A 144179-nucleotide genomic window follows, 5' to 3' on the forward strand; every position below is an offset into this window, starting at 1 on the left:
GGTAAAGTTAGCGGGTGTCCTGCTGTCCTGTGGCCGACCGGGAGTTCCAGGAGCCCGGACAGCCTGAGAGTGGTTAGGTGGGTGTCCGTGGTGAGGTGGCCGACCGGGAGTTCCAGGGGCCCAGCCAGCCTAAGAGGGTTTTCCTGGTCATACACCAGCTTTTCACAAGACAAGCAAACCAAAGCTTCCAGGGATTGTGGTTGCTCTGAGGAGCCCAAAACCACTGAGAAACAACAGGGGTGAGGATGTAGGGGGGTGGGGGGTAGCCTTAGCTGTCTGGTATCCGTGACAGAGGTACTTCAAACTATATAACTATTACATCTGTCACTATCTATTTGGCAAGGGCTTATCATTAATTGTTTCTATATTGCTTTCCACATATCCAGTACGGTTGGCCGCTGGCATTTTAGCACATCTCTGTGACACATTATTTAGGTTTTTTTCCACAGGAATAGATGAACGTGGACTGTAAACATAAGTAGTTGTATCAAAATTAGAAAAATGTACTCTCCTATCAGATTACCTCTTCCTGGATTTATGATGTTTAGAATTGACACTAGTGTTCCAATTATATACAATATCCAAATCATTGTCCTTGCAATATATGTGATATTTATGGGCCTTCCTTTTGGAAAAAACATCATTAAGATTGTCTAGTGTTTCATAAAGTTGTCTTTGATCATTTTGATATTTAGGATCACACAGTTAATACTTTTTACTTCTGGGGAGTTGTTTCATTAAAGTGAGAGAACATTGATAAAGTGTCATGTTCAATTCAGCCATAAAATCGCTCCTGTGTGTAGCATATGTTGGGAAAAAAAATCCTCTGGGAATTTAGTTTTCATCAATGTATAGTTGAAAAAATCCTATGTCCTACCACAACTTTATTTCTTTAATTCCTATTTTTTCTCTGTGCAGGAACAGACCACAAAGATCCAGATCCAGTAAAGCTGGAGTCTGTTGGCTTTTCACCAAGGACTGTAGTTTAGCTTTTCTAGCTGTAATATCCCCTATTTCCATCATGTCACAGACTACAAAATATGAATTGATAATATAAAAAACACCATAAAGAATGTTTTTAGACTGCCTTGATAAATTACAAACTGCAAGATAAGTGTAATCCTGACGGTATTATAAGGAGAGTCTCAATTGATTTGAGAGTCAAATATAAATCTAAGCACTGTAATGTATTGTTTAACTGAAAAGCACAAAGTAAAACATATTCACAAACTGTGTAATTAACACAATAGTTCAATAAATATATGCAACCCAACGTATGCAAGTTATATTAAGAAGCAAGCACTATTGTCTTATCCTATTGCTTTTGCAACATACTCTTCCAGAACTATTTTTTACATTTAAGCCCATTCAGTTTAAAGTGAAGGTAAATTTTTATGAATGAAAGTCCGTTTTTTAAAAATACTATTAAAAACAGGGGCACTTTCAGGGGGCGGAGCCGGCCACAGCTAAAATGGCTGCTTAAGCCCTGAGCTCTGTGAAGGGGACCGGACACAAGGAGACCTGATATGGTCTAATGTAGGCTTTCAGGGTTTTGAACACATGGATTATATACCGGACACCTCAGAGACACTGTCAATACCCTCTGATCGCTAGTCCGTAGCGCACAGCCTGAGGGAACAGGTTCTAAAAGAACTCCGCAGCGGCCATGTTGTAAGGCCACGAGCACAGAGACTGCTACATAAACGACAAGGAAGAACGGCAGGGAGAGAAACACGAACCCAGCAGAGAAGAGGATTAACCCTTGATGGGTAAGCACAGCAGTGGGAAAGTGTAACATCCCCTATGGAGGAATAGATAGAGGGACACATAAGTGGCAAACAGTATTACCCACCATGCAATGCCGGATACTCCATAACGGAGAGGTAACTCTGAGACCGCAGTCTATGCACGCAATGTTCCCAACTCAGGCCCCAAAGCAGATGCAGGCTGGATATTAAGGGGGATAAGGAGAATTATGCAGCGGTGTATGAATAACGCTTTTTAATTGTGTCCCACATACCTTAATTTACAAAGATTTTACGGTGCAATTGAAATAGGCTCCTCAGAGCTAGTACTCCACTTTATATCTAGCGGCAGAGGACATTGCCTTCTAAACACTCTTACTCTTATTCACTCTGGTTTGAGGAAATCTTATTCACATAACTAAAGATGGCTACAAAGAAGGGTATTAAACCTGTAAAAAGCTCACATACTCCTTAAACAAGAGTCAATCTGTAAGCACATTTTATACCACTGCTGACCAGAAGGCACAAAGGCAACATGATGCCCCTAGTACACCACCCTCCCCAGATGACTCCCTTCACAATGCTCAAGAAGCGACTGACACAAGCCAAACCTCAATTCCATCACATATCTTATCCTCTCTAGCATCAACACAGGACATTGCTAAAGTAGTCAGAACCTGTATAAGGGAGAAATTGCAGGAACTTAAGCAAGATATGCATACCCTTGATTTCAGGGTTGAAGCATTAGAAGATCAAGGGGACATCATACGGGAGGATCTAACAACTATGCAGGACACAATAGATCAGCAAACAGAACTGATAACTTCTTTGCAAGATAAGCTAGAGGATCTTGAGAATAGGGGTAGGAGGAAAAACATCAGGCTGCGTGGGGTTCCAGAATCAGTACTTCCAAAGGACCTCCCGGTATACCTACCTGCTCTCTTTACACATCTACTAAGTGATCCTAACGCTGCTAACATCCAGTGGGTATGGGCACATAGAGCCCTCAGGCCTAAACCTCCAGACACTGCTCCCCCAAGGGATATCATAATAAAATGTAAGAACTTTTTGGAGAAAGAGAATATAATGGCCGCTTCCAGAAAGAAACAACCAATACGCTTTAGAGGGGTTGTTATACAGTTCTATGCTGACCTGGCTGTGAGGACATTACAGAGAAGAAAGAAATTATCCCCCCTAACCACACTCCTGAGGAATAAAAAAATTCCTTATAGATGGGGATTTCCTTTCCAACTACTGGTACTCCACAATAATAAACGGTTTTTCTGTTCACGTCTGTCGGAAGTGGAACAATTTTGCAGACTGCTTGATCTGGAACCACCGGCTATACTCTTGCCGCAACCAATGCAAGAAAAGGAAGGAACAAGACACCAAAGAAAGACACAAGAAAGACTGTGGGACATTGTCTCGTTGCAAAAAAAAAGGGAAAGTGGTATCTAATCCCTCTATTACACCGAAGGAGAAGAGAATAGCTAAACCCACAAATCAAGTGGCCCCTGACGAGGAGGATTCAGATTCAGATTCAGAGGACTTGTAAATATGAGTATCTCTTGTTATATATATATATATATATATATATATATATATATATATATATACAGGCTTAAAGCAATTATACTGTTTGCGCTCTGATTTTAGTTATGAAAATAATGATAGTAGGTTCCAGGTCTTATTCTCAAAGAATATTATAATGTTCAAAACATGCCTATGTTACAGGATCTGTAATTATTCTTGCATATCACTGAAGGCCTTAATTATATACCTTATCTCTATTTCAAAGGTCACCCTACTTATGACCCCTAATTACTGTTTTAGTTCTCACCTTATTTCTGAAACTCAGAAAATGTTTACACGAAGTGCATATGTTTTTGTTTTGTACGTTATATTAGTTATTTGTTATGTTATGAATGTGGTTAAATGTTGTTGTATGACACCCCAGGTTCTAGAAGGTGTACACCACTGTTGCAGTCATGTATCATGTTATTGTAGACAAATCAATATGGCATTAACGCTGGAATTTTGTTGTTATCTGATGTATTAAGGTTGTTTGATTCCCTCATGTAAAAACAGGCGACAAATTATTTTAAGAGACCACACATTTTCCCTTTCTCCATCCAATAGATATAAAGACACATAATCTAAGCATCATATCCCAGAATGTTAAGGGATTTAATTCGCCCCAAAAACGCTCAATAGCACTATCAGACATGAATAAGCGTCAAGCAAATATCCTCTTCCTGCAAGAAACACATTTCCAAAAACATAAGGAACCCAAATACTATGGTTACCACTATACACAGCACTACCATAACTCATCTACACACAAAAAAGGGGGGTTAGTATCCTCATTGATAAAAATATAGCTTTCCAGCATATACAGACATATAAAGATAGAGAAGGTAGATTCTTGGGGGTCTTTGGTCTCCTATTCGGTACCCCAGTGACACTCGTCAACATATATGCACCAAATAATAAACATAAATATTTCTTTAGAATGATGTTTCAAAAGATTATAGACTTCTCTAGAGGAATCATCATATTGGGTGGAGATTTTAACTTCCCAATTCAACCTCAAATAGATAGTTCAAACCCCAAATTGAGGGTCTCCCTAAAAACAGCCCGCTTCCTATGGAAAATGTTTAGAGAATACAACCTTTTTGACACCTGGCGTTACTTTAATGGTGAAAAATGAGATTATACCTTTTTCTCAGCCCCTTTCAGGACATATAGCCGATTAGACTATTTTTTACTAACCAGACAGGTTTGACATATTTTAAAAATTCCCTAATAAAACCATCATTCCGCAATGCTAATACAATTAAATTGGCCTAACACTAGGAATTCTGAATTCCAGTGGAGACTAAATGACTCCCTGTTGGACTCTGAAGATAGGAAGGAGAGATTAGTCAGGTCACTTATGGACTTCTTTGAAATTAACAACACCCCAGAAGTAGACAAATTTATTTTATGGGAAACGCACAAATGTTATATGAGAGGAGAATTTATAAAACATAAAGCCCAAAAACAAAAGATAGAAAGGCAACACTATACCGAACTCACCACACAACTCTCAAATCTAGAACTCCAACATAAGAGGAGACCCACAGACCCCCACATTCTACACAATTTACAGAAGTGTAGATACCAACTCAAAGAGTTACTTGCTCAGGAACAGCAGTCCATAGCTCAAAAATATAAGCAAAGATGTTTCTATGAAGGAAATAAGGCGGGAAAAATGCTAGCCAGATATCTGAAATCTAAAAAACTTAAATCATATGTACATGAACTGCATGTTCCCAATAAACAAAAAATCCACACCGGCAATCATCACACAATTCAGGGATTATTACAATAGGCTTTACAATCTAAATAGTCCAGAATCTCAACCAGATTTAGAGTCTAATATATCCACATACTTAGACAACACCAATATCCCCACCTTAACTGATGAATAAATGGCTGAACTAGATACCCCGATCTCTAAGACAGAACTACTTCAAGCCATTAAAAACTTAAACGTGGGTAAGAGTCCAGGCCCAGATGGGTTTTCAGTACGTTACTATCAAACCTTTCAGGATATCTTAGTCCCATTCCTTTTGACCCTTTTCAACAAAATAAATAAAGACAACCCATTCCCCCAGAATATGGTGGAAGCCCATATAACTGTTCTTCCCAAACCTGGGAAACCCCCCACCACCCCAGCTAATTTCAGACCTATATCACTCCTCAATGTGGACACTAAATTGTTTGTAAAGATAATAGCTACCCGTATCAACAAAATACTCCCCCTATTAATCAACACCAATCAGGCAGGTTTCACGCCAAACCGTGAAGCTAGGGATAATACTACTAAAATAATTAATCTCTTAGACTATGTTTCCAAAATGGATATACCAACAATATTTTTATCTATAGATGCGGAAAAGGCCTTTGATAGGCTTAATTGGGATTTTTTAAAGGCCACTTTATATAAATTTGGATTCGGACCATTTATAATTGAGAAAATATTCGCCCTATACCACTTCCCCACAGCTAAAATACGCTTGAACGATTCATTGTCAACATTGATTAAAATTTCGAATGGCACACGTCAGTGTTGCCCACTGTCACCCATCCTATTCGTAATGGCTATGGAAGCCCTAGCGACAAACATACGTCAGAATCCTAACATCTCAGGTATTACTGTACACAATAGAGAATATAAAATGGCATTGTATGCTGACGATGTCATGCTTACCCTCACAAATCCATTAAATTCTTTGAAGGCCCTATCAGTTGAATTTTCCAGATACAGTAATATTTCCTACTTTAAAATTAATGACTCCAAATCGGAATTTCTTAGCTTACATAGCCCTCGATATGTAACACAGCAAATACAACAGACATTTTCTTATAAACTCCAAACTACTTCTATCAAATACCTAGGGATACAAATAACTGGTGACAAAGATAAATTATTAACTCTAAACTTTTTACCATTACACCAAAGGATTAAGCAGGAACTTCACAACTGGACGCACAAATCTATGTCATGGTTAGGTCGAATAAGTGCAATTAAGATGATGATTCTCCCAAAGATACTTTATTTGTTACAGGCTCTACCTATGCCCATATCTGACCATTTCATGCAATCCCTACAAAACTCCATTAATACCTATATATGGTCCAAACATATGATCAGAGTGTCGATGAAGACGATGTATATGCCTAAAGAGAAAGGAGGGTTGGGAGTCCAAAATTTAGCGCTATATAAATTAGCTGCTCACTTTGTAATTAATTGGTGTAGGCACGAGAAAGATAAGGCATGGGTAGCATTGGAACAGGATTTAGCCAATTCCGCTAATCTCAGTAGTACCTGCTGGTCACCAGCATCACAACGGAAAGCACTACACACTACATCTATCCTCACTGTTGAAACACTCAAACAATGTGATAGGGTGCTTAAAAAGGTTTCCACACTCTCATCGAATCCTTCCCCATTAACCCCAATTCTCTTGAATCAGATTTTCGATAGCGGAAAAAGTATCACTCTAAACTCAATACGCTCTATACACTCACTAATTCCCTACCACACAGTGCTTGACAATGGTAGACTACACCCAAGGATAGACTTACTTAACCTAGGCATACCATACTTTAACCAATGGTTTAAGTATCATCAATTAACTCATATAATCTCCTCACACCCCGAAAAATCTAAATATAGTAGGCCACTTACCCCATTTGAGGCCCTTTGTTACCAGGCAAATATAACTAAAGGCCATTTATCCATCTCATATAAGCTGATCTTACAGGGAAACTCCCGCACCCTTCCTACATATACACAGAAATCGGAAACAGAATTGAATACAAAACTTACTGAAAAAGAGTGGATAGCTATCATTTCTAAGATGAACTCCTCGGCCTCCTCTATGAGATTTCGTGAAACTAACATGAAACTACTTAGTAGATGGTACTATACGCCCCAAAGATTAGCCCAGCTATACCCAGCAACAACCGCTGATTGCTGGAGAGGATGTGGTCAGGTAGGCTCGCCAATACACATATGGTGGGAATGCCCTAAAATTGTTGAATACTGGCAGTCCATAATAGGAGAGATAAACAAAGCAATACATAGTACTATACCCTTAGACCCCTTGACATGCTTATTTCGCAAATCAGTTAAATTGACTTGCAGCCTGAGATCCACGCTTTTGTACATAATGTTAAATTGTGCTAAACAATTGATACCCCGCTTGTGGAAAAAAGAGTCAATTCCTTCAATAAGGGAATGGTCTGAATGTGTCAACTTGACGTTATCTCTAAAAAAGTATCATTACTTTTGGATACATAGATTGGAGGACTATTATTCTCTTAAATTTATATGGGAGGAATATACACAATTGATGGACTGCTAACAAGGTTTACAATGCAATGTAATATGGATTGCCTTATAAAAATAATATTTTCATATTGTATAGATGATGACTGTTAGACATTATAATTACACTTTATTGTAAGATTTGATTTATTCAATAAAAATTTCTTGAAAACAAAAAAAAATAAAATAAACAGGGGCACTTTCATTCATCAGAGTTTACAAATCAGCCGTTTTGATTAAAAACTTACTTTTTTTTCTTTTCACAGACAGAGCAGCTTCCCCCTCCTGGAAATCCTCTCTTCACACATCAGCAATGACTAATCCGGCTTCCTCCAATCACAGCATGGCCTCAGGCAATAACCACCCTGGGGGGAAAGCCATGATTGGAGGAAGCTGGATTAGTCATTGCTGACATGTGAAGAGAGGACTTCCAGGAGGCGGAAGCTGCTGTAGCTGTGAAGAGAAAAAAAGGTAAGTTTTTAATCAAAACGGCTGATTCGTAAACTTTGATGAATGAAAGTGCCCCTGTTTTTAATAGTATTTTTAAAAAATGGACTTTCATTCACCAAAGTTTACCTTCACTATAATAAGTATAATAAGAGTATTCCTGCGTATGAGGTTAGAATCAACAAGGCTGCTTGTGAGATGCCATTTATTTGCATTGTAGCACTCCTATTGGGACGCAAAATATTGCTTTATATTTTCTACCATCAATAGAAGTATTTTTAAAAACTGTGTACATTTTCTATGTTTTCTTTTCTTTTAGTAAGTTATTATTATATTAAAGGTATGGTAAGCATAAAAGTGCTGGGTAAAACATGTACAGTACCGATACCTGTAAATTGTTACAGTGAGAATCTAAAACCGCAGAGTAGTGATGATCAACTTCTTAAAGGGTCAGTAAACACAAGATGTTGAAAACGATAAATGTATAGTTTTATTATTTAAATTAATTTGTATATGGTGTAGACTGTCCATAACTAGCGTGATGTAGATGATATGCATTAAAATATTTTTAACGGCCGCATGTTTGTAACTCCGCCCTCTATGACTTTTTTTCATGCCCCCTGACATGCCCCTGACCAGGCTACCAAGCGCGCTCTTGAAACTTATTAGAAAGCCTTCAGATATATACTTCAGTGACAGATTCACAGCTGAGGGAAAGAGCAAAGAAAGTACGCATGCACAGACAAGCAATAAATAAGTAGATAGCGGATTGCAGACGCGGCATTCCAATATTTACTTCAGTGACATCTGAGGGAAAAAGCAAAAAAGTGCGCATGCGTAGATTTAGGGAAAACAGCTGAGCATAATGAAACGTGCTCAATATACACATCATTGGCGCAATCGGTATCCCACTGATAGGCGCAAAAGGCATAAGGTAAAAATAATAAAATAGTAGGGAGAAGCGGTGGGTGGGCTGCATTATTAGAAAAAAAAATCATGAGGGTCAATTATATGTTTAATTAAAAACTTTGGGAAATAAGACAAATATTAATTTAATATTACTAAAGTTGGTGTTTATTGTTAAAGCATAAAAATGATGATGTTTACTGTCCCTTTAACTCATGAGGACTTCTGATCAATATTTAAAATGTTAATATTATGGATCTTACTTATAATATTTCTTAGCTTTATTGAAACTGAACTTCTTTTGTTACAATAGTGAACCTTGTACATGAATAATAAACCTATATGAGCTGGGGGATTGTAGATATAGTGTACATGTATACAAAAATAGAAGCGATATCCAATGGGGATAAGCCTGATAAATGTTGGTTAATGCCGTCCCTTGTTATACACAGAGAGTCCACAGACTGTCATCCACTCTATCAATGATAGTGTAATGGGTACTAGGGCGAGAGCTCCTCCCACCCTTATAGCAGACTTGTAATTAAAGGTAGTTCAAGATATATACAGGGGACCCTGTATCCATGCTCAATGTGCAGATAGAGGGGAAAGAAAAGGAACTGGTATATATAGTGTCCACTCCGTGAGTGCTGACACATGGACTCACCTACTATAGTGCCAGCCAAAAGCAGTCAGGAGTTGCAGCACTTCAAAGACTTGCGGTGGGGAATTTCTCACCTCTTCAGCATCAGCCGCTGCAAACTGTTTCCCTTGTTCGGCTCCTCCTCACTACAGTGGTCTCGATCTGTGTATTTGGTCCAACATGGTGACGTCACAGGTTGATCCAAGCGTAACTTTTAATAAGCTCTTGGCTCAGGGGGTGTGGATGCCTGGAAAGTGAAGGAGCTCCAGTGCTCCGTAATAGACAAATGAAAAAACAAATAATCCGAAGCAGTCCAGCCTCAATGTAAATAAAAAGCATACATTTTATTTCCAAAATTTTAAAAGTAGGCAAAGCAGTGTCAACACCAAACTCCAAGCAGGATATTAAGCCATGAGAGAAATGGTCTGACCGGTTTCGGTCCTGGCGACTGTAATCATAGACCTAATTGTGTACAGATCGGTACTGTTTAAAAAGAGTTAAAAACAATCTCATTGGTTAAAAGTTAATTGTTAATTTTGTCGTCATTAACCTCTTATTGATATAATCTACAAAGATAAATAGAACCTGCTGCTCATGCCTGCTACCATGCTAGATTTATATGGCTAATATTATCTTAGATAGATAACATTGTACAGATCAATGTCTATAGCATCATAAGTGCCCTGGGTTTCTATCAATAAGTAAATCCCAGTATCCCAATATATATACCTCAATGCTAGAATACAAGTTTTAAATTTAAATGATTTCCATACATCAACAGGTCCCACATCAATTATTGCTAAATTGGAATACATATGGAGTGAGTGTATCAGCTCTAATGTTAGCTATGCACGTTACATTGATGATCTTCGGATCATCTGGTCTGGTGACCTAAGCACTGCTCAGAACTTTGTACAATATCTTAATGATAAAACCGCTGTTTTTTTTTCTGTGTTCCTGTGGAGTACTGGGACTCCATTCATCTCTATGTGTGAAGGCTCTGGCTTAGGAAATCAGCCTATCCCGTTGCACCGGAACTTTGAGGGGAGGAGCACCTGGGCTGTGCAGCGTGAGTGAGGAGTACACGGAAGCTGTATGCTGTGTTAGACCCGCTGCTATCACCGCTGACAAGCGGATAAGAAGAATATCAGAGGAGGCTGTATGGAGCTGCAAGTACGTGAGGAGAAGTTGCAGCCGGTGGTGTGAGCGCAGACTGATAACAGACAAACGGAGGATCCGGTAAGAGGAAATCTGTCTGATTAACTGTGTACTCACGATAATATGCCACACTACATGTATTGACAAGTGGGAACAAGTGGATATCAAGTTGCATTAAGGTTGGATGTTATTTCACCTTCGTGACCACTCAAGTTTGATATATCGCTTTTGTCATTCTCTTATACTCCTTTGCAGCATGAACTAACTTTTGTATTTTTACCCTCACCAGCTGCTAGTTGCATGAGTAACGGCCCAGGTAGTTGGTCTCTACCTTAACCCCTCCACAAGTTGTTTTGGTATTCAAGTTCCACAGAGTTTGTTCGTCATTTTACTGTGTATTTTCCCTGGAGTGGAAACATCATAACAACTTTAATCTGGCAAAGGGGCTAATTGCTGTATCACTATATTTTCCTTTTTGACACAGTGCAAGTTAAGAGTGAGAGATTGGTTATCCTAAACAGATATGGCTAATAGTGAATCCTTTTACTCACTGAAAGACACTGATGATGATAATTTTGATTCCCTTGAATTAGCTGATGTCTTTGAGCAAGATGTACCTAACACACAGCTAGGGGATTTCTTTATGGACATGGAATATTTAAAGATTAAAGATCAAAAACTCAAGTGGGACAAATGGATTCTATCTAAATATCTCAGTCTCAATATGGTACCAAGAGGCTTGAGAATTAATAAATTTCCCACTTATGAGATTAAGGACACTGCCTTTATTGAGAAATGGAACCAAGCACTTACTGACTGTTCGTTAAAGTTGATTACACTTCTTATAGAATATAAGGAAATGTTGTTGAATGAAGTTAAAAATAAGATTTTAGAGTTGCAAACTGAAATGAATAAGTACAAACAGCATGACATTTATCCACAATATGATGACATACTTAGAGAAACCATGGCTGAGTCTAGAAAATTGATCATTCAGACTAAACACTCAAAATTTATTAGAGATCAAAAAGACTATAGCAAAGGAGTAGTCTATATCTGGCGTAAACGAGATAGAGGTAAGGCATGGTCCAACCAATTGGGTGCTAGTCAGAATGATCAAAATCCTAACCAAAAGGGATTGAGAATTAAACATAAAAATAAAAAACAGGGTAACTGGAGGTCAAAATCACAGGTGGTGGAGCCCATTAAGAGAGTGGGGTTCTCTGATTCAGAGCCGGATATAACTGACGAAGAGAGGTTTGCTACCAGCTTTGAAACAGACGGTTACTCGAGCTCTGAACCATAGGACAACAGCTCAGCTCAGTTTCAACAAAGAGTTGAAGAGGACGCTATTGAGACACAACCCATTAAAGGCATTTTAAAAGACAATCAGAGCCAGGGGGCAATACAAAAAAGGGGTAGCCATAGGGGTGGCCGTAGAGGTCGTGGTAGATCCCATTACCATATGGGGACTAGAAGTAGTAGACAAGAACAACATAATAGCACCTCAGAGACCCAGGTCTTTCACTGGGCCACCAGACAACCACAAGGGGGAGGGGGCAGGGGAAATATAAATCAATCACAAGACGAGACGAACAATCACCGTTACCCAGTCAGGGGGAACAGGAATGTAGTGAGACAGAAATATCAGTGACAGAACATTCTGTGATTAACCTCTCTTCATACACACTAACCCCATTTGAAAATAAAGTGTTAAACTATGGTCTTGGGTTTGTTCCCTCACGAGACTTTGATTTGTTTCAAACCATATTAGATGTTAATAGACTCGTGAGGGATCTTACACTCAGGAAGTACTTTCCTAATACTGACACAAGAGAGCTAGAACCACAACAACAAAGGCCACCTACTAATTTTGACGAATTGACCTTTCAAGACATTTGTTCTCTAACAGACCTAGAGGATCTTTCCTATAACAATGAGACTAGTACTACTAGTGAGAGTAATACAGTAATGATGAGATCTAGGTCTAATTTCTTTCCGATTCAGGCTAGGGGGAAGAGTCTAGAGGTTTTCCATAAAAGGGTGGTCGAGGATTTGACCACCCTCTCTAAACAGGAGACTAGGGGTCCCTCTAACCTGACTAGGAGAGAGAGAGAGGCCATGATCAAATTACAGACTAATGAAAGCATAGTCATAAGACAGTCTGACAAGGGAGGGAGTGTGGTGGTGCTGGACAAAGATATGTATGTGGGCGAAGCCCACAGGCAATTAAGAGATCCAGAGGCTTACACTCTCCTCCCTAGAGACCCGACTTTACAATATCAGAGACTACTAAAGGATCTTTTGGACGATGGTGTGGAGATGGGCATCCTTGACAGAAGTACCTTTGACTGTCTTATGGTTGTTAACCCTGTGATGCCCATCTTCCACCACTTTCCTAAAGTCCACAAGAGCCTAATAGATGTCAGGGGACGCCCAATAGTGGCGGGCATAGGCTCATTGATGGAACCATTGTCCAGGTGGGTGGACCAGTTTCTGCAACCTTTGGTGCAGAGACTTCCAAGCTACCTTAGGGATACCACACACACTCTGTCAAAATTGGAAAGAGTGGTATGGCAAGAGGAATACAGTTGGATGACCATCGATGTGGTCTCCCTGTATTCCTCTATACCTCACGAGTTTGGCCTGGAGGCGGTTAAATTTCATTTGCAATTGTATACTGGGTTGACAGACGACCATCAACAATATATACTTAGAGTTATTGAGTTTCTACTCAAGCACAACTTCTTTAAGTTTGCTGATGATTTCTATCTCCAGAGACGTGGAACTGCTATGGGGGCAAAGTTTGCCCCATCCTACGCCAACATTTTCATGGGGTGGTGGGAGCGGTTCCACGTCTTTGGAGATAGAAATACTTTCTCTCCAAGGATTGCAAAGTACATGAGATTTATAGATGATATTTTGATTATCTGGTCTGGAGGCTCACAGGTGGCAGAAGAATTTGTCGCCTATTTGAACTGTAATTCAGTGAATCTTCAATTCACACATGAGTGGCACCAAACGAAGATACACTATCTTGACGTCACCTTGACTGCAGATTTACAAAATAAGAGTGTTGTTTCCTCTCTCTTCAGAAAACCAATATCAGGTAACTCCATTTTACACGCACATAGTAACCACCCTAGACATGTGTTTAAGGGAATAGCAAAAGGGCAGTTTTTGCATGTAAAGCGCAACTGCACACGTGATGGGGATTTCAGAAGAGAGAGCGAAAAACTCAGAAACAGACTACTAGCAAGAGAGTATCCTAGACAAATTGTGGACGGGGCCCTTAGGGAAGTCCAGACAATTGATAGAGGTCATTTGCTAGTTCCCAAAAAGAAAGAAAGTGATGGTGAAGAGTTGATTGGTACGAAACACAAACCACGGTTTGTGACCACGTACTCTAATCAGTATTATCAGGTTTCTAACATCATTCGCAAGAATTTGCCCATTTTAAGAGGTGATAGGCAACTACGTCCTTTCATTAGTGAAGGTTGTCAATTCATCTATAAAAGGAATATGACTTTGGGCAATATTCTATCCCCAAGCCTGTTGAGGAGCGAAAAGACAGTGAGCTCATGGTTACATTTTAAGGGTACCTACAGGTGCGGAAAGCGCATCTGTAAGTCTTGTGACCACATTCGGATTTCAGAGACCTTTGTTTCAGCCAGTACAGGTGAAACCTTTGAGACAAAAGGTTGTGTGAAATGCAAAAGCAAGTTTGTGGTTTATTTAATTGAGTGCACCTCTTGCAACAGGCAGTATGTGGGGAGAACGACTAGAGAGGTGGGCACTAGAGTCAAGGAACATCTGGCCCATATCAGTGGCGAAAGGGCAGTGTCAGCCCTATCGAGACATTTTTTGGACATCCATAATGGTGATGTTCGTTCCTTCAGGTGGCAGGCTATCGAACAGATCCAGAAACCCCCTAGAGGGGGTGACAAGTTATTAATACTCTCTAGACAAGAGATTTTCTGGATACACAAGTTGGGTAGCCTGCTACCTGTTGGATTTAATTCGGAATTCGATATTATCAATTATTGGAATAGGTGAACAATATGTAGCACCTAGCATATACTTCTAGATGTTAATCAGGAGTTTTTCTAATAATACTACATTCCCTTCAATATCTGTTATACCTATCTCTCAGACTTAGGACCAGGGTCTAATATCTATGGTTATTATCCACTACACCCGCCTTTAGGCATTCTGACTGTGACTATTATATCTATGACATTGCTACCGACTTGGATATATTTCTCAAGTTAGTTGCCTCTGCTTTCCCTTTTTTCCATCTAGTTGATACAGATATGTCACTATCAATTCTGATAACATTTAACTAGCTTCAAAGCACTAAGGGGGGTATTGGTTATCTCCATCTTTAGTTTTTACTTTTTCCTGCTAGCTACATTTTAGGTATACAATATATTCCAGTATCCTGATGTAAGGAATTAATAGTATTACTAGCAGGTTCTGAGTTAATACATACTTCTCTTCCTGGCTACAGTCTGGATAATAATGTGTATAGATGAAGCATCATCATGTGTTATGCATATGTGTACATTTTCCTTATATCTATATAGGTATATTTATACATGCATCCATGTTTATGCAAGTGTTATCTGACCATACTAAGTCCCAATTATCAAAAGTCAGTGGTTGAACAGTTATCTTTATGTATTTACTTTAATGATAAGTGTGTATGACTTTAGCTTTTTTTTTTAGCTTTTTTGCTACTGGACAAACTAACATTAGGTCCATATAACTTATATATATTCGCTAGTCATATATACTTTTCATTTATCTATTCAATTTTTTCCGGTCCTTATTCATCTATAGATTTATTTCTAAGTGTCTATAACTAATAAAGCAAACAAAGAGTTAATTGATGTGAGCTGCTGGACTCTCCAATAGGAGAAGACCAGGCAGTTTAAAAGCCTAACATTGGCAGTTAGTTTTTAGGTTTATGACTACGGTCCCAGTGACCGAAACCGGTCAAACTTTTTTGCACACACTTTTAACTCGATAGGATCACTCCTGTGTTTTATGGATCTACCTTGAAATAAAGTTTTTTCTACTTTTTAATCTCATCGTTGCACTGTGTCTACTTCAAGAGCGCTAAGCACACAAACCGCTGTTTTTTTTCTGTGTTCCTGTGGAGTACTGGGACTCCATTCATCTCTATGTGTGAAGGCTCTGGCTTAGGAAATCAGCCTATCCCGTTGCACCGGAACTTTGAGGGGAGGAGCACCTGGGCTGTGCAGCGTGAGTGAGGAGTACACGGAAGCTGTATGCTGTGTTAGACCCGCTGCTATCACCGCTGACAAGCGGATAAGAAGAATATCAGAGGAGGCTGTATGGAGCTGCAAGTACGTGAGGAGAAGCTGCAGCCGGTGGTGTGAGCGCAGACTGATAACAGACAAACGGAGGATCCGGTAAGAGGAAATCTGTCTGATTAACTGTGTACTCACGATAATATGCCACACTTCATGTATTGACAAGTGGGAACAAGTGGATATCAAGTTGCATTAAGGTTGGATGTTATTTCACCTTCGTGACCACTCAAGTTTGATATATCGCTTTTGTCATTCTCTTATACTCCTTTGCAGCATGAACTAACTTTTGTATTTTTACCCTCACCAGCTGCTAGTTGCATGAGTAACGGCCCAGGTAGTTGGTCTCTACCTTAACCCCTCCACAAGTTGTTTTGGTATTCAAGTTCCACAGAGTTTGTTCGTCATTTTACTATAATGATAATGATGTTGAGATTAGTTTCACTTTTGAATGGAACATAAAGAGAATCAACTTCCTGGATGTCACTTTCAATTTTGATGGTGTCTCAGGTAAAGTTGTCTCCACTCTCTACAGGAAACCTATAACAGGCAATTCCCTTCTGCACGCCAAGAACAATCACCCCAAGCATGTGTTTGGGGGGATTGCGAAGGGCCAATTAATGCGTATCAAACGGAACTGTACTCTGGAGAGGGATTTCCTGAGAGAGAGTGGAGAACCTACTAGGCATCTACATCAAAGAGGATACCCTAAGAGTGCTGGCAGGTGCTTTTGCTCATGTTCATAAAATGGATAGAGATCATTTGTTTAAGGGTAAGCAGCTAAACCGCTCAAAAACATATGAGCAAAATAAAAAGGACCCAATTTTTATTACAGCTTTCTCCAACTAGTATAGGGAAGTATGTTCCATAATTAAAAAGAATCTACCCATCTTCATGGGGGATATCAATTTGAGGTCACATATTGAAAAAGGATGCAGATTTGCATATAAAAAGAATTTGACCCTGTACAACCTCTTGTCTCCCAGTCTCCTGAGAGATGACAGCCCAGCCAGTTCATGGCTATGATATAAAGGCACCTTTAGGTGCGGTAAGAGATCTTGTGGATCTTGTGATTACGTTAATGTCACAGATAAATTTTACTCTGCTCATCGCTCAGTGGAATACAAGACAAAAGGGTGTGTTAATTGCACCACTAAATTTGTAGTCTACTTGATCTATTGCACGATTTGCTCCAGACAGTACGTAGGAATTACAACTGTATATGTATTTTAAAATTGTCATTGTTAAATTGCTAAACTTCATTATCCTTTACAATCACACAGCATATTTTTATTATTTAAATATTTACATATATATATATATATATATATATATATATATATATATATATATATATATATATATATATATATATATATTATATATAAAACATTTTTATTTTTTATAATAGGTATAATATTACAATATAATATATGCTTATTTTACTATATGGACACTTTTATTTTGATTGAATTATTTTAAATGAAAAAAGTGTTCTCCAAATGCTCAAATTCCTAAGTACAACGCCAGGTGGATTTTGATGACTGCCCCGCTATTGCAGGACTTTTTTATTCTATTTCATGAAAGTTAGCCTTGTATTACTCTGGAAGAGGAGAGACGCAGGGCTTACCGCTTCTCCACTAATCTGTGTTAGGTTCTGCACTTCCTTTACAAATTGGCTATCCTCATACCCCTGCTGTCTAACAAAATACTGCAATGTATTTATGTTCAATTCATTGTATTTATTTTGGAATACATGGGGTTAACTGCATCTGCTTGTATATAGTAGCTGAACAGAAGCTAAAAGTGGAGGAGGGCTGCTCTACCTAACATTCCTGATACTTGCTTAGCTTTTCATTGCAGGAGAGGCTGTTGATCCAACCGTAGAGTTTTTTCTCTACATAAGAAATTATGCTTCAACTATCAGATTTTTTGAGACTGCAAATAAAACCCTAGTAGTATTTCTATTTTATTATCTTTCCTCCCCTAACTCTCTATCTTTAGCAAGAGACTATTTACCATGACCCCTGACTTGGGAAGGAAAAGTGTTGAATATATAGCAGGTAGATAGTAAAGAAAACACATGGCCCATATCCAGAACACAAAAAAATCTTTAAAATTATTTACTTTGCTTTCCTTTGAGACTGTTTCTTATTTTTTTCCTTAAAAATAAAATAATATATATATATATATATATATATATATATATATATATATATATATATATATATATATATATATATATATATATATATATATATATATAGAAGCTATTAAATTCTTCCTGGATACTGAAACAGATTTGAGCCAGGTTTATAGGGGCTTTATTCTGAGAGTGACTGAATTCCTGCTAAGCCACAATTACTTTATGTTTGAGGGGGTTTTCTTTCTGCAAAGGCGTGGAACAGCCATGGGGGCCAAGTTTGCGCCCTCATATGCCAACCTATTTATGGGTTGGTGGGAGCTGTTCCACGTCTTTGCGGATGATAACCCTTTCATAGGTAACATCTTTTTTTATAGGAGATTCATAGACGATCTCTTGTTCATTTGGCAAGGAGATGAAAACTCTATAAATAATTTTATACAAACCCTCAATACAAATGATATGGGCATTGAATTTACCCATAACTGTCATGCATCTGAGATCGTCTTTTTGGACCTCCTGTTAAGATGTGATGGCTTAACAGGAAGGGTCAATACCACATTACATCGTAAACCAATTGCAGGTAACTGCCTCCTTCATGCACATAGTAATCACCCCCCACATGTGTACAAAGGTATAGTCAAGGGGCAGTTCCTGAGGGCACGAAGAAACTGTAGTCTAGATCAAGATTTTGAAAGAGAATCTAAAGATCTAGTGTCACGCTTTGTGGAGAGAGGATATAATAGGAATATGGTTGATAAGGTGTCCAAGGAGGTTGCTACTCTGGATAGGGGGCAAATGCTCGGTAGGGCTAAGTGGAGACCCGAACGAAAGGGTCTAAAATTTATCACCAAATACTCGAATCAATTTTCTGAAGTTTGCAACATTGTTAAAAAATATATGCCCATTTTATATGGGGATGAAACCTTGAAGCATATTGTTGACAAAGGTTGTGAATTCATATATTCTAAAAACTTGACAATTGGTAACATGCTTTCACCTAGCATGCTCCCAGACCAAGGTCCACGGAGTTCGTGGTTAAATACTATGGGGACTTACAAATGTGGCAAGTCCCTTTGTAAACCATGTAAATACTTAAAGCAAGGGAATGGCTTTGAATCATATGTAACAAATGAATCATTTACCACTAGGGGATGTGTAAAATGTTCTTCAACATTTGTAATCTATTTGGTTAAATGTACTCAACATAGATTACAGTATGTTGGGTTAACTACCCGGGACATACGCACTAGGATTAAGGAGCATTTGGGATACATCTCAAATGATATCCACTGTTCGGCACTCTCCAGACACTTCATTGAAGTACACGGGAAAAATGTTGATATGTTTAAATGGAACGCAATTGAAGCGATTTGCAAGCCACGAAGAGGTGGCAGCAAACAAAACATACTTGAAAGACAAGAAATTTATTGGATCCATAAACTAAAAACATTGGTCCCGTGTGGATTTAATTCACAATTTGATGTAATTAATTATTGGGAATGATCCACCTATAATTATAAGCCTTAGTAGGTACCTAGTTTGATACTATATGTTGATATCCTTTATTTAAGACAGTGTAAAGTAAGTTTGAACAATAGGATTTTAAATTGATTAAACACATAAACACATGTCTTTATATCTAGATATCTATGACAGAAGAAAGATTGGATTATGTACATTGTGCCAGTTTTTGAATTTAGTACCATAGCTACTGTGTGATTTATAGCAATTATACTGGGTGATGTCTTTATGTAACTATGAATAGTATCATGTTTTTTTTTATATTGATGGCATACTCTTTCATTAAGTAAACAACTATAAGTATTCACTTTAGCACTATATATTGTAATTAACTTAAGCACATAGTATGTATAGCAGAGAGGTGTCTGCTAAAGTATTAGCAGCACCTTTATGTTTTACCATTTCTCTCGTATCAACTAGGAGCCTCCTTTTTTGGTCAATGAATTATTTTGTTTATCAAATTTGTGAATCACAAATGAAGGAATGTTTGTTTATGTCATGTTCATTTCCATTAATATTGCGAATAGGTTCACTAGTGCTGTACCATACATAAAATGATAGTGATAGGCATTGCAACTATTAATTGAATTCAATTACAGTGTTTTTTTAATTGCTTAAGGGGCGGAGTATTACCCTTTAAAAAGCACACCCTCTGAGATGGGGGATATGTCTATGATTACGGCCAGGCTGGCCGAAACATGTTAGGCTGTGCTTGCTGAATTGTTTTTACCAGAGGCTCTGCTGCACAGGGTCTTTTAACTCTGATATGATCTGTTGAAAATAAAGTTTTGGATTTTTACCTTTACAAGTACGCCTGGATATTTTTTCATCTTTATTCAATATATATATATATATATATATATATATATATATATATATATATATATATATAAAATCACATATAAAATGAAGCTTCTTTTTCTAAAATATTGTTAGCCCTTTTTGGAATTTTAAAAGCAAAATTCATAAGAAATTAATTAAATAAAGATATATGTAATTAAAAAAACAATACTATTCATACATAGCATGCAATTTAATTTGTTTAAATATTACATAATATTATTTTAATAGTAACATTTAAAGTTCTTCTGTCCGTCAGATTTTACAACCTTGCAAAAACATTCCTTATATCTAAGGTTGTATAATCTGCGAGGCAGAAACAGTGATATATACTCATACATTACTGCTGCTTGTTTCAGATCTTACAATTATATATTTTGAAATGTATATTGATTCAAATGTATTATTTGCATTTGATAAAATAGGCTGCATCACCTTTTCTGTATATAATATATTTTGTATATTCTTTATTAAAAAAAATATTTTAAAAAATTGTTTTTTTTACAAAATATTTAATATTTAAAATTAACAGTTAATAAATAGGTTTAATGCCCTAAGGTAGTTAGACATACATTGATTGTTTCATTTCAGGAGTGATAGATATTAGTAATTTATTGTAGTAAGAGATAACCACATAAATACACTAATAATTAACTCTCAGCTGATACTCTTACTCACTAGCCTAGAACTACACTCTAGCACTAATTATCTTTCAATTTTGCCATAGTAAAATAAATCAATTGCCAAAGATTAATACCCTGATAGAAGCCCCATAACCAATTATATCCTCTATCTGCTATACAGCAAGTCAGTATCTACTTCTTTATCTGTTCACCATATTTGAAAAAACTGTTCATATTGTTTATGCTCCTATGCTCCTCACTGTATTCTAAAAAACAGACGCCTAGATTTAGAGTTTGGCGTTAGCCGTCAAAACCAGCGTTAGAGGCTCCTAACGCTGGTTTTGGGCTACCGCTGGTATTTGGAGTCTTGTAGGTAAGGGTCTAACACTCACTTTCAAGCCGCGACTTTTCCATACTGCAGATCCCCCATACGCCATTTGCGTATCCTATCTTTTCAATGGGATCTTTCTAACGCCGGTATTTAGAGTCTTGGCTGAAGTGAGCGTTAGAAATCTAACGACAAAACTCCAGCCGCAGAAAAAAGTCAGGATTTAAGAGCTTTCTGGGCTAACGCCGGTTCATAAAGCTCTTAACTACTGTGCTCTAATGTACACTAACACCCATAAACTACCTATGTGCCCCTAAACCGAGGTCCCCCCACATCGCCGCCACTCTATTAAATTTTTTTAACCCCTAATCTGCCGACCGCACACCGCCACCACCTACATTATACTTATGTACCCCTAATCTGCTGCCCCTAACACCGCCGACCCCTATATTATATTTATTAACCCCTAATCTGCTGCCCCCAACGTCGCCACCACCTACCTACAATTATTAACCCCTAATCTGCCGACCGGACTTCACCACTACTATAATAAATGTATTAACCCCTAATCCGCCTCACTCCCGCCTCAATAACCCTATAATAAATAGTATTAACCTCTAATCTGCCCTCCCTAACATCTCCGACACCTAACTTCAATTATTAACCCCTAATCTGCCGACCGGACCTCGCCGCTACTCTAATAAATGTATTAACCCCTAAAGCTAACTCTAACCCTAACCCTAACACCCCCCTAAGTTAAATATAATTTAAATCTAACGAAATAAATTAAATCTTATTAAATAAATTATTCCTATTTAAAGCTAAATACTTACCTGTAAAATAAACCCTAATATAGCTACAATATAAATAATAATTATATTGTAGCTATTTTAGGATTAATATTTATGTTACAGGCAACTTTGTATTTATTTTAACCAGGTACAATAGCTATTAAATAGTTGATAACTATTTAATAGCTACCTAGTTAAAATAATTACAAAATTACCTGTAAAATAAATCCTAACCTAAGTTACAATTAAACCTAACACTACACTATCAATAAATTAATTACATACAAATACCTACAATTATCTACAATTAAATAAACTAACTAAAGTACAAAAAATAAAAAAAGAACTAAGTTACAAAAAATAAAAAATAATTTACAAACATTAGAAAAATATTACAACAATTTTAAGCTAATTACACCTACTCTAAGCCCCCTAATAAAATAACAAAGCCCCCCAAAATAAAAAAATGCCCTACCCTATTCTAAAATTAAAATAGAAAAGCTCTTTTACCTTACCAGCCCTTAAAAGGGCCTTTTGCGGGGCATGCCCCAAAGAAAACAGCTCTTTTGCCTGTAAAAAATAACATACAATACCCCCCCAACATTACAACCCACCACCCACATACCCCTAATCTAACCCAAGCCCCCCTTAAATAAACCTAACACTAAGCCCCTGAAGATCTCCCTACCTGAAGATGTCCATGAACCGGCTGAAGTCTTGGCCCAAGCGGGGGCTGAAGATGTCCATGATCCGGCTGAAGTCGGCCCAAGCGGGGGCTGAAGATGTCCGTGATCCGGCTGAAGTCTTGATCCAAGCGGGAGCTGAAGAGGTCCATGATCCGGATGAAGTCTTCTATCAAGCGGCATCTTCAATCTTCTTTCTTCCGGATCCATCTTCATCCCGCCGACGCGGAACATCCATCCTGGCCGAAGACTTCCCGACGAATGACGGTTCCTTTCTTGGAGTTATGTTAGCCCTCACCTTAGCTACTTATTGTTATTCTTTAATTTCTATGCTGTTTTAATATCTTTGTGTTGATGTTATTCTTATTCTTTTAAAATGCTGCATTTGAGTAGTAAAGAAAGAGAATGCAAAATAGGAGTCTCTGATCTTGTAATAAAATCCTTGTATTTTCTTTGAGTTTTGGGGCAGGAATATATTTCAAATTAGTCTGTTGCTTGCAAAAAGCAGTTTCAACAGCTGAGTGAAAATCCTTGTATTTTCTTTGAGTTTTGGGGCCGGAATATATTTCAAATTAGTCTGTTGCTTGCAAAAGGCAGTTTCAACAGCTGAGTGAAAATTCTGATAATCCTAATTTTGTGAAGGAATAATCTAGATTTTATTAAAGACACAGAGACGAATATTTTGCTATCTCTTTCCTTTACTGTTCAATGCAGCCTTTAAAAGTTCATAACATATAACATCAATAAATACATAAAATTTTAAATAGCAGATAAAGAGTTAAATTTTTTTGAAATTTAAACATAATGACCAGTAGAGCAAAGGAGAGACTGGCCAATAAGAATGCAAGTAATAATCACCAACTGACAAATACAAAATATAACGCCCTCTTTCTTGCCGATGCTGATGAATGAGAGGAAAAAGGAACAAATTTTACAAATGCCCAAAAAACAAAAACAATAGAACAAAATCCAGAAGAAAAGTCTTAAAAACAGGAAAACAACTCTTGATGGAAGAAATTCATCCAGACGAAGCCAAGAAGAAACTTTCCTCATCCAATATGAAAAGGTTTTGAGAGATGACTGATGAATGGACGGAAGAAAACCTTCATTTCGTAAAACATATGGGAGGCTATAACAATAAGGGAGGGAAAATATTTGTCTCTGTGTCTTTAATAAAATCTAGATTATTCCTTCACAAAATTTGGATAATCAGAATTTTATTACAAGCACAGAGACTTCATATTTTGCTAGTTTAAAGCTTATTAAGAAAATAAATTTAATGAGGCGTGTTGAATGGGTTTGAAATAGAACTGTTTAAATATAGAGTCAGATGACCAATCAGCAGCGTTCAAAATTTGTTGAATAGAGAGGCAGATTTTAGAAATGCTTTAGAAGCCGATGAGCCTCTGACTGAATGTGCTGAAAAAGAAATGTCAATACCAGCTTCTTTCATAACCCGTTTAACCCACCTTGCAATGGTGGTAGAAGTAACAGGAGAAAAGGGGGAAACAAAAGAAATTAATAATTGAAAAGAAGAAGGACATCTAAAGGAAGAAGTTCTTAATTCATATTCTTTTAATCATTTAACTACACATAAAGTAGGTTCAGAAGGAAGATAAGGATATAAAATAGAGGAAGTAAGGGTTTTTGTTCTGTGAGGCAAAATAAAGGTGACACCTTCAGAGGAAAAACGTTTGGAGTTAAAATCTAAAGCTTTAACATCAGAAACTCTACAAAAAGAAATAATACATAGAAGGGTAGTGAGTTTAGCAGATAATTGTTTTAAGGACAATAATTCATTAGAAGGCCATTTCTTGAATAGAGAAAAAATTAAATCAACGTCCCAAAAGAAATTATATTTAGGGGTTGGAGGACGTTGAAGTCTTATTGCTTTTCATAATTTGCAGATTAAAGGATGTTGACCTATAGGAGAATTGTTAACCAAAGAATGGGATGCAGAGATTGCTGAACGAGAAACATTAGCTACTTATTGTTATTCTTTAATTTCTATGCTGTTTTAATATCTTTGTGTTGATGTTATTCTTATTCTTTTAAAATGCTGCATTTGAGTAGTAAAGAAAGAGAATGCAAAATACTCGTCTCTGTGTCTTTAATAAAATCTAGATTATACATTCAGAATACTAGGATAATCGGAATTTTCACTCAGCTGTTGAAACTGCCTTTTTGCAAGCAACAGGTAGACTTCTGGAAAACGATTTCTTCATTATATTTTATCTACCAAGTTGTTTTTATTGTATGTGTTTGTATATTTAGTGGTTATTTTTTATTTTATTTTTTTAAATGTATATATTACTATGAATTTAAAATCACAGGCTGTGCTAGTCTTAATTTACATATGAACCATAGTTACAACAAGAAAAGGATTGAATATAATAATGTATCAATCAAAGAAGGACCAAGGCTACACAGTGTTCAACTTGCTTTATTACTAAAAATACACAGAATGACTCCCAAGATTGGAAAGTCTATGCTCCACCCAAATCCCAACAAAACAAAACCCACAACTAAAAACAAGGAGAGCCTAGAGTAGATAAACAGACAGAACTCCCAACATTGATACTGCAGTATGCTAATATAATACTATATAGAATTGCCCATACAGGCACAAATTATATCAAGATGGCACACTAAGTATCATAATCTCAAGTAACCGGTTATTGTGAGGTCAGGTTGATCTGTGCAGCGGTTAAGTTTCTGCTGCCTGTATCCGCTTGCATCCTGTAGTGGAGTTGACTTTTGTGAGCTAATATCCACATTTATGGCTCTATTAACCTCTGTATAAGGTGTTCTATATAGCATTTGTGACGCTTTTATTGTATTTGAAATAAATCCTTTTATACACTACATTGCCGTGAGAGTACTGTTTACCCATCAGTATAAAGTGGGTGTGCGCATTTCCTTGAGCTTGGTCGTAAGCTCTAGTTCATGTGAGTAGGTATTTGGCCACAAGTTTGATACATTTCTGGAAATCATTACAGAATCACACTATGTTGCTATTTCTTTTTCCTTTTCTTTGAGAAACTCCAAGGATACAAAGAATCACAGAAGTCTCAACAAGAATACGCATATCCTTATATGAACTTTTTATTTTTTATCTTTTGTTTTTGATTCTCTTTGAATCATCACATTTATTTCACTATTGTGAAATGTGGCAAACGGGGCCCCAGTGAAAGACTCACAAGATGTGACTGAATATCTGTGAATAATAATGTCCAGTCCCAGACACTGAGTGCTATTTGCACGCTTCGGTAAACATCACAGTCCTACTGACAAAAGCAGTTCCCTTGTAACAGTTGCAACCTTTGCTGAGATCGCCTGGCACTTAGGTGTAAACTACACGCTCAGGCTTAAAACTTATATGTCCACTTCAGTATGTGTAGAGTATTGCCATTTATTATTTCATCTGTTCACAAGATGCATGCAATGTGTCAGATAGCTGATACAATTGTACAAAAATGCTGCTGTGTTGGATCTTGATCTCTTTGGTGTATGAGTTAGTTTAAGATAAGCGCCAAGTTGTTATCCTTTAGCTCCCTCACAGGTAATCTTCCCTATGATTACCAATTTATAGTACAAAAAAAATCAATTATTAAAGTGTGGGAGCGCTAAAAAGCTTAAAGGATGATATGGAGATTAATAATTTTTATACATGTTTTTATTTGTTTGCAAAGTATCTAAAAACATATAGTAAATCAAAAATACATAAAAACAGTAATATGAGCAAGATAATTATTCTTAAGAAAGATGACAGAATATGTAGAGGAAAATTGTTGTGTGACAATACACTCCAATATGGGACGTCTCCCTTTTGTTAAAAATACTTTAAATGGTTAATACCTAGCCTATCATATATCTTAAACTTTATGCCTTATACTTTACAACATAATAACTTCTTATTGTAATAATTATCAAATGTTGTGTATACCACCTAGATCCACCTTATATAAACAACCTTATAAAATATAGTATCTTTAAAATGGTATTTTCGTGATCGATCGTTAAATAAAATGTTCATAAAAATTCTTGGATGTTTAAAAAGTTCTTTTTTACTTATGTTACAATAAGCAAAGTTCCAGTATAAAAGTTCATATATATTATGTAATCCGATATATTTCCGTTATTTTGTTCTTAGAGGGATATGCAGAAATGTTAACTTGTAACCTTGTAACACTTCAGTCTTTTTATGCAAGTTGTAACAAATGTTTTTAGTGAGCTTACCGGGTCTTCTGACACCTGCTGTGTCTGGCGATTTTTTAGTTTATCTTACCAGGAAGATTTTTGTGTCTTTTTTTCTTTCCAATCTTGTACGATACAAGATTTATCTGTAAGCTTGATTCTTTAGAGCCTGTTTTTGTCTGTGTGGCTCCGGTGGTTTAGTACCTTCTGTTCAGGTTATCTTTGGCTGTCAGTTCCGGCAGCAAGCTTTAGGGTCAGGTATGAACTTGCGCTACACGCTCTGGCGTGTTAACAGCTCCTCCAATATTCAGTGTACAAACGGCCGTTTGTTTTTACTTTTTTCTTCCCCCGTACTCAAATGGTGTTTGAGATCTTGCAGGGGATATGTGAGCTGCGGTAGGTAACGTCTAAGCGTTTCGCCGGTTGGCTTTATCAAGACGGATGATTTGTCTTCTGAAGCCCGGTATTTTTAAAAAGCCCTCCTTTCTTCCTGATTGGTTAATGTTTTTTTCATTTCAATTGGTGGTTTGTTCAAGGTGGATTTTTTACCAAAGATTTAAGGTGGATTATTTGGTTGTACATATCTTTTCAGATGGTATAGATAAATTTGTGTTATTTCATTAAATTTATAAGGTGGATTATTACTTTCTTCTAGTATATACATTAAAGTTTATAGTCAACTTATAAAATAAATTGATATATTGTTTATAAATTTATAGTGGATTTTTTATATATCCAGACTTAAAGGTGGATTATTTGATTATATATATCTTTTCAAGTGATATAGATAAATATGTGTTATTTCATTATGTTGTAAGGTGGATTATCACATTTTTATAGTATATTTATCAGTTTTTATAGTATAACCATCAATTTTTATAGTCGACTTTTATATTTAATTAGTGTATTGTTTATATATATAATTCTCACGAGTCTATATAATTTCAGCTCATATTTCTCCAATTTGCATAATTATTTTACTGGAACTATCTTTCATATATTTAATAAAATTCTTCATTTTACATATTATTAGATTGTAAAATCTTTGGTGGCTAATCATCTCTGAATTTCTTATTTTAAAAAATATCCATTTTAATTACAGATTATAGAGTAGCAAGATAAGCAATAAATTGTGAATACATTTTTTTTTTTGATAATTTGTTTATTTAATTAATGTTTAACTAACCTAAGTTTTGTTAAGATGTTTTTTAATTAGTTCTTATGGTCTTGTTGAGATGTTATTCTTATTGATTTTATTTATTTTCATATTTATGAGGTAAGGAATGGGGAAAGGTCCAATTCAGAGTTTAGTCCTGATGGATATAAGGTCTGCATATTATAAATTAGTTCTGCTTCTTTTCTTAATAGTTTTTCTTCAAAATTTCCCCCTCTCCACTCTTGCTTTAGTTTTTTTATACCCCAGAATGTAAAATCTTTCAGATTATTTTTATGTGTTTCTCTGAAATGAGTATTTAAATGTGTTTCTAGATTTCCCTTATCTATACAGGACAGATGTTCTTGTATTCGTTCCCGTAGGGTCCTTGTAGTTTCTCCTATGTATTGTAGCTGACAGGTGCATTGTATAATGTAAATGACCTCTTTGTCCTGACATCTTATGGTTTCTTTTATATGGTGTACTGACCCATTTGTATTGGATATAATTTTCTTAAATTTACTGCTAAACTTGCAGGATCTACAACCAAAACAGGGAAAGAAACCTTCTAATTTGTTTCCTGTTAAATCCTTTTGTGTCATATGTGTTTTTTGTGTCTGTTTGAACTCACTAGGGGCGAGTATCTGTTTAAGATTTTTGGCTTTCCTATATATAATTGTTGGATTGTCTTTCATTTTTTCTCCTATTAAAGGATCCGTGAGAATTATATATATAAACAATACACTAATTAAATATAAAAGTCGACTATAAAAATTGATGGTTATACCATAAAAATTGAAAAATATACTATAAAAATGTGATAATCCACCTTACAACATAATGAAATAACACATATTTATCTATATCACTTGAAAAGATATATATATAATCAAATAATCCTCCTTTAAGTCTGGATATATAAAAAATCCACTATAAATTTATAAACAATATATCAATTTATTTTATAAGTTGACTATAAACTTTAATGTATATACTAGAAGAAAGTAATAATCCACCTTATAAATTTAATGAAATAACACAAATTTATCTATACCATCTGAAAAGATATGTACAACCAAATAATCCACCTTAAATCTTTGGTAAAAAATCCACCTTGAACAATTGAGATAATAGAGATTTCACTATATTACTATATTTCACGATCATATGACCATATATACCTTTAAGTCTTGCCCCATACAATATTTGATTTTTTAACCAATCATTTTTATATTGCTATCACCAGTGAGCTCCAGAACCATGGTTTTAAATGTTATAGCTTTCCTATACTGATTTTTTAACCCCTTCATGCTACAACTCACTGTTCACAAATAAAATCTTACACTTATAGAACAAATCTTAACAAGCTACAAGAAAGTTGCTACTTATAAGTAGGTGAGTGTTACTCTTTATGTTTATTAGGTTACCTTAATATATATGGGCAATCGCTTTATATAAAACATGAGCACTCAATCTTCTCATTCAAACCAACGGGACTTAGTGTGTTTAGTCTGTGAATCCATCTAGATTCATGCTGAAGAATAATCCTATCCAAGTTGCCTCCTCGTCTGATCTCTTTAAATAATTCTATACCCATTATCTGAAGTTTACTACAATCAGAATTATGAAATGCCTTAAAATGTCTTGCTACTGGGCTATAATCTTCATTATTTTTGATGTCCTCTCTATGTTCACGTACCCTCACCTTGAGCTCCCTAGTGGATTTACCCACATAGAATTTTGGGCATGGGCAGTTTAATAGATAAATAACATTTGTTGAAGTGCAGGAGATCCTGTCTCTTACATAATGCACTTTTTTTGCGAGTGGGTGTACAGAAATTATTTGACCTTTTTATGTATATACAATAGACACAATGTCCACAGGGAACGGATCCTACTTGGTATTTTTTGTTTTGTCTTAATGTACATACCCTTAGCACATTGCATATTTTATCCACTTTATGTCTGCCCATTATGTTAAGTTAGTTTAAGCAGCTCTGGCCAATATATCTGTCTATTTATTTGTTTAATGGTTTTATTTCACCCCCCTGTAATACCTCAGTCTTATCTCTGTAATATTTTAATCTTTTGTTTTCTGCATGAATGACCCTTAGCTCAAATGTCCATAAATGCACCCTCCCCATTCCTTTAAAACTCTTTTTACAGGCCTATCATGACCCTAATATATCTCTCTCCTTCAGACTAATTTGAAATATATTCCTGCCCCAAAACTCCAAGAAAATACAAGGATTTTCACACAGCTATTGAAACTGCCTTTTGCAAGCAACAGACTAATTTGAAATATATTCCTGCCCCAAAACTCAAAGAAAATACAAGGATTTTCACTCAGCTGTTGAAACTGCCTTTTGCAAGCAACAGGTAGACTTCTGGAAAACGATTTCTTCATTATATTTTATCTACCAAGTTGTTTTTATTGTATGTGTTTGTATATTTAGTGGTTATTTTTTTTTTCTTAAATGTATATATTACGGGGGGCGGGTCCGAACACCGACCAAGATGGCTGCTTTTAACTTTAGCTGAATTTGGAAGCTGATGGATCCGTTGCCTATTGCTTCTCCAGCATATAATCCAAGTCCTAAATTACAGTTGATCTGCAGATTAATATTCAAAGAACGGATTTGTATGTGTTTGACTTTGAATTCTAGCTAAGCAGACCGGAATAGACGAGGACCACAGAGCAGGCCTACTAACAGACCTGGCTCCTCATTTACCCTCCCAGAGTCCTGATATGTCAGGAGTAACAGCCGTATGAGCTGTCTCGATTCATTGAAATGCAGCCTATGAAACGCTATGGACATAACTTCTACCTAAGTATTATTCTAGGGAGAACAACATAACGGAACCCAGCTATGGAGGAAACCTACCATGCGATACAGGCTTTGCTGGATCGTTTTGAATTTCAAATGTGCAACCATGTTTTATATAAAGCGATGAATCTGTTTAAGATTTTTGGCTTTCCTATATATAATTGTTGGATTGTCTTTCATTTTTTCTCCTATTAAAGGATCCGTGAGAATTATATATATAAACAATACACTAATTAAATATAAAAGTCGACTATAAAAATTGATGGTTATACCATAAAAATTGAAAAATATACTATAAAAATGTGATAATCCACCTTACAACATAATGAAATAACACATATTTATCTATATCACTTGAAAAGATATATATATAATCAAATAATCCTCCTTTAAGTCTGGATATATAAAAAATCCACTATAAATTTATAAACAATATATCAATTTATTTTATAAGTTGACTATAAACTTTAATGTATATACTAGAAGAAAGTAATAATCCACCTTATAAATTTAATGAAATAACACAAATTTATCTATACCATCTGAAAAGATATGTACAACCAAATAATCCACCTTAAATCTTTGGTAAAAAATCCACCTTGAACAATTGAGATAATAGAGATTTCACTATATTACTATATTTCACGATCATATGACCATATATACCTTTAAGTCTTGCCCCATACAATATTTGATTTTTTAACCAATCATTTTTATATTGCTATCACCAGTGAGCTCCAGAACCATGGTTTTAAATGTTATAGCTTTCCTATACTGATTTTTTAACCCCTTCATGCTACAACTCACTGTTCACAAATAAAATCTTACACTTATAGAACAAATCTTAACAAGCTACAAGAAAGTTGCTACTTATAAGTAGGTGAGTGTTACTCTTTATGTTTATTAGGTTACCTTAATATATATGGGCAATCGCTTTATATAAAACATGAGCACTCAATCTTCTCATTCAAACCAACGGGACTTAGTGTGTTTAGTCTGTGAATCCATCTAGATTCATGCTGAAGAATAATCCTATCCAAGTTGCCTCCTCGTCTGATCTCTTTAAATAATTCTATACCCATTATCTGAAGTTTACTACAATCAGAATTATGAAATGCCTTAAAATGTCTTGCTACTGGGCTATAATCTTCATTATTTTTGATGTCCTCTCTATGTTCACGTACCCTCACCTTGAGCTCCCTAGTGGATTTACCCACATAGAATTTTGGGCATGGGCAGTTTAATAGATAAATAACATTTGTTGAAGTGCAGGAGATCCTGTCTCTTACATAATGCACTTTTTTTGCGAGTGGGTGTACAGAAATTATTTTACCTTTTTATGTATATACAATAGACACAATGTCCACAGGGAACGGATCCTACTTGGTATTTTTTGTTTTGTCTTAATGTACATACCCTTAGCACATTGCATATTTTATCCACTTTATGTCTGCCCATTATGTTAAGTTAGTTTAAGCAGCTCTGGCCAATATATCTGTCTATTTATTTGTTTAATGGTTTTATTTCACCCCCCTGTAATACCTCAGTCTTATCTCTGTAATATTTTAATCTTTTGTTTTCTGCATGAATGACCCTTAGCTCAAATGTCCATAAATGCACCCTCCCCATTCCTTTAAAACTCTTTTTACAGGCCTATCATGACCCTAATATATCTCTCTCCTTCAGACTAATTTGAAATATATTCCTGCCCCAAAACTCCAAGAAAATACAAGGATTTTCACACAGCTATTGAAACTGCCTTTTGCAAGCAACAGACTAATTTGAAATATATTCCTGCCCCAAAACTCAAAGAAAATACAAGGATTTTCACTCAGCTGTTGAAACTGCCTTTTGCAAGCAACAGGTAGACTTCTGGAAAACGATTTCTTCATTATATTTTATCTACCAAGTTGTTTTTATTGTATGTGTTTGTATATTTAGTGGTTATTTTTTTTTTCTTAAATGTATATATTACGGGGGGCGGGTCCGAACACCGACCAAGATGGCTGCTTTTAACTTTAGCTGAATTTGGAAGCTGATGGATCCGTTGCCTATTGCTTCTCCAGCATATAATCCAAGTCCTAAATTACAGTTGATCTGCAGATTAATATTCAAAGAACGGATTTGTATGTGTTTGACTTTGAATTCTAGCTAAGCAGACCGGAATAGACGAGGACCACAGAGCAGGCCTACTAACAGACCTGGCTCCTCATTTACCCTCCCAGAGTCCTGATATGTCAGGAGTAACAGCCGTATGAGCTGTCTCGATTCATTGAAATGCAGCCTATGAAACGCTATGGACATAACTTCTACCTAAGTATTATTCTAGGGAGAACAACATAACGGAACCCAGCTATGGAGGAAACCTACCATGCGATACAGGCTTTGCTGGATCGTTTTGAATTTCAAATGTGCAACACTATAACAGATGCAATTAACCCCTAAACCAGGGAACACCTACCACCAAGTTGTCTTACCAGGATCCTAAAGGGGGTCACAATCTTGAGGCAACTGTGAGTTGGCAGGGTCCAGAGAAGAGTGGAACTATGGCGATTCAGGTGACTGGACTGTCTAGCCCATTATCCATGTACATATCCTCTACTACCCCGGCAGCTTGTAACCCAGTCCTCACAGAGACCCTGGAGAAGTCGCAGTGAGAGACCAGTGTTTTGCGGTCAGTGCATAGGTCGCAGATTATAATACAGCCCGTGCTGACCGATTTCATGGCCAAATCTGTTTGCGACATGGTTTTGCCCGGTGTGAGAAGCGATGCGGTTAACCACTTAGAATCGTACAGTAATCCTGTCAGGTATGCGGTGACCCACAGTCAATTTTGGATAGCCCATGTGGTCGTAGAACAGTGGAGATCGGAGCCTGATAGAGACTCTCACGATTGGAATCTATTCCTAGCACAGCTGCCCAAGCTCCTATCTACATGAATGCCCATAAAAGTTGAAGTTGGTTAAGTCCCTTAACGGGGACAGTTATGAGTGACATATATATCTGACGTTAAGAGTAATATCCCTAGGCCATGAGTATATACATATGATGGACACATGATTAATGAGGACTTCTGAGTCGGATGTTATCATTTGACCATATGGACACAATAAACTATGTCTAGGAAAGGGGTTAAGGATTCTATGTGATCAGTGCAAATTGAAACATGAGAAATGCTTTTCTGTGACAACACCCATTACTGAATCGTATATGTGTTTTTCTGTCTCACAGGAGAGGCGTAGTACTACTGTAATTCATACAGGACATTTCAAGGTATATAAGGGGCTCACTAAAGCTGGTGGTTAAATGTATATGGCCAGAGTACAATGTGAATGTAGAACATGCTAATTATCTATGCCGGTAGAAACCCCCACTAGTGAATTTAATATGAGAGACTAACATCAGGGTCGGTGATGAAATTACCTGCTCTTAGTCCATACGGAGTTACAATAATAGTTATACTAATATGGGTTAAGCACAATATTCACAAATGTGTAGAGAGCTCTCTGATACAGGTTGATCAGAGTAAACGATATTCCAGCAGATGATGATCTCTTTCTATTAACCTTTAGATTCTCTTACTGTGCATGGTGCTCCTTGAACCCCATGTAAAACATATGGAGATTACCCACTCAGGCTGAAATGTATATATACAAAGATTCTATACCTATAGTCCCATTCACGGTTAAGTTCTTTTTATACTTTGGTCACTATTTGTTAGTCCCCTATAGAAGATTGCTAATATTTTTTTTACAGAATTTTACTCAAATATTCAAGTTGATTGTACATGATGTGCTAATAGAAAGGTCTCATGCAATTCTGTAAGTGTCATTCACATACTCTTATAATCGTATGCTTCTTTAGGGTTACCTATATAGTTATTACCTAATTTTAAGCAACTGTATAGAGGTTTATTATTGATTATAATTACTGGTGACCTCCTCTTACTATATTTGTTCCCTGTATATCCCGTCTCCAGTTGCTGATACTTAACATTTATAAGATGTGACTTTTTCATGTTTATTCTACAAGTTAGAAGTATATGTTATATTCATCATTGATATGTTTCATTGGCATATTAAAGGTCCAAGGCCTATATTACTGTAGCTCTCCAGCTACTCTCTATAATATATATGTTGAAGGTCTAAGAGTAGCCTTACCTATATTATGGAGATAGAAAACTGAGGAGTAGAATTTGTTATCTATTGCTATATCATACAGGTAGTACCTTTAAAGTATTAGTGTGTATTTTCCATCTAAGTTTCATGATTTGATTGCGAAACATGTAATTATGGAAATTGCAACTCGATTCCTTGCCTGTAAACCTTTTCTTTTTCCTCAATAAAAAAATTGAGTTTTTTTTAAAAAAAAAAATGTATATATTACTATGACTTTAAAATCACAGGCTGTGCTAGTCTTAATTTACATACCCTTAGCACATTGCATATTTTATCCACTTTATGTCTAACTTATGTTAAGTTAGTTTAAGCAGCTCTGGCCCATATATCTGTCTATTTATTTGTTTAATGGTTGTATTTCACCCCCTGTAATACCTCAGTCTTATCTCTGTAATATTTTGATCTTTTGTTTTCTGCATGAATGACCCTTAGCTCAAATGTCCATAAATGCACCCTCCAAATTCCTTTAAAACACTTTTTACAGGCCTTTCATGACCCTAATAAATCTCTCTCCTTCAGACTAATTTGAAATATATTCCTACCCCCAAACTCAAATAAAATACAAGGATTTTCACTCAGCTGTTGAAACTGCCTTTTGCAAGCAACAGACTAATTTGAAATATATTCCTGCCCCAAAACTCAAAGAAAATACAAGGATTTTATTGCAAGGACAGAGACTCCTATTTTGCTATATATCTTTTCACTTTACTTCAGGCAGCATTTTAACGGACATTAAATTTAAACAAACAATAAAGACAAGAATGAATAAAACATATCAACCAATGAAAACAAGGTTTGAAATATAATGGACAAAAATGACCAATGAGAAGAGTCCAGCAATTCATAAAATGACCAGTAAATGTCAAATCTTCCTCTTTTCTCTTTGCTGCTCAGAGATAAGTATATTGTGCTTTATTGTATTACCATAATAAAAATTACATTCATTTTGTTATATTTTATTTCTCTTGTTTTTTCATTTTCTATTTTGTCTTTTCTTTTATCCTGTACATCTCTTTAATCCCTATATTTTTCTTTTTAATCCCATTTATTATTTTAACTTCATTATTATTATTTTTTATTTTTTCGTTGGTTATTTATATTCCTTTTTACTATACTTTATTGCTTACCTCTTCCGGTTTTTATTATTATTATTTTATCCCCTCTTGTCTCCTTGTGACCCGTTTTTTACTTTTCCTATGTGCACAGTGACCTCTGGTTGAGGCCGCCATCTTGTCTCTCTTCTCTCTCTTCTGTCACTCCTCCATTTTGCGTGACGTTTTTTCCCTGCCTTTTAACCTGTCAATCACAGGTTTTTCCTTTGCCGCTCTCATTCCACCTCAGATTGTGACCGGAACAGTTGCAATTTTCTCAGTTGGCAATATTTGCATTGATTTAACTGTTGAAATATTGTGCTTTCTCTATTTATAATTGTATAATTTCTTTCACCCTTAAAGTTTTAAGTTATTTAGCAAATAGAATTATAACATAAATTCGGATTTTAATATATTTAAAAAAATTTAAGACTCAATATTTTAGTATAATTATAAAATACTTTATTAAGCCTTACATTTCTGTTAGGCTTTTTGTAATAATTGCTTTATTTCATTTTAACTATGTCTGAATAAGTCTCAGTTCTCTGAGAAATCAGTTAGAGAATTAATTGACAGCTCTCTGGAGCCTTTCAAACAGCAGATGATGCAATTTTAGTCTGCAATTAACTCTGTGAAGGAGATTAATGATAATATTCCTAGAAAAGCTTCAGTCAAAAAGAAGCATTTATTAAAAAATGTTAAATCAAAATCTTATGATAAATCTCATGTTCCTTATAAGAGAGTTAATTCACGTCAGCGTAGTTCTGACATTTCCCAGCCTGCCTCGCAGCGCAAATATGTTTCATCAGACTCAGAATGCGACTCTAACATTAAAATTAAAAAGAGACTGAATAGGAAAAGAACATTTCTAATTTATTCTGATTCATCTGATAATTTTGATGTCTCAGACATGCAAATTGAAAAATATTATCCTGAATATGAGGATCTTTCTAATGATTCAATAGATAATTTTAATGACATTACTTCTTCTGAAGAAAAATTTCCTAAATTAAAGAAATCTTAGTTCATGTCTAAGTCTAAAAAGGTAAAACTTATAGATAATTTTGGAGATCCCTACACTGACCCTAATGATCTAGAACATCTCAGATCCTCTCAATTGAAGCCTTCTAAAAGGGTTTCAAAATTTGTAGACTACTATATCCGCAGACCTCTTTCCTCAAAAGCAAAGAATATTTTAAAAGCTGAATGCCCCCGCCCTGAGCTCCCTCACAACACCCATATTACACCTAACATTGACGAAAATTTACCTAAATTCTTAGGTAATAAGAATACGAATTTAAGAAGAGGTCCTGACAGATTTTTAAAATCAGGATAAATTATTAGATACCTTAGGTCCTGTCACTAAGCTCTTTGAATTATCCGAAGAGGCAATTTCCTCTGATTCTATGTTGGATCCATACGTCTCTAGGGAATGGATTCAAAGGTTGGTTTACCTTCTTGGGGATGCCAATACTTCCCTATCTACTCAAAGTAGAAGACTTCTTTTAAGATGTCTTGATCCTAAAATCTCAGATTTCGCCCCCACTGAAATGGGCCCTAAGGCTGATGGCCTCTTATTTGGAGATGCTGGCTTACAACAGCTTAGTTCCTACATTAATAAGTTTAACAGTCTCAATAAAATCAAGACTAATACTAAAAAGATATTCTACCAATCTCAACCTTCTAAGGTTTTCCCCAGGGCTGGAAAAGGCAGGGACCGCTTTTCCAGCCGTTACTCAAATATATCCAGGTCCCACTCCCAGAACTTTGTCCCTTCCACTTCCTCACACGCAAGTTTCTTTCCATCAAGAAACAGAACATTCTTCAACAGAGGTTCCAGGAACTTCAGGAATACTAGGAGACCATTCCAAGGTAAGTTCTCCAATCTTTATTTCCACAAATTTTTCCTATCAAAAAATAGGTGGCAGACTTATGTATTTTATAAAAGAATGGCAAAAAAATACATCAGACCCATGGGTTATTCAAGCTGTATCCGGCCTTCCTTTGGATTTCATTCAAATTCCCTTTCAAAACTCTCATCCTTCCCCAATAAAATTTTCTACAGAAGATCAATCCCTTCTAGATTTAGAAATATCTGAGCTACTGGAGAAGAATGCAATAGAAGTAGCACCTTCTTCAGTAGACTCTTTCGTCAGCAACATGTTCTTTGTAAAAAAGAAAGAAGGTTCTCTTCGCCCTGTCATAAATTTAAGAAAATTAAATCAATTCCTTGTTTTCAATCACTTCAAGATGGAAGGTATTCATCTTTTAAGGGATTGTCTTTACAACAAAGATTGGCTTGTAAGACTGGACCTAAAAGATGCATACCTATCAGTCCCAATTCATTTAGATTTCAGGAAATATGTAAGATTCCTTTGGAAAAACAAGTTATGGCAGTTTTCTTGTCTGCCTTTTGGCCTTTCTTCTGCACCTTGGGCTTTTACAAAGATTCTAAAACCAGTCACAGCATGGTTGAGGAAAAGGGGAATTCGTCTAATAATATACTTGGACGATATCCTTCTTATTCATCAATCTCCCCTTGTTTTGAAGGATCAGTTATCTCTTACGATAAATTTCCTCCAAAACTTGGGTTTTATTATCAACTTAAAAAAATCAGTTTTGGTTCCTTCCCAGAATCTGATTTTTCTTGGTTTCAATGTGGACACTGTTTCAGCTTCTCTCAGCCTTCCTTTGGAGAAGATCAAAAGAATCAAGAAAGAAATTTGTTATCTTCTGAAGAAAGATTTTTTTCTCTATCCGTCTTCTAGCCAGAATTATAGGTCTTCTTTCCTCCTCTATTCAAGCAATTTTTCCAGCTCCACTTCATTACAGAGCTCTCCAAAGATTAAACATTTATTACCTTTGACAGGGTTTCTCATATCAACACAAAATATCCTTATCAAAGGAAGCTTCGGAGGAATTGAATTGGTGGCTCCTAAATATAGAAGCATGGAACGGGAAAGCAATTTTGGGGAGTTCTCCAGATTTAATAATAGAGTCAGATGCGAGCAAATCTGGTTGGGGTGCAAGATGTGGTCCTCTGATTACAGGAGGAAAATGATCTCCTTCAGAACAACATCTTCACATCAATTGTTTGGAACTTCTAGCAGGGGCTTTTGCAGTTCAGAGTTTTGTCAAACACAAAAATCCTATAACAATTCTTCTTCGCATGGACAATGTCTCTGCTGTTCGTAATATCAATCGTTTAGGAGGTACTGCTTCAAAAATGTTATCAGATTTAACAAAATATTTTATTCACGACTGTTTATCTCAGAATATATCTATTCAAGCAGAATATATTCCGGGTCTAAACAACCAGATGGCAGATTGGGGATCTTCTTGAATTCTTTAATTTTTCAGAAAATTCAATATCTAAGGGGTCCCTTTTCAATAGACCTGTTTGCCTCTCGTCTGAATCATCAGATATCTCCTTATTTCAGTTGGAGGCCAGATCCCCAGGCTCTAGCAATAGATGCCTTTCTGCAGCAATGGCCGATCTCAGGAGCATATGCATTTCCCCCATTTTCAATGATTCTCAGGACACTACTCTTTGTCAAACGTCAACAGATTTCTCTTCTAATAATACCCCCCTTTTGGCAAACTCAAGTTTGGTATCCTCTTCTTCTAGAATTATCATTTCTTCATCCAATTCTACTTTTGTCCAGGTCGGATCTTCTAACAGATCCTTCAGACCAATTTCATCCTCTGGTCCATCAAGACAAACTTCATTTAATCGCTTGGATGATTTCAGGGGATCCTGGTCTGGCGATGGATTATCGGAAGAAGCTAGACTCCTCCTTCAAGATTCCTGGGCCCCTGGAACCAAAAAATGTTATTTATCCTCCTGGCTTAAATGGTCTAGCTGGTGCAATTCTAGACACCTGGATCCCATTTCAGCTCCTTTAAATCAAGTTATTAATTTTGTATCTTCTCTTTTTCAATCCGGTTTAGCTTACAGATCCATTAATGTAGCTAGATCAGCTATTTCTGCTGGACATGGATTACTTAATAATATCCCTATAGGTCAACATCCTACTATTTGTAGACTTTTAAAATCTATTCATCTTAAACGTCCTCCTTCTTCTAAGTATTTGTTCTTTTGGGACGTAGATTTAGTTATCTCTCTTTTTAATTCGTGGCCTAATAATAAAAGTTTCACTCTCAAACAACTAACAGTAAAATTAACCACTCTGCTATGTTTTTTATCTTGTAAAAGAGTATCTGATGTTAAAGCTATTGATTTCAATTCCAACTCTTTTTCACCTCAGGGTGTAATTTTTTCTATCTCTCGTAGAACTAAGACTCTATCTTCATCTATTTTTTATCCTTATTTTTATGAACATCCTAAGCTTTGTGTAGTTCTTTGTCTCAAAAAATATGAATAAAGAACTTCTCTTCTTAGATCGTCTTCTCATAATCAACTTCTTATTTCTTATGCTCCTCCTCATTTACCTGTTTATTCTCCTACTATCAGTAGATGGATGAAATGGGTTATGACTCAAGCTGGTGTTGACAATAATTTTTCTTCTCATTCTATTAGAGGAGCGTCTGCTTCTAAAGCATTTTCAAAATCTGCTTCCCTTCAAGATATTCTTAATGCTGCCGATTGGTTATCAGATTCAGTTTTTAAACAATTTTATTTTAAACCTATTCATTCTATTCCTTTTAATTTAGTTTCATAAGTTCTTTGCTTTCAACTAGCAAAATAGGAGTCTCTGTCCTTGTAATAAAAATCCGATTATCCTAGCTTTGTGAAGGAATAATCTAGATTTTATTAAAGAGACAGAGACGCGTATTTTCCCTTCACATTTTATTATATTTATGTTTGTATTATGATTTTACCCTCCCTATATTAAAGGTTTTTATTATAATTATTAACAATTAATAATTACTATTTTCTCATGTTTTTGTTTATATGCAAAATTCCTCTTCAGGTTTTCCGAGAACCTTCTAAGTCTACTAGACGAATAGTCCAATCAACATCTCCAAGATTTGTTTTGACTCCAAGCAAGTTTTCTTCTATACCAAGTTTTAGAAAATTCTTCAATCAAGATTGTTTTTCTTCTGTTTTCCTGTTTTTCTCCATCCTGGTGTTCCTGGGAATTTTGTGTTACTTTTCTGACAATATTCTTAATGGTTTTTGCATCAAAGATCAAAGAGGAAGATTTGACAGTTACTGGTCATTTTATGAATTGCTGGACTCTTCTCATTGGTCATTTATGTCCATTATATTTCAAACCTTGTTTTCATTGGTTTATATGTTTTATTAATTCTTGTCTTTATTGTTTGTTTAAATTTAATGTCCGTTAAAATGCTGCCTGCAGTAAAGTGAAAAGATATATAGTAAAATACTTGTCTCTGTCTCTTTAATAAAATCTAGATTATTCCTTCACAAAACTAGGATAATCTGAATTTTCACTCAGCTGTTGAAACTGCCTTTTTGCAAGCAACAGACTAATTTGAAATATATTCCTGCCCCAAAAATCAAAGAAAATACAAGGATTTTCACTCAGCTGTTGAAACTGCCTTTTGCAAGCAACAGGTAGACTTCTGGAAACGATTTCTTCATTATATTTTATCTATTAAGTTGTTTTTATTGTATGTTTGTATATTTAGTGGTTATTTTTATTTTTTTATTTTTAAATGTATATATTACTATGACTTTAAAATCACAGGCTGTGCTAGTCTTAATTTACATACCCTTAGCACATTGCATATTTTATCCACTTTATGTCTGCCCATTATGTTAAGTTAGTTTAAGCAGCTCTGGCCCATATATCTGTCTATTTATTTGTTTAATGGTTTTATTTCACTCCCCTGTAATACCTCAGTCTTATCTCTGTAATATTTTGATCTTTTGTTTTCTGCATGAATGACCATTAGCTCAAATGTCCATAAATTCACCCTCCCCATTCCTTTAAAACACTTTTTACAGGCCTATCATGACCCTAATATCTCTCTCTCCTTCAGACTCATTTGAAATATATTCCTGCCCCAAAACTCAAAGAAAATACAAGGATTTTATCACAAGACAAAGATAAAAAGGCAGTTTCAACAGCTGAGTGAAAATTATGATTATCCTAACTTTAGTGTAGCTATAATCTAGATTTTATTAAAGACACAGAGACGAATATTTTGCATAATCCTTCAATTTACTGCTCAGGACAGCATTTAAAAGTACAGTTAAAACATCATATATCATTTAAAAATAAAACATAGAACAAACTGCCAGAAAAATGGAGACCAATGAGATAACATTTTGAGTGGACAGTGACAAAAAATACCAATCAGAGTCATTAACATATCCAAATAATGACCAGTAAGACCCAAACTGTCCTCTTTCTTTTTGCTGTTCATACAGGATAAGTACATATTTAACTCTGCTCTACAGTTTAAATATATTTCAATTAGTTTCTTTATTATTATTTTCTTTTTCTTTTCTATCGTTTTTTCCTTTCACTTGTATAATTTTTTTTCTTCTTTTTATCTTACTCTTTATTTCATTTATTTTATCTTATATTTTGTTTATTAAAATTTTTATCTTTTTCATTATATCACTTTATTTTGTCCAGAGAACCTTTACACTTGGCTTATTTTCATTTTTCAAATTATCCATTTCTTTATTTTTCTTTATTTTTTCTGTCAGTTTATTTCCTTTTCCCTATTACATCCATTTTGAGCGCTCCCGCTCCTTCTTTCTCTCCCTTCCCGCCTTACCTATCTTCCCGCCTTACATGAGCTTGAGACCCTTGTCTCCCTCTGTGTGTTTCTCCTCTTTCTGATGCACTACTCTCTACACCTCCGTATTCTCCTGACTTCCTTTCAGACCTGACGTGCTCACACTTGTCTCCTCCCTCACATAACGTCAAGGACCTTATTCTCTACATCGTTACTCAAATAGTAACTTAGTATTACTTTTGTACTAATGTATTATTATTTGTATCTTATTTAAGTATACAGGTGGCCCTCGTTTTACAACGGTTCAATTTACACCGTTTCAGAATATCAACCTTTTTTTCCAGTCATGTGACTGCTATTGAAAAGCATTGAGAAGCAGTGCATTTATTAAAATAGCCAATAGGTGGAACTGTCCACTTGTGTTGCAGCAAAGCCAAGCAAGCTGAAATTAATCAGTTTAACCAGATCTGAGATATTGAGCAGATTTCAAAGGAACAAGATCTTCCTGTGTATAAATCAGTCCAGATTGGAATGCATAGAAAGAACTGTTTGCAGAAAAATGCAAGTGAAGTCTGTGCTGTGTGATTATTTTATTAGGTTTATAATACTGTTTAGCAAATGTTTTTGTTCATTTAACTTAGTTTAATTATATATTCTGTGTTGTGTGATTATTTTATTAGGTTTATAATGCTATTTAGCATTTAAAGTCTTCATTGCAAAGCTTTAAAAATAATGTATTAGGTGTTACTTATGACCATTTTGAGAGGGGCCTGGAACCTATCTCCCTCACTTCCCATTGACTTCCATTATAAACTGGGTTTCAATTTACAACGGTTTCAATTTACAACCGTTCCTTCTGGAACCTAACCCTGGCGTAAACTGAGGGCTACCTGTACTTTCATCATTTCACTAAGACTCAAATATAGCTTAGTGGTTAAACGTTAGGCTGGGAATCACAAGGTCAGTGGTTCTATTCCTTAGAAGTATTTACTTATTTTAAATAAAAAAATAAAAAAATAATTAATTTTAAATATTCATTTATTATTCATTATATATATTAGTTATTTATTAATTTTAATATGTCTCAAGAACACAATACTATGTCTGAGAATTCTGTACAACAGATGATTAACTCCTCTATGGAGAATTTAAGAAAACGAATATCTGCTGATATTCAATCTTTTAATAAAAAACAGACTTCGCCTAAAAAGGCTACCCAAAAAAGAAAACATATTTCTCATAAATTGGCACATAAAATTTCTGCCAAAAATGTTGTTAAAGTGGCATTACGTTTGCAAAGTTCAAACAATAAAAAGAAATTTATTCCTAATACTTCAAAAAATACTACTATTTCCTCTTCTGATTCAGAGGATAATTTTTTTTTAAATCAAAAACATCTAAACCCCACATAGACTTTGATTCTACAACTGAGTCTTCCGACTCCTTTTTATACGATGATAATGACTCTAATTCTTGGCAATCTATTTTTAGTCCTGAATTTTCACAAAATTCAGACTCTGACTCCTCTCCCAGAAAAAAAAATCCCAAAAATTTTCAAAGAAACAAAAACATGTTTTAGTTGACAATTTAGGTAACCCTTATTTAAAACCTGAGGATTTACAACATTCTCGTTCTACACAATGGCATTCTTCTAAAAGGGTCGCAAAATTTCTAGATTTTTATATTAGAAAACCTTTAGATAAACAATCTAGAAATAATTTACGTTCAGAATGTCCTCGTCCTGAACTCCCTCACAAATCTTCAATCACCCCTGATATTGACGCTAACTTACTCAAATTTATTTCCTCTCCAAAATTTAACTTACGCCATGGTCCTGACAGAATCCTTAAATCATGTCAGGACAAACTCTTAGATTCACTTTGCCCTATAGCAAAATATTTTGAATTAGCCGAAGAAGCTATTACTATTGATTCTTTTGTTGACCCTCGGATCCTGAGAGAATGGATCCAGAGAACCATTTATTTAATAGATAATGCCAACTCAGCTTTGGCTACTCAGAGACGCAGAATTATTTTAAGGAAATTAGATCCTAAACTAGCTGATTTCGCTCCCACTGAAATGGGACCTAAGGCTGAAGGCCTATTATTTGGAGAATTGGGTCTTAAAGAATTAGGAAATTATTTAAACACCTTTAATAGCCTCAATAAAGTTAAAACTTCAACTAAGAAAATCTTTTACCCTCAAAACCGAGTTTTTGACACGGCCGGGAAAGGTAGAGGCCATTTTCCCGGCCGAATGCCATCCATCAACAGGTCTCACTTTCAGAACAGACCACAGTTCACAAACCCTACACTCACTACCTTCTACCCAACAAGGACAAGACAATGGCAATACAGACCCTTCAGATCAAGACCTCGCTCAAGACCCTTCTCAGGTACTTATTCTCTATCAACATTTCACTCCTTTTTCCCCACAAAACATAGGTGGCAGACTTTCACTTTTCTCAGAAAATTGGAACCTTATTACAAAGGACCCTTGGGTTCTTCAAACCATTTCAGGTTTTCAAATCTCATTCACAAACACCCCTATTCAATCTCAAATTCCTACTCCTATCCATTTTTCAAAATCAGACCTTCTTCTTTTAAACACGGAACTCCAAAATCTGTTAAACAAATCTGCCATAGAACCGGCCAATCCTCTCTCAAAATTTTTTATCAGCAATATATTTCTAGTAAAAAAGAAGAACGGTCTTTTTCGTCCTGTTATAAATTTAAGAAATCTAAATTTATTCGTTTCCTACAATCATTTCAAACTAGAAGGTATTCATCTTCTAAGAGATTGTTTAAGAGACAAAGATTGGTTGGTTCGACTGGATCTTACAGATGCTTACCTCACCATTCCCATTCATCATACTTTCAGAAAAGTCCTATGTTTCTTTTGGCAAAACTCTTTATGGCAATTTGCTTGTTTACCATTTGGCTTATCATCTGCTCCCTGGGTATTTACAAAAGTTTTAAAACCAGTAGTTACATGGTTAAGATTAAGAGGGATTCGCCTAAATCTCTATCTAGACAATATTTTAATTATGCACCAAAATCCTCAGGTTTTAGCCGATCATCTTTCCCTATCTATTCTTCTTCTAGAGAACCTTGGCTTTATTATAAACAAAGAGAAATCCATCCTATCTCCTACTCAAAATCTAATTTTTCTAGGTTTCTCCATAAACACAATTTCTTCTCCTCTCAGTCTTCCCAAAGACAAATGGAAGAATATCAAAAAAAGAAATTTCTTATCTCCTGAAATTAAATTCTTTTCCTATCAGGAATTTGGCTCGGATTGTTGGGCTACTATCGTCCTCAATTCAAGCCATTTTTCCTGCCCCCCTTCATTATCATGCTCTTCAACGTCTAAAAATTTCCAGTTTAAACAAAGGTCTCAGTTATTCTCACAAAATATCCTTATCTTCAGAAGCGAAGGAGGAACTCCTCTGGTGGTTATCAAACATAGATGTCTGGAATGCAAAGCAATTTTTGTAAATTCACCAGATCCGATTATAGAATCAGATGCCAGCAGGACTGATTGGGGAGCCCGCTGTGGAAATTTCATAACCGGAGGGAAGTGGTCTCCTTGAGAACAAAATTTTCACATCAATTGTCTAGAACTCATAGCAGGATCCTTTGCTATAAAAAGCTTTATAAAAGATTCTTCTCCTATCACCATTCTTCTGAAAATTGACAACATTTCTGCAGTCCGTTACATCAATCGTTTAGGAGGTACCAAATCAAAACAACTTTCAGATTTAACTTCTTTAATTATTCATCAATGTCTCAATTACAATATTTCTATCCTCGCAGAATACATTCCGGGTTTATCAAATACCACGGCAGATTGGGGTTCTCGTTATCTCAGAGATTCAAGCGTTTGGAAACTCCTCAAAAAGTTTTTTCTTCAGAATCAATCCTTGAGAGGCCCGTTCTTCGGCACCTGTTCGCCTCTCGCTTGAATTTCCAGATAAAACCATTCTTCAGTTGGCGTCCGGATCCAGATGCCTTAGCTATAAACGCTTTTCTTCAATTGTGGCCTCCTCAAGGAGCTTACGCATTTCCTCCCTTTTCCATGATTTCCAGAACTATAACTTACATCCGCAAACATCTCAACTCTATTCTTCTAATAACTCCTCTTTGGCCATCCCAACCTTGGTACCCATCCCTTCTAGAGATATCTTACTTACCTCCCCTCCTTCTCCCTCCTCATCCCCTCCTTCTCTTGGATCATCTAGGGAACCCTCATCCTCTAATCTACCAGAACTCCCTTTGACTAGTTGCTTGGACAATTTCCGGGGATCTTGGTCTTATGAAGGCCTTTCGTCAAGAGCTAGTTCTCTCCTCAGAGATTCTTGGGCCCCAGGTACCAGAAAATGTTATGTTTTTGCATGGTCCAGATGGGATGGCTGGTGCATTCAAAGGAATTTGGATCCCTTTTCAGCCCCTTTGACTCAAATTTAAAATTATCTATCTTTTCTTTTTGATCAAGGTTTAGCCTATTGTTCCATCAATATTGCTAGATTTGCTATTTCTGCAGGTCATTTTCCAATTTCTGATATTCCTATTGGACGCCATTTTCAAATGCGTAGACTTTTAAAAGCTATCCGTCTTAACAGACCTCCCATCCCTAAACACCTTGAATTCTGGGACATTGATCTTATTTTTTCTCTTTTCAATTCTTGGCCTTCTAATAATTTGCTTTCTTTAAAACAACCTTCTTTCAAACTCACTACTCCTCTCTGTCTTCTCTCTTGTAAAATAGTCTCTGACGTCAAAGCTATTAATTTAAATTCAAAACATTTTTCCTCAAGGAATTGTATTCAATATTATTCGTAGAACTAAAACTAATATTTCTACAATTTTTTACCCTTACTTTTTCGAACATCCTAAATTATGTGTGGTTCTTTGTTTCAAAGAATACGAATTAAGAACATCCCATTTTAGATCTTCTTCTTCTAATCAACTATTATTATCTTTCATTCCACCACACAAACCTGTTTCTTCCATAATTATAGCTAGATGGGTTAGATCTACTATGTCTGAAGCTGGTGTAGATAATAGATTTTCTTCTCATTCTATTAGAGGAGCATCTGCCTCTAAAGCTTTCCTTAAATCTTGTTCCTTACAAGATATTTTAAATGCAGCTGATTGGTCTATTTCTTCTATTTCTCATAGTCTTATTAATTAATTTATTTTGCTTTAAACTAGCAAAATATGAGTCTCTGGTCTTGTGATAAAATTACGATTATCCTAACTTTAGTGTAGATATAATCTAGATTTTATTAAAGACACAGAGACGAATATTTTCCTCCCCTTTATTTCCCACCCTTTTTTTCAATAACAATTCAATGTTATTATTATAAATATATTAATGTTTTAATTTATTTTTCAGCTCCAAACCCTTCCTCTTTAGGAATCTGATTTGGCGCTTCAAATGGATCTTCAAGAATCCTCAAACTTCAATCAAAATTTGTTTCCTGTTTCAATCCTCAAGTTTTGGATTTCAAAGTTTTCAACGTTTTTCAAGTTCCTGTTTCAAAGACTACTTAATTTTTCAATTCAACATTGGTTTCTTTGTTTCATCTACATTTTCCTTTGTTTGATGAACTTTATGTTTATTTTTTGCATCAATTCAGAAAGAGGACAGTTTGGGTCTTACTGGTCATTATTTGGATATGTTAATGACTCTGGTCTTTTTTGTCACTGTCCACTCAAAATGTTATCTCATTGGTCTCCATTTTTCTGGCAGTTTGTTCTTTGTTTTATTTTTAAATTATATATGATGTTTTAACTGTACTTTTAAATGCTGTCCTGAGCAGTAAATTGAGGGATAATGCAAAATATTTGTCTCTGTGTCTTTAATAAAATCTAGATTATATCTACACTAAAGTTAGGATAACCGTAATTTTCACTCAGCTGCTGAACTGCCTTTTGCAAGCAACATGTAGACTTCTGGAAAACGATTTCTTCATTATATTTTATCTACCAAGTTGTTTTTATTGTATGTGTTTGTATATTTAGTGGTTATTTTTATTTTTTTATTTTTAAATGTATATATTACTATGACTTTAAAATCACAGGCTGTGCTAGTCTTAATTTGCATACCCTTAGCACATTGCATATTTTATCCACTTTATGTCTGCCCATTATGTTAAGTTAGTTTAAGCAGCTCTGGCCCATATATCTGTCTATTTATTTGTTTAATGGTTTTATTTCACCCCCTGTAATACCTCAGTCTTATCTCTGTAATATTTTGATCTTTTTTTTTCTGCATGAATGACCCTTAGCTCAAATGTCCATAAATGCACCCGCCCCATTCCTTTAAAACAATTTTTACAGGCCTATCATGACCCTAATGTATCTCTCTCCTTCAGACTAATTTGAAATATATTCCTGCCCCAAAACTCAAAGAAAATACAAGGATTTTCACTCAGCTGTTGAAACTGCCTTTTGCAAGCAACAGGTAGACTTCTGGAAAACGATTTCTTCATTATATTTTATCTACCAAGTTGTTTTTATTGTATGTGTTTGTATATTTAGTGGTTATTTTTATTTTTTTATTTTTAAATGTATATATTACTATGACTTTAAAATCACAGGCTGTGCTAGTCTTAATTTTATTACAAGACCAGAGACTCATATTTTGCTTTCTTTCCTTTACTACTTAAATGCAGTTTTAAAGGTATACAGAAATAAATACAAATAACTGTCAATATTTGAAAAAGACAGTAAAAACAGTGTACAGACTAGTGACCAATAGAAATGGAGAACTGGTTAAATTAAAACAAAGTGACCAATCAGCTTGATAATATAACCTATAAACTGTCCAATATACAACAGCAAATCCTCTTTCTTTTACTGCTTCAGGAAAATATAAGTATTGTGTTATCTCACATTGTTAATAAACTCAATTGTTAATAAACTTATTTCTGTTATTGGTATAATTTATTATTTTATTATTATCTTTCATTTTCTTAAATATACATATATTTTCTGTTTGTATAAATATTCTGTTTTTCGTTTATAATTTTTGTTGCAGTTCATTTTAAAAAAATTCTATTACCTTTCGTTGGTTTATCTTTTTCTCCTGTTTGTGCGCTCCACTCTGATCTCCCTTCCGACATCCATCTTACTCCTGTCGGCCTTTTGTGCGCATGCATGTGAGTCTCCATATTTTATATTCCCCTACTTCTGCGCTCCGTTTTGTTCTATATTATTTCTGACATCCATCTTACTGCTGTCGGCTATAGTGCGCATGCGTAGTGAGTCACCATATTTTCATCTGCGTAGTCCCATCTCCATTTTTCCCACCCTTTATTTCCTCAGCACAGCTGTGGGTTTACTTTACATAGTCGCAACTTTGTTGCGTTCCTCTGAAAAGTTGATATTTCAATCCGGTTGTATTTATTTATTTGTTTTCTACATTACATGGTCTGTGTCTCCATCTAGTGCCCTGTTATTTACTGCACTCATTTATATTTTGTGACATTAATTTTATCTTTTATTATTGATATCTGTTAATTCTTGTCACCTTCTCTGGGGTCATTTCTTATAAAATTCCTTTTAGAAAGTTATATAATTTATTTATCCTTTTCAAATAAATGTATTTATTAACTTTAGTTTTTTTAAAAAAAATTAAATTTGTCACTCAATATTTCTCAGACTTCTGAATTAAACCCTTCACTTAATTCTGAAGGTGTTCAAAAAAAGCTAGATGTTTCTATGAATTCAATGTTAGAAAAAAATTACCTTTTTAATCAATAAATCCAACTCAAAAAAGGCTGTTAAAAGAAAAAGAACTGTTTTCAGTGCTATTAAAGCAAGTAAAAAATTGGTTAAAAAATCTCGCCAACTTGCTTCTAGCTCTTTTGTTCCTTGCAGGAAAGGAAGAAAAACACCTGCTATATCCTCTACTCCCAAAAGGTCACTAATGGCTTTGGCCAATAAAGATACTTTTGATGTTTGTTCTGATACTGAGTATAACTCCGATTCCTCATTGGATTCGGTTAAGTCTGAGGATTTTTTATCTCAACTTTCGTCTGAGGATTCTTCGGCTTCTCCGAAGATTAAATAATTTAAAAAATGTTTGAAAAAATCTAAACATCTTGATTCTGAAAAAGGAAAGTTTTTTGATTGCCTAGGTAACCCTAGATTTAGCGCTGATGATTTACATCATCCAAGATCTGCAGAGTGGTGCCCTTCTTCAGACATTGCAGATTTCATTGATTTTCAACTTTATCAGCCTTTAAAAAGAAATTCCCATAAGAAAATGAGGGCTGAATGTCCCAGACCTATTCTCCCTAATAATGCAAGTTGTACCCCAGAGGTTGACCCTAAAATCTTAAAATGTATAGGTTCCACAGGATTTAAACTTAAAAAAGGGATGGATAGGGCATGGAAAATATGTCAAGATAAAATGTTACATACAATTGGCCCCTTATCTAAACTTTTTGATTTATCTGAGCAGGCAGTTTATGACAACTCTTTATTAGACCCAGTCATTGTTAGAGAATGGCTACAAAGGATGCTTAGTTTTCTAGGTAATGCTAATTCAGCGATGTACACAGAACGTAGACGTAACATTCTCAGAAGGATTGACCCCAGGGTATGTGACTTTGCTGTAAATGAAATTCATCCTGATACTAATGGCTTATTATTTGGAGACACTTTTATTAAAGAATTGAACAGTTACGTTAATACCTTTTCCAATTTAAATAAAGTAAGAACGTCTATGAAAAAGATCTTTTATCAAGATCGTTTTTCTGAGCAGGCTGGGAAAGGTAGAGGCCGATTTCCCAGCAGTACATCATACCCCAATCGGTCTCAATTCTCAAATCAGCAATTTCAACAACAAAGGCAGTTTCAGAATCCAGCCTCTTCAGGTTTCTTCCCTTCCAGAGGGAGACTTTGGAACCCAAGATTTCAACGTTCAAGACAAAGATCTCGTACCACTCAAGGTAAATCTTTCTTTTCTTCCTTCTCATGTTTCTTCCCAAAACATAGTAGGAGGCAGAATCTCTCTTTTTGCATACAATTGGAATCTGATCACTACAGATCAATGGGTTCTTCACACTGTTTCAGGTCTTTTTATAGATTTTATTTTTCCTCCTTTACAAAATTCTCTTCCTCTTCCAATAAAATTTTCAGTTTCAGACAGAATTGTTTCATAACGAAATATCAAACCTTTTATGAAAACAAGCCATAGAACCGGCTTTAAATCCTCAAAATTGTTTCCTCAGCAATCTTCCTCAGCAAAAAAGAAAAATGGCCAATTTCGCCAAGTTATAAATTTAAGATCCTTAAATGCTTTCGTTGTCTATCAATATTTCAAAATGGAAGGTATTCATCTTCTCAGAGATTGCCTTCTAGACAACGATTATCTAGTCATATTAGATCTGACAGATGAATATCTTACAGTTACTGTAGCTCAGGAACACAGTAAATTTCTCACTTTTGTTTGGGAAGATAAAATTTGGAGATTTACTTGTATGCCTTTCAGTTTATCCTCGGCTCCTTGGATCTTCACCAAATTAATGAAACCTATAATTACTTGGCTTCGTTTACGAGGCGTTCTTCTCATCATCTATTTAGACGATATTTTGATTATGAATCAGAATTCTGTCATTCTAAATTCTCAACTCCAACTTACTATTTATATTCTGGAAAATTTAGGTTTCTTAGTCAACAAAGAGAAATCAGTTATTTCTCCCACCAAATCTTTAACTTTTTTGGGTTTTCAAATAGACACATTGAATTCTACACTCAGTCTACCCAGAGAGAAAATTGTGAATATCAAGAAAGAAATTTCAAAAACTCTTTCTTTATCTTTGGTTCCCATCAGGACTATAGCCAGAATAGTTGGATTACTCTCATTCTATATTCAGGCTATTTTCCCTGCTCCTCTTCATTACAGGAAACTTCAACGTTTGAAAATCTTTCATCTTCAAAAAGGTCTTTCATATTCCCACTTGATCCCTCTATATTCAGAAGCCAAAGAGGAACTTTCGTGGTGGCTCTCCCATATAGAAGCTTGGAATGGGAGAGCCATTTTTGGGAAAGCTCAGGATCTAATTATAGAATCTGATGCCAGTCTTTCGGGCTGGGGAGCTCGCTGCGGCCCTTCAATCACGGGCGGAAAATGGTCTTCAGAAGAAAAACGTTTTCATATCAACTGCTTAGAACTTTTGACAGGCTCTTTTGTAGTCAAGAGTTTTGTCAAAGATTCTTTTCCAGTGTCCATTTTACTCAGAATGGACAATATTTCTGCAGTACGTTATTTGAATCATCTCGGTGGTACAAAATCGAGATATTTATCGATTATTATGAAAGATTTCATTCACCTTTGCTTGGACAGAAATATTTCTGTCAAAACAGAATATATTCCAGGTTTATCCAATGTCGCAGAGGATTGGGGTTCTCAGTATCTGACAGACTCGAGTGATTGGAAACTTCACCATCAAGTTTTTCATTCGCTTCAGTCTCTCAGAGGACCCTTTTCAATGGATCTGTTCGCTTCGAGACTGAATTTTCAGATTCGTCCTTATTTTAGTTGGCGTCCAGATCCAGATGCCTTGGCGATCAATGCATTTCTCCACCCCTGGCCTCTTCAGGCAGCTTATGCGTTTCCCCCATTTTCCATGATTCAGAGAACCATATCAGTAGTTCGTCGGGATCTCCTTTCGATTCTCCTAATCACTCCCCTTTGGCCATCCCAACCCTGGTACCCATCTCTTCTAGAGTTGTCTGTCAACCATCCTGTTCTTCTTCCTGTGTTTCCTCTTCTTTTATCATATCCAGAAGGTCTTCCTCACGATCTTATCGCTCACGGATCTCTTCGTCTCATAGCCTGGTCAATTTCGGGCAATCTTCACCTCTCCAAGGCTTATCACAACAAGCTTAGGCGCTCCTTCAAGACTCTATGTCCCCTGGTACCAAAAAATGCTATTTTTCCGCATGGTCCAAATGGTCTTGCTGGTGCTTGGAGAGAAGTTTGGATCCCTTTTCAGTTGATGTAACTTTTATTATTAATTTTCTTACTTCTCTTTTTGATTCAGGGTAAGCATATAGGACCATTAATGTTTCTAGATCTGCTATTTCTGCTAAACACTCTTTTGTTAATAATTTTCCTGTTGGTCAACACCCTTTAATTTGAAAATTAATGAAAGCTATTAAATTTAATAGACCTCCTGCTCCCAAATACTCTTCTTTTTGGGATATTGACCTTGTGTTTTCTCTTTTTAAATCTTGGTCTTCTAATGAATTGTTATCCTTTAAACAACTTTCTGCAAAATTAGCTACTCTTTTATGCTTAATCTCTTTTCGTAGAGTTTCTGATGTGAGAGCTTTGGATTTTAACTCTAAACGTTTCTCTCCTGAAGGTGTCACTTTCTTTATCTCTAAAAGAACTAAATCTTTTTCAACTTCTATATTCTATCCTTATTTACCTTCTGAACCTCTTCTCTGTGTGGTTGTATGTCTCAAGGAATATGAACGCAGAACTTCTTCCTTTCGTACTTCTTCTAATGAACTTTTGTTATCTTTTGTTCCTCCTCATCATCCTGTGTCATCTACCTCTATTGCCAGGTGGGTTAAATGGGTTATGAGTGAAGCAGGTATTGATTTGTCTTTTTCCGCTCACTCTGTTAGAGGATCAGCCTCTTCTAAAGCATTTTTGAAAGCTGCTACCCTACAACAAATTTTGGATGCAGCTGACTGGTCTTCAGATACTATTTTTAAACAATTTTATTTTAAACCCATTGAACATGCCTCTCTTAATTTATTTTTTTAGTTGCTTTAAACTAGCAAAATATGAGTCTCTGGTCTTGTAATAAAATTTGGATTATCCTAAGTTATGAAGGTATAATCTAGATTTTATTAAAGACACAGAGACGAGTATTTTCCCTCCTCTGCTTTTATGTGTATATTTTTTCCCTCTCTTTATATGTATTATCATATCATTAATCTTTTTTTATTGTACATTTGTTTTAGTTACCAATCCATAACAAGGATATTGTTTTAAGTGGTTTTGTCCCTTCTCATTTGAGTGACAAGACATCTCTTCAATCAAGTTTTTCCCAGTTTCTGCAGAGTTCCAGTTGGTTATCAAATTCTTCACATCGTTTGGATATTTCTTTGTGGATAGTCTTCTTCTTCAGGATTCTCCTCTTCAGTACTCTATGTTGCCTTTTTGTTTGGAGTTATTTTTTCATCATGGACTTGGTTTTTCCTTCAACAGATGCCAAGAAAGAGGATTTGCTGTTGTATATTGGACAGTTTATAGGTTATATTATCAAGCTGATTGGTCACTTTGTTCTAGTTTAACCAGTTCTCCATTTCTATTGGTCACTGGTCTGTACACTGTTTTTACTGTCTTTTTCAAATATTGACAGTTATTTGTATTTATTTCTGTATACTTTTAAAACTACATTTAAGTAGTAAAGGAAAGAAAGCAAAATACTCGTCTCTGTGTCTTTAATAAAATCTAGATTATACCTTCATAATTTAGGATAATCTGAATTTACATACCCTTAGCACATTGCATATTTTATTCACTTTATGTCTGCCCATTATGTTAAGTTAGTTTAAGCAGCTCTGGCCCATATATCTGTCTATTTATTTGTTTAATGGTTTTATTTCACCCCCCCTGTAATACCTCAGTCTTATCTCTGTAATATTTTGATCTTTTGTTTTCTGCATGAATGACCCTTAGCTCAAATGTCCATAAATGCACCCTCCCCATTCCTTTAAAACACTTTTTTACAGGCCTATCATGACCCTAATATATCTCTCTCCTTCAGACTAATTTGAAATATATTCCTGCCCCAAAACTCAAAGAAAATACAAGGATATTCACTCAGCTGTTGAAACTGCCTTTTGCAAGCAACAGACTAATTTGAAATATATTCCTGCCCCAAAACTCAAAGAAAATACAAGGATTTTATTACGAGAACTCCTATTTTGCATTACCTTTCACTTTACTACTCAGACAACATTTTAAAAGTAAAACATTTAAATATTAACAGAAAAAATATGATAACAATGAGTATATAGTTGAGACCAATGAGAACAGTCCTTTAGTGGTCAGAGATAGTAAGGACCAATCAGATGCCTCATAGTAGCCATATAGAGACCAGAAAGTAGCAAAATCTCCTCTTTTCTCTTTGCTGCTCAGGAGTTAAGTTCAAAATTGTTTATGCATAAAAATGTGTCTTATTTTAATATTATTGTATTGTATTTATTATTTTGTTTTATTAATTGTTCTGTTCTGTGTATTTATTTACTTACTATTTATTATTTACTTATTTATTATTTTTCTATGTTCATTATTTTCTTTGTATACTTTTTCCTTTTATATATTATATTTTATTTATTTCATTCCGTTTTATCTCCTTTTCTTGTGTTTTACTTTCTTTATATTTAATTCTTATCCATTTTAATCTTATTTCAATCCTTATTGTTTATTAATATTTGGCGCTTTTCTTTCTTTCTTATAAACTCATTTTGTCTGCTTTTAATTTATTGTCCGTTTACTTTTCTGTTTTAAAATCCTTTTCCCTGTTACCTGACACTCACGATTCTCTTCTTTTCTTTTAATGCATGTTTACCTTCTCTTCCTGGAGCATCTGAGCTACGTGTTATTGCGCCCTCCATCTTGCCTTCTATGAGCCATCTGACCACGCCTCCATTTTATGTGGTCACTACGCAGTTGCCTTCTTCCCGCCCTCTCACTCGATACTTCGTCTGCTGTGCCTGTCAGACAAGTATCGTTTTTGCAGCCACACAAAATTGCAACACATTATACTAGTTTTTATACAATTTATATAATCTTTGTTAACATTATTTGATTGCCATGTTCAAACGTTTACTGTTATTAGCCATATTCAGCTTAAATTTAAAAAAAAAATTATACAGTTTCTTGAAAAAACTCTTTGTTAATTTTATGTCATTTAGATAAGTTTATTTAATATTAATTAATTTTTCAATTTATATAATTCTGTTGCTTATTTAGCTTTGGTTTTACCTCACATTTTATTTAAAATGTCTGAAGATCCTAACAACTTTCAGAAAAGTTTGTTCAAAATGTAATTAATAACTCTTTTGAACCTCTAAAAGAACAGATGGATCAGCTCCAGTCTGTTATTAGTAGTTTTAATGAAATGCAGGGTCATGTTTTCAAAAAGGCTTCAAGCAAGTCTAAACATATAAATTCTGAGGGAAAAGTTTCATCAGAGAGTAAATCTAGTAAAGATCTGTCACGTCAGCTTTGCTCTGACATTTCCATACCTGCTCATAAATGCAGAAGTGAAAGTTCATCGGCTTCTGATGCTGAATCAGATATAATTATACCTAAAAGAAGTAAAACTTCTTGCAAAAGGAAGTTTAGAGTGGATTCTGATTCTTCAGATAATAATAATGATGAAAACTTTAAAATGGATATAAAAAATATTGAATCTGATAATGAATCATTAGATTCATATAAATCTAATACTACTTTATTAAACATGTTTCCATCTTCCTCTGATGATTCTCCCAACCCCAAGAAAAGAAAGAAAACCTTAAAAAATAAAAAACCTTTTCTTGTTGATAATTTAGGTCTTCCCTATACAGACCCAAATGACTTACACCATCCTAGGTCTTCACAATGGAGACCTTCCAAAAGAGTCTCTAAGTTTATAGATATTTACATTAGAAGACCTCTATCTAAAAAGACAAAAAATACTTTAAAAGCTGAGTGTCCTAGACCTGAGTTACCTCATAACACTCACTTGACTCCAGAAATAGCTCAAAATATATTAAAGTTTATTGGAACAAAAAAGTCTAATCTCAGATCTGGTCCTGACAGATTCCTAAAATCCTGTCAGGATAAACTCTTAGATACCTTAGGTCCCGTTACAAAGTTATTTGAATTGTCTGAGAAAGCCATTGCAGAGAACTACTTATTGGACCCTTTTACTATAAGGGAATGGTTACAGAGAACAGTTTATTTTCTAGGAGATGCTAACACTTCTTTAGCTTCTCAGCGTAGAAGGTTAGTCCTACGTTGCATTGATCCTAAAATCACTGACTTTGCCTCCACAGAAATGGGCCCTGAGGCTGATGACCTTTTGTTTGGTGACTCTGGCCTTAAACAATTGAGTCATTACGTTAATACCTTTAATTCTTTAAATAATATTAAAAATAATACCCAATTTTTTTTTATCAAAACCAACCTCAGAGAGTTTTTTCAAGGGCTGGAAAAGGCAGAGACTGCTTTTCCAGACGCTTTTCAGCAATTTCAAAGTCTCACGTCCACAAGTTTGCCACTCCCTCAACCTCCCACCAAAATTTCTTTCCGTCACGTTCAAGACAAAGATTTTCCAGGGGTTTTAGATCCAGGACCAACAGAAGACCCTTCCAAGGTAAGTTCAATCACCTCTCTTTCCACTCCTTTTATTCCAACAAAAAATAGGAGGCAGATTAGCTTTTTTCCTTTCAGAATGGCAAAAAAATTCTGCAGATCCATGGGTTTTACAGACGGTCCTAGGCCTTCATTTAGAATTCATAGACACCCCTTTTCAAAATTCTTCACCCAATCCAATAAAGTTTTGTCAAAAATATCAACTTCTTCTAGACAAAGAAATTTCAGAATTAATAACAAAAAATGCAGTAGAACCTGCCCACAATTTAGAAAATTCTTTCATAAGCAATATGTTTCTAGTCCAAAAGAAAAAGGCAGTTATCGTCCGGTTATAAATTTAAAAGATATAAATTATTTTCTAATCTACAATCATTACAAGAGGGAAGGAATTCATCTTCTCAGAGATTGTCTTTACAATAACAACTGGCTTGCAAGATTGGATCTGAAAGATGCTTATCTTACTATTCCCATTCATCTAAATTTCAGAAATTATCTCAGATTCCTTTGGAACGACACTTTATGGCAGTTTACGTGTCTTCCTTTTGGTCTTTCATCTGCCCCTTGGGTCTTTACAAAGATATTGAAACCTGTAATAGCCTGGCTTCAAAAAAGAGGAATTTGTCTAATTATTTACTTGGACGATATTCTTCTTATCCATCAGTCCCCTTCTATCCTGCAAGATCATCTTTCTCTTGCTATTTCCTTACTTCAAAATTTAGGCTTTATTATCAATTTATTTCAAGAAATCAGCCTTAATTCCATCCCAAAACCTAATTTTCTTGGGTTTCAACATAGAAACTATTTCTGCCTCTTTAAGTCTTCCTTTAGACAAAGTAAAAAGGACAAAGAAGGAAATTTCTTATGCTCTAATCAAGAAATGCTTTCCACTTCGTCTTTTGGCCAGAATTATTGGCCTCCTTTCTTCTTCTATCCAGGCAATCTTTCCAGCTCCTCTACATTACAGAACCCTACAGAGGTTAAAGATTTTTTACCTCAGGAAAGGTTTTTCCTATCAACATCTGATTTGCTTATCAGAAGAAGCTATAGAGGAATTGAACTGGTGGCTTATCAACATGGAAGCTTGGAATGGCAAAGCCATTTTTGGTAGCTCACCAGACATAATTATAGAATCAGATGCAAGCAACTCTGGCTGGGGAGCAAGGTGTAGTTCCCAAATTTCGGGAGGAAAATGGTCTGCTATGGAGAAAAATCTTCATATAAATTGTCGGGAACTTTTAGCAGGAGCATTTGCCATCAAAAGTTTTATCAAACATTCTCACCCTATTACGGTTCTTCTTTGTATGGACAATATATCAGCTGTTCAATATATAAATCGTTTAGGTGGGACAACTTCAAAAATGTTATCTGTTTTAACCAAAGACTTTATTCATTATTGTCTTTCCCAAAACATATCTATTCAAGCAGAATATCTTCCTAGTCTCAACAATCAAATGGCAGACGGGGGTCCGAGATACCTTACGGATTTCAGCGATTGGATGTTGAAACCTTCTCTCTTTCAACAAATTCTCCAGATAAGAGGTCCATTTGTAATAGATCTATCATAAAATTCTTCCTTTTTTCAGTTGGAAACCAGATCCAGAAACTCAAGCAATAGATGCTTTTCTCCAACAATGGCCTCCTCAAGGAGCATATGCATTTCCTCCTTTTTTGATGATCCTTCAGACTCTTCTATTTGTCAAGAGACATCAGATCTCCCTACTGATCATGAGTCCATTTTGGCCGAATCAAGTTTGGTACCCATATCTTCTGGAAATGTCCTTCCTTCCTCCAATTCTTCTTCCCAATATTCCAGACCTTCTTACAGATCCAAACGGAGAATTTCACACTTTAGTGCTTCAAGGTAACCTCCAACTTGTAGCTTGGATTAGTTCAGGGGATCCTGGTCTTGCAATGAACTTTCGGAACAGGCTCGACTCCTCCTTCAAGACTCTTGGGCCCCTGGAACCAAAAATTTTTATTTTTCCGCTTGGATTAAGTGGTCTAGCTGGTGCAGTAACAAACACTTGGATCCCGTTTCAGCACATTTAAATGAAATAATCAATTATTTATCTTTTCTTTTTATTGATGGTCTTGCTTATAGATCCATTAATGTTGCTAGATCAGCTATTTCAGCTAGTCATGAATATTTTGATAATCTTCCCATTGGTTAAAATCCTATTATTTGCAGATTATTAAAATCTATTCATCTTAAAAGACCACCTACTTCTAAATATTCTTCTTTTTGGGATGTAGATTTGGTAATCTCCCTTTTTCAAAAATGACCAGAGAATGATAAATTATCATTAAAACAACTTTCTATCAAACTTGCAACTCTTTTATGTTTATTGTCTTGTAAAAGAATTTCAGATGTTCGTGCTATTGATTATAATTCAAAAATGTTTTCACCCCAGGGTGTAATTTTTACTTTGACTCGTAGAACTAAAACTCTTTCTTCTTCTATTTTTTATCCCTACTTTTTTGAACAACCAAAACTATGCATAGTTCTTTGTCTTAAAGAGTACGAATCCAGAACTGCTCATCTTAGATCTTCCTCGTCTAAACAACTTTTAATTTTGTTTGTTTCTCCTCATTTACCAGTTTCTTCACCTACTATTAGTAGATGGGTCAAAAGTGTAATGCTAGAAGCTGGTGTGGATAATATTTTTTCTTCACATTCCATCCGAGGAGCTTCAGCTTCTAAAGCTTTTTCTAAATCTGTTTCTTTACAAGATATTTTAAATGCTGCAGATTGGTCTGATGATAAAACTTTCAGATAATTTTATTTTAAACCTATTAAGTCTATTCCTCATCAGTTAGTATTATAATTTAATTGTTATTTTATTGTTGTTATTTTGCTTCAAACTTGCAAAATAAGAGTCTCTGTTCTTGTAATAAAATTCCGATTATCCTATTTCATGACGGAATAATCTAGATTTTATTAAAGAGACAGAGACGAGTATTTTCCCACCACTGTTTAATGTGTTTCCTTCCCTAGGTATATAATTAAAGTCTCTTATGTTTTCCTAATGACTCTTTATTTGTTTTTCAGTTCCAAATCCTTCCTTTACAGGATTCTAAGAGTTCTCCTAGAATTTTGGATTCGCCCAACTGCTCCCTTCAATCAACTTCTACTGTTTCTTCTAAAAAGTTTTCTTCATTTTTATCCTGGAGGAGTGTAATGAGTTTCTTCAATCAACTTTTTGGTTCATCAAAGTTTCTAATTCTTTTATGGATTGTTATTTGTGGACTGTTCCTGTTTTTATCCTTTGGAAATGTTTTTTTGTTTTCTTCGCTTGAGTGAGAAAAGAGGAGGTTTTGCTACTTTTTGGTCTCTATATTGCTACTATGAGGCATCTGATTGGTCCTTACTATCTCTGGTCTCAACTATATACTCATTGTTATCATATTTTTTCTGTTAATATTTAAATGTTTTACTTTTAAAATGCTGTCTGAGTAGTAAAGTGAAAGGTAATGCAAAATACTTGTCTCTGTCTCTTTAATAAAATCTAGATTATTCCGTCATGAAATAGGATAATCAGAATTTTATTACAAGGACAGAGACTCCTATTTTGCTATTCTTTTCCTTTTACTACTCAAATAGCATTTTTAAAGTATAACAGATAACAGAAAAAACAGAAAAATTTAAAACATAACCAGTGACAGATAATAATACAGCAGTCAGTTAGTACATATCCAATCAGATAACATCATAGTCCTTTAAACTGTGAGAAAACCATTAAACCTCCTCTTTTCTTTTTGCTACTCAATAAGATAATTATATATTTTATTGTTGAGCAATAAATATTATTATCTTTGTTGTTTGTATTATATATTTTATTATTTCGTTATGATTTCATTATTTCTGTTAAGGTTTTATTGTTTAGCATAATTATTCATGATTATTACATATATGTTTGTTTTTATTCACCTTCTGTTTTTTCTTTCTTTTCATTATTTTCAAATTATTACCTTATCTATTGCATTCTGTTTTGTTTATTTTGCTGCCTAATTCGTTTTAATCCTTTGTATCCTCTATTTCTGCTCTGTACTGCCTTGAGAATTTTTCTCCAGCCACCATCTTGCTTTCTCCTTGCTGGTCTAACTCCTCCCATACTTGTGACATCACGGGACTCATTTTCCCACCTCTCTATCTTCTTCCTGCTCTCCTTACAGCCCTCATTACCTCACTGCAACTCCTGACAGATAAACTGGTACATTTATATTGTTACAACTATATTAGCTAACGTTTTGTTTTAAAAGTTGCTATTTTTATTTATTTTATATATCTTTGCAGCTACAACTATTTCTAGCTATTCTAGATAGCTTTGTGGTTTTGTTAATGCTCTATTGATTTTAGGTCCCAAGTTTGATTCCCCTCAGGGTTATACAATATATATATATATATATATATATATATATATTTTAAAAATGTATCAATCATTTATAACATTATTATATTTAACGTTATTTATTATTGTTATTTTAAAAAATGTCTCAGGAAAATTTATCACAAATTCCTGAAAACAGATGTCTAAAATACAATCTGCCATAACATCTGTTCATGAAGCTCAATCTCCTCAGGAAATTAATCCTAAACCAAAAAAGGCTTCTTGCAAGTCAAAACAATTAAATATTCAGAAATGTTTTAATAAAAATAAATCTGAATCCCATCTGCTTGCTTCAGACAAAACCTCTGCAACTTTTAAGAGGAATGAGCTCAATAATTCAGACTCTGATTCTGAACAAACTAAAAAAGCCAAGACCATTCTTAAAGCAGAATGTCCCAGACCCGAACTCCCTCATTCCTCCCAAATTCCCCTAGAGATTGATACTAATCTTTTAAAATTCATTGGTACAAAAAAAATTAACCTTAGGGTCCTGATAGATATTTGAGAAACTGTCAGGATAAATTATTAGATTTATTGGGTCCTATTACCAAGCTTTTTGAAATCTCAGAAGAAGGAATTTCCCAAGAATCTCTTTTAGATCCATATACTATGAGAGAGTGGATCCAAACACTTGTATATCTTCTTGGAGATGCTAATACTGCCATATCTACTCAAAGAAGGTGTTTGATTCTTAAGCGCATCAATCCAAATATTTCTGATTTTGCCCCCACTGAAATGGGCCCTAAAGCTAATGGCCTTCTTTTTGGCGAAAGTGGGCTCAGTCAATGAATTTAATTCTTTAAATAAAATTCAGTTAAACACTAAGAAAATATTTTATCAACCTAACAAAATTTTTGATAGGGCCGGGAAAGGACGAGGCCGCTTTCCCGGTCGTTTCCAAGGCATGTCCAGGTCTCAGTTTCAAAACTTCGCCTCACCTGCCACGTCCCATACAAATTTCTTTCCCACAAGAGGGAGACAATGGACAAACAGATCCTTCAGGTATCCCCCATCAAGAAGACCTTTCAACGGTAAGTTCTCTCACCTTTACACACACACTTTTTTCCCCACAAAAAATTGGAGGCAGATTAACTCTTTTTTATAAAAAAATGGACTTTAATTACACAAGACCCTTGGGTAATTCAAACTATTTCAGGTTTCCATTTAATTTTTTCTTCCCCTCCAATTCAAAATTCTCTTCCTGTACCAATAAAGTTTTCCCTTTCAGATTCCAATCTTCTAAATTTAGAAATGTTAGATTTATTAAACAAAGAGGCCATAGAACAAGTTCTAGATCCAACAAATTCATTCATCAGCAATATGTTCTTGGTAAAGAAAAAGGAAGGTTCTTATTGTCCTGTAATAAATTTAAGACAATTAAACCTTTATATAGAGTACAATCATTTCAAGATGGAAGGAATTCATCTTTTAAGAGATTGTCTTATGGACAAAGATTGGTTAGTCCGTTTAGATCTCAAAGATGCTTATTTGACTATCCCAGTTCATTCAGATTTCAGGAAATGTCTTTGTTTCTTTTGGAAAGATCAAATTTGGCAATTTACTTGTCTTCCCTTTGGTCTATCATCTGCTCCTTGGGCTTTTACCAAGGTATTAAAACCTGTTGTTTCTTGGTTGAGAATGAGAGGTGTTCATCTTATTATTTACTTGGACGATATCCTTATTTTTCATCAAGATCCAACTTTTCTTTCAGAACAATTAAACACTACAATGAATCTTCTCCAGAATTTAGGTTTAATTGTAAATGTCAAGAAAGAAGTCTATCCTTTCTCCTTCTCAGAATTTATTATTTCTTGGTTTTATAATAGTCTTCCTATGGACAAGATAAAGAAAATAAGGAAGGAAATAAATTATCTTCTCAAGAAACAATCTTTCCCTATTCGGTCCTTAGCAAGGATTATAGGTCTTTTATTTTCTTCGATTCAAGCAATTTTCCCTGCTCCTCTTCATTATAGAGCATTACAGAGATTGAAGATCCAACATCTTTGTTTAGGTTATTCTTACTTTCAAGAAATCTCATTATCAGAAGAAGCTAGATCAGAACTTCTTTGGTGGTTATCCAATTTGGAAGCTTGGAATGGGAGAGCCAATTTTGGAAAATCTCCAGATATTATTCTAGAATCAGATGTGAGCAATTCCGGATGGGGTGCCAGACTTGGTCCTCTTATTACAGGAGGCAAATGGTCTCTTTCAGAGAAAAAGCTTCATATCAATTGTTTAGAACTTCTTGCCGGTTCCTTTGCAGTCAAGAGTTTTGTCAGAAACAACTCTCCTATTTCTATCCTTCTTCGTATGGACAACATATCAGCAGTGCGTTATTTGAATCGACTAGGAGGTACTACTTCAAAAATGTTATCAGACATTACCAAGGAATTTATACATCAATGTCTTTCTCAAAATATATCAATTCAAGTGGAGTACATTCCTGGTCTTTCCAATTCCGCAGCAGATTGGGGATCTCGTCATTTAAAAGACAACAGCAACTGGAAACTAGACAAACTCTTGTTCATCAAACTTCAAGAGTTGAGAGGTCCATTTGTAAAAGATCTTTTTGCCTCTCGTCTGAATTATCAACTTCTCTCATTTTACAGTTGGAGACCAGATCCGACAGCACTTGCAACAGATGCCTTTCTTAAGAATTGGCCTCTGATAGGAGCTTATGCTTTTCCCCCTTTCTCAATGATTCCTCGAACAATGTCTTATGTGAAGCGGAATCAAATATCCCTTCTTCTGATCACTCCTTGGTGGACAGCTCAGTCATGTTTTCCAATTCTTCTAGAAATGTCCATCCTTCCACCAGTTCTTCTTCCCTTTCAACAGAATCTCGTTACCAACCACAACAGAGATTTTCACAAATTAATTCTCTCAGGTTCTCTTTGGCTCATTGCCTGAAAGATTTCAGGGGTTCCTGGTCTTCCGAAGGTCTTTCGTCAGGAGCTAAACTCCTCCTTCAGGACTCCTGGGCACCAGGAACCAGAAAATGTGCACTGGTGCACTGGTGCAGTGACAGGGATCTGGATCCCATTTCAGCTCCTTTGAGTGAAGTGATTAATTATCTTTCTTCTCTTTTTGAGGCTGGTCTGACTTACAGATCAATCAATGTTGTCCGTTCCGCTATTTCAGCGGGACATGAATTATTATTTAATGCTCCAATTGGTCAACACTTTACCATTTGCAAACTTCTTAAAGCCATTCATGTTAAAAGACCTCCTGTTCCTAAATACAACTATTTTTGGGATGTTGATTTATTAATTTATTTTTTCAGGAATTGGCCAGATAATAAAGATCTGTCTCTTAAACAACTTACTTGTAAACTTGCAACTTTATTATGTCTTTTGTCATGTAAAAGAGTTTCAGATGTTAAAGCTATAGATTATGATGCAAAAATGTTTTCACCTCAAGGTGTAATTTTTTCTCTTTCCAGACGTACTAAAACTATGACTTCTTCTATATTCTATCCTTATTTTTCTGAGCATCCTAAACTATGTGTTGTGCCTTGTTTAAAAATGTATGAGTCTAAAACTCTTTCTTTAAGATCTTCTAATTCTAAACAATTATTGATTTATTTTTCTCCTCCTTACTTACCTGTTACTTCTTCTATTAGTAGGTGGGTCAAGTGGATTATGCTGCAAGCTGGTGTAGATCCTATTTTTTCTTCTAATTCTATTCGAGGAGAGTCTGCTTCTAAGGCCTTATCTAAGTCTGCTTCATTACTAGATATTTTAAATGCTGCAGACTGGTCTTCTGACTCTATTTTTCATCAGTTTTATTTTAAACCTATTTCTTCTATTCCACACCACCTGGCATCTTGATTTTATTTTATTTGCTTTAAACTAGCAAAATAGGAGTCTCTGTCCTTGTAATAAAATTCTGATTATCCTAATATTATGATGGAATAATCTAGATTTTATTAAAGAGACAGAGATGAGTATTTTCCCACCTCTATATTCATCCCTTATTATTATCATTCAGTTAATTAAAGAATTGTATTTGATAATTTTGATTGTTTTAATATTTATTTATATATATTTCAGTTCAACCCCCATCTAATCCAGGACCCTAAAGTGGTACCATCGTCTCAGAATTTCCGGAGTTTCAAAAGAGGAAAGGCTACTGAAGTTTCAAAGAGTTTCATGTTTTCAAGATGTTCCAGTTTCTTCAACTGTCCAGTATTTTCTTCAGATGAACTTTGTTTTTTCGTCCTGCTGATCTTCAGCATATTTTGTCTTTTTCAGACTTTTGTTTCTTTTTGTTTCCCATGTTACTGTTCCTATTATCAGCAAATAGAAAAGAGGAGGTTTAATGGTTTTCTCACAGTTTAAAGGACTATGATGTTATCTGATTGGATATGTACTAACTGACTGCTGTATTATTATCTGTCACTGATTATGTTTTAAATTTTTCTGTTTTTTCTGTTATCTGTTATACTTTAAAAATGCTATTTGAGTAGTAAAAGGAAAAGAATAGCAAAACACTAGTCTCTGTCTCTTTAATAAAACCTAGATTATTCCATCATAATATTAGGATAATCGGAATTTTCACTCAGCTGTTGAAACTGCCTTTTGCAAGCAACAGGTAGACGTCTGGAAAACAATTTCTTCATTATATCTACCAAGTTGTTTTTATTGTATGGGTTTGTATATTTAGTGGGTTGTTTTTAAATCTGTCTATTTATTTGTTTAATGGTTTTATTTCACCCCCCCTGTAATACCTCAGTCTTATCTCTGTAATATTTTGATCTTTTGTTTTCTGCATGAATGACCCTTAGCTCAAATGTCCATAAATGCACCCTCCCCATTCCTTTAAAACACTTTTTACAGGCCTATCATGACCCTAATATATCTCTCTCCTTCAGACTCATTTGTAATATATTCCTGCCCCAAAACTCAAAGAAAATACAAGGATTTTCACTCAGCTGTTGAAACTGCCTTTTGCAAGCAACAGGTAGACTTCTGGAAAATGATTCGCCCGAATCACTCCACTACAACTGCCCTCCTAAAAGTTTGCAATGACATCCAAACTGGCATAGAACAAGGAGACCTAACTGGAGCTATTTTTCTTGATTTTGCAAAGGCCTTTGTCACAGTAGACCATGACATACTAGTGCTCAAACTAAAAAACTCAGGTATTGGTGATTGTCCGCTAACCTGGTTTCGGTCATATGTATCGGATCGATCACAGCATGTCTCCATTTCTGACAATGACTCCCTCCCTCTCCCAGTCACGTGTGGTGTTCCCCAAGGTTCCATTCTCGGCCCCCCTACTATTCACATTATTTATAAATGATCTGTCAAATGTCTGCAAATTCTCAACTGTACACATGGTCTCAGACGATACGGTAATCTATGTAAACAAACCCGATCTGCCGCAGCTTGAGGCAGTGCTCCAAGACCAGTTCACAGAGGTAGAAAAGTGGATCTCAAAAAACAAACTCTTCCTAAACACTGACAAAACTGTCACAATGATCTTTGAAACGGTACCTAAATTACGCAAACTACAAAAGTCCCATCTACGCATTAAAACAAAATCAAATGGCACACTGACCGCAGTCCACTCTTTCAAATACTTGGGTATGTTGTTAGACCCCAATCTATCTTTTGGCCTCCACATAGAAAAACTTGCATCTAAACTCTATCCAAAACTAGGTGCCCTGTACAGAAACAAATCCTGCCTCAGCCCTACAGTAAAGGAAAAGATTGTACAGCAAATGCTGATGCCAATCATGGATTATGGAGATGTAGTATATGCACCTGCACCGCAAACTCACCTTAATAAACTTAATACAATGTATAACTCGTTCTGCCACTTTGTGCTACAATGTAAGTACAGGACCTACCATTGTGACATGCTAAAATAACTAAATTGGCTGTCACTGAAATCCATACGCACCCTCCAACTTTCCTGCCTTGTATTTAAGAGCCTTTCTGGGAAGCTCCCACCCTACCTGAGCAGAATGCTCTCCCCGGCTGTTCCCACCTCCCATAACCTCCGATCTAGTAGCAGTACATTATTTAGTCTGCCTCCATACAAAAAGAAAGCAGCTCGATCCTCCTTTTCCTACAGAGCACCACAATTATGGAACGACCTCCCGCACACTTTAAAAACTTCCCCAAGTCTAAAATCCTTTAAGAGATCCCTCTCTGCATATCTCAAAACAGAATGCACCTGTCATGGTTGATTTTATATTTCCTACCTGTTCTATGTTAAATTCTGCATATGTTATGTATTAATATTGTTTTTGTATTATTGTACCCTATTGTATCAATGCAATGTTTTGTGGACCCAGGACATACTTGAAAATGAGAGAAATCTCAATGTATCCTTCCTGGTAAAATATTTTATAAATATAAATATAAATAATTAATCAAAGGTCCTCTCCTGGTAGCAGGAGATCTTAATGTCCCACTAAACCTGACTATGGATTGCTCTAGCTCACACTCTAGAATGTCCCAAAACGCCCTCCTATCTATCTGGAGTAACTTAAAACTCCTAACCCGTCATGATACATGGAGGTTTATCCATCCGCATAAAAGGGATTATACTTTTTTTCTAACCACCAAAAGAGTTATTCCAGATTAGACTACATATTAGTTGATCACCTAGCCTTATCCCACATAGCCAATGCCAGCATTAAACATACCACATGGTTAGATCATTCAATGGCCACATGTCAACTGAAATGGCCATCTATCCCCATGAAGCCATACCAATGGAGACTTGAAAACTCTATCCTTCTAGACTCTAAACATATAACTAACTTAGAAAAACATATGGAAACATTTTTTAATAAAAACAACACTCCAGATATAAACGCTGGCACCATCTGGGAAACACACAAAAGTTACATGAGAGGAGAATTTGTCAAATTAAAGGCCCAAACAAATAAAAATAATAAAGAAGAATATATCAACCTTGCTCAAAAAAAATCACAGAAGCTGACTATATCCATAAAATTAATCCCACAGTTGCATCATTCCTTACCCAACTAAACAATTTTAAATTGGATATGAACAAACTGCTCCAAATTAAAACACAGCGCCAACAATTATTCCTTCAACAACACTTCTATTGTGAAGAAAATAAAGCTGGTAAGTTACTTACAAAAACCCTGAAGAAGTGTCAGCATAAGTCATATATACACTCCCTCACTAATAACCAAGGCCAACTCATAGAAAACACAAATAACATAGCAGAAGCTTTTAAATAATTCTATCAAAGACTATATAACCTCAACCCAGAAAGAAAGGAGGATCAACATAAAACAATATTTTGGAATCCCAGTACCTACCATCCCAATAGAACTAATAAGAGCCATTGAGCAACCCAATGCAGAAAAAGAAGTCTGGGAAGCCATAACTAGCATAAAATCCAACAAAGCACCAGGTCCGGACAGCTTCTCCGGATTATATTACAAAACTTTTAAAAACATCTTGACCCCACATCTCACACACCTATTTAATCAGATTCCAGAACACATCCAATTCCCAGGTACAATGCTTCAGGAGTATGTATCAGTATTACCAAAACCGGGCAAACCACCTGACTCGCCAGCTAATTTTAGACCAATATCCCTACTAAACGTTGATTTGAAGTTATATGACAAAATACTAGCTGCTAGACTAAATCCCATAGTACCACATGTCATTCATCATGATCAATTAACACATTTCGGCCTTCCCTCTAAATTTATATTTCAAGTACTCGCCTTGTATAAAAATCCCTCAGCTCATATTAAAGTAAATGGATGCCTCTCGAACTTATTTGAAATTCACAATGGATCACACCAGGGATGCCACTTTCCCCCCAATTATTAATTTTATCCTTAGAGCCTCTAGCCATTAAATTCCACCTAAACCCAAAAATCCAAGGTATACACATTAACCATCAATCATATAAATTAGCAATATTTGCAGATGACATTTTACTAACACTATCAAATCCAAACGACTCTCTTTCTGCGGTACAAAAAGAATTAAAAGCAAAAGGACAAGCTTCCACTTTCTCGGTCAACTTTACAAAATCAGAAATCATACCACTCAATCTCACCTCCCTAGAAATGAATAACCTATTGAGACAAAGTCCATTTAAATTACAAAAAAATGCATTGAAATACCTAGAACTTTACATTTCCCCAAACTCTGATTCACTCCGTAAATACAATTACGGGGAAATTAGGAACCCGACTTCCAAGAAATAGCATCATCTTGGCTCCCAAAAAACCTCTCGTGGATTGGTAGAATCCATGCAGTAAAAATGATGCTCCTACCCAAAGCACTTTACATATTACAGACACTTCCCATACAGGGTGTAAACCAAGAAATTCAGCTACTACAACAAATAATCAATGATTATATCTAGAGGCGAAGATCTCCCAGGTTATAAAAATTAACACAACTCACTACAGAAGGGGGGCTGGGAGTTCCCAATCTGGTAGCATACAAACAAGCCATCTCCCTGCAAAGAATATTTGAATGGTCCCGATATAATGCAAACAATTGCATGAGATAGGTCCAATTAGAAACACACTTAACTGATTTATTACATCTAGGTGCTTCATGCTGGAGCCCTGAATTAGATCATAAGCAAATTCTGTCTGCTTCTTCTATTGTTAACTCAACCTGGTCAGACTGGGTCAAAATACGAAGCAAGTCTCCATGTATATCTACCAAATATTCTCCCCTAACGCCTTTACTAAACAACAATGAATTTCCTGCAATGCAAGTTAACCCACTTAAAAAATATAACAAATTATAAACAACTAATACATTTATACTCTATATCCCAAGATGGGAAGCTTTTGCCAAGCGACCAATTAGAACAAATAAGTGAAGGATTCTTGCAACCTTGGAATAGATACCATCAAGTGTCACACTTCATATTCACACACTGATTCAAAAATGACCTCATACAACCCTTTACAACTTTTGAAACATTACCCATAAAGGTAGAACCAGCTAAAAAATCATCTCAATTTTTTACAAGATAGTTCTCAAATGCCAGACTCTTTTATTACCAACTTCAGGATGGGAAAGAGAACTGGGATACAAAACACCAAAGAAAACTTGGATAACTAAATTTAGACCACTAACTAAATCAGCACATTCAGATAGAGCATTAGAGACTAACACCAAAATTATGACACGCTGGTACCTAATGCCCACAAAGATTAAACACTTTTTCCCATCGGCAAATGATAGATGCTGGAGGGGTTGTTGTTCCTGGGGAGACTTATTACATATTTGGTGGGGTTGCCATAATATCAAAAAGTTATGGGAAAAATATTTAATACAACAAATATAATTCTGCATACGCAGATAGAACCAACCCCTGAGATAGTGTTATGACACTCTACCCCAGGAATTACCTGTAAAACCAAACATCACCTATACCTCATACTACTTAATGCTGCAAAACAACTGATCCCAAGAAATTGGAAAACACCTTCAATACCCTCCCTCAACGAATGGCAGCCATTGGTAGAAACAACTCTGCTAATGGAGAGATTTCATTGTTGGCAAACAGGTAAATTGAACTTGTTTAGAGATATGGTTTTCTAATGGGAAACATACACAAACAGAATACTTAATTTATCATAATCTAAACACTTGCGTGTTCCTAGGGGAAAAGTCGTTAACAATGTAAATCACCCCACAGTTAGGGTTCTTTTAGCCTAAGCATGTATAATGCTAATGATAAGACCTTAAAGACATAATCCTAAAAGATTGTTTTGTTTTTGTTACTGTTTTTTTATTGTTAATTGCATATTCCAGGTTTAAAGTTGTAAAATCGGGTTACTAAGTTCTCACTACATCCATGTAAGAAGATCTCAGACAAATAAAGACTTGCCAGCTGTTATATGGCATCAAGCATCTTAAGGGACTCTAAAGTCATATAAGCACATTGCAAAAATAGCAAATGTGAAATTATACTATATTGTAATGATTGCATGCATTGTCTACATGATACTTGTAACCCTAATAAAGATTTTATAATAGCTCTATGCATTATAAAAGATTGCCCTAATTCTAGTAAAAAATCTAAATTAGAAACCACTTAATTTCATCTTTTCCCACTCAATGAAGAATTAATTCTGGAATGGTTAACCGCTTTTCAACAATACAATGAATGTATGGAAACTATGATAAAAAAAAGTATCAGAAACAAATATTCATGTTATAGAATGTGTTCTTTACATTTTACACCTGCTGATTTTTTATTCATTCGGGCCAAAAATGTTCATACATAAACATGCCATCCCTTCTATTTTTGGGAATAATTTACAAAGAAAAATACAAAGACTATAACAAAATAATACATTTAATACAAATTATTCTGATTGCTCTAAAAATATTATAATTACTTTAAATAAAAAAATGTAGTAGAAAATGTAATCGATAAGGTTGCAAATACTGCAGAAATAACATCTGTTGGATCATCTTGTCTATATTGTAAAACTTTTGGTTATCAAATAAATAAAATGTATAAAGATGTGTCAACTAATACAAATTTAAAATTTTAAGAAAAATATACTTTATTTGAAACATTTCATGGAACTAAAACTACTGGTAAACAAACATATATAAATTCAGGGGGAAAAAAACATTTCTACCTCAACAAAAGAATTCATTTTGTTTAAAGATAATTATTATTGGACAATGAATGAACTTGAAAATAAAATATCCAACAATTCTGTAGGTACATCTACCTAAATAGCATTGAATTTGATTAATTTAATGAAGAACAATATCAACCTGACCTATCACAAATTTCTCTAATTTATACATCTTCTCCTAATAAATATTCTGTCAAAAATATGGATAATACAGAAGATACCGATAATTTTAATGTATCTGAAATAAAAAATTCTTCTTACGAAAATAATTTTAAAAATTATCCAGATATAATCCAGATTCAAGTTTTTTAACATTGGAGGAATCAACTATTAAACAAGAATCTTCTTTTGAAGATTTTGTTAAAGAGAAAAAATATTTTGTTTTTGAAAAATGTCTCAATGAACTTAATACTTATCATGCAATTTTCAGAATTGTAATTCTCTGATAATTTATATTTAAATAAGGCACCTAGGAAGTATTTTGTTTGTTTATGGAGAATGTTTGGATGGCCATTATTATTTGTTATGGAAGACTCAACCATCCATTGTGCAGTTACCAATTGGAAATGTACTGGTTTCTGCAGTGATACTATTTAGTTGCAATCACTATGAAAAAATTATGGAGTTTTCAATTTTTTAAGGTTTACCAACAATTTGTAAGCAAACATATTATAGAATTTAAAAAAATCTAATTCCAACAGTAAATAAACATTGGATCTAGGACCGTAAAAAAAATCTAAATGTAATTGTAGATTATGGAATAACCATATGTGGAGATGGATAATGTGATTATCCGGGTTACAGTGCAAAGTATGGCACATATACAGTAACATCATAGAAGATAAAAAAACATTTTTATTAAATTGAACGTTGTGCAAGTTACAGAAGTGTCTTCGTCAGTAGCTATGGAGGCAAAGGCATTCACAACAAGTATAAATAATCTGTTAAATGATTTGATAATAATTCTTCAAGTGGCAACTGATAGGCATGTTAGCTTTTGAAACATTTTACAAAATGAATACCCCATGATTAAACATCAGTTTGATGTATGGCATTATACCTAAAATATCAGAAAAAAATAAATACAATAAGCAGGAAAAAAAATGTTGCTCTATTTCTCCTTGGATATCATCAATAATTGATAATCTATAGACATTAAGTATGATTTGTAAAGGTAATGAAGAACTAATAAAAGAGAAATGAAGATCACTTACAGTATGTTCCATATTTGTAATATACACTCATGGGATAATGGAAAATATTTAAAACAATGTGCATACTCTGAAATTGAGGATGTTGATAGAGAAAAAGCATGACTTGATTTAAAAAGCAGATTATTCATGATCCAAAAATGAATAATGATTTTAAACATTTGTCTGAATTTTGCCATACAGGTTCTATTGAAGTTCTTCATAGCCTTGTATTAAAATACAGAACTAAAAGAGTTCATTTTAAAATGGACTCAATGGCGGCAAGAACAAAACTTGCTGCCCTTGCTCATAACAACACTAAGCGAATTCAGAAACATATTAAATGACAAACTTCTAAAAGTGGGATAATAGGAGAATTAAAATACAAGGCTGTTCTTCCTAAGAGTAAAATAAGAATGGCAATTGAGGCCAATTACCGAATCCATGAAAATTGAACATATTTATCCTATATTAGTAGATGTCTTAAAAATAGCTTCAGGTATTTTGTTTCAAAAAACAAATTGATACCTGAAAATATATCTGAAAATCCAAGACCAAGACCAGAATAAAAAAAAATCTAATTCTAACAGTAAATAAACATTGGATAGAGGACATGAAAAAAATATAAATGTAAATATAGATTGTGGAATAACCATATGTGGAGATGGATAATGTGATTATCCGGGTTACAGTGCAAAGTATGGCACATATACAGTAACATCATAGAAGATGAAACAAAAAAAAAAATATTAAATTGAACGTGGTGCAAGTTACAGAAGTGTCATCATCAGTAGCTATGGAGGCAAAGGCATTCACAAGTATAAATAATCTGTTAAATGATTCGATAATAATTCTTCAAGTGGCAACTGATAGGCATGTTAGCTTTTGAAAAATTTAACGAAATGAATATCCCATGATTAAACATCAGTTTGATGTATGGCATTATGCTGAAAATATCAAAAAAATGTAAATATAATATGCAGGGAAAAAAAATGTTGTTCTATTTCTCCTTGGATATCATCAATAATTAATCATCTATGGACATCAAGTATGATTTGTAAAGGTAATGAAGAACTAATAAAAGAGAAATGGAGATCACTTACAGTATGTTCCATATATGTAATATACACTCATGGGATCATGGAAAATATTTAAAAGAATGTGCACACTTTGAAATTGACGATGTTGATTAGAGGAAAAGCATGACTTGATTTAAAAATCATATTATTCATGATCCAAAAATGGATAATAATTTTAAAAATGTGTCTGAATTTTGCCACACATGTTCTATTGAAGTTTTTCATAGCCTTGTATTAAAATACAGAACTAAAAGAGTTCATTTTAAAATGGACTCAATGGCAGCAAGAACAAAACTTGCTGCCCTTGCTCATAACAACACTAAGCGAATTCAGAAACATATTAAATGACAAACTTCTAAAAGTGGGATAATAGGAGAATTAAAATACAAGGCTGTTCTTCCTAAGAGTAAAAAAAGAATGGCAATTGAGGCCAATTACCGAATCCATGAAAATTGAACATATTTATCCTATATTAGTAGATGTCTTAAAAATAGCTTCAGGTATTTTGTTTCAAAAAACAAATTGATACCTGAAAATATATCTGAAAATCCAAGACCAAGACCAGAATAAAAAAAAATCTAATTCTAACAGTAAATAAACATTGGATAGAGGACATGAAAAAAATATAAATGTAAATATAGATTGTGGAATAACCATATGTGGAGATGGATAATGTGATTATCCGGGTTACAGTGCAAAGTATGGCACATATACAGTAACATCATAGAAGATGAAACAAAAAAAATTAAATTGAACATGGTGCAAGTTACAGAAGTGTCATCATCAGTAGCTATGGAGGCAAAGGCATTCACAAGTATAAATAATCTGTTAAATGATTCGATAATAATTCTTCAAGTGGCAACTGATAGGCATGTTAGCTTTTGAAAAATTTAACGAAATGAATATCCCATGATTAAACATCAGTTTGATGTATGTCATTATGCCGAAAATATCAGAAAAATGTAAATATAATATGCAGGAAAAAAAAATGTTGTTCTATTTCTCCTTGGATATCATCAATAATTAATCATCTATGGACATCAAGTATGATTTGTAAAGGTAATGAAGAACTAATAAAAGAGAAATGGAGATCACTTACAGTATGTTCCATATATGTAATATACACTCATGGGATAATGGAAAATATTTAAAAGAATGTGCACACTTTGAAATTGAGGATGTTGATTAGAGGAAAAGCATGACTTGATTTAAAAATCATATTATTCATGATCCAAAAATGGATAATAATTTTAAAAATGTGTCTGAATTTTGCCACACATGTTCTATTGAAGTTTTTCATAGCCTTGTATTAAAATACAGAACTAAAAGAGTTCATTTTAAAATGGACTCAATGGCGGCAAGAACAAAACGTGCTGCCCTTGCTCATAACAACACTAAGCGAATTCAGAAACATATTAAATGACAAACTTCTAAAAGTGAGATAATAGGAGAATTAAAATACAAGGCTGTTCTTCCTAAGAGTAAAAAAAAGAATGGCAATTGAGGCCAATTACCGAATCCATGAAAATTGAACATATTTATCCTATATTAGTAGATGTCTTAAAAATAGCTTCAGGTATTTTGTTTCAAAAAACAAATTGATACCTGAAAATATATCTGAAAATCCAAGACCAAGACCAGAATAAAAAAAATCTAATTCTAACAGTAAATAAACATTGGATAGAGGACATGAAAAAAATATAAATGTAAATATAGATTGTGGAATAACCATATGTGGAGATGGATAATGTGATTATCCGGGTTACAGTGCAAAGTATGGCACATATACAGTAACATCATAGAAGATGAAACAAAAAAAATATTAAATTGAATGTGGTGCAAGTTACAGAAGTGTCATCATCAGTAGCTATGGAGGCAAAGGCATTCACAAGTATAAATAATCTGTTAAATGATTCGATAATAATTCTTCAAGTGGCAACTGATAAGCATGTTAGCTTTTGAAAAATTTAACGAAATGAATATCCCATGATTAAACATCAGTTTGATGTATGGCATTATGCCGAAAATATCAGAAAAATGTAAATATAATATGCAGGGAAAAAAAAATGTTGTTCTATTTCTCCTTGGATATCATCAATAATTAATCATCTATGGACATCAAGTATGATTTGTAAAGGTAATGAAGAACTAATAAAAGAGAAATGGAGATCACTTACAGTATATTCCATATATGTAATATACACTCATGGGATAATGGAAAATATTTAAAAGAATGTGCACACTTTGAAATTGAGGATGTTGATTAGAGGAAAAGCATGACTTGATTTAAAACTCATATTATTCATGATCCAAAAATGGATAATAATTTTAAAAATGTGTCTGAATTTTGCCATACAGTTTCTATTGAAGTTTTTCATAGCCTTGTATTAAAATACAGAACTAAAAGAGTTCATTTTAAAATGGACTCAATGGCGGCAAGAACAAAACTTGCTGACCTTGTTCATAACAACACTGAGCATATTCAGGAACATATTAAATGACAAACTTCTAAAAGTGGAATAATAGAAGAATTAAAATACAAGGCTGTTCTTCCTAAGAGTAAAAAAAGAATGGCAATTGAGGCCAATTACTGAATCCATGAAAATTTAACATATTTATCCTATGTTAGTAGATGTCTTAAAAATAGATTCAGGTGTTTTGTTTCAAAAAATGAATTGATACCTAAATAAATAGCTGAAAATCCAAGACCAAGACCAGATTTAAAAAAAATTGAATTCCAACAGTAAGTAAACATTGGATCGAGGACCGTGAAAAAAATATAAATGTAATCGTAGCTCATGGAATAACTATATGTGGAGATAAATAATGTGATTATCTGGGTTACAGTCCAAAGTTTGGCACATATACAGTAACATCATAGAAGATGAAACAAATTTTTTTTTAAATTGAATGTGGTACAAGTTACAGAAGTGTCTTCGTCAGTAGCTATGGAGGCAAAGGCATTCAGAACAAGTATAACAAGTTTGATGTATGGCATTATACCTAAAATATCAGAAAAAAATTAAATACAATAAGCAGGAAAACAAAATGTTGTTCTGTTTCTCCTTGGATATCATCAATAATTGATAATCTATAGACATTAAGTATGATTTGTAAAGGTAATGAAGAACTAATAAAAGAGAAATGAAGATCACTTACAGTATGTTCCATATTTGTAATATACACTCATGGGATAATGGAAAATATTTAAAACAATGTGCATACTCTGAAATTGAGGATGTTGATAGAGAAAAAGCATGACTTGATTTAAAAAGCAGATTATTCATGATCCAAAAATGAATAATGATTTTAAACATTTGTCTGAATTTTGCCATACAGGTTCTATTGAAGTTCTTCATAGCCTTGTATTAAAATACAGAACTAAAAGAGTTCATTTTAAAATGGACTCAATGGCGGCAAGAACAAAACTTGCTGCCCTTGCTCATAACAACACTAAGCGAATTCAGAAACATATTAAATGACAAACTTCTAAAAGTGGGATAATAGGAGAATTAAAATACAAGGCTGTTCTTCCTAAGAGTAAAATAAGAATGGCAATTGAGGCCAATTACCGAATCCATGAAAATTGAACATATTTATCCTATATTAGTAGATGTCTTAAAAATAGCTTAAGGTATTTTGTTTCAAAAAACAAATTGATACCTGAAAATATATCTGAAAATCCAAGACCAAGACCAGAATAAAAAAAAATCAAATTCTAACAGTAAATAAACATTGGATAGAGGACATGAAAAAAATATAAATGTAAATATAGATTGTGGAATAACCATATGTGGAGATGGATAATGTGATTATCCGGGTTACAGTGCAAAGTATGGCACATATACAGTAACATCATAGAAGATGAAACAAAAAAAAAAATATTAAATTGAACGTGGTGCAAGTTACAGAAGTGTCATCATCAGTAGCTATGGAGGCAAAGGCATTCACAAGTATAAATAATCTGTTAAATGATTCGATAATAATTCTTCAAGTGGCAACTGATAGGCATGTTAGCTTTTGAAAAATTTAACGAAATGAATATCCCATGATTAAACATCAGTTTGATGTATGGCATTATGCTGAAAATATCAAAAAAATGTAAATATAATATGCAGGGAAAAAAAATGTTGTTCTATTTCTCCTTGGATATCATCAATAATTAATCATCTATGGACATCAAGTATGATTTGTAAAGGTAATGAAGAACTAATAAAAGAGAAATGGAGATCACTTACAGTATGTTCCATATATGTAATATACACTCATGGGATCATGGAAAATATTTAAAAGAATGTGCACACTTTGAAATTGACGATGTTGATTAGAGGAAAAGCATGACTTGATTTAAAAATCATATTATTCATGATCCAAAAATGGATAATAATTTTAAAAATGTGTCTGAATTTTGCCACACATGTTCTATTGAAGTTTTTCATAGCCTTGTATTAAAATACAGAACTAAAAGAGTTCATTTTAAAATGGACTCAATGGCAGCAAGAACAAAACTTGCTGCCCTTGCTCATAACAACACTAAGCGAATTCAGAAACATATTAAATGACAAACTTCTAAAAGTGGGATAATAGGAGAATTAAAATACAAGGCTGTTCTTCCTAAGAGTAAAAAAAGAATGGCAATTGAGGCCAATTACCGAATCCATGAAAATTGAACATATTTATCCTATATTAGTAGATGTCTTAAAAATAGCTTCAGGTATTTTGTTTCAAAAAACAAATTGATACCTGAAAATATATCTGAAAATCCAAGACCAAGACCAGAATAAAAAAAAATCTAATTCTAACAGTAAATAAACATTGGATAGAGGACATGAAAAAAATATAAATGTAAATATAGATTGTGGAATAACCATATGTGGAGATGGATAATGTGATTATCCGGGTTACAGTGCAAAGTATGGCACATATACAGTAACATCATAGAAGATGAAACAAAAAAAATATTAAATTGAACATGGTGCAAGTTACAGAAGTGTCATCATCAGTAGCTATGGAGGCAAAGGCATTCACAAGTATAAATAATCTGTTAAATGATTCGATAATAATTCTTCAAGTGGCAACTGATAGGCATGTTAGCTTTTGAAAAATTTAACGAAATGAATATCCCATGATTAAACATCAGTTTGATGTATGTCATTATGCCGAAAATATCAGAAAAATGTAAATATAATATGCAGGAAAAAAAAATGTTGTTCTATTTCTCCTTGGATATCATCAATAATTAATCATCTATGGACATCAAGTATGATTTGTAAAGGTAATGAAGAACTAATAAAAGAGAAATGGAGATCACTTACAGTATGTTCCATATATGTAATATACACTCATGGGATAATGGAAAATATTTAAAAGAATGTGCACACTTTGAAATTGAGGATGTTGATTAGAGGAAAAGCATGACTTGATTTAAAAATCATATTATTCATGATCCAAAAATGGATAATAATTTTAAAAATGTGTCTGAATTTTGCCACACATGTTCTATTGAAGTTTTTCATAGCCTTGTATTAAAATACAGAACTAAAAGAGTTCATTTTAAAATGGACTCAATGGCGGCAAGAACAAAACGTGCTGCCCTTGCCCATAACAACACTAAGCGAATTCAGAAACATATTAAATGACAAACTTCTAAAAGTGAGATAATAGGAGAATTAAAATACAAGGCTGTTCTTCCTAAGAGTAAAAAAAAGAATGGCAATTGAGGCCAATTACCGAATCCATGAAAATTGAACATATTTATCCTATATTAGTAGATGTCTTAAAAATAGCTTCAGGTATTTTGTTTCAAAAAACAAATTGATACCTGAAAATATATCTGAAAATCCAAGACCAAGACCAGAATAAAAAAAATCTAATTCTAACAGTAAATAAACATTGGATAGAGGACATGAAAAAAATATAAATGTAAATATAGATTGTGGAATAACCATATGTGGAGATGGATAATGTGATTATCCGGGTTACAGTGCAAAGTATGGCACATATACAGTAACATCATAGAAGATGAAACAAAAAAAATATTAAATTGAATGTGGTGCAAGTTACAGAAGTGTCATCATCAGTAGCTATGGAGGCAAAGGCATTCACAAGTATAAATAATCTGTTAAATGATTCGATAATAATTCTTCAAGTGGCAACTGATAAGCATGTTAGCTTTTGAAAAATTTAACGAAATGAATATCCCATGATTAAACATCAGTTTGATGTATGGCATTATGCCGAAAACATCAGAAAAATGTAAATATAATATGCAGGGAAAAAAAAATGTTGTTCTATTTCTCCTTGGATATCATCAATAATTAATCATCTATGGACATCAAGTATGATTTGTAAAGGTAATGAAGAACTAATAAAAGAGAAATGGAGATCACTTACAGTATATTCCATATATGTAATATACACTCATGGGATAATGGAAAATATTTAAAAGAATGTGCACACTTTGAAATTGAGGATGTTGATTAGAGGAAAAGCATGACTTGATTTAAAACTCATATTATTCATGATCCAAAAATGGATAATAATTTTAAAAATGTGTCTGAATTTTGCCATACAGTTTCTATTGAAGTTTTTCATAGCCTTGTATTAAAATACAGAACTAAAAGAGTTCATTTTAAAATGGACTCAATGGCGGCAAGAACAAAACTTGCTGACCTTGTTCATAACAACACTGAGCATATTCAGGAACATATTAAATGACAAACTTCTAAAAGTGGAATAATAGAAGAATTAAAATACAAGGCTGTTCTTCCTAAGAGTAAAAAAAGAATGGCAATTGAGGCCAATTACTGAATCCATGAAAATTTAACATATTTATCCTATGTTAGTAGATGTCTTAAAAATAGATTCAGGTGTTTTGTTTCAAAAAATGAATTGATACCTAAATAAATAGCTGAAAATCCAAGACCAAGACCAGATTTAAAAAAAATTGAATTCCAACAGTAAGTAAACATTGGATCGAGGACCGTGAAAAAAATATAAATGTAATCGTAGCTCATGGAATAACTATATGTGGAGATAAATAATGTGATTATCTGGGTTACAGTCCAAAGTTTGGCACATATACAGTAACATCATAGAAGATGAAACAAATTTTTTTTTAAATTGAATGTGGTACAAGTTACAGAAGTGTCTTCGTCAGTAGCTATGGAGGCAAAGGCATTCAGAACAAGTATAACAAGTTTGATGTATGGCATTATACCTAAAATATCAGAAAAAAATTAAATACAATAAGCAGGAAAACAAAATGTTGTTCTGTTTCTCCTTGGATATCATCAATAATTGATTATCTATGAACATCAAGTATGATTTGTAAAGGTAATGAAGAACTAATAAAAGAGAAATGAAGATCACTTACAGTATGTTCCATATATGTAATATACACTCATGGGATAATGGAAAATATTTAAAACAATGTGCACACTCTGAAATTGAGGATGTTGATAGAGAAAAAGCATGACTTGATTTAAAAAGCAGATTATTCATGATCCAAAAATGGATAATGATTTTAAAAATGTGTCTGAATTTTGCTATACATGTTCTATTGAAGTTCTTCATAGCCTTGTATTAAAACACAGAACTAAAAGAGTTCATTTTAAAATGGACTCAATGGCGGCAAGAACAAAACGTGCTGCCCTTGCTCATAACAACACTGAGCGAAATCAGAAACATATTAAATGACAATCTTCTAAAAGTGGAATAATAGGAGAATTAAAATACAAGGCTGTTCTTCCTAAGAGTAAAAAAAGAATGGCAATTGAGGCCAATTACTGAATCCATGAAAATTGAACATATTTATCCTATATTAGTAGATGTCTTAAAAATAGCTTCAGGTACTTTGTTTCAAAAAACAAATTGATAACTGAAAATATATCTGAAAATCCAAGACCAAGACCAGAATTAAAAAAAATAATAATTCTAACAGTAAATAAACATTGGATAGAGGACCGTGAAAAAAATATAAATGTAATTATAGATTGTGGAATAATCATATGTGGAGATGGATAATGTGATTATCCGAGTTACAGTGCAACGTATGGCACATATACAGTAACATCATAGAAGATGAAACAAAAAAAATATTAAATTGAACGTGGTGCAAGTTACAGAAGTGTCTTCGTCAGTTTTTTTACAAAATGAATATCCCATGATTAAACATCAGTTTGATGTATGGCATTATGCCTAAAATATCAGAAAATTTTAAATATAATATGCAGGAAAAAAAAATGTTGTTCTATTTCTCCTTGGATATCATCAATAATTAATCATCTATGGACATCAAGTATGATTTGTAAAGGTAATGAAGAACTAATAAAAGAGAAATAGAGATCACTTACAGTATGTTCCATATATGTAATATACACTCATGGGATAATGGAAAATATTTAAAAGAATGTGCACATTCTTAAATTGAGGATGCTGAAAAAGCATGACTTGATTTAAAAAGCACATTATTCATGATCCAAAAATGGATAATGATTTTAAAAATGTGTCTGAATTTTGCCATACAGGTTCTATTAAATTTTTTCATAGCCTTGTATTAAAATACAGAACTAAAAGAGTTCATTTTAAAATGGACTCAATGGCGGCAAGAACAAAACTTGCTGCCCTTGCTCATAACAACACTGAGCGTATTCAGGAACATATTAAATGACAAACTTCTGAAAGTGGAATAATAGGAGAATTAAAATACAAGGCCGTTCTTCCTAAGAGTATTAAAAGAATGGCAATTGAGGCCAATTACTGAATCCATGAAAATTGAACATATTTATCCTGTTGAAAAACAAATGTCTTAAAAATAGCTTCAGGTGCTTTGTTTCAAAAAATGAATTGATACCTGAAAATATAGCTGAAAATCCAAGACCAAGAAAGGACATTTTATTAGGGAAAAAAGATCTTGTTTCAAATAAAAAAAATATTTAAAAATGGTACCAAAAATTTTAAATCACTTAAAAATTAGGTATAGCAGTAAAAAAGAAGACTAGAAAATATCACCTGAGCATCTCTATTTATCAAAGGAAGATATATTACCTCTGAATTTTTTCACCTTATCATAGTAAGTGCTGTGTAAACTGTTATACTGACTGTTCTATGTCACATTTTCTAGTTGCAGCTATGCTGCATTACGTTTGTGTTTACAAATTTGGGTATCATGTCCCTTTAATATATTTTTTTAATTAATTTTACTTTAAAATACATTACATAAAAACCAATGCAATAATAAAATGCTACGGTACTTGTTTGATATGTGTTTTATCATTATTGTACTTACTTTATTCAATTTTTAGAAGAAAATAAAAAATTATCTAATTAACTAATATGTGTTTATTGTAAATCCACTACAAACAGCATAATTTGATGCAATTTTATTTAAATGTTATTAAATGCACAGTCTACACTTTAATCATGTTAAATTTTAAATTTAGATTAAGCTGCAAATATCCTAAACCCTTTTCTACATTATGCAGCAGTAACAGTAAAAACATTTTTTGTAAAAATTAATATTTTTTTATGGTCACTTTAAAATATTTGCCAAGCTCTGCCCACTAATAACACCACAATTTTGTTGCATATCGGATCGGGCCCCTAGTGTATAACATTAATCATCTTATTTTTTCCTTTTTTTTTTTTTAACTACACAAACTATTAAACAAATACAACAAGTCAAATCAACATTGTTGTCCTTTTTTGTGGTCGTCCATACTCAGAACTACCTGAACATACTCAGTGCTAACTAAAGAAGGGTGTATTATATGTGTATTTACACTGTGTACCCTTAGGAGGATAAGTCTGGGGGCATCCTACCTCTGTATAATATTGTTCAAACTTCTAAGTATCTCCTGAAAGTCACCACATCACTTCAATTTAAGGGCCTGTCCCCTTGTCTCCCTGCATGATCCAATAAAACCAGATCTTGTCAAACTGTTCTTTAGTTCCCTGAATCGTAGAGGTCAGTTTTGATATAGTATAGATATTGTTTATTTTATCTAACACCTCTTGCCATGCTGGGGACCAACCTTCCAATGTCTGGCTATACAAACTCTAGTAGCTGTACAGAGAGTTTTAATCAATTTGTTAATTGCTGTGTTATAGGATGTGAGACATTGGTTTAGAAGAGATGGGTTCTTTGAGTATCCTGCTTAGAAGTCTCTGCAGCTGGTCCCATATAGTCTTTACCTTGGGGCATTCCCACCACATGTGTAAATAAGTCCCTCTCTTCCCACATCCTCTGTAGCAGAAACTTGTGCCAGCCTAAGAGAAATGGGATTTTCTTTCAGGGGTGAGGTACCATCTGAATGCAGTCTTAATACAGTTCTCTGAATTCCGCACTAATTAGTCCCTTACAAGAGTCGTGGTAAGTTTAGCTTCCTGTAGGGTTAGATACATTGTAGTAATCATCTGATGTTGTCTTGTAGGGGTACTACAGATATGTTCCAGGGTGGTATATGATTGCAAGGTCCAGGGGGAACAATGTTTGGTAATGGCAGCAGAAATCTGAAGGTATAGGAACCAGTGTAACTTCAGTGGGTGGATTCTATCCTGTATTTAGGAGAAGGTCAGTATGCGTCCCCTCTCTAGAAAGTCAGCTATTCTATAGTGTCCCTTGTTAACCCATTTCCCTAATTGCCTGTGCAGCTCTGGGTGTAAGATAAATTTAACTGATAGGGCTCTTGATCTCAGATGTATTAATTTAAGTGGTCCTGTAAGAGGCTTCCATACTTTGATTGTGTCAGCTGTGACAGGTGATCTGATATCTATACACAAATTTGACAAGGGCACTATAAAGGCATGCTTATCTTATCTTTTAGATAACTTTGGGTATTAGTTTTACCCTGTTTGTTATATCTTTGTGTTAGGAGGAGTGGTGCTAGCATTGGTTTGACATACAAAGAACTATTGGAACATGGTTCCATAGATAGAAATGCTATGGTAGCACTCTATGCCCAGACTAATGTACAGGTAGGAACTTAACTAAAATAAAATATAACTTTTATTGGTCCTTTTAAAAGATGGGAAACAACATACAAATTTAAAATCCCTATCAGAAAATCTTACTGTTATTTCTAGGTGATCTATAGCTATGGATGTTGGGTTTGTGCTCCAAATCCCACAACATATCTGCAGGGGTATCATATCCTGCGAGGTCTGCTTCTATTCTGTATATTCTTACCCATTAAGGAGTCCTGAGCCAGTCTAGCTGTGTCATGTTCTGTACTGTCTCTTTAAATATTTAGTTACTTCAGGTTGTGCTGTACTATTTCCTTAAATAATTAGCTGCTACAAGCTGTGCTGCTTTTAAAGGAGGCTGTCTGCCTTTTCCAAATTGCTTGGAAATTTGTAACCTGAAGGTTTCCTGGCCAAGTTTATCATAGCTGAATTGAAGCTATATCTTGGCAACTTGAATAATACTTTTGATCTTTTTTATTTTTCACTTTTGCATATTGTTGCTTTCAGTCTCTTGCAGCATATTTGGTTCAGGAGTTACAGATACTCTGTTTAACTTCAGCTGATCATTGCCGGATCTCCTGACATCACAGCCTCATTCTGGTGCCGACAGTTTGATGCATCGCTACGATTTGCATACTCAGTGTTAAACCTATCATTTTTATTTCTACACATAGATCCATATTTAAAATATCTGACATATTTCCAAGCCAATAAGATAGATCAAGTAGAACTCACAAACCATGTCCACAATTTAAACCAACGTGTTGACTTACTAAATCAAGGCCTGAGAGAACTGCAAATAGAAAATGAGACTCTGAAGAATATTCTTAAAGAAACAGTAACAGCCAAAACAGCTTCAGTGGATACTTCACCTGAACCATTGGTAAGTCCACCAGAAAAATGTTCAGGTGATAAGAGTCAATTTAGGGAATTCAAAAATGCTTGTTACTTGCTTTTCACACTGAAGCCAAAAACTTACACATCTGAGAAACAAAAGGTACTTACTGTCATCTCATACATGAGATCGGAACCTACAGTATGGGCAAATAATTTCTTTGAGACTGATGACCCTATTCTTAATTCCTTAGACAGTTTCTTTAATGCTATGGGATTATTATATGAAGACCCTATGAAACAAATAACAGCAGAAAATAACATGAGAGCACTGTATCATAAGACAATCTGAACCTTTACTGATTATCAAACCACAAGATGAAGAACGAAATTGCTGCCGTGGTGCTTTTTCTCTCAAGCCTAATAAAAAAATGGACAGTTAAAAAGGAAGAGATTGACAGGTTTTACAATCCCTTGAACCCCTGAGGTGTTCTTAGTTGGGGGGACACTGACATGTTCTGTACTGTCTCTTTAAATATTTAGTTACTTCAAGTTGTGCTGTACTATTTCTTTAAATAATTAGCTGATACAAGCTGTGCTGCTTTAAAAGGAGGCTGTCTGCCTTTTCTAAATTGCTTGGAAATTTGTACCCTGAAGGTTTCCTGGCCAAGTTCGTCATAGCTGAATTGAAGCTATATCTTGGCAACTTGAATAATACTTTTATCTTTTTGTTTTTCACTTTTGCATATTGTTGCTTTCAGTCTCTTGCAGCATATTTGGTTCCGGAGTTACAGATACTCTGTTTAACTTCAGCTGATAATTGCCGGATCTCCTAACATCACAGCCTCATTCTGGTGCCGACAGTTTGATGCATCTCTTCCTCTCTGATTTTTCGCCAAACTGCAGCTCAGCTCCTCTGCATGGATAATTCAGGTTTCCAGACCCTCTAAGTTGTCAACAATAGGACTGGCTGAGTAAGTTAAATGAACTCTCTTTTCGGATTATCCTCCATTTCTCTAGTAACTGTTTTTGGAAAATTTGCATCACCAGCTTTCTAAGCTCTTGTAAACTTGCTCTGTATAATCACTATTGAATCCCAGCATTATTCCACTCTTTTTTGTGTGTCTATTTATTGGAGTGAAGGACTTCCATACCTCTTTTGTATGCATACATATCAATCTGGAAATAATTTTTGGTTAACCATTTCCTATTCAACCTGAACCGGTTATATCTATATATTTGTATCATATTCTGTAGTAATTATTCTTTGGTGTTAAAGATAAAACCTTTTAGGAGTAGTTATTTGTATAACAACTGCATCTTGTAGCAATTAGCAATTACAGAAATTAATTGTTTAAGCTACAAATGTTACAATTTGCATACTCAGTGTTAAACCTATCATTTTTATTTCTACTAGATCCATATTTAAAATATCTGACAAGCTGCTTGATAGTAGTCTGTCAAATTAGGCAAGCCCCCCATCAGTTTATGTTGTGTATGAGACGTTATTCTCGCCTTTCTGTCTGGTCTTAAATAGTTGGTTTGAGTTGACTGTCATTTTTGTAGGTCTAGTCGTGGAATCCTAAGTGGCAAGGCCCTAAAGAGATATAAGATCCTCAGGAGAATGTTCACTGTAATGGCCCGATGAACAACCATACCATGAGAATTTGCTGACCCTTCATTTTCCCAAAATTCTGTTAATTGCTCTATAGATTGGTACATAATTTTAGGAGCATAATTTAAGTTATAAGTGATAGAGTTTTTAGCCCACATAAATTCAAAATTAGTCTCAATCAATTTCTTTGTGTTTGGTGGTAATGCTTCACATTTGTCTAGATTGATTTGATATCCCAAGATTTTAAAAAAGTTGTGCAGGGTTTGGTATTGGTTAGGTAATGAAATTAGAGGTCTAGTCAGGGTCAAGAGAACATCATCTGCAAAAAGTGAGAGCTTGTATTCTGGGTCTTCAATTTTACCCTTGATATCTCTGTCGTGTTTCTGATACATGCGGCTAATGGTTCGATGCATAGGGCAAACAATAGTGGTGACAATGGGCAGCCCTGGCGCATGCCATTTAAAATATTGATGGGTCTAGATTGAAACCCTGCCGTTCTTGACAGCTTTTGGACCTGAGTATATCCCTTTTATGGCTCTCATGAAAGCTCCCCCAAATCCCATCTCCGTCAAGATTGGAGACATATAGGTCTAGTCAACCCTGTCAAATGCCTTTTCTGAATCCAAGGATAAGAGCAGAGAAAGCATCTTAGTTCCAACTACATAGTCCACTAAAACTATTGATCTCCGTACATTGTCTAGTGCCTCATGATCTGTTACAAATCTTACCTGGTCTGGGTGGACCGGCTGCGGGACAATTTTTGAGTCGATTAGCTAAGATCTTAGTAAGAATTTTAACATCCTGATTAATCAGAGAGATTCGTTTTTAAGAATACTAGGGTCAAATGTACCTGAACGCTGTCTGTGTATGTTTATTATAGAGTCATTTCTATTTGAACAAGAGAATGGTCAGACCAAACACACGGTTGAATGAATAAGGAGATTATATTGGGAATCAGCATCTGGCTGACAAAAATATAACCCTACTTGGAGTAGGATCTGTGAGCGTATGAATATTATGTGTAATCTAGTGAGGGTCCATACTTAGCTTGCAAAACAGAGAAAGAAGCAGTCTGTCAGGAACGAACAGCAGCTCAATAGCTTGTTCTATGGCCCGGTTGCCACCTGGGAGTAGCCTATTTCTGCCCAATTGTGCTTTTCACGGAGGAAAACTTTCCTGTAGTATATCAGTCTGATCTCACCGACATTGTCAGTCCAGCCCCGAAATACCAGGCAATTCTTCTCTGAAGAAGGAAAACAGCAATCACAGATGATCGTTTTGGCCTTCTTTGGGCCTCGTCAGTGAGGTGCAGCCATATCTCTCTCAGCATATCCCTTTCTTGTTTCCATACTTAGCTTCCCATGAACCTAGGACATTATGTGTAGCTAGATAGTCTTTAATTGTTTTAGCTATAATGTTGTGTCTGTGTTTTTTGCTAGTTCATTTGACTGTGGTTTTTGTTGTATAGGGAGATAGTGAAATATTAAAATCTCCAGCTAGGATAATTCCAGACTTGGACCATTGCATCAGTATGTGTGAGACCTGCTGAAAAAATGTGTCCTGTTTCTCATTTGGGGCGTAGAAATTACAAATGGTGACCGATCTGCCCATAAGATCTGTAATTACCTTGTCAGTTGTAAATTGGAGTGATTGGTGTATGAGAATGGAAACCCCTCTTTTTTTTTATCTGTTGTTAAGTGGAAATGGAGGGGGACATTTTTAGACCAGTATTTTGGGATAATATTGTGGGTAAGATAAGATTGGCCCATGCTTTACAGTATAGGGTTAGTGCTGTTTTGTTTTTCGTTTTTTTTTTCTTTCTTCTTATTAAGGTTTAGGGCATACAAGGAAATATGTCAGGTATATATACATATATATAAGAAAAAGTAGATATATATTGTTAAATTTTGTGACAAATTTTGACATCATAAGTATAAATATCTCGTGCCTATCAGTTAGCATACCTTCAGTTGGTAAATGAGGTCACTTGTGGACCTCTTAGTAACATGGAAAAATAAAACTTTGTTAAAGGTAGTTCTCAATCTAGATTGGACCACTCATGGGTCACAAGTGGTGAACCTTGTTTTATTTTTATTTTTTTTCTCTGGTATGTTTTAGGCATAACATATGGAAAATTACTGTGCTACAATAAAATGGCAGAAACTGTCCAATTGTTACTAACCACTTTCTTTATAAATTAGTGTGGGTTTAGGAGTCTTATTCCCCTCTCTTTAGCTAGGTTTGGTCTAGTAGGGGATTAATACCTGCTAGTGGTAGGGATGTTTTGTAAATACACCCAGGTACAGAACTTTCTACAATGTGATATTTTAAATTGATTGATTAGGATCAGTCTCTAATGAAATAGGGTAATCTAAGAGCTGGGTTTGAAGGAACTCTGTTGGGGATTATTACGTTAAATGTAATTGCTATCCAGTAGTGAACTGTCAGACTATCGTAGGTCAGTCAGCATGTATATTTATCCTTTTCTGCCATCACATCTATTAACTATTAAAATGTCTAAACACTCTCTGCCGATAAATTCCTCTAGCCCAGAATAGTTTGTAAATTTGGTATGTCCTACCACTTCAGCTGCAAGTAATGAGACATCATATCAGTATAACAATGGGGGGAAGGCTACAAAAAATGATGTGAAAGGACCATGAGTGAGAGACCTTAGTTCTCAAGTTACTATTTATGCCAAATATGAGTTACTAACATTAGACAAAAACAAATAGGAATAAATATCTAACAGTAAAATGGGTATGTCAGGAAATAACGACCTGCATGTCCACAGGTAATGAATGCAAGCAGATCGACTGCAAACTTTACTTAGGAACTTAATCTCACACAATTTAAAGAATAGTAGTTTAGGTTGAATGAAAACAGTTAACAATCACCTAATATTTGTACGTTTCTCAGCCTGTGATACTAGAACTTTTAAAGGGTGTACTATTAGTGGAGACTTGCAACACTATTAGGTGAGGTTATATAATCTCAGGGTGAGAGTATAAGTGGTCAGTGAGGGTAGTACATAAAAAAGTAGAAATGAACAGGAGGTTTGTCCTTTTTGTTCCACAGCTGTGATAAAATAGCTATACAATGGTATAATACTGGTTGCAATTCTATTAGAGGAGTATAACATAGGGGATATGCAATTCTACTGGTTTGAGGCTCTGTGAGGGATCAGTGGCTGAAAGCCTGTCGCTATAAATGAGAGGAGAATTTTCCCATTTACCAGAGTAGTAATTAGTAGGTTAAAAGGGCTCAAGACATTGTGGTAATAACTGGAAACATATTAGAACTTATTTTAAATTAGTTCAGGATGTGTTTTCATAGGGTCTCGAAAGTTCAACATGCAATATAAAATAACTTGGTAATAACTGTTAATAGAAAAGATAAAGTCATGTAAATCAATGTTACTGGTACAGGGTGCTCTGTAGTTTTACCCCACACCGGACCTTCTCAATCGCTGCAAGAAACTTGCCGGAGGCATCTTGTTCCAGGAGCCTTGAAGATCTAGAGAGCTTGGTAAAGCAGCTATATGCAATAACACCCCTTTAGTATCGACATCTATATTACATTTAGTGCAAAGTCTTTGCAGCATGAGTAGAGACTGTTCTTCTTTTAGTGAGCCTCTTCCAATTGGTGCATGGTGGACCTGACTCCGGAAAGAATATATCTTGCCTCCTTTAAATGTCGTCAGATCTTCTTCCATAACCAGCTTCCCCTGGACTCTTTTTAAAGTATTTTTCCAGTTTACAGATGCGTCAGATCCCTAATGTCCATGTGTGAATAAGTGCTGCATCCGCTGTGTAGCTGCTGGAAGCGTAACTGCCCTTGTAGATAGCATATTGACATCCTGCAAAACTGCAGCACTGGATACTCATAATCTTCTTCTCTGCAATTGCCTGCCTGCTATTGTGATCAATATATGGGAGACAAACCATTTAAATTTGTATGCTCCTGAAATACAGCCTATCTTGGAGTCCTGCATATGGGGTGAGCTGACACACCTTTCCCTAATCTGCCAGCCTGCTCCTACCAGCGCATTTGTGTGCTCAGCCTGAATGTGAGTACCCATTTGGCAATCTACTAAAGCTAATATAATTGTACTCTGAATGATCTGCACATGTAGTGCCTGTCTTTGTGTTTTGCTCTTTCCCAGCACTACAGCACAAGGGAAATTCCTGTTGTGGGTGAGCTGTTACACCTATTTAAATCAACAGCCTGCACCTACCAGCACATTGGTGTGCTTTTGGAATACATGAGTACCCATTTGGCTTTATTGTTTACTGTATCCATATACATTTGATGATACTACACATGAGGCGCCCCTCTGTTCTTCCTTATTCTTCATAGTTAACCCGGACCAGTCGGTGAGGAGGAGGTAGCCAGCAGCATCTGTTCCTTTGGATTTAAAGAGGACTTTTTGATCTTTACACTATATCACACTGTCAAAAGTCACAATATATTCATATTATTATTTTTTTGTTATTGTTACCTTTAGGATAATTTTGCATATATATTTCACTATGGTATTCATGTAATAGTTAGGACTTATATTACATTTTATATATCTAGTTTGTATGTTCTCTCATTAGCGTCCCCTCCCTGTGACTAGGTTGTATTATCATTAGTTGTAAGGGGTATAGCAGTTTGGGCATTGCTATCATATTTATTAGGTTGATTCTGCTGGACAGGGGAAGCGGTAGCTTTGACCATCCAGCCAGGAGTGTTTGTATTTGTGTATGTACGGGGGGATATTGAGTTTGTAGATCAGACAGACTATTTATAAATACAGCGATTTTGATTGCAAGGAACCATTTATGTAAAATGTGGAAGCATAGAAATCCTCCTTCTATAATAGAATTCGTAAATTCCATGAGAAGTCAGATTATGGTAGAGATAATAGGACTGGATAAAGGGGCAGTTAAACAGGTTAGTACATTTTTCAAGAAGTGGAAAAAGTATATCCATGGTGAACCTACAATAGTCCAACACCATATTCTATCCTCATTCCAAGGTTCTATACCCTTTCTAGAATTAACCTTAGATGGATAGCTACCTTCAAACTGGGTACACAGCTAATAAGGTGTGAATACTAACAGGAGTAAAAGTAAGGTGGAACCCAATGACAGTTTTTCAAAGTGTTTTTTTTTTTTTTCTTCTTCTTTTCCCTCTCTCCCCCCCCCCCCCCCCGGGTAGTAATATTAATTTTAATATTTTTCGAGTCTTCCTGGATGAATCCTGAGCATAATTAAAAATATGTTGGGATGGATATGAGTAATATCCATATAGGAACATGACTGGATTGAGATATAGATAAAGCAGGAGAACTCAAGATCCGGGTTAAGGAACAGATTAAATCGGGTCAGGGGTAAGAGATTGTAAATAAGTGTTCCTATAAATTGAGTAAGAGAATAGATAAACGGTATTGGAGGGAGAAGCTGAGATATTCCAATAAATTGGATTTGCAATATTTGGACTGGTACGTAAAGTCCAGGTAAATTAGAAATGTATTTTTCAGTTGCTATTTTATCTTGACTGTATAAGAATCAGATGTATCATATTTATGTTTCTGGAATGAAATGTATTTATTATCTTATTTTTCTGTCTGTAGCTTCACTCCCAATAAAATAAAAATTATTATTTAAAAAAAAAAAAGAGTTTGTAGATTACATTTGGGTTCATATGTAAATTAATTCCCAGGTATTTAAAGGAACCTACCGTGATTTTATGTGTCGTTTGAGTTGGGGGGACATTAGGGTTTCTTTTAAGAGATATCAGCTCCAATTTATCTAGATTCACCTTAAATCCAGAAATTGTTCCAAATTGGTAATTAGTTTTGGGGTTTCAGTGTTTGGGTTTTGGAGGTATAGCAATAGGTCATCAGCTTAGAGGGATAAGTGTAGGGCATGGGAGCCCAACTCCACTCCCTTCAGAGTGTTCCTAATGTGGATGGCTAGTGGCTCTATAGCCAGGTTGAAAAGGAGGGGCTAAAGTGGGCAGCCCTGTCGGGTTCCCCTTTCTAGCAGGAAAGGTTGGGAGTCCTCACCATTAACTATGACAAGGTTCTTGGGTTTCAAAACAGTGTCTGGATGAGGTTATGGAAGTTCCCAGTGATACCGAACTTGTCAAGGGAGCTTAATAGGTGGTCCCATTCCACTCTGTCAAATGCCTTCTCTGCATCTATGGAGAGAAGGCATGCATCTGGCATGGAGTTTATGCATCCCTCACATCTAGCTTGCCAGTAGTGAGAGATTACTGCTAAATTCTTGCGAATGTTTGTGACTGACAAGCGATGTCTCATGAAACTGGTTTGATCTTTGTGGATAATGCTTCCCACCACTTCGGCCAATCTATTTGTTAATATGGCTGTAAAGAGTTTATAATCATTGTTCAACAATGATATGGGCCTGTAAGAAGCGGCTAGTCCAGGGTCTCTATCAGGTTTTGGAATTAAGCACATGTGTGCGTCTGCGAAGTCTGTCACGGGTTGGGCTGTGTTTTTGAGGTATGCTTTGAATGACTGGGCTAAGGGTAGGCTAAGTTCTTTTTGGAGAATTTTGTAATATTCTATTGGGATTTTGTCCGGGGCCTGGAGCTTTGCCTAACTTAGCTTTCTGTACCTTTGAGACTGTTATGGGTGGCTTTAAAAGGTATAGCTGTTCAGGAGTGAGGGTGGGAGTTTTTATTTGGGACCAAAATGTATCTCTATCACTGGGTAATGGCGTGTGTCTGGAGTAAAGGTCTTTGTAAAAGCGTATGAATTCCTCTGTAATTTTCCTATCATCAGTTTGGGGGATTTCATTAGAGATTTCGTTGGCCAATAGTTTTCCTGTCCTGTTCCCAAATCTGTAGAAATGTACCTTTCTGTGGCATTGAAATGTTAGGTCCTGCTGCTATAGAACGTCGTCCCTGACTTTCTTCAGCTCATAATATTTTAGTCTGTTCTGGTGAGAGGGGTGGGCTAAGTAGTCGTTGTAGGCTGGTGTGACTGCAGTGTTTGTGTTGGCGTCTAAACATTTGCATTTGGAGTTATAGTGGGCTGTGAAATTAGTTATGTGTCCCTTCATGACTGCTTTTGAGGCATTCCAAAAGAGCCCCAGTGTGTCTTGATGTTGAGCATTGAATGTAGCAAATTCTAGCCATTGTGTCTTTAGGTGCTTTTGAAATTCTAAATTGTGGTATAGGTATGTGGGAAACCTCCATACCCTTTGGGGGGGTTGTGGTTAGTGGGTTGTAGTTCCAACCATATAGGGGCATGATCAGAGATCACTACATCGGTAATATGAGTGTGCGCAATCTGATTGTTTAGGAGTGGGGAGCATGGGAAGTAATCAATTCGGGATAATGACCAATGTGTCTTAGAGACACAGGTGAAGTCTCTTTGAGTTGGGTAACATTGTCTCCATAAGTCCGTAAGCCCTAAGGAGGTCTTGAAGGCTGTAATTGTAGCGATTTCCGATTTTTGCCTTCTGGAGTGTGATTTAGATTGGCTCCCATTGTTAGTGTCAGTTCTGCGGTCTAGGGGTATAGCTTGTGTTAGATTAAAGTCTCTCCCCACCAGGAGGAGTTTGCCTGCGTGTGGGAGCAAGGCTGCCTAGAGGATGTAGGATTTTCCTGCTATCTGTAGAAGTGCTATTATGAATCTACCCTTTTTATCAATGTTTAGGGCTGTGATTTGTACTGGGAGGCTTTTCCTCACTAGTATGGTGACTCCTCGCTTGGCCCCTCTAGTACAATGCTCCTTTTGGCCGGGAAGATGATGCCTCCCACATTCCAGGAGACTATCTTAAGTGTTTGGGACTTAGTGTGTGGGGGAGGGTGGTAGTTGGTAGAGTAAGTCATGGAGATTGAGGGAGTGCAGGAGTGATGACACAAAATTAGGGCCGGTGCAGTCAGTATGTGATTCTTAGGAGGGTGAGGGTAATTGTGTGTGTTGAGGTCGGTGTGTATACATGTAGGATCAGTAACTCATGATTTTTACGATCTGGTAGTAGGAATCTGTCCTGTTTGAAGTCTGCTGCTTGCTGGAGTGGGGTCCAGAGGCTCCTCCTGTGATCTGCGGAAAGAGGAAAAAGTATTTGTGATGGTGGTAGTTGGGTGTGCTCAATACTGGGACAAGCTAGGTTATCTTTATTCTGGTTGTTAGGGGTGGGCTGTGGGTGGAGATAAGTTTGTCTGTGTGGATTTTGCCACACAAGTCGCTGGAACATCTTAACGCTGTTGATCAGGGGGTTAGAGTGCTTCTCAGTCCAAAAGTTTGAGTTTGGGATGTGTAAGTCCATAGTGATGGAGAACTTCAAATGTGAAGTAGATGTAGCGCAAAGGTGCACAGTGTCCCTCAACTCTCTTCATCTCTTGGTTCTGTATCCAGGAATTCTTGCAGCTGTTGCAGTGTGAGGAAAAGCTTTGGCCTTCTTGAGGTCATATGGGTCTATTTAACAAGGGCCGAATGGCGCCTGCTCCCCTTGTTTTTGTGCGAGCCTTCAGGCTTGCTGGAAACAGGATTTAAGAAGCAGTGGTCTTAAGACCGCTGCTCCTAAACTCATACGCCGCCTCTGAGGTGGTGTATAGCAATCCACCCGATCATGTACGGGTGCAGCAGTTCGGATCATGTCCACTCGCACATATATAAATAGACCCCATAAGCCGTAGTTTTGGCAGGCTTTAGGAGTGAAGCTTGTCATCCTTGTGTTTGTAGTTTGGAAGAAAGAGGTGCAAATTCCTTCCTTTTCCTAGCGACTTCAGCAGAGAAGTCCTGGACGATGAGCATTTTATGTCGCTCATAATTGAGGTTTGGTTTGGATCTGTATGAATTGAGAACTGCTCATTTTTTCTGATAGCGCAGTAGCTTAAAGATGACCTGTCTAGGACATTGGTTGGGTCTGGATGGCAGTGCTTCCGGCCCTATTCTATGCGCCCTCTCCACGTCGAGTGGTAAGGTGTCAGGATCCAGCTGTAGCAGTTTGGGTTGTAGACTCAGGGTGTAGATTTTCTTATCAAAAAAGCATTACATTGGGTAACATACTCTCACCTACAGTACTCCCCAAAAGAAGTAGGGGAAGTAGCTGGCTCACACATAGAGGCACATTTAAATGTGGCAACACTAGATGTAAAGCTTGCGATTACATCTTGGTTAGTCCTCAGTTTACATCATACAGGACAGGCATGACCTTTGATACCTCACAGTGTATCAATTGTAGCATGTGTTATATTGTCTACCTTATATCCTGTGTTGAATGCAAAATGTAATATGTGGGACTCACCACTAGGGAGGTGAGGTCCCGCATTCGGGAACATTTGAGCAATATTAATTGTAAAAGTTCAGTGCTAGCAGCACATTTCATATCCAAACATGATCAATCAGTTAACACATTTAGATGGCAAGCCATAGAACTGGTAAAGAGTCCCAGTAGAGGAGGAGATAGAGAGAAGGAGTTGTATCGGAGAGAAGCATTCTGGATATTCAAACTAAATACCAGATATCCTGGGGGCTTCAACTCCACTTATGATATCATGAATCATTAGGAGAGATAGCTTCAATCCTCCCTTTCTTTGACTAATCATGTATTTTCGTCTAAAAGGCCTATTGAATAACTAGGGATTTATCCCTAACCTTATATAGATAGCACTTTCAAATGCCAGTTATCCATCTAAGGACTTCATTTACCAAATAGGTCTACTGAATTATTGGGGATTTATCCCTAATTTTCTTTAATTTTACACAGATAGCAGTCCATACTGTCAGTTTTAGATCCAAAGATTAGATAAGATTAGATCCTTATAGTAGAGATGGACGAATTTCTAACTTCGTTTGGAATTTGTACTGCCTAGATTGAAACAGGCCCTCTTTTGTCTTCAAAAAACTGACAGAGAAATATCTGTAGGTTTCTTCTTATGTGAAAATATAAGTGTGAAAAAGCTGACTTTCTAAATTGGTTTATGACTAGGGCTCGGTACTCATTATCAGCACTTGCTGTTTACTTATTTGTTTTACCTGTAATACACTCAAAAGTCAGATATTTCCCCAAGTCAAATAATAAATATATTTATAGCATAGATAGAAGAATTGCTAGCTTCTTTGGGTAAATCCGTATCGACCATACTGATACAGGTCCTTTTTTTCCCCTCAAATAACTGACAGACAAATGTCTGCAGACCTTTTGTGTGATTATGATAGCGGCAAAAAGGTAGTCTACTTAGATTGGTTTACAACTATTATACGGTATTCACTATCAGTTCTTGCTATTCTTTTAGTGACTTTTTTAGCTGCATAACCTAAAATCAACACATTTAAGGGTCCTAAAAGAATTTTCCTAAGTCGCTTTGGATCCCAATAGTGGAGATAGATGATTGTCTATAATCTTTTGGAGTTTAATAGCTCAGATCAAAACAGGTCCTCTTTTTCCTTCAAAAAAACTGACAGACGAATATCTGCGTTTTTTTCAGTGAAAAGGATAGTGCAAAATAGTGGTCTATCTGAACTGGTTCACTCAAATATTAATATTAAGATAATGCAACATTTATCATAGTGCAAGCAATATTTGATACGATTTATTGCAGTTATAAAATATGTCTATTGATCTTTTGAGCATATAATATTTACAATTTAGCTAATTTCAGTGTATGAGTTTTTTCAATGTATCCCAGGGTAGGAGGTAGGCACTTGAAGTTGGAATGCTTTCCATAGGAGATAATAAATTAGAGAGAGGTGCAGCTTGTTATAGGTTTAGTATAAGTAAGAGTATAACACACTTCTCATTTATATTTGAATACGGGGCAACCCGAAACGCGTCCTACAGACTGAGAGGATGTGTACTTTGATACTTTGTTTTTATTTCACTCTTTTTTAACTTTTGGTGTATGTTTGTTTATTATTTCTCTCCATGGTGCAACCTTGTCACTTTTAATTTCTGGATTTCAATAAAGGATCGTCTTTAACAGCCGTTCTAGCATTTTCATCCTTTTGTTTGTTGCAGTTTGGGTAGTGTTAGGGCTGTAAACTCTATCAGGACTTTGTTCTTGATCGACTCAGGCAACCCCACTACCCTTAGGTTGTTAAGGCGGGAGCAGTTCTCAAGATCATCAAGTTTCTCTTGAAGTGTGAAATTCTGGTGTTCTAGCCTTTGTATAGTGATGGAGGATAAATGTTGAGTGTCCTCCATATCCAAGATCCTTTGTTCTGCCTGCTGTAGACATGTGGAATATTGCCTGATCTCAGTGGTGAGGGTGTCCATGCCCGCTTGTAGTGACTCCATTTTGGGTAGGAAAAAAGCCTTCAGGTCATATAGCAAGGATTGTGAGGCCTCTTGAGCCGATTCTTTGCCAGGTGGTACAGCTGGTTCTATCTGGGAGTCTGATGTTTGCCTCTGTTTTCTTTCGCTGGTTTCTGCTTGCCTGCCATAATGGGTATGTATTGTGTAGCAGAAACTTAGATGTGCTTGTCCACTTTCATAAAAGGCAGCTGATTTGGTAGCTCACACGTAGCCTTACCATCAGAGATTGTAGCAAAGAAAAGGACAGTGGAGGTCTGGTTTGTGTCAGGATGTCTTGTGAGGAGTGTTTGGGTTTGTGGTCAGCAGGTATAGGCCTCTGCTGTTCTTCTCATTAACTTTTTAAGATTTGGCTCTTTCAATTAGTTCTGGTTTGAGAGGAGAAGGGGGGGAGGAAGTCCCTTGTAAGGCAATAGTCTCTGATAAAAGGGCCTGGCGGTGGAGGGTGGCACTCAGTGTTATGCACCTGGTTGCTCTGGCCCAAGGCCTTTGATATCTGCCACATACAGGCCTGTTGGTAATAGTGTGTTGTGAGCCTCTGGGCAGTGATTTCCCACAGCAGTTCCTAGAGTGGCCTGTCTGGGCTGCTTTATCAGTTGGGGCTTTTTAGTGCCGGTGCTGTGTTTTGTGATGTGGCTGTCTGCAACAATACATCAGGCACCTGCATCACCAAAAACACTCCCAGGCTAGAGTGTTAGCACAGCCCTAGCTACCAGTACACCCCCTACTACCCTAGCTACCCTAGAGCTCACCATCTGGCAGAGGTGTTTGAGGCCTGTGCGGCCCTTATGCTTTTCTCTGTACTGCGTGCAGTCTCACCAGGCTTCCAGCTGAATTGCGGCAACGTCTGCACAAGTAGAGGAGTCACAGATGCTGCTTTGTGTGCTTGTGCCCTGTAAGGGAGCGGGGAATCCATGGGACTAAAGAGCCAGCCCTTCCAAAATGGCACTCGGGAATCCAGCGGTCTGAAGTGCGTAATGCTTCGCGGGGGCAAGGGCGATGTCAGTGGGCCCTTCATGCTGCTTGGCCAGTTGAAGCTGTAAGTAGTTCGTTGCTCAACAAGGCTGTGGCGTGGGAGTAGTGGATGGCACTTTTTTGGCCGGTATTTGGTGCTGTGTATACAGAGCTCTTCTTTCACTCCACCGTTTGATAGCTCCACCCACCAGAATTCCTTAATATAATAATTTTTTTATCCTTACATTTTTTTCTTTGTTTTCTTTTTAAATAATATTTATTATAGTTTATTAAATAAAATAGTTTCAAAATATAATTATATATTTTTGTTTAGATTTTTTAAATAATAAATATAATTTTTCAATATTTTTTAAAATATTATTAATGTATACTATAATTTTTTTTAATTTTATTTATTTTAACTATTTTTTTTTTATTTAAAAAATAAATTGTAATAGTTATATATTACTATATTATCACCAATCTTTCTGCTGTAAAACTGTTGTAAATAAGATTTTTATTCCTTGATGTTTCTCTACAGTCAAAATTGACAGGGCAGTTATCCTCATAACTGGGATCTTTTTGGTTCTGCTACTTATTGTTGCAGTTTGGATGTTTAAAAAACGCACAAGGGTAAATCACCATGAGTATTTTACAGTATTTAGTTAAGCTGTTTATTTATTGATATTTTTGTATAAAGCACGTACGCAGCCCATAAAGGCTCTTAAAATGAATTTGAATACACTGTACTACATATGCAAGCCATACTTTTAAAATATACTTGTACATATGTCATTAAGAGAAAAATTTCCATATTGTTGATCTCAACTTATTTAAGGCTAGTGTTTACATTTTTTAATATTAATCTTGTTTTTGTTTTTTTCAGCAAATTGAAACAGAAAATTCCAGATGAAGAAAATCCTGATCAGAAAAGTAAGACTAATGAAAAGATGATCATTTTAGGTGATACTCTGAAGAAAATATATAGAATATAAGTAGCAATAAGGAGGAATTTATATGAGGCAACCTTGGAGATATAGGAAGCAATTTAATAAGTATTAATAATATAGAGACATTGTATTGAGAAAGGTGTTATACAGAGTGATTTTATAGAAAAGTAAATTAAAATCTGTTTTTACTTTTTACTTGTTGTCACTGTCTTTTTAAATTGAAGTATGGGCAAGTGTGAGGGCAGATATTGCCCAATATAAGGATGGAGTGTGTACATGTTCATTATGCTTCTGATGAAGCACCACTAGAGGGCGGGAAACGCATCAGACACCTTGCTTCTGTGTTTGTGGAGTTTTATTCTTATGCAATAAATTTGCTAAGTTTGGCATTTATACTGTGTGCGGCTCTTCTGTTTTGGATTTGACTTTGGGCGGATGGTTCCTGCACCCCAGAGCCTAGCACCTTGCTAGTATTGAGAGCTAAACTGCTGGAGGACTCCGCTGCCACTATTACGGATGATGTCATCTCTACGGGACGATTCTCAGTGGTGTGTATTGTTAGCTGTCGCAGCTACAACTCCTTACTTTCTTAAATTAAAATCAAGTTGTGTAAGTAAAAAGGAAGAGATCACAGGAAAAAATATTAAGAACTTGGAGAGCAGGTTGAAAAAGATTATAGATAAAATATCAAAGGAAATACAAGAAAAGCAGGTTGAAAAAAATTATAGATAAAATATCGAAGGAAACACAAGAATACGTATGTGAATAGGCTAGAATAATGCAAAATATAAAGAATCAAGAAACGACCAGGAAAGGGTTAAAATAAGTAACTCATTTCTAATCTGAAGATAAAGGGCACACACTGAAAAAGGATTCAGTGGACAGTGACTCCTGGGATGTAAATTCCCAGAAACAAATCATTAAAAAAGAAAAGAAACCAGGTTAAAGAAAAAGGGAGATATAGGGATAAGGGGATAATGAAAGACAATGTAAAATATAAAGTATAAGTAATGTAGCTTTGTTAGTTCTTCAAAGCAGAAAGATTGTTTATAATGATTTATATTGAGAAATTAAAATATATAAAGAAATAAATAGAAAGAGTGAAGTGAATATAGTATAAGTGTTAAAAAGATGATTGTTTTTGCAACTAAAATAAAAACATCTATTCAATTTTTGAATTTGAAAAGCTATGTGGATGGAGGTTTCACAAAGGAGGCCGAGCATAATGCAGAAGTCAAAGAGAAAAAAAAGAGAAGATAAAAAGGGAAATAAAAAAACAAGAGGATACACAAGTTGAAATGCAAACAATAGCTAATTAGGGAGAAGCAAAGAAAGGGTTAAATAGGATAGATGAGAAAAACAAAGCTGTATAAGCTAAATAAGGAAAAGTAAGCATATAAGAATATAAACACATAGGGGGAGACCATTGAAACAAAAGAGAAAGAATATAGGTAAAGAAAGATAAAAATGAGGGATGCCAGGTACGAAAATGGCAAATGTATCCATGTATTCCCCTTATATTACAGGGATTGAGTTTCAATTTTCATTCTTTAATATTTGATTTATTTTGATATAGAAATTCTGGAAAAGAATGTTTTCAAAGAAGAAGCATGTTCCAAAGGTTGCAAAGAAAAAGATCAGCAAATATTGCTTGTTTATGTGGTGTGAAATCAGTCAAGGAGGTGGACCTTGGGTCTGATGACTCTGATGTCTCTGAGTAGAGATAAAACAAACTCTGATCAGGGAAACTACAGGAGGGGAAGAAAAGGTCAACATCCAGCTTTACAACTCTAAAGACCTTCTGAATTTAATAATATAACCAGAAATAACATCCTGTGTTTTAATGATGAGTAGTAAAGTATTCCTGTATTTAAACTTTGAAAATGGTGAGTTTTCCAAGTCCTACAATAATTGGAAGTGCATGTTTAGACTTCAGAAGCCTAACCCTGCTACATTATACTCAGTGATCGGATTGCTGTAGAATCACATCTGTCTCTAATTGGTACCAGCAGAGGAGATAAACATATTTTAATGCAAAACATTGCAAATGGTGCTAATAAAATGTCAATATATAGACGTGTGTCCAATTGCAGTAAACAGAGTGTGGCATCCATTCCGAATGTTTTAACATTAGGTAGGTATATTCATTTATTAGAATAGTAAAAAAAATTATAATTTCAAGGGGCTAGATTACGAGTCTAGTGCAATTGTTTGCTCGAGTTGCGCAAACGTGATTGTAAGATTGCAGTATTTTTTCAGTTTTAATTCATATTATGAGTGGAGTAGTGTTTAAATTACATGATTTTGGTTGCACAAGGTCACAATAAATTAAGCTCACCATATTTTCCATGGGCATTATCAAGCGCATAATTGCGTTTGTATTACAGGTTTGTTATAAATCATTGTGCGCAGTCGTGATAATCGCGTGATTCATTTACCAGAGATCAAAGCTCTGGTTAACTTATTGTGCTTCTATTTTTTCAATGCATTTCAGCTGCATGAAGTCAAGACTCATTACTAACAGCCTCCCATTGTACTATTGTACTATAAATTAAACAAACATCAGTGTCAATATGTCCCAGCTGACCGACAGTGTGTATCATATCGTTCTAGCATGTGCGATTAACATTGTGTATCAGTGCTTGGTTGATTTGGTATTTGTCTCTGCAAATATGGATCCCGAGTTAGCTTGTGTGCTTGCTGTTGGACAAGTGTGTCTCAACAAAATCATATGTCCCCAGCATCTGGAACAGCAGGGTAGGGAACATGTGAGGATAGAGAGACCTTTGTCCAGGATGTGTGCACCACTGGTGTACAGGGCGAGGCTTACCTTGGATCCACTCAGTGTTGCTCAGGCTTATAACATGTATACACTCAATAGGGAACAGTTTGTAAGATTATACAATGCCATAAAGGATGACTTACAGCCATGCAAATGTTTGCGCACTGCTATACCTAGCATGTCCAAGATGCTCTGCTGCATACACGTGTTGGTGTCTTTTAATTCACAGAGGGGTATTTGATTAGATTCTCTCAAAGCACTTTCTCAGTGGTATTTGCAAAATTCCTGAATGCCACCGCAAACAAGAGCCATCTTTTTATAGGATTCCATTACACAGAGGATGCTTGGAGCAATCTCAAGTTGTAAATAATATCTTTATTCCTTGATGTTTCTCTACAGTAAGAATTGACATGGCAGTTATCCTCATAACTGGGATCTCTTTGCTTCTGCTACTTATTGTTGGCGTTTGGATGGGTAAAAAATGCAGAAGGTAAGTCACCATGAGTTCCCTCCAATCAGAAATCATTCTACAGTATTTAGTTTTTTTAATATTTGAGTAGTATAATTAGAAATAAAAAATATTATTTTTTATTTATTTTAACTAAATTTTTTATATTTAAAAAATAAATTGTAATAGTTATATATTACTATATTATCACCAATCTTTCTGCTGTAAAACTGTTGTAAATAAGATTTTTATTCCTTGATGTTTCTCTACAGTCAAAATTGACAGGGCAGTTATCATCATAACTGGGATCTTTTTGGTTCTGCTACTTATTGTTTGAGTTTGGATGGTTAAAAAATGCACAAGGTAAATCACCATGTAAATCACCATGAGTATGTTTATTTCTTGATATTTTTGTATAAAGCACGTACACAGCCCATAAAGGCTCTTAAAATGAATTTGAATACACTTTACTACATATGCAAGCCATACTTTTAAAATATACTTGTACATATGTCATTAAGAGAAAAATTTCCATATTGTTGATCTCAACTTATTTAAGGCTAGTGTTTACATTTTTTTAATATTAATCTTGTTTTTGTTTTTTTCAGCAAATTGAAACAGAAAATTCCAGATGAAGAAAATCCTGATCAGAAAGGTAAGACTAATTAAAAGATGATTATTTTAGGTGATACTCTGACAAAAATATATAGAATATAAGGAGGATTTTATATGAGGCAACCTTTGAGATATAGGAAGCAATTTAATAAGTATTATGGGTAATAATAGAGACCTTGGGGCATACGTTTCAAGCTCCGAATGGAGCTTGATGCCCTGTGTTTCTGGCGAGCCTGCAGGCTCGCCAGAAACAGCAGTTATGAAGCAGCGGTCACAAAGACCGCTGCTCCATAACCTGTCCGCCTGCTCTGAGCAGGCGGACAGACATCGTCGGAAATCACGCCGATCGAGTACGAATGGGTTGATTGACACCCCCCTGCTGCGGCCTATTGGCCGCGAGTCTGCAGGGGGCGGCGCTACACCAGCAGCTCTTGTGAGCTGCTGGTGCAATGCTGAATACTGATCAGGTCCAACAGACCTTAATAACTAGAGGCCATTGTATTGAGAAAGGTGTTATACAGAGTGATTTTATAGAAAAGTAAATTAAAATCAAGTTGTGTAAGTAAAAAGGAAGAGATCACAGGAAAAAATATTAAGAACTTGGAGAGCAGGTTGAAAAAGATTATAGATAAAATATCAAAGGAAATACAAGAAAAGCAGGTTGAAAAAGATAATAGATAAAATATCAAAGGAAGGGGGGCGGAGCTAACTAGCAGAGGGAGCAGACGTGTTTGTCTGTGGCTCTGCTACCAATATCACATACCAAAGCAATACAATAAGATTTCCTATCCATTAACTAAACTAAGGGGTTCTTTTCCTTATACGGAGGAAAGCAGTCTCTTTAGAACTTTATTTGAGCAAAATCTCAAGCATCTTTAACGACCTCTGCAAAACGACGAACTGCCTGACTTCCCATGTGGTGGTAGAGATCGCTTGATATATGCCTACACTCTTACTCGGGGTAATTCACTGCACCTTTAATTATGGCAGACCTTTCAGATCTACTACAGAAAATGATGCAGATGATTGACTACAACTTCTACGATTTGAGGCTTGCACTTAGAGGGCAGCGTGGAGAAGCGGTTAAGGCTGCTTCTAAAATGGCGACCATCACGGACCCCAATGAGTGCGATGAAACCTCACAGCCTAAGAACGGAGCACCAACGCTGGGATTACAAACATCGCAGACCTGTGTGGATCTTTCCGCTCAGAATGTATATGCGGTTGTAGAGAGGAGCCTTGCAACTGAAAGAAGCCCAGTGTTGATAGAGCCGGATAGAGATGTGCAAGATGACGGAGACGGAACTCCGTGGGTCATTACCGCTCTAAGCCAGGCAGGAGACTCACGCTACTCCCTTGAGAGCTGGCTCCAGGAATACACACTGGCTCTGAATATTCTGCAGTGTGCTCCGGTCAATGTTAGTGTTGTGCTTGCGGTGTTGGGAGAGAAAGATGCATGGAGCCAGTCCATTTTTGCAGGACATGTACAAAGTACTGTTTGCTTAGATCTAGAGACCCAGATGGAGCAGAACATGTGCATGGACGTTCAACTCTGGAGTTCAGAATTAGTGGGAGTCTTAGACAACATGGTCACTGATTTGGGGCATGATGTCCAGACGGCACTACACTACAGGCACACTAGCAGAGTCGGAATAGGATAGCTATGAAATAAGCTCTATCCAGCGCAGTGGCGCCCAGGGGAGCCATAACCTAATATCACTTCATAGACAGATACTTGTGTGCATAACGGAAGGCGGTGCAATTCCTGTAAGCAGTTCATAATGTGCCCTCAATTATACTTCCTACTTTACTTTCTGGTAAAACTGCCCCATTTTGATATATATTGGTTGTCTAGGAACTTGGCATGTGGGTTTATTAGGGGTGCGCTTGATGTTTAGTATAAAATTGTTGGTGGTATTGTTGTGCTTTGAATCGCTTCAGCTTTCTGTTTTAGCTATCGGTGAAACAGTCCGAATTCTTAATGAAGACCCGACAGTCTGAAGAAAGGGAAACTACACACCTCTCATGTATTTAGAAATCAATTAACAGTCGCTAACATGTATCTTGTTTTTTTTTTTGTTTTTTTGTTTTTTTGCTGAGTCCTCTCCTGGGCTCCCTGCCTTTATTTAGCAGCCCACAGCATAGCAATATTCAGTTAATGAAAGCAGTTGAGTAGCCTCTATCAGGGTAGATTCATTATGTGGTCTATTTTGTGAAAATCACAGTTATTAAGACGTTACTTATGATCTCTTTTATCTTTACCAAATATGACAGTTTACATGGTGTCTATGATATGGGGGATGTGCCTCTTATTATTTGGGTATCTATATCTATGCTACAGGGGTATAAGTGTTATGGTCTAGTTAGATTAATATATATAATGAGACTGTAGATATCCAAGAGCTAATACAGTAGAAAATGTAATGCCAAGTCCACTCATATAAGCCATTATATGTGTCCACCAGTATGCCCTTTAACCCCATTTAGTCCAAGCAGTGTCTAGGTCTCTCCCCCTGCAGTAGTCCTTTAGCAGTGCACTATGGGAGCCGCCAGCGGCCGAGGTGGCTTATCAAAGAGTCATACACATCAATGCTGCTGCGGAGGTGGAACATACTGTATAAGGTCGGACAGGCTAGGTGTATATGTAGATGGCTTCAGTTTAGCGTCTAACTATCATTTTAGATACCATTCACCCCCCATGAGTAATAAATTGTACAGGTGTAATTATGTAACTGACAGTAGATAACTTAAAACAGACCCAGTAGAAGATTATACTTAATTTCTCTACCCGAGATCACATGTATGCATACATTGTAAAGATCATGAGGTTTAATAGGCTAATAGATGTATATAAAATATTTTTCTCTAATATCACTGATAAGAAATGTTTGTAATGGATCAGCATTGTTTATATCCGAACCCCCTTACCCCTCCCCCCCCGGCTTATGTGAGGCTTTGGGGGGTAACATTAGTTATACACCAAATTTGGTGAATGTTCTCGGCGGTACTAATCCGCCTCCTTTTGCTTTCTTATGTTTCTAATTCATGCCTATGAATGGCTATATATCATTAAAGTTCCCTCCAGCACTACAAGTTATTAGAGATGGGTCGATGAGTGACCTACCATTCTAGACAGGAGGTGTATAAAAAAAAAAAAAAAAAAACCTGGGGTTTCCTGACTAAATATGTTTGTGTTGAAATTTAACTCAAGCTACATAAATCTGTATTATTGTATTTTATATTTATGTAATGATTGTATCTATGACTGAATATATATTTTGTTTTGGAATGATATGTTAAAACCTCAATAAAAATCTTTGATTTAAAAAAAAAAAAAAAAATATCAAAGGAAATACAAAAATACATATGTGAATCGGCTAGAAAAATGCAAAATATAAAGAATCAAGAAACGACCAGGAAAGGGTTAAAATAAGGAAATCTTATTTCTAATTTTTTAATATAGCTAAATCTGAAGATAAAGAGCACACACTGAAAAAGGATTCAGTGGACAGTGACTCCTGGGATGTAAATTCCCAGAAACAAATCATTAAAAAAGAAAAGAAACCAGGTTAAAGAAAAAGGGAGATATAGGGATAAGGGGATAGTGAAAGACAATGTAAAATATAAAGTATAAGTAATGTAGCTTTGTTAGTTCTTCAAAGCAGAATTTTTTTTTAAAATGATTTATATTGAGAAATTAAAATATATAAAGAAATAAATAGAAAGAGTGAAGTGAATATAGTATAAGTGATAAAAAGATGATTGTTTGTTTTTGCAACTAAAATAGAAACATCTATTCAAATTTTGAATTTGAAAAGCTATGTGGATGGAGGTTTCACAAAGGAGGCCGAGCTGAATAAAGAAGTCAAAAAAAAAAAAAAAAAAAGAGAAGATAAAAAGGGAAATAAAAAAACAAGAGGATACACAAGTTGAAATGCAAACAATAGCTAATTAGGGAGAAGCAAATAAATGGTTAAATAGGATAGATGAGAAAAACAAAGCTGTATAAGCTAAATAATGAAAAGTAAGCATATAAGAATATAAACACATATGCAGAGACCATTGAGACAAAAGAGAAAGAATATAGGTAAAGAAAGATAAAAATGAGGGATGGTAGATAAGAAAATGGCAAATGTATTTTGTATTCCCCTTATATTACAGGGATTGGAATAAGAGGGTTCATTGAATTTTAATTATCATTCTTTAATATTTTATTTATTTTGATATAGAAATTCTGGAAAAGACTGTTTTCAAAGAAGAAGCACATTCCAAAGGTTGCAAAGAAAAAGATCAGCAAATGGAATGTTGCTTGTTTATTTGGTGTGAAATCAGTCAAGGAGGTGGACCTTGGGTCTGATTACTCTGATGTCTCTGAGTAGAGATAAAACAAACTCTGATCAGGGAAACTACAGGAGGGGAAGAAAAGGTCAACATCCAGCTTTACAACACTGAAGACCTTCTGAATTTAATAATATAACCAGAAATAATATCCTGTGTTTTTAATGATGAGTAGTAAAGTATTCCTGTATTTAAACTTTGAAAATGGAGGGTTTTCCAAGTCCTACAATAATTGGAAATGCATGCTCAGACTTCAGAAGCCTAACCCTGCTACATTATACTCAGTGATCTGATTGCTGTAGAATCACATCTGTCTCTAATTGGTACCAGCAGAGGAGATAAACATATTTTAATGCAAAACAATGCAAATGGTGCTAATAAAATGTCAATATATAGACGTGTATCCAATTGCAGTAAACAGAGTGCGACATCCATTCCGTATGTTTTAACATTAGGTAGGTAAATTAATTTATTAGAATAGTAAAAAAAATAATAATTTCAAGGGGCTAGATTATGAGTCTAGTGCAATTGTTTGCTCGAGTTGCGCAAAAGTGATTGTAAGATTGCAGTATTTTTTCTGTTTGAATTAATATTATGAGTGGAGTAGTGTTTAAATTACACGATTTTGGTTGCACAAGGTCACAATAAATTAAGCTCACCATATTTTCCATGGGCATTATCAAGCCCATAATTGCGTTTGTATTGCAGGTTTGTTATAAATCATTGTGCGCAAGCGCAGTCGTGATAATCGCGTGATTCATTTACCAGAGACCAAAGCTCTGGTTAACTTATTGTGCTTCAATTTTTTCAATGCATTTCAGCTGCATGAAGTCAAGACTCATTAATAACAGCCTCCCATTGGACTATTGCACTATAAATTAAACAAACACCAGTGTCAATATGTTCCAGCTGACCGACAGTGTGTATCATATCGTTCTAGCATGTGCGATTAACATTGTGTATCAGTGCTCAGTTGCTTTGTTATTTGTGTCTGCAAATATGGACCCTGAGTTAGCTTGTGTGCTTGCTGTTGGAGAAATGTGTCTCAACAAAATCATATGTGCCCAGCATCTGGAACAGCGGGGTAGGGAACATGTGAGGATAGAGAGACCTTTGTCCAGGATGTGTGCACCACTAGTGTACAGGGCGAGGCTTACCTTGGATCCACTCAGTGTTGCTCAGGTTTATGACATGTATACACTCAATAGGAAACAGCTTGTTAGCTTATACAATGCCATAAAGGATGACTTACAGCCATGCAAATTTTTGCGCACTGCTATACCTGGCATGTCCAAGATGCTCTGCTGCATACATGTGTTGGTGTCTTTTAATCCAGAGAGGGGTATTTGATTAGATTCTCTCAAAGCACTTTCTCCGTGGTATTTGCAAAATTCTTGAATGCCACCGCAAACAAGAGCCATCTTTTTATAGGATTATATTACAACGAGGATGCTTGGAGCAATCTCAAGTTGTAAATATTATGTTTATTCCTTGATGTTTCTCTACAGTAAAAATTGACATGGCAGTTATCCTCATAACTGGGATCTCTTTGCTTCTGCTACTTATTGTTGGCGTTTGGATGGGTAAAAAATGCACAATGTAAGTCACCATAAGTTCCCTCCAATCAGAAATCATTCTACAGTATTTAGTTCAGCTCTTTATTTATTGATATTTTTGTATAAAGTATGTGCGCAGCCCATTAAGGCTCTTAAAATGAATTAGAATAAACTTTACTACATATGCAAGCCATACTTAGATCAATTTTAAAATATACTTGTACATACGTCATTAAGAGAAACATTTCCATATTGGTGATCTCAACTTGTTTAAGGCTAGGCATAGTGTTTAAATTAATCTTGTTTTTGTATTTATCAGCAAAATGAGAAAGAAATTTCCAGATGAAGAAAATCCTGATCAGAAAAGTAAGACTAATTAAATGATGGTTATTTGAGGTGATACTCTGACAAAAATATATAGAATATAAGGAGGAATAATGAGGTCTTTATATGAGGCAACCTTAGAGATAAAGGAAACAATTTAATAAGTATTATGGGTAATAATAGAGACATTGTATTGAGAAAGAGGTGTTATACAGAGTGATTTTATAGAAAAGTAAATTAAAATCAAGTTGTGTAAGTAAAAAGAAAGAGATCACAGGAAAGAAATAAAAGAATACATATGTGGATAAGCTAAAAATATGCAAAATATAAAGAATCAAGAAACAACCAGGAAAGGGTTAAAATAAGTAACTCTTTATTCTATTGTTTTAATATAGCTAAATCTGAAGATGAAGAGCACACATGAAAAAGGATTTATCAGAGGAATCGTCAGTGGATAGTGACTCCTGGGATGTGATTCCCCAGAAAAAAAGTTATTAAAAAAAGAGAAGAAACCAGGTAAAAGAAAAAGGGAGATATACTGTAGGAATAAGGGGATAGTGAAAGACAATGCAAAATATAAAGTATGTTATGTAGCTTTGTTAGTTCTTCAAGGCAGAAAAATGGGTTATAATGATTTATATTGAGAAATTAAAATATATAAAGAAATAATTAGAAAGAGCTAAGTGAATATAGTATTATTGATAAAAAGATGATTGTTTATGCAACTGAAATAGAACCATCTATTCAAATTTTGAATTTGAAAAGCGATGTGGATGGAGGTTTCACAAAGGAGGCCTCTCTATCCTCACAGCGGGGTAGGGAACATGTGAGGATAGGGAGACCTTTGTCCAGGATGTGTGCACCACTGGTGTACAGGGCGAGGCTTACCTTGGATCCACTCAGTGTTGCTCAGGTTTATGACATGTTTACACTCAATAGGGAACAGCTTGTTAGTTTATACAATGCCATAAAGGATGACTCTGTGGTATTTGCAAAATTCCTGAATGCCACCGCCATCAAGAGCCATCTTTTTATAGGATTCCATTACACAGAGGATGCTTGGCGCAATATCAAGTTGTAAATAATATGTTTATTCCTTGATGTTTCTCTACAGTAAAAATTGACATTGCAGTTATCCTCATAACTGTGATCTCTTTGCTTCTGCTACTTATTGTTGGCGTTTAGATGGTTAAAAAATGCACAAGGTAAGTCACCATGACTTTCCTCCAATCAGAAATCATTCTACAGTATTTAGTTCAGCTCTTTATTTATTGATATTTTTGTATAAAGTATGTGTGCAGCCCATTAAGGCTCTTAAAATGAATTAGAATAAACTTTACTACATATGCAAGCCATACTTAGATCAATTTTAAAATATACTTGTACATACATCATTAAGAGAAAAATTTCCATATTGGTGATCTCAACTTGTTTAAGGTTAGGCATAGTGTTTACATTTTTTTTTATATTAATCTTGTTTTTGTATTTATCAGCAAATTGAGACAGAAAATTCCAGATGAAGAAAATCCTGATCAGAAAAGTAAGACTAATTAAAAGATGGTTATTTGGGGTGATACTCTGACAAAAATATATAGAATATAAGGAGCAATAATGAGGGCTTTATATGAGGCAACCTTAGAGATATAGGAAGCAATTTAATAAGTATTACGGGTAATAATAGAGACATTGTATTGAGAAAGAGGAGGTGTTATACAGAGTGATTTTATAGAAAAGCAAATTAAAATCAAGTTGTGTAAGTAAAAAGAAAGAGATCACAGGAAAAATATTAAGAACTTGGAGAGCAGGTTAAAAAAGATAATAGATAAAATATCAAAAGAAATACAAGAATACGTATGTGGATAGGCTAGAAATATGCAAAATATAAAGAATCAAGAAACGACCAGGAAAGGGTTAAAATAAGTAACTCCTATTTTTATTGTTTTAATATAGCTAAATCTGAAGATAAAGAGCACACGTGAAAAGGGATTTATCAGAGGAATCGTCAGTGGACAGTGACTCCGTCAAGTACGGAGCGATGATCATCGGACTGTTGATAAATAATAGTAATCAATGTTGCGGATATTCTGTTTTTTCCAACTTTATTAATACCATTCCATTACTGTCCATGAACAAGTACATTACTCTAAAGCTAATCTTTTATTTTTCATCTGTTAATGTCCAAGAAATAGCTATATATATATATATATATATATATATATATATATATATATATATATATACTGTATATCTATAGAGAGAGAGAGAGAGAGAAAGTTTTTAAAGTGGTGGTTGACCAAAATGAAATGTTAACAGCTTTTTTTAAATACCTTGGTATGTCCTTTATAATGAATAAAAATAATTATTTTATATTATATTATATATTATTTGCATTCAAATAATGATTATAATAAAGAATGTATTATTTATATCTTACACCAAGCATTTTGTCATGTCCCTGAGGCATTTTACTGAATTTAATAATTAATAAAATGTGCAAAGCATCTATAATTTTTGGCAACAATGTAAGTTTTTATTTAGGTTTTTTCTTGTGAAAAATAATTTTAAAAATAAATGCAGGATATTTTATAAAAATCAGGCTATAAAGTTATGTCCCTCATTCTGGACTCAACCCTGTCGCACCAACCATTCTTCACCCATAATAATTAAAACTCCACCCATATGTGACATCATTGACCGGAAGTGACGTCATTCAGCTCTCTACAGTGCGGTTCAGAAGAAGGTAAGCAATATCATACTTTTTATTAATATATTTGAGCCATATTATAGACAGGGAGGGCATTGTTAAGCTTAACCACTCAACCCCATCACATAAAATTAAGATGAAAAATTATCACTTTTAAAAATTGTATTTTAATCAATAAATATATAAAATATAATTATTTCATTGCTGCCATGTAGTCTTCCTGTCTTACACCTCATGAGGAGCAGCGTCACACTCAACTCCATCACGTATGCGATTGTTTTGGGGTTTTAAACTTGCGAGAGGGTTGAGTTATTAACCACATTTATAAATAAATCAATGTAAAACATATGAAATGGTCATGGTTTCAGTAAATATATACTCATATTTTTGTTATAAATAGAGTATTTGTTGTAACATTCACAAGTTTAAGAAGCACCTGTTCAATATCAAACAGCAATACGCCTACTATCGTGAGCAAAACAAAAACATGGCAATGGATGAGGCATTGAGCCACATACATTTTTTAGAGAAGTATGTCTGTAAATACGCATCAGAGATCCAAGCTGTTCCCTTTGGGGCCTCACACAAGCAGGCCACTGTACATACTGGGGTAGTGCATGTAGGGCAACAGGAGCCCATATGCTTTACCACAGTCTCCGCTTCCAGACACAAAGGCCCTCCTGCTATAGGGAAATATCTTGATCCAGTACTAGACTACCTTCAGGCTACTCATCCACAAGTTTCTCTCCTACATTTTTTTAGTGATGGAATTTGCACAAAATATAAACAGAAAGGAAACTTTCTGCTTTTTACTACAGAAATCCACAAATATGGATTTAAAGCTGGCACATGGAACTATTTTGAGTCAAGCCATGGGAAAGGGGCCCTTGATGGTGTAGGGGAGTAGCATTAAAGAGAACAGCAGACAAGTTGGTGGCTAAAGGCCATGACATTAAAGATGCAAGGCAGCTGTATGAACTCCTCAAACAAACACTTCAGTGGAACTGTTTTTTGTGGAAGGTGCTGATGTTGAACTTGCAGTAGAGATGATGCACAAGCCTATAAAAGCAGTGCCCTCTTTAATAAAAATCTGAAAATAATGAAATGACTTTATTGCCTGAGGTGGTTAGAAGTTTGATGTGTGCCTAATTATGTAAAAAATTTAAGTTGAAATATTACCGAACCCCAGGAATGACCCTGCTACTGAATGTATGATCAGAGTTTATATTAGCTTTTCCCTTCTACATGCTTGAAATAAATTACTTGATATTTCAGCATCAACTGCTCATTTTTTCACCTAACATAAAAAGTACTAAATCTTTCTGCATGCCATATTTTATAAGGATTTGTTTGCATGAACTTGAGGTAATTTACGCTCTCTATTTTTTCTTACATATGATAAATACATAGAATAATGGCTATAATGTTAATATAGCCTGCATTGATTTGCAGGTGTTATCAGTTAAAGCTAATTAGGGGTATATATAGCAGAGTTATCCTTGGGAAGTCAGCTGGGTGCATTTCAAGGTCTGGGAATTTGAAATTGCGGAATTTAAATTACATGAAAAGGAGGCAAAATAAATAATGAAAGTATATTGCAAAGCTGTTTTATTATGCATAGCTAACCGTGTTATATACAAATCAGAAGGTGTGTGCTGTCTCTTTAATGTCACTGAACATCTTTGGAAACATTTGAAAAAGTAAAAGACAAAACACACTGTAACATTTCTAGGTACTGGGGTATGCTCTAAAGGAGTGCTAAAAAAAATCTGCACAAACCGGTAGAATCAATGCCAGAATAGTTGTTATGGCAGTCAGTGTATTAAAATAAGATTTTTTACTTTTATTAGTGGAAATAATGTATTTTTGTGTGAGAAATACTGTAGATGTTGTCAAACAAATTGGTTTTCAGAATTAAAAATAAATAAAAATAATAAAGCATTTAGGTATTTGCAGCCTACATTGATGACAGATTTTTTGTTTGAAATTGAAGAATAAACTCCCCATCAACTCATTTATTGTTTTATTTTATTACATTCTGTGTGATGGGAAGGATTAATGTCTGAATATTTATGCTTTTTAAAGATTGAGTAGAAAAATAAACTCTTTAGTATTTTTGTTGTTTGTTTTTGCCACTTATTCCTAGGTTGTATTGTAAAAAATGTTTGAGTGAGATGTGTTTTGTGCAGTGTGTGTGATGTATTGAAGCTTTCCTATTTTTTATGTTACATAAATGTAATTTAGTGAATATTGTTTCCCTCACAAGGGATGATAAAGTTCTTTGTTCAAAGTTAATAGCCACTCCTAAAGAGATGGCTGCAAAAACACTCTATATTCTGACATGAAAAAACATTCATATAAATGAATGCATTATGATTATTTTTTAGTAGCTTTCCTTAATATCTCTTAAAGAAAAATATCATTGTTGGCTGCTGAATTTACCTCTGTTTTACCTCACAGACAGGGGAGGGGCAGGGCTACTATACTCACAACATCATGTGATCACTGCATCACAGTGCACTAACTTCTCTATTTCTAAAATGGAGGTTAAAACTTTGACAATAATATTCCCTGTCACTAATGAGCAACACCAGCCTATTACTCTGTTACACTCACTCTCACACATTCTCACTTGCTCTCCTATTCTCTCAGTCACTCTCTCTCATTTGTATTCACTTACTCTTATTCACTATCTCACTCTTGCTGTTTCACTAAATTATTAGAAAGACTGAGAGTTATACAGATAGCTAGCTAGCTAGACAGACAGGCAGACAGACAGATACATCAAACAGAAATATGCTGCAGAAACTCACTGCCTTACAGGGAACAGCACCATACACACCAATATCTCGGACACAATCCTCAAAAGCTGTTACTGAATGTGTGTCCAGAGTTTATATTTGTTTTTACCTTCTAAATGCTGGAAATAAAGAAAAAAAAAATTACTTTATATCTCAGCAACAACTGCTATTTTTTTCAGCTAACATAAAATGCACTAAATCTATCTGCATGCCAAATTTTATAAGAATTGGTGCAGTCAATTTTGCTGTAGCCTTGGATAATTGTTTTCAATGTTATGAGAAAGTGAAAAGTCCAATTTTTTTAACAATAACTCCATAAGTACTCAGTCATTGTACTTCACATTTTTACTTCCAAAAAAGGACCAGGTAAACTGTGTCGAGCAATATCATTAGCATGAGGTGTCTAAACATAATTGCGCAATTGTTCTTTACGCTTAAATCCATATTAAAGGTAGCGCTGTTTAAATTACCACAAATGTGTTTGCGTGAACTTGAGGTAATTTACGCTCCATATATGATCTATGGGATTTTTTTTTATTGGGGTTTTAGAATAGGCTTCTTATCTTCATCCTGGCTGCGTTCTTCTTATCTTCATCCCTGCGGCAAACTTCTTATCTTCATCCATCTTCTTTATCTACTGTCCTCTTCATGCGGTCACCAGCTTCTTAACGGCTAGTGCTGTAGTTTAATGTTAGTATAGGATTATTATTTTGGGGTGGGTTTTTTTTTTAAGTGGTGTTTTAGAATTTATTTTTGGTAATACGTTTTTTGTTTTCTGTAATGGTAGGTTTTTACATGTTTTTAATTTAGTAATGTTAGGTTTTTTATTTATCAAGTAAGGTTAGTTTTTTTTATTTTTAAGGTAAGAATAGGTTTTTTATTTGAAGGTAAGGTTGTGTTTTTAATTTTTTCAGGTAAGTTTTTTGTTTTTTAAAGGGTTTTAGGGTTTTTTTACAGGTAAGGTTAGAATTTTTGGGGGTAGCTTAGGGGGTGTTAGCTTAGGGGGTTTAGATGTTAGTGGGCTACTTTGCATTGGGGTTTGTGGCAGTTTAGGCGTTGATAGTGTAGTGGGTTACTTTGCGAGTGGGGGTTGTGGTGGTTTAGGGGTTGATAGTATAGTGGATTACTTTGCGGCAGGCTATGTGGTGGGTTAGGTGTTAATATAGTAGGTAGTTTATGGCAATTCGGGTTAGGACGCGAGTATGGGTGTTCATTTACCAGAGACCAAAGCTCTGGTTAACTTATTGTGCTTCAATTTTTTCAATGCATTTCAGCTGCATGAAGTCAAGACTCATTACTAACAGCCTCCCATTGGACTATTGCACTATAATTTAAACAAACACCAGTGTCAATATGTTCCAGCTGACCGACAGTGTGTATGATATCGTTCTATATCTATATTTATCTATATGAAACACATGAACTAACACCCTCTAGTGGTGAAAAACCTGTTAAAAGGCATTCTTAAGAGGCGGCTTTCAAGGTCTAAGAAAATAGCATATGAACCTTCTAGGTTAAGCTTTCAACTAAGAATACCAAGAGAACAAAGCAAAATTGGTGATAAAAGTAAATTGGAAAATTGTTTAAAATTACATGCCCTATCTGATAAATGTTAGGGTTACACTTAGGTTTAGGGGTTAATACATTTAATATAGTGGCGGCGACGTTGGCGGCGGCAGATTAGGGGTTAATAAATGTAGGTAGGTGGTGGCGATGTTAGGGACGGCAGATTAGGGGTTAATAATATTTAACTAGTGTTTGCGAGACGGGAGTGCAGCGGTTTAGGGGTTAATATGTTTATTATAGTGGCGGCGACATTGGGGCAGCAGATTAGGGGTTAATAAATGTAGGTAGGTTGCGGCGACATAGGGGGAGACAGATTAGGGGTTAATAAATATAATGTAGGTGGCGGCGATGTTGGGGGCATCAGATTAGGGTTAATAAGTATAATGTAGGTGGTGGCGGTGTCCGGAGCGGCAGATTAGGGGTTAATAAGTTTAATGCAGGTGTCGGCGATGTCGGGGGCAGCAGATTAGGGGTTAATAAGTGTAAAATTAGGGGTGTTTAGACTCGGGGTTCATGTTAGAGTGTTAGGTGTAAACATAAATTTTATTTCCCCATAGGAATCAATGGGGCTGCGTTACTCAGTTTTACGCTGCTTTTTTGCAGGTGTTAGACTTTTTTTCAGCCGCCTCTCCCCGTTGATTCCTATGGTTTAATCGTGCATGTTACACCAGCCCACCGCTGACTTAAGCAGCGCTGGTATTGGAGTGAGATTTGGAGCAAAATTTTGCTCTACGCTCACTTTTTGTCTTTTAACGCCGGGTTTGTAAAAACTCGTAATACCAGCGTTGTAGGAAAGTGAGCGGTGAGAATAATGTGCAAGTTAATACCTCACCCCTGTTACCGCAAAACTCGTAATCTAGGCGTCAGTGTTTATGTTTCTTTGGTATTTGCGTGTGCATAAGAAATTAAACAATGCTATATGCCAAAGCTTACACAATTACATTTATCAAAGGGACAGTCTAGTCCAAAATAAACTTTATTGATTCAGATAGGGGGGGGGTAGTTATCAAGCCGTCAACCTCAAATACGCTGGAATTCCGCAGCGTATTTGTGGCGAGGCTGATTCGCCTTAGTTATCAAAGGCTCGAGACCGGCAAAAGTAGAATTTTGTGACGTAAGCATCGATCCGCCGGACTCAGTCCGACACAGATCGATTCTTACGTCACTCCAGATGTTCCGCACACAAGTGCGGCACATTCTCACTACTTTTGCTAGCTATCATAAAACTAGCAGGTACGCTCGGCACTTTTATGGCCCAGCGTACCTGGTTTTCAATCCGCCACCCCTGGAGGCGGCGGATCCCATAGGAATCAATGGGAGTCTGACCATAGCGAAAGTACAAGTTCGCTGCTGACAGACATCCCATTGATTTCTATGGGAGCTGTCTGCACCTAACACCCTAACATGTACCCCGAGTCTAAACACCACTAATCTGACCCCCCCTACACCGCCGCAACTAAATAAAGTTATTACCCCCTAAACCGCCGCTCCCGGAGCCCACCGCAAGCTACTCTATACATATTAACCCCTAAACCGCCGCTCCCGGAGCCCACCGCAACTATAATAAATGTATTAACCCCTAAACCGCCGCTCCCTGAACCCGCCGCAACCTATATTAAACCTATTAACCCCTATCCTGCCCCCCCTACACCGTCGCCACCTATATTAAATTTATTAACCCCTAATCTGCCCCCCCTACACCGTCGCCACCTATAATAAATTTATAAACCCCTATCCTGCCCCCCACTACGCCGCCGCCACTGTAATAAAATGATTAACCCCTAAACCTAAGTCTAACCCTAACCCTAACGCCCCCCTAACTTAAATATTAATTAAATAAATCTAAATAAATTAACTCTTATTAACTAAATGAATCCTATTTAAAACTAAATACTTACCTTTAAAATAAACCCTAATATAGCTACAATATAAATAATAATTATATTCTAGCTATCTTAGGATTTATATTTATTTTACAGGTAACTTTCAATTTATTTTAACCAGGTACAATAGCTATTAAATAGTTATTAACTATTTAATAGCTTACCTAGCTAAAATAAAGAGAAATGTACCTGTGAAATAAATCCTAACCTAAGTTACAATTACACCTAACACTACACTATACTTTAATAAATTATTCATATTTAAAAATAAATACTTACCTGTAAAATAAACCCTAAGATAGCTGCAATGTAATTAATAATTATATTATAGCTATCTTAGGATTTATATTTATTTTACAGGTAACTTTGTATTTATTTTAGCTAGTTAGAATAGTTATTAAATAGTTATTAACTATTTAATAACTACCTAGCTAAAAGAAATACAAAATTACCTGTGAAATAAATCCTAACCTAAGTTACAATTAAACCTAATACTACACTATCATTAAATTAACTAAATAAACTACCTACAAATAACTACAATTAAATACAATTACATAAACTAACTAAAGTACAAAAAATAAAAAAAGCTAAGTTACAAAAAATAAAAAATTAAGTTACAAACATGTTAAAAATATTACAACAATTTTAAGCTACTTACACCTAATCTAAGCCCCCTAATAAAATAACAAACCCCCCCAAAATAAAAAAAATCCCTACCCTATTCTAAATTAAATAAATTTCAAAGCTCTTTTACCTTACCAGCCCTTAAAAGGGCCATTTGTGGGGGCATGCCCCAAAAAGTTCAGCTCTTTTGCCTGTAAAAGAAAAATACAACCCCCCCCAACATTAAAACCCACCACCCACATACCCCTAATCTAACCCAAACCCCCCTTACAAAAACCTAACACTAATCCCCTGAAGATCATCCTACCTTGAGTCGTCTTCACTCAGCCGAGCCACCGATGGAACTGAAGAGGACATCCGGAGCGGAAGAAGTTAATCCTCCAAGCGGCGCTGAAGAAATCTTCCATCCGATGAAGTCATCATCCAGGCGGCGCTGAAGAGGTCTTCTATCCGGGCGAAGTCATCTTCCAAGCCGGGTCTTGAATCTTCCTTCCGCCGATGCGGAACCACCTTCTTCACCGACGGACTACGACGAATGACGGCTCCTTTAAGGGACGTCATCCAAGATGGCGTCCCCTCAATTCCGATTGGCTGATAGGATTCTATCAGCCAATCGGAATTAAGGTAGGAAAATCTGATTGGCTGATGGAATCAGCCAATCAGATTCAAGTTCAATCCGATTGGCTGATCCAATCAGCCAATCAGATTGAGCTCGCATTCTATTGGCTGATCGGAACAGCCAATAGAATGCGAGCTCAATCTGATTGGCTGATTCCATCAGCCAATCAGATTTTTCCAACCTTAATTCCGATTGGCTGATAGAATCCTATCAGCCAATCGGAATTGAGGGGACGCCATCTTGGATGACGTCCCTTAAAGGAGCCGTCATTCGTCGTAGTCCGTCGGTGAAGAAGGTGGTTCCGCGTCGGCGGAAGGAAGATTCAAGACCCGGCTTGGAAGATGACTTCGCCCGGATAGAAGACCTCTTCAGCGCCGCCTGGATGATGACTTCATCGGATGGAAGATTTCTTCAGCGCCGCTTGGAGGATTAACTTCTTCCGCTCCGGGTGTCCTCTTCAGTTCCATCGGTGGCTCGGCTGAGTGAAGACGACTCAAGGTAGGATGATCTTCAGGGGATTAGTGTTAGGTTTTTGTAAGGGGGGTTTGGGTTAGATTAGGGGTATGTGGGTGGTGGGTTTTAATGTTGGGGGGGGGTTGTATTTTTCTTTTACAGGCAAAAGAGCTGAACTTTTTGGGGCATGCCCCCACAAATGGCCCTTTTAAGGGCTGGTAAGGTAAAAGAGCTTTGAAATTTATGTAATTTAGAATAGGGTAGGGATTTTTTTTATTTTGGGGGGGTTTGTTATTTTATTAGGGGGCTTAGATTAGGTGTAAGTAGCTTAAAATTGTTGTAATATTTTTAACATGTTTGTAACTTAATTTTTTATTTTTTGTAACTTAGCTTTTTTTATTTTTTTTACTTTAGTTAGTTTATGTAATTGTATTTAATTGTAGTTATTTGTAGGTAGTTTATTTAGTTAATTTAATGATAGTGTAGTATTAGGTTTAATTGTAACTTAGGTTAGGATTTATTTTACAGGTAAGTATTTAGTTTTAAATAGGAATAATTTATTAAAGTATAGTGTAGTGTTAGGTGTAATTGTAACTTAGGTTAGGATTTATTTCACAGGTACATTTCTCTTTATTTTAGCTAGGTAAGCTATTAAATAGTTAATAACTATTTAATAGCTATTGTACCTGGTTAAAATAAATTGAAAGTTACCTGTAAAATAAATATAAATCCTAAGATAGCTAGAATATAATTATTATTTATATTGTAGCTATATTAGGGTTTATTTTATAGGTAAGTATTTAGTTTTAAATAGGATTCATTTAGTTAATAAGAGTTAATTTATTTAGATTTATTTAATTAATATTTAAGTTAGGGGGGCGTTAGGGTTAGGGTTAGACTTAGGTTTAGGGGTTAATCATTTTATTACAGTGGCGGCGGCGTAGTGGGGGGCAGATTAGGGGTTAATAAATTTATTATAGGTGGCGACGGTGTAGGGGGGGCAGGATAGGGGTTAATAGGTTTAATATAGGTTGCGGCGGGTTCATGGAGCGGCGGTTTAGGGGTTAAACTATTTATTTAGTTGCGGAGAGGTGCGGGATCAGCAGGATAGGGGTTAATAATTTTATAATAGAGGGCGACGGTATAGGGGGGGTAGGATAGGGGTTACTAGGTATAATGTAGGTGGCAGCGGTGTCCGGGAGCGGCGGTTTAGGGGTTAATACATTTATAAGAGTTGCGGCGGGGTCTAGGAGCGGCGGTTTAGGGGTTAATACATTTATAAGAGTTGCGGCAGGGTCTAGGAGCGACGGTTTAGGGGTTAATACATTTATAAGAGTTGCGGCAGGGTCTAGGAGCGGCGGTTTAGGGGTTAGTAACTTTATTTAGTTGCGGGGGGCTCCGGGGGCGCCGGTATAGGGGTTAGAGCAGTGTAGTTTAGTGTGAGTGCTTAGTGACAGGCTAGCAATAAAGCTGGGAAAAAGCCGAAGGGCAGCGAGATCGGATGAGTGATAACTCTCACAGTCCGCTGCTCATCGCCCCGCGGCTTTTTGACAGCTTTATTTGATAACTTAGGCGAACGTATTCAAGGTCCGCGGCGGCGAAGGTAGGCAAGCTTAGGCGGACGTATTGGGCCGGCGAAGCCAGAAAAGTAGACGGCTTGATAACTACCCCCCAGGGCATGTAATTTTAAACAATTTTCTAATTTACTTTTATCACCAATTTTGCATTGTTCTCTTGGTATTCTTAGTTGAAAGCTTAACCTAGGAGGTTCATATGCTATTTTCTTAGACCTTGAAGGCCGCCTCTTAAGAATGCCTTTTAACAGGTTTTTCACCACTAGAGGGTGTTAGTTCATGTGTTTCATATAGATAACACTGTGCTCATGCACGTGAAGTTACCTGGGAGCCATCACTGATTGGCTAAACTGCAAGTCTGTCAAAAGAACTGAAATAAAGGGGCAGTTTGCAGAGGCTTAGATACAAGATAATCACAGAGGTAAAAAATATATAAATATAACTGTGTTGGTTATGCAAAACTGGGGAATGGGTAAAAAAGGGATTATCTATCTTTTAAAACAATAACAATTCTGGTGTAGACTGTCCCTTTAAGCATACACATTGTATCAATTTGTACCATAGCCAACATGGGGTAAGGCACTGCAGACTCTCTGAACAGGAACAATGTTTCAGTGTAGGTGATTGGAACATATCTAGATATGCTATATATGGTAAGGTGTATGATACGTGCCTATGTATAGTAAAAGCTATCACCAAAACAGTTGTGGATTTTACTAGAAGTATTTTTTCCTAAAACATGTGTACTGCAAAAATGTTTATTTTCAAAATTAATGAAATGTCCTTTTTTTAAAAAAATCAGTTATTAAAGTTTGCTGGACTTTTCATTGGTAAACCGTTTTTCATGTGTTTGAAACTAGTTAGTTTAAACAGTTATGGGCCAGATTACGAATGGAGCTGTAATTACCGCTCAGAGGTCAGAAGAAAAAAGAAGAAGGCGCCACCATAGTAGCAATTCACGCAAATTGCGCAGATAACTAAGGTACTCACAAGATGTAAGACACTTGAGAAGTGCCACAAATGCCTCCTGGACTTTTATAAGTCGTCCAGACAACTTTCTCCGGTATTCTTGTCCAAAGGGCTGTGAGGATTTATCAATCCCTGTCAGATTTCCATGTAGCAATCCTTAGAGTAAAAAAGGAATTCTGATTGTAGTGCCCTTTGTAAAGTGTATACCCCAAAAGGTATAGAGGACTACTTCGTCTCTATTAAGACCAAATCTGTATATGTTCTAAAAAGTTGTGGAACACAGTCTGTTTAAAATAGTATTAAAAGACTTTAATATTATACACAACGTTTCTCGGTCCAACACGACCGTTTCATCAGGTGTATAAAAACTTATTACCGCTCAACTTCTGCTCTTTGCGCACGTCAGGTAGCATGCGTATTAAAAGTTGAAAGTAATTATTTTAGGCTTGAGCTCCAACCTGACGTGCACAAACATTCAATTGGCTGATTGGAACAGCCAATAGAATGCAAGCTCAATCCTATTGGCTGATTGGATCAGCCAATAGGATTGAACTTCAATCCTTTTGGCTGATTGCATCAGACAATAGGATTTTTTTCTACCTTAATTCCGATTGGCTGATAGAATTCTATCAGCCAATCGGAATCTAAGGGACGCCATCTTGGATGACGTCACTTAAAGGTACTTTCATTCATCGTTAGTCCGTCGGAAGAAGAGGATGCTCCGCGTCGTATGTCTTGAAGATGGAGCCGCTCCGCACCGGATGGATGAAGATAGACTTCTGCCCGTCTGGAGGACCACTTCAGCCCGGCTTGGATGAAGACTTCTGCCCGTCTGGAGGACCACTTCGCCTGGCTTGGATGAAGACGTCTCCCGGTAAGTCGATTTTCAGGGAGTTAGTGCTAGGTTTTTTTAAGGGTGTATTGGGTGGGGGGGGGGTTTAGGTTAGGGTTTGGGCTGCAAAAGAGCTAACTGCCCTTTTAAGGGCAATGCCCATCCAAATGCCCTCTTTAGGGCAATGGGGAGCTTAGGTTTTTTTAGTTAGGATTTTATTTGGGGGGTTGGTTGTGTGGGTGGTGGGTTTTACTGTTGGGGGGTTGTTTGTATTTTTTTTTACAGGTAAAAGAGCTGATTACTTTGGGGCAATGCCCCGCAAAAGACCCTTTTAAGGGCTATTGGTAGTTTAGTTTAGGCTAGGGTTGGTTTTTTTTTTGGGGGGGGGGGTTTAATAGGGCTATTATATTAGGTGTAATTAGTTTAAATATCTGATACTTTGTTTATTATTTTCTGTAATTTAGTGGGGGGGGGTTGTACTTTAGATAATTTAATTTAATTTATTTAATAGTATTTCATTTAGTTCATTTATTTAATTATAGTGTAGTGTTAGGTGTTATTGTAACTTAGGTTAGGTTTTATTTTACAGGTACTTTTGTATTTATTTTAGCTAGGTAGTTATTAAATAGTTATTAACTATTTAATAACTATTCTACCTAGTTAAAATAAATACAAACTTGCCTGTAAAATAAAAATAAACCTTAAGCTAGATACAATGTAACTATTAGTTATATTGTAGCTATCTTAAGGTTTATTTTATAGGTAAGTATTTAGTTTTAAATAGGAATTATTTAGTTAATGATAGGAATATTTAGTTAGATGTATTTAAATTATATTTGTTAGGGGGTGTTAGGGTTAGACTTAAGTTTAGGGGTTAATAACTTTAATATAGTGGTGGCGACGTTGGGGGCAGCAGATTAGGGGTTAATAAATGTAGGTAGGTGTCGGTGATGTTAGGGACGGCAGATTAGGGGTTAATAATAATAAACTAATGTTTGCGAGGCGGGAGTGCGGCGGTTTAGGGGTTAATATGTTTATTATAGTGGCGACGATGTTGGGGGCGGCAGATTAGGGGTTAATAAATATAATGTAGGTGGCGGCAATGTTGGGGGCAGCAGATTAGGGGTTAATAAATATAATGTAGGTGGCGGCGGTGTCCGGAGCTGCAGATTAGGGGTTAAAAAATGTATTTTAGTGTTTGCGATGAGGGAGGGCCTTGGTTTAGGGGTTAATAGGTCGTTTATGGGTGTTAGTGTACTTTTTAGCACTTTAGTTATGAGTTTTATGTTACCGCGTTGTACCATAAAACTCATAACTACTGACTTTCAAATGCGGTAGAAATCTTGACGGTTTAGGGTGTACCGCTCATTTTTTGGCCTCCCAGGACAGACTCGTAATACCAGTTCTTTGAAAAGTCCCATAGAAAAAAGGGTTTACGAAGTTTACGTAAGTCGTTTGTGGTATGGCCAAAAAAGTGTGCGGTGACCCTAAACCTGCAAGACTCGTAATACCAGTGGTAGTAAAAAAGCAGCGTTAGCACCCGTTAACGCTGCTTTTCCTGCTACCGCAAAACTCGTAATCTAGGCCTGAGATTGTAATATAAAATGATAAACTGTATGTATATATATATATATATATATATATATATAAACTTTGCAATATATTCCATTATTTATTTTGTACACTTTTTCTGTAATTCCATTCTGAAATTGTGATCTTTTCAGTTCATGTTTGAAATGTAAGTTCAAAACACTTATATTCCACACAGCCATTGACTGCACACTCTAGTGAACTATTTTTATCTGTCCCTAATTGGCCACAGCAAAGAAAGAAACCCAAGTTACAACATGGCAGCACCAATTGCATTATGGACAATACAATTTTGCACTTGTTTTGTCAATATTTAAACGTTTAATGAAACTAAAAAATACATCTACATTTTATTCTAAGACTAATATTTTCTTTAAATGCATCATCCTATATTACCTTTATTTAGAGTTCAATATCCCTTTAATCATTTAAATTTAAACAACAAACCGTCTGAACTTAGATGTACTCTTTCATCTCCCACAGTCCTTAGCCCTTAAGTTGCTCCTAGTCTATTTGGCTCTCTGCTCTCATTCTGCAAAAATTGTGTTCAACACAGCAGGTCTGGCTTCCTTTTGTTTGGAATTTTAATCTATTGAAAATTTGTATTCTTGAAGTAACATGGAAGCCACGGCTCAGTTTAACCATGGGACCAAGTTAGTCCAACAGACCCTGGCCTCCCTTGATAGGAGCGGCACTTCAGTGAGTCTGTCACTGTCAATTTTTTTCAACTAGCATTGATGCTGCATTCTTTTCTGCCATACAATCACTGCTTATGCAAAGCATGCAAGGGTATATTATTGTGAGTAGATAGCACAGCATGTTTGTAAAACCTATGGAACAGGAAATACTCAGCTGTGGAATTATTTGTTTATCCTGGAGGTGGTAACCTGCACAAAATCAACTTTCCAATTTACTTCTATTATTATCTTATTTAATTATTTCTTCTGGTATCCTTTGTTAAAATGCTTATATATAGGCTTAGGAGAGGGCTTGCTAGCTGCTGATTGGTGGCTGTACATATGTGCCTCTTTTCATCTGACACATGAAAGAAACATTTTGGGTTTCATGTCCCTTTCATGGAGCTAGATGTTGGGGTAAATATTTAAACCCCTCGATCTAAGATATATTAAGCCCTAGAAATGCCCAAGACCCACCTTTAAGCACAGTTTAAAAAAAAAAAAAATAACATAAATATTTCAACATATTTACCCCCATAATTGGCCATCAAAAAGGCCTAGAGACCCCATGACCCCTTCTTATAAAGCAAATAAGCCCCTTTTAAAATAAAGCCCCTATATACGTTTTAATTGTCTGGCATGAATAAATGTGCACTTAGTCTACATACACATCAAACTGATATAAATATACACAGAGACCCTAATTTATATGAGGATAACCCCTTATTGTTTATACTATAAAGTTAAAAAAACACTTGTTTGCAACTTTGTTTTTAAAATTTTAAAATATATATTTTTAATGAGGGGTCTCTGGGCTCTTATAATAGGCCATCAAAAAGGCAGAGAGAACCCCAAGACCCCTTGTTTTAAAGCACAAAAGCCCCTGTAAATAAAGCCCAATATACGTTTTGATAGCTAGTAGATCCCCATGGTAATAGTAATTACCTGGCGTGAAAAAATTTGCAATTATTTAAAGGCACGGTCTACTCCAAAAATTTTTTTAAAAAAAAAAGATAGATAACGCCTTGGTACTACCAATTCCCCAGCTTTGCACAACCAACATTGTTATATCAATATACTTTATAATATTTAATCCTCTAAATTTCTACCAGTCGTTAAACCACTACAGATCATCTCTTATCTCAGAGCATTTTTATAGCTTTTCACAGCAAGACACTGCTAGCTCATGTGTGTCATATAGATAATATTGTGTTCACTCCAGTGGAGCTATTCATGAGTCAGCACTAATTGGCTAAAATGGAAGTCTGTACATACCACTGAGATAAGGGGGCAGTCTGCCGAGAATTAGATACAAGGTAATCACAGCGGCAAAAAATAAATTAATATAACTGTGTTGGTTATGCAAAACTGGGGGATAAGTAAATGAATTATTTATCTTTTTAAACAATACAAATTCTGGAGTAGACTGTCTCTTTAATATATCCATATTGGTTATGCAAAATTGGGGAATGGGTAATAAAGGGATTATCGATCTTTTTAAACGATAAACATTTTCGTGTAGACTGTCCCATTAAGTAGAGTCTCATGGGAGCCCCTATGTGCACATCAAAGTTATATAACTATACCAAAAGGCACTGATTTATATGAATATAACCATTATATACAATAAAAAATTGTAATGAAAATATTTATTTTTTCTCCACACATTTTGATGTAGATTTCTTACATATGATAAATGCATAGAATAATGGCTTTAATGTTAATATAGCCTGCATTGTTTTGCAGTTGATATCAGTTAAAGCCTATTAGGGGCATATATAGCAGACTTAGCCTTCAGAAGTCAGCTGGGTGCATTTCAAGGTCTTGGAATTAGAAATTGCTGAATTTTTAGAGTTAAATTACATAAAAAGGAGGCAAAATAAATAATAAAGTATATTGCAAAGCTGTTCTATTATGCATAGCTAAACGTTTTATATACAAATCTGAAGCTGTGTACTGTCTCTTTAATGTCACTGAACATCTTTGGGAACATTTGAAAAAGTAAAAGACAGAACAATGTATTTTTGTTTGAGAAAAACTGCAGATGTTGTCAAATAAATAGGTTTTCAGAATTGCTGAAATAAAAGCAGTAATGAATTTAGATATTTGCAGCTTACATTGATGCCAGATTTTTAGGTTTAAATTAAAGATTAAACTCCCCATTAAATAATTTATTGTATTATATTACTACATTCTGTGTGGTGGGAATGATTAATGTCCGTCTATTCATGCTTTTTAATGTTGGGAAAATAAACTCTGGAGTATTTTTTTTTTGCCACAAATTCTTAGGTTGTATTGTAAAAAAAAATATGAGTGAGATGTGTTTTGTGAAGTGTGTGGGATGTTTTGAAATTTTTCTTTTTTTTTTATACTAAATAAATGTAATTTAGTGAGTATTGTTTCCCTTTTTACCTACAAGGGATGATATAAAGTTCACTTCAAAGCTAATAGTCACTGAAGAGATGGCTGCAGAAACACTCTATATTCTGATAGGAAATTTTTTTTTTTATATAAATTAATGCATTATGATTAATTTTTATTTGCTTTCAATAACATCTCTTAATGAAAATGATCATTGTTGCTGCATTTACCTCAGTTTTACCTCACAGACAGGGGGCGGGGCTACTATACACACACCATCATGTGATCACTGCATCACATGACACTTCTCTATTTCTAAAATGGAGGTTAACATTCTGACAAAAATATCCCCTGTGACTAATGAGCAACACCAGCCCCATTACTCTGTTACACTCACTCTCACACATTCTCACTTGCTCTCACATTCTCTCAGTTTCTCTTATTTTTATTCACTTATTCTCATTCACTATCTATCTCACTCTTGCTCAGTCTCAAAACAGTCTCACTGTTTTACTAACTTATTAGAAAGACAGAGAGATATACAGCTATAGATAGAGAAATAGATAGATAGTTAGATAAATAGATAGATAGATAATAGATACATAAAAAAGAAATATGCTGCAACATCTCACTGCATTACAGGGAACAGCACCATACACACAAATATCTAGGTTTAGAATTTACACAATCCTCAAAAGCTGAAACTGAATGTGTGACTGTGACCAGAGTTTCTGTCAGCTTTTCCCTTCTACTGTGCATGTTTGAAATAAATATAAATAAATTAAATTATAAAAATAAATTACTTTTGGGCCAGATTACGAGTGGAGCGCAAACGTTTGCACTCGTGTGATATTGGGTTTTTGTGTTCGTTTGCGCGCAGTTTGAATTGTGCTGTTATTACAGGTTGAAAGTAAACGTGATCGTTTGAGCGCAATTCAAGTTAACGCTCGGGTTAGTGCATCCTCAGAGCTGTGGTCAACTGTTTTACGAAACAAAAAAGTCTCACAAAACACATTAAAAATAAATTACAAAGTATAGTTACACTCACAATAACACAATCTAATAAAAATGATTTCTAAACAATATTGGACATAAAAGTTATAAGGGTTCACAGATATGAGGTCTCAGTTGTTAGAAAAAAATAAAATAAATATATATATACAGACATCCCAACTCTGCCGGAAGTTCCGAGAGTCTTTGGCATTGTAGTAGCAGCTCCCTGACGCCCGCAAATTAAATTAAATATCCCGGAAACTCCTTTCATCCCACCAAAACATTAAACACATTCACAACATAATGCTCACAGACAGCATGCACAGGCCAAAGATTGTGTAAACATCAATTATTATGGTAACGCTACAATAAGGGCATTCATACTGGCTTGACACTTCCCACTGGCAAAAGATGTTTAGGTAATTCAACTGACAACAAATCACAGAACGCAAGGGGTGTGACCCCGTGCACTTTTTACCAGGTAACTCTAAGTGTGGTGTTTAAGCTTGCGCATATGTCCTGAGTGATGACGGTAAGCATCTGTAGGCGTGGTCTTTCACAAAGTGCCCAGTTGGGCGGGCCTGAGTATGCCTCTCGCTGTTTGATTTGGTGGATGCGGTGTTTGTTTGAATAAGCGGTGACCCCGGGAAAGGTGAGTGTGCACAGCACATCTTACATATGGCAGAACTAACTGTATAAATAATAATGTTATATAGGGGCGTGTCCTTAGTCTCCAATAGAGCTGCAGAGGTTGTGTAGAGCAGCCAATGAGCAGCGAGTACTGAAAATCTGCTCTTTAATCATGTACTAAACTGTACAGACATAGAACTGCTCAAGTTATGCACCACTGTCATGTAGTTGGGTAAAGATGCCTTTACAATGATTACACTGTTGTGTGTGTAGTAGAGTAGAGATGTCCTCTCACTTTGTAAATTGCGAGTATTTTTTTTCAAACTTTTTTTTTTTTTTGGGGGGGGGGTCCAGGGGGCAGGTCCAGGTGTGGGGGGGTGATGATTTTTATAATGTATTAGCAAACAGCAAGGAGAGAGAACAAGAATACAGACTTTATTCAGCAGCATCCATCTTAACAACAACTGCCCGCCCCCTCCAATCACATGACTAAAATGTTAACTGTTTGTAGTGCGCAGAGTGAACTAAGCATAACTACTGAACTTAAACTATAACATAAAGCATACACATCATTACATCTTCCCCTTCAAATATGAAACACTTAATATGAGACAAAGTCTTCCCATATTTTTGGTTTAATAGCTCGACCATAACGAGAGAAAGTAACTGCTGGCTCACTAGCAGTACAATCAGTGTCAAGTTGAGAGTCATTCCCGGCATTATTGCAAGCTGATAAACTTATGTTGTCCTCAAAGTCCTCAGTAGACTTTACATCCATGTTAGGGAATTCTGTGCATTCATTGCTTTGCTCTTTATTGTCATTGCTGCTTGGTTCCCAGAGTAAAGTATCAGCTGCAGTGTCTGGTCAAAGATGACGCCTGTTGCGTCTCAGTTTCTGTCCACACTTGGTTTTGATTATATATGACCTTGGTGAATTAGCTTCACTGACAATTCGAGCAGGTTCCCATGTATCCCCAGTGACTCTGTGTCTCACAGCTTGCCCAGTCCTGAGTGGACTAAGTAACTTGGTAGATTTGTCAAAATACAGCTTTTGCTTTTTCATGTTTATGTTCCTCTGACCTGTTACCTGATCCTGTGGGATAGTCTGAGGCTGCAATTTCTGAGGTGCAATAGGCACTGTGGTCCTCAGTGCTCTACCCATGAGCAGCTGTGCAGGTGAACATAAACCCTCCATGGGTGTTGCACGATAGTTTAACAGGCCTAGGTACACATCCTGCCCTGATGATTGTGCTTTTCGGATAATGGATTTGGCTATGCTAACATACTTCTCAGCTAAACCATTGGCCTGTGAGTGATACAGACTTATTGGTTTGTGCCTGACTCCCCATTCACGCAGAAAGCACTGGAATTCAGCACTTGAGAATTGCGGGCCATTATCAGACACAAGTTCTTTGCACACTCCATGTCTCGAGAGTATTGTTTTGAAAGCCCATATGATTGCTGATGCTTTTAGATTTCCCAGCTGTACTAGTTCAAAGAATTTGCTGTAGTAATCTACTACTATCAGGTAGTGGTTGTCCTCAAAATGAAAAATATCAGTGGCCAGTCTCTGCCATGTCCATGAAGGAGTGTTCCATGGTGTGAGAGGTTCTTTTGCATTGTTTTTTTTAAATGTCTGGCAGGTTTCACATGTCTTCACAAGTGTCTCAATATCAAGGTCCAAATTAGGCCAGTAAACCACATCCCGTGCTCTGCGCTTACAAAGAGTAATGCCCAAATGTCCCTGGTGAATTTGCTCCAGTATTTCTGCCTGCTGTGATTTAGGAATAAGAATACGGTCACCCATGAATATGATATCTATCCGTATGAAAGGATAGTTCATTTCTCACAGGCCAGAATCCCTGCAACTCAGGAGAAAGCTTTTTTCGTTTTTCTGGCCAGCCATTGCACATGACACAAATTAGTTTTTCTAGTACTTTATCTTGTTTAGTATCTTGTCTAATTTTTTCCAGCCGTACATCAGCTATTGGAATATTTACTAGTACTGTATGTACCTGTTCTTCCAATTCAGGTTCATCCGGTGCTTCATGTCCTTCTGGAAACACCCTAGACAGCGTATCTGCCATCGGAATTTCCTTTCCTGGTTTATATTTCACTGTGAGATCATACTGTTGTAGTTTCATAACCATCCTCTGCAGGCGTGGAGGTATAGCAGATAGTGGTTTTTGCATGATGTACTCCAATGGTTTGTGATCAGTTTCCACAACCACTGGGCGACCATATATATACTGGTGAAATGTCTCACATCCATTCACAATGGCCAACATCTCCTTCTCAATTTGAGCATAATTGGCTTGTGTTGTTGTCAGAGCTCGTGAAGCATATGCAACAGGATGTCCTTGTTGAATTAGCACAGCACCTAACCCAAACTGGGATGCATCCACTTGAAGCACAGTGTCGCAGTTTACGTCAAAATATTTCAGTATTGGCCCCGGATGTTTAGTGATCAGTTTTTTTACTTTCTCGAATGTCTTTTCCATGTTTGCGTCCCAAGACCAAATAGCATCCCTTTGTAGTAATGCAAGTAGTGGGGCTGTCAGCTGAGCGAGGCCTTGAGAAAACTTGGATGGATAATTAAAAATGCTTAATGATGTCTCTAGTTCCTTCCTGGAGGATGGGGCCTTCATGCTAATAACAGCTGTTGTCTTCTTTGGATCAGGCTTTAAGCCCTCTTTGGTTAGAAGGTGTCCAAAATATGTAACCTCTTCTACCCCAATTTGCATTTTGTTTGGATTGAGTTTACGATTTTTCTCCCGACACCGCTTGAGTAAGGCAATAAGGTTTTTTCGTCATGTTCTGTACGATCCTTTCCATAAGCCAGCAAATCATCAATTATTACTTCAAGACCATGTAGACCAGCAATGAATTCATGTGATTTCTTTTTAAATATCTCCTGAGCAGAAGCAATGCCGAAAGGTACCCTTGTGAAACGCCATCGTCCAAAGGGGGAGTTGAAAGTGGTTAGGTGTCTGCTGGGTTCATCAAGACGCAATTGCCAGTAACCAGATTGTGCATCTAGTACACTAAACACTGTTGCTCCTACTAGCTTGTGAGCTATATCATCTATGGTGGGGAGTTTGTAGTGCTCTCTCATTATTACTTTGTTCAAATCACGTGAGTCAATGCAAATACGAATTGCGCCTGTGTTTTTCTTCTCTACCACAACCATAGAACTGACCCATTCTGATGGTTCTGTGACCTTTTTTACTACCCCCAACTTCTCCATCCGTGTTAGTTCTTGTTTGACTTTAGCCTCAAGGGATAGAGGTATTTTCCTTGGGGCATGAATGACAGGCTGTGCACCCTCTTTTATACGTATGCGGCTAATCCCCGGGAGGCACCCTAGGCCTTTGAATAGATCACTGTACTCATGCTTAATGTTGTCCTTTGACAGTTTGCTGCACCCACCATCCACAGCCATAATGATCTTTACAAGTCCAATATCTTTACTTGTTTTGAGACCTAATACTGCTGGGGCTTTTGTTTCTATCACAAACAATTGTAAGACCTATTCAGATCCCTTGTAAAAACATTTTGCATGGCAGCGACCAATGACTTTCAGCTTTTCACCCCCATATCCCAACAGTTTTGGTAGGTCTTGAGTCTCTAAGGGGAATTCATTTCTAAGGAGTTCCAGGTATGTGTGGCTTGGCACACAGTTTACTTGTGCCCCTGTATCTATTTTGAATGTGACTGGAGTTTTGTGAGCCCCTATCTGTAGGGTTACATTTGCTTCATCTGCAGACTTGTGTTATTTCTGTACTGCTGCAAGATATATTGGGGTGCAATCTGAGTCTGACCCTGCATTGTCATCATTGTCCTCTATGGCGTGTACCGCCTGTGTTTGTGTCCTTGCAATATGGGAAAACAGTTTACACACCCTGGCAAAATGTCTTTTTTTGCATTTATTACATATCTGCCACCTTGCAGGACAGGCAGCATTTTTGTTGTGCATGTTTCCACAGTAGCCACAGGTTGCTTGTGTGTTACTTGTCCCAGTGTCCCACTTGCCTTTTATCCCCTTGTGTCCTCTTTCTTGCCAGTATCTGCTGCTTTGATTTTCTATAGCACTGATCTGGTGTTGTGTTCCTTCCAGTACTTGCATGTCCTTTCTTGACATTTCATATGCTCTAGCAATCCTGATGGCTTTCTCAAGATTTAAATCTTCTTCCTGCAGCAGCTTTTCCTGAACTTCATTAAACTTACTGCCCATCAGAATACGGTCTTTTATCATATCACCTGCATCATAAAAAGCACAGTCTTTGGCAAGCAAGCACAGCTGTGTCACCCATTCATCCACAGATTCACCTCCACACTGATTCCTCTCATAAAACAGTTTCCTTTGCACTGTGGTGTTTTTCCTTGGATTGCAGTATGCTTCAAACTTTGCAAATAATACCTGTTTTTTTTTTTGTCATCTGCAGTGATATCCCTGCTTGCCTGCCAGGCTCTGCATACATCACGTCCCTTTTGTCCCACACATATCAGAAAGTGTGCTGCCTTCTGTTGATCAGTCCATCTGTCTGCATCTGGGCCTGCAAACACAAGTTCAGTCTGCTCCCTCCATTTTGACCAATTATCAGAAATGTTCCCTGACTCTAAATCCAGAGAAGGAATGTTCTTTGTGTTGCTGTTTGCTGCCATGTCACTTTTCACCCCACTTCTGGTACCATGTGATGATTTTTATAATGTATTAGCAAACAGCAAGGAGAGAGAACAAGAATACAGACTTTATTCAGCAGCATCCATCTTAACAACTGTCCGTCCCCTCCAATCACATGACTAAAATGTTAACTGAGTGAACTAAGCATAACTACTGAACTTAAACTGTAACATAAAGCATACACATCATTACAGGGGGTACCTCCCTGAAATGAGTTTTTGCAGGTTGGGATGTCTGTATATATATATATATATATATATATATATATATATATATATATATATATATATATATATATATATATATATATATATATATATATGCATTGGAGCCCTTTGCAGTTTAGTAGATGAAAACATGTAAAAGCAGATTTAAGCTATATTTATTTTACAGTTACAGTGTGTATTTACAGTAAATATTTCACATTTCAATTTTCTGCTGATAGCAAAGTAAAAGTAATTGTAGGAACAATAAAGTGATTAAATGACATGAGTAAAGGTACTCATCCATAAATATTGGTAAAGGGAGAAAAGGAAAATACTCATCTCTGTGTCTTAATAAAATCTAGATTATACCTTCACAAAACTAGGATAATCTGAATTTTAGTACAAGCACAGACTTATAATGTTAGTTTAAAGCAAAGTGGAATTAATAAAGAGGAAGCAGCATTGGAGATTAATTTAAAATAAAATTGTCTGAAAGTGGAATCTGATGACAAATCTGCTGCTTTTAAAATGTCTTGCAGAGATTTTAGATATGCTTTTGAGACGGAATCTCCTCTGATAGAGTGAGCTAAAAAATAAATCTCTACTCCAGATAAAAGGAGAATCCATATAGCTATAGAAGTGGAAGTGACAGGTTTGTGAGGGGATACAAAAGAAATTAGGAGTTGAGGAGAGGATGGATAGGTTCTTGACTTGTATTCTCTTAGACAGGAGGCAACACAAAGGTTAGATTGATCAGGGAAAAGGGATAGAAAATATATTTGGAAAGCAATTTAATTATATGAGAGAGTAGAAAAGTGACTCCAAAGGGGGGAAACATTTTAGAGTTTACAGGATTGGGTTGGCCACAGGGGGGCTATCAGGAGAAGGGAGATCTGGGATCTGTGAAGATGAGCAAGGGTTCTGGGAATCATTGAAAAGGGAGGGAAGGCATAGGCGCCTTGGGCTGGCCAAGTCTGAAGAAACAAGTCTACTGCAGAAGCCTCCGGGTCTGGATATAAACTGAAGTAGGGTTTCATTTGAAAAATGGATCTGGAAGCAAAAAGGTCCATCTTGATTGGGCCTCTCAATGAAGAGAGGGAAACGAAAATCTTGGGGAAATGATTCCAATCACTGGAGTCCTGATGATAACGAGATCCCCAGTATGTAGCAAAATTGGAAAGTCCTGGAATGTATTCGGCCCGGATGGAGATGTTTTTAAACAATTTTGTACAAAGTTTTTTGTTATTTCTGAAAGGATTTTTGATTTGGTTCCTCCCAAGCGGTTCAAGTATCTCATGGCAGAAAAGTTGTCCAAGCGGAGGATAACGGAAATAGGAGAAGAATTGTGAATAAAACCCCTTATAGCAAAAGAGCTAGCAAGAAGCCACTTGCAGTTGATGTAAAGAGATCTCTCTGCATTTTTCCATTTGCCACCTGTGATAAGAGGACCGCAACGAGCACCCGAACCTGAGTTGCTGGCTTCAGCTGCGATGATAATGCCTGTGGAATTCCCAAAAATAGCTCTGCCATTCCATGCATCCATGTGAATTATCCACCACTGGAAATCGTAATGAGCTTCTTGTGAGAGAGATATAAGGTGAGAATCTGAGAAACCCTTGTTAAGGAAGGAGATCTTGAGGTATTGGAGGGCACGACAGTGTAAGGGAGAAGGAAAAATAGCTTGGATCGAGGAAGTCTTAGAGGAAAAGAAGATTTTTGAAGACAAGGGAGATTTCTTTCTTTATTTTGGAAATTTTCTCTAGAGGGAGACTGAGTGTAGAGGATATACTATCTATCTGGAATCCGAGAAAAATTAGGTTCTGTGTACGGATACAGATGGATTTCTCTTTGTTCATTAGAAATCTCAGGTTCTTTAGGAGAGAAATAGTAAGGTTTAGGTGAGAAGAAATGATGGTTTGATTCTGGCTCATTAGAATGTGAACAGAGAAGGGGAGCTATTGTTTACAATGTTCAAATACGTTAATACAAGTGTAAGTCCTAAATAAAAAAACACGATGGCTAAATGTTTATGGTATTAATAACATCTATTTGTGATGTTATATAGAAAGAATCTTCTCAGTATCAATGTGTGTGCAGTGTATAAAAGGATATAATATAGACCTTTATGTTTGAAGAGCGATATTAGATACAAAAATAATATTTAAGCTGCCTATAGCTAAGATACACAGTAGTAGCTAAACCTCAAAAGGTACAAAAGATAAAAAATACAATAAGGAATGAAACATATAAATGATACAATATATTAAGAGATGCAACTTTATTGCATAAAATTTATAAGATAACAATAGTTGGATAAAATTGAGCTCATAAAAAGAAAAAATGAAAAATATATATTGGAGTATAAAAATTGTTATCTCACTGCAGTGGATATAAGTGGTTGGGTCAAAAGAAATGTTTTATAAAACAATTTTAGTAACCGGGTCCCGTAATAAAACCTCAATGATTAAAGTGCTGGTAGCAATAGTCTTTGTATCGTAGACAGTAAAAAATACTTGTAGAGGCGTTTTTATGCCGTAATTTTAAAGTATTTCGCAATGCGATCCTTACTGAGAAAAACTTGTAAGTTACAGTCAGAGTATTTTCAATGAGGCACTTTTTATCACAAATATTTAGAATAACAGTACCTGTAGGTAGTGTCTCCCGTTTGGGGTTTCAGGCAGACTTACTCACGATCGAGGTCAGATATTTATGCGGTTGGTGATTCCGGGTCACAGGTGTTGTGACCAACCAATAGTAGAGATGTCGTGTGACCTGATTGGTTGAAACCGCTCAACCTCTATAATAGATGATAAAAGTCGTGGTATATTGCAAATGCTATTAATAATAGCTGATGTATTAATCCGGATGCGATCCAAGTGCTAATAGTATTAGCTGGCGTATCAGTAGGAAACGTCGATACAATCCTTAGACTTATATGATTTTCAAAGTCCAGACGATCTAGATAGACGTGAAATCCACACAGGCTGCAATGTTCTACCTTCGTAAGGTTTGCAGGGGTTTCACCTTCCAAGTGAGACTGCTATGCAATCTAGATTAATCAAAGTAGAAGTGTGTGATATCCAGAAGCCTAAAAACAAAGGCTTAAAGGGCTAAAAAGTCTTTGGAACCAACGAATAAAAAGCTACAATAGCTTATTTGGTACTGTAGAGTTTTTTTGGGTAAATAATCCAAGTGACTTATCAGTAGTAATGGGCAAATCTACGTGTTTCGGCCATAGCCTTTATCAAGATGCCCAAACAATCCGTTAGTGATTCTTTTAAAGGGTTAGATTGTATCCCTATTGGTGGAATTCGATTCAGTTTTTCACCTATGGTATCATTCTCCAGCTGTGATTGATTATGCTTCAGGTGTTAATAATTACATAGTGGGGGTTTTTTACATTACCAAACCAAGGTGTATATTCGAATGACTTTAAAATTCCCCAAAAAGTTTCTTTGTTTTGGAATTTTTTTTTTTACATATAATATACGTGAGGTTTCATAAAATACCTACTAAACGTGTCTAAAGAATGTATTTTCACAGGTGATTAAATTGAATAATAAAAATATTAAAACATAAACGGGATGATTCATTTAAAATAAACAATCCTTATAAATAGTATCTAATATATAATCAGATAGACTATAAATGTTTTTTTGTTTTCAAATTGCTGTTCACTTTGAACAAAAATACTTATAAGTTCAAAAGTTATACTTTCATATAGTGGGTATCGAAATAAGGGGCTTTTGTATTCGATAAAAGACATATGAATTAGTATCAATGATATACAAACTTATGAATTATACGAATCTGATTGAAATAGTATATCTAAAAGATTCTTATTCTACAATTTAAAATTTGCTACTTGTGTTTTAAGTTCAGTGGTCTACTCTGTGTACATATCATTGAAAGTCTAAATTATACACTGGGAGTGGTTATAAGTAACAATTTATAAGTAACAGTTTATAAGGGCGAGATGACTTCAGATGTAACTTTAAATGTAAACTAATGTTACCGGTTTTGGTATCTAACTATAATTGGCTTAAATGATCCTATTATGTTTAGATATATATGAAATATTATGGTCTAATACTAAGAGAAATTCGGAGAATAAAAAATGACGATATAAATTACTAAGAATATATTGGCAGATAAACAGGGTTTGAGTGAAAGAAAACTTGAGTGAAATGGAAATATCAGAGGATAAAATGACAATATAAATTACTAAGGATATACTGGTAGATAAACAGGATATGAGTGAAAGGAAAAATAGGTGGATAATATTTCAAGAACTTATAATTAAGAAGTAAGTGACAATAAATGTAGTGTGGAAAGCATTTATTTATGAATAAAATAAATATGATATAATGTGAATGGCAGTCTAATAGTAAGAGATAGATAACTAATAAAGGGTCAGTATGTATATAATCCAAAGTAAGGGTATATTAATTTGTTCTTACAAATTTTTTCATTAATATATACTATAGGTATCAGGAATATAAGGTCAGAGGATCTTAATCATAGTATGATAGGCAATTTATCTAAAGGATATCTATGGGGTATTAATGTAATGTTTTCTAGAATGTTTTGAACTACTGGATATAATAGCCAGTTGCTTAAATAAAGGAATATAATGTATCAGATACGGGTAGGTAAACCCCTGATTTTGTTCTTATTCTAAGTTACTATTTTGAGTTAAACTTATGATATATTTGTAATTCTTAGTTACAACTTTAGGTTTAAATTTGGAATTAAGCTTGAAATTAAACTTGAAATTTAACCCATACTAATTTTGATCTTGGGGAGAAAAGTTTAAACTGTTATCTTCCTTAATGGGTAGTATTTTATATTCCAAAATTAAATTAAGAAGTTTAAATCAAACTCACTATTAAGTCCATGTGGGTACAGAGTTCTTAAAACATACATATATTCTGCTTCTTTCCTTAATAGAAGGTTTTCTATATTACCTCCTCTTGGATTTAGGAAAACTTTTTTAACTCCCCAGAATTTCATGTGGTTAGTGTTACCTTGATGGTGCTCTGTAAAATGTTTATATAAATTTGTGTTTGTTGTTTTATGTTCAATGTGGTGATAGTGTAAGGGAGAAGGAAAAATAGCTTGGATCGAGGAAGTCTTAGAGGAAAAGAAGATTTTTGAAGACAAGGGAGATTTCTTTATTTTGGAAATTTTCTCTAGAGGGAGACTGAGTGTAGAGGATATACTATCTATCTGGAATCAGAGAAAAATGAGGTTCTGTGTACGGATACAGATGGATTTCTCTTTGTTCATTAGAAATCTCAGGTTCTTTAGGAGAGAAATAGTAAGGTTTAGGTGAGAAGAAATGATGGTTTGATTCTGGCTCATTAGCAAGATGTCGTCTAAATTAATTATAAGACACACAGCCCTGAATCTGAGCCAGACAGTGACAGGTTTCAGGATTTTTGTTCAGGATCATGTTTCCCTCCATGAAAACCAGTTCTATTGCTTGCTTTGAAGCTATAGATGACATTTCTGAATCTATTGTTAACTTGTCTTGCTTTGAAAATGTTATAGGAGTAGGAGTTTGAAATTGTAATTGTTGGGGGGGGGAGTTCTATTGAGGCCCTCTATTGAGGCCCCTGAAACAGTTTGTAGGACCCAGGGGTCTGAGGTGATAAGATGCCAGTTTGAGTGAGTCTGTCACCTATCTTTTAAGGGGGAAAAGAAATGAGGGAAGCATTGGAATTACCCTGGTTGTTTCTGGGATGTCCTCTGAATCTGAAGGATCTGGAAGGCCAAGGGAGGCCTCTTGATGGGGAAATTGTAGAGTTTTGTTGTGGCTGATATTGTTTGGAATAGGTGTAATGGGACCTTGAATTGTAGGAGTTGTAGGAGTAAAGGCCGGGAAAACAGCCACTTTAATGTACATTTTGTTTTTGAAAGTGTGTTAAATGTTTTGTAATAATTGTTCATTTTAAATAAGAAAATGTCTTCAAAAAGTAAGCCATTTGTGTCAGTGGAAAGCTGTGTGGTTCCAAAATCAGATAAATTTGAGTCCAGTCTAGCATCATTTGGATTGCCAAGGAAGGCTACAGATCTCAATATCCACTCCCTTATTATAAATGGATATAGAGTTGGAGGCAATCGTTTACTCAGTAAGGTTGAATTTTTTTGCATTAGGGCCAGTTGTGTCCAGGAGTTTATCCTGACAAGATCTAAGCAGCCCGCCAGAGACTATTTTAAGGACGGCACCCTGGGAGCCAAAAAATTTCAGGATATCGGAGTCAATTTCTGGGGTGACTGTGGAGTTATAAGGAAAGGAGGATCTGGGGTATTTGGCTCTACATTTGGATCTTGAAGACTTTTTAAGGGAGGAATGTAGATAATGATCCATATAATCAACCATTTCCCTTGAAGGGAACCATTAATAAAAATGGAGGTGCTGAAGTTAATTTGATTTGGTAAGTGGGTTATCGAGGGGGTCTAGAATTTTTTTTCTTTATGGGGCATATTCA

The sequence above is a fragment of the Bombina bombina genome, chromosome 4 (assembly GCF_027579735.1).
Source record: "Bombina bombina isolate aBomBom1 chromosome 4, aBomBom1.pri, whole genome shotgun sequence".
In the NCBI taxonomy this organism is placed as follows: Eukaryota; Metazoa; Chordata; class Amphibia; order Anura; family Bombinatoridae; genus Bombina; species Bombina bombina.